Raw genomic sequence first — 129,370 nt, forward strand, 5'->3', positions numbered from 1 at the left:
AGTCTCACAGCCCGTGGGAAGGACAGCCAGGACTTGATCCCACTTTCTAGTGTGAGCTCCCCTGCGATGTGGGTTCCACAGCTGGAAAGAAAACAGGGTATGTGTTGGGGGGTCACATTTACCATAATTTTTTTCCCCCAGATCAGGGTGGGCAGGCATGCCTGCCTCTCTGCCCCGGGGCAATGTGGTCCCAGCCCCAGGTTTCCCAGGGCCCCTGCACCCCACTACATGGTGTCGGTGTGCATGAGGGTCCATCTGCCTGGATGCTTCCCTTCCCTCTGCCGTGGGCGCTGCTTTCCCCACACTCCAAACCAACAGGATCCAGCCCTGAAATAGCATATGTTTCTAGCCTCTGCTCATCCAAGTCATAAATCGCCTGGTGTGATGTGCTCCTGTGTCAGCTTGCTTCAACACTCAGGGTGGGGGAGGCTGAGTGAGTACAAGGGGCATATGCGGGGCCTCCTCCACATGGAGAGACAAAGCTGGAAGCCGGGGTGAGCCCAGGACGGAGACTCAGGAGAGGTAGTGGAGGGCCCGTTCTTGCCAGGTCTGGGGCTGGGCCTGGGGCTCAGCCTGGGGTGGGAGTCAACGGCTGACGGCCCAGATTCGACCTGGACCTCAGGGTTCAGACAGACTGGAGCCCAGGTCAGAGATCAGAGGGTTAGGCCTCCATCTTGTCCAGCAGCCAAGGTCCAGACTTTGCTTGGAGCCCAGGGGTCAGAGGGCAGGAGCCATTGCTCAGAAGTTGATGAGGTTGGAGAGCCAAGCACTGTCTCAGCTCAGGGTGAGGACTCAGGCTGATGTAAGTTCAGAGGTCAGAGGTCAGGATCGGCCTGGGGCTGAGGGCCGCAGCTGACCAAGGAGAAGGTTCCCGAAGACCCAGAAGCCTTCCTATTTCCTGGAAGTGAGTGGGACAGGACCGGTGACAGAGGGATGCCTGTGACGATCAAGACTTGGGATTGGGGGGGTGCCCCCAGGGATTGAACGAGACTACGAACAAGGCCATCCATCCCTGCTCCGGGATGGGCATCTCAGCAGCACGTCTCTGACACTCACATGATCTGGCCGCTTCCATGGTGCTCACGCCCCGGGGGGTCGGTGGTCGGCATTCAGTGCTGCGTTTCTACCCTCACGGCTATGTATGGTCAGGGTGGGGCCTAGGGGAGCTGCTGGCGAGGATGTGTCGTCGAGGTATGTTACATGCCTGCTGTGGATATATGTCCCTTCCTGGTCTCTGTGGGGGCACAGGGGGGGCGGCCCTCGTCAGAAGTGCGCCCAGGTTTTGGGTCCCTGCTCATGGCCCGGGGGCCCTGTGGCTTCCCCACCTGCCCCACCCACCCTAGCCTCGTCCAGGCAGGTTTTCCAGGCCTCCATTCCGACAGCTGGATTTTCCCGCCTCTTCCTGTTCTGGGCCCAGCACGGACAGATATTTGGGGACAAGCCCACACAGCAGCCAGTGGGGAATCTGGGGGCGGAGCGGGCAAGCAGGAATGAGAGGCCAGCGGGCAGAAGAGAAGAGTGCCAAGGAGGAAGCCTTATCACAGGCCTCTCTGTTCTCATCTCCCACGGGGCCTGGGCACAGACCCGTCTCAGGCCGTTCACCAGGCTCTGGGGCCCTGACCCCGGAGGTCCCCCCTCCCCAGGGCACCACAGGGAGATTCAACCAAAGTGGGGCAGGGAGGAGCATATGGGAGGGGGCGGCCGCTGGAGGTTGGTGGGAGAAACCCGGGGAGACAGGAGCAGCAGAGAGCCCGTGAAGGCCGTGCGGACAGCTAGAGGGCTGCCCTGCCCACCCAGGATGCGAGGCCTTTAGGGTTTGGCTGTGAAAGTCCCGGTCACCTCCTCCAGCTGAGCTATTAATACCCAACTGCGACCCACGCACCCTTGTTGGGAGGACGCCGAGTTCCTCGGGGGCTAAAAACGGTCTGAGGGTGAGCCAGGCCTTCTCCCTTTCTTCTTGTCTGAGGAGATGGGGCCAAAGGCCAGGCTGGCCTGGAAGGGAGTGGGGGGAGAGGGGGGCGTGCCGAGGGTGACAGAGCCCTGGGGCTGGCCTGAGGATTCCAGCTGGGAGCAGGAAAGTGTTTGGCCAGGCCAGGCCCCTGGAGACCTTGCCTGGACATATAGGGCGGAGGCTTGCCAGGGGTCTCACCTGGGAGGAGACCACCACCTAACTCTCCTCACCCCCACCCAGATCTCCTCCTTCCCATCAGACCTCAGCTTGGTCTGCCCCAGGCTGCAGTGGGGCTGTGAGCTACCTGTCTGCTGCTGCCAGGAGGGGCCTGGAGGGGGAAAGGGAACTCTGGAGGGAAGGTTAGAGCCTCTGGTGGCAGCCGGGTCCCCTAAAGCAGAGACATTCATGTTTCAACTTCGTGTGCGAAGTTTCAGTTTTTCATGGCATTCTCTGAGGAGGGCATCACTGGTAGCCCCATTTTATAGATGAGGAAACTGAGACTCAGTCATTTCTCTGGAGTCAGAGCTGGATAGACCTGGTTTGTCAGATTCCAAACCCTACCCTGTGTTGCCTCCTATTACATCATTATAAAAGGAGGTTTCTGGTTTGTTCCGGGGATCCATGAAACAGCTGTTTCCTTCAAAAATGCCCCAGTTGCTACAGAGTTCCAGGCCCACTGGCATGGCTGGAACCAAGCACTGGAACCTGCACGGGCGCCTTTCTCCTGCACTGATGAAACCCCTTCCAGGGACTGACAGCCGCTCCTTCATTCCTGGGGCTCAAGGGCACATCATGGGTCCCGTGCTGGTTTTCCGGGCTCAAGGCCACCAAAGGCCACCTGTTCCCTGCTGTGTCTCCCTCCTTTTCCCATGGCAGATGCTCCAGGATCCAGACGCAGACCCCAGCAGAGTACTGACTTGGCCGGGAAAGTCCAGATGAGAAAGTGGCTGAGAGGTGTTAGCCCCAGAGGCCCCCCGCCGGAAATCCCGACAGCTGCCTGGCTCACAGGACCTGGGCCCTGGGCCCTGACTCCAGGCTGGCTGTGGCTGTGTCAGGTGTCCAGAGGAGTTGGGGGAGGGGATGGCTAGAGCCAGGGGCAGTCTGCCTGTGGTTATGGAGGCTCTTGACACCTCCCAGGCTGCCAAGGCAGAGAGAGGCCAAGGGTTGGGGGAGGGGCCCTGCCCTGGCCTGGAGGGTGTGAGGAGGAGAGATGGGCCCTGTCTGAGGGTGGAGACAGGCCCTGTCCTGAGGGTCTGAGGGCAGAGGCAGGCCCCGTCCTGAGGGTCCAGGAAAGGAAGCACAGTCCTGTCTTAGGCTGGGGAAGAGACCTCTAGTCTTGGGGTCTAGTAGATGGGATATATTTCCTAGCAGCTGGTGGGGATTGGGAGGTTGTCCCAGTCTCCCAACAGGGAAGGCTGCCTGCAGAAGCTCCGGACTTGCTTCCCCACCCCCGTCCCCCTTCAGCAGGCAGGCAGGAGGCTCTGCATTTCCCCGGAGTTTCTCCTAAGCAGCTGGAAGGACATGGCTCTGTAGGATAAGACAGGGGTCCTCTGGCCTCGGGCTGACCGCACAGCCCCTCCAAAAGAGAGGAGGTGGATGAGCCCTGCCTGGACTTTCCTGTCCTGAGGGAGGGTTCTACCTCTGCCCATGGTGTCAGGCCAGGCTTAGAGAACTGGTTCCGGGGGCGCCTTTCCCAGAATGAGCCCCACGGCTCACTCATCCCATGCTCCCTCAGCTCCCCTAACGCCCATGTGCTCACGTCTAGAGCTTCCTCCACAGGCATCTTCCTGGATTAATAAGGATGCCTCCCACATCAGGCCTGGAGTGTCGCTCCCCTCCCCAACCTGTTTCCTCGGAGCCCCAGCCAGCAAAGCCTGACCTTAGGAAGGCTTTGGGCCTCCATTTCTCCTCCCATGTTCCTCTCAATTCTCCTTCCCTCCTGGCTCCAGTTCACGGACCAAACCAGCCCCTCCGCCACACCAGCTCTGGGGCCTGCTCCCACCTCGGCTGTCCTTGCTGCTCGGCCGGGGCACCGGCTGCCACCTCTTTGCTCAGTCTCCTCCCCTGCGTCTCTGTCCCTTCTGTCCACATTTCTCTTTGTCCTTTGCTGACTCCGACGTGGCTCTGTCTCAGTGTCCATCTTCAGTTCTCTCTCCCCTTCTGGCTCTCTCCCACCCAGTCTCCGATAGCTCGGCCTTCCTGTCACTGTTGCTCTGGGACCCTGTCCTGGTAGGGTCTTCTCTCCCCATCTGGCCAGGATGCCTTCTGAGACATCTGCTCCGACAGCCACTTGCGGGTCCCCGGGGAAGAGCTCAGACGACACTTGTGGTCTCGGCTCTGGCCCAGCTCCAGGGGAGTGGCTGTGATTCCCAGAAGGCAGGCGGGAGACATAGACCAGAGGGCCGTGTGCTCGCCTGTCCCTCGGAGGGTCTCCCTCTGTTCAGGCCACTGGCCATGATCTGTTCCCAGGACCCCGACTTCCTCCTCCACTTGCAGCTGTGGGACCCTGGGCGGGCTCTAAGCTTCCGTTTCCTCCTTCCCAGGGCCCACCACGCCTGCTGCAGCAGGTGCCACACGACTAAATGTCAGCACACTTGGCAGGTACTTGGCACCGTACCTGGCACGTAGCAGTACTAAGAGAGTCCCTGTTACTGTGATTGTAACTCCCCAGGGTCCCCAGAGCCGTGATGGGTGGAGTGGGGGATGGGCTGAACCTAGGCTGCTTGTAGTGTCCCATGTCCATCCTGAATCCCACGCCGCCTGTCCCCTCCTCTGGGGAACAGAACACATCCCCCCACACCTGGGACCTTCCTGTCCTCAGAGTAGGTCTGAATTGCACACCGTGGTGCTCACCAAATTAATTACTGCCGGCTTGGGGATATACTTTTTTAAGAAGACATTTTCCAGGGGGAGAAACACGCAGGAGCTATAATTAGTTGGTAAAAGGAAAGAAGAGCGGCGCGTGTGAATCACCAGCTCCAGTGACAGACTGTCAGAGCTGAGCAGAAGTTTTGGGAGAAGCCGCTGGGGTGTGGGTGAGCTGGGGACGGGGTGCGGGTAGGCTGGGGTCCTGAGGCACGAGGCACATTCACCTGTCACCCCAAAGTCTTCCTACTCTCCCCCACCCCAGACTTGTCAACCCATTGCCTTACGCAAGGCCCAGCTTCTCGGCTCCCCTGCAGCTCCTGTCTGCCTATCCCCAGGGGGGCTTTCGTCCACTTCATCCCTAGGTCACGGCCAGTCCCTGCTGATGCGGACCTGGGCAGAGACCCTACAGCTCAGGTGAGGAAGGAGACACTGTAGAGGGTCTGAGCTGCCTGGGGTTTGAAACCATCTAGTCCAACTTCTCATTCATTCATTCGTTCAATCACTTGCCCATCAAGTGCTGAAATACTGTGTGTGCCTGGCCTATAGACAAGCAAACTGAGGCCCAAGGCTACAGATCTGTGAGTGGAGCAGCCTCTCTGCCCATCCCGTCACACCAGCTGTGCCAAGCCAGACCCACTGAGGTGACCAGGACCAGACTTCCTCTTATGGGGCCCATATTCCAATGTGGGAGGCAGCCAGGCACCAGGGCAGAACGCACAGTGCCGTAAAGCGGGAAGCCCCAGGCTGCGGGAGCCTGGAGGCGGCCTTTGATCCGGGGTGGTGGTCACGGAGGGCTTCACAGGGAAGGAGGTGAAATGTGTTCAAAGGCTGGAAGTGGCACCATGGCCCTATCATGCCTGGAGGGAGAGTAAGTGACTCTGTGGCTGGGCTCAGGGAGCAGCAGGTGTCGGGGCAGGTGGGGGTGTTGCTGGGGAGGGCAGCTTCTGAGCCAGCTCATGATGGTGCCCATCCCCCCATGTTTCTTCTGAGCAGCCCAAGAAGGGGCATGACCTGCTGGGTGCCCCTAAGGCACTGCGTACCACGCGGCCCTGGCCCTTGGGGGCCCTCTGCTAGCTCTGTTTGATATCTGGGACCCACTGATTCAAGTTAAACTGTGTCTGAGCAGTCAGTGGCCAAGGAGATGGGACCCAGGTTCCTCCCTCCCTCTGTCTGGCGGAGGGCTGGCTACCTAGTCCTCTAGGGGGCCTCAGACCAGACCTCAGGGGGGTACACTAGAGCTGTGTGGCCTGGGCCCGAGAGCAGAGGCCCCAGATCTCCAGCGAGAGGACACTTCCTCCCCTCGGAGAGTATGGCATCATCCAGCCCACAGAGAGCTCCCTCCTAACCCCAGACCAAATTAGCCTTCCAAATTACAGGCTGCATAGCCTCCAAATTGAGGATTGGGTGGGAGAACAGGGGCCCAGCTCTCCTTCCCACTTCCTGCTCCCCGACGACTCTCAGTTGGTCCATCCGTAAATAACAGGACCATGTTAGGAAAGAATTCTGGGTGCGCACACTCTCCCACCCCAGGGTGCAGGGATCCCCGGGTCCCAGGCCCCAGACTAACATCCAGGCTCAGGACTAGCCGTGCTCTCCTGGGACTGGACAACGAGCTTGGAACCAGGACATCTAGTCAAAGCCAGTTCAGAGTTCTGAGGACGTTTTGGGGGTTACTCATTCATTCAGTACTTTCTGGAAACATTCTCTGTGCCAGGTCTTGCGCGGGGCCCTGAGACGCTCAGCGGCGTGGAGCTGACAGACATGTGACCAGGCAGGCGTGGGACAGAATGAACAGGCTTGTGGTGGTGGTGGGGGAGGGGGGGTTGCCCAGTGGCTGTGGAAGCCTCTGGTGGGGTCAGGGAGAGCTTCCTAGAGGAAAGCGGTTTATAAACTAAATCTCTCCTTGGCCAGGGGAAAAGATGGGGGGCAGTTCCAGAAGGAAGAACATCATGTTAGTGCAAAGACCAAGAGCAGAGCAAGGGGGTGGCCTCGAGAAGTGGGTGGAGACCCTGGTCTGATCCGACTTCAGGGTCTTGTTGGCCATGTTGGGCGAGTGGATTTTATCAGCAGTGCGAGGGAGGAGGCCATCTGGGAGCAGGGGTGAGGAGGAGGATGGGGGTTGTGTGCAGAAGCAGAGATGGACCCGTAGTCCCAGCCTGAGGGGTCCTGGTAGGTGGAAAGGGGACTGAGGGGGTGGTCTCGGGGACCTCCTACACTGGCCTCCCTCAGACCTCTCCCAGACGGCCTCAGACCTTTGGAGAAATAATCCAGCTGGCTGCAAGGAAAACACAGGAGCATGACTGTATTTCTTTGTGTCCCGAAAGGAGGGTGATTTTCTATGTTTTTGCTAATTAGTTTGGGATTTTTCCTGTTTTTGTTTTAGAAGAACATTATTGTAGATGCTGAGAATAAGGTGCTGAAGGCACGGAGTGAAAGAAATACCGCCTGAGCTCGCCCACTTTTGTGTGGCAGAAGAGGCAAGGGAGGCGGGGGCATGGAACGATGCAGGAACAAGGCCACACAGGTGCCCCACCTCAGCTCTTGTCCCCCGGGGGAGCAGGAGAGGGCGGGGTGGTCTCCAGGGCTCAGGGGAGCAGAGGACGCTTGGTGGGGGGTTTCTCACAGTGGGAGAGGAGGAGAGGAACTGGAAGCTCCTCCAGCTTCTGGTCTTGCTTACACACTTCTTGGGACGGAGAGCTCACTGCTTCCCGTTTGCCTGGGGTGAATTTGACCAGCTGCAGCTCTTTGGCCATTCTTCCTGAGTAGCTTCCAGCTCCCACTCAAGGTTCTCTGCATCCTAACCTCTGCCCTGCCCTAACCTCACCCATCATCTTCACCCCTGCCTGGGGTGAGGCCGGGGCCAGGGTGGACTCCATGGGCAGGGCCCTGGGCTTCTGTAGCAGTCTGCTTCCCGGATGCCTGGCCTGTTGTCCAGCACATTCTGAATGGCCCAACCTGGCCTAGCTGAGGACATGGGCCAATGGGTAGAGGAAGGCCCTGACAGACCATTCTAGGGGCACGGAGGAACAGACAGGCCAGGCAGCAGATCAGAGCACTCCCTCACTCGGCAGGTTTCTGCATCTGATCCTAAAATGCTCAGAAATGAATGAATCACCAACCTGAGCCCTGCCCTTGGGAGCCCATGGGCTGGAAAGACACGGGGAAGACAACAGACCCCAAGAAAATGCCTGCGTTGCCAGCCCTACCAGCAAAATCGGCTCCAGACTTTTGGGAGCAAAATCCTACATAATCCAGCTTCCACCCAGCCACAAGAGAGGGACCTCTAAGTCACCTCTGGCCTCCTGCTCCCTGTGTCCCTGTGCTTGAGCTGCCGGGGCTCCCAGTCGCAGGGCCCCGGAGGCCCTGTGTGCTCTGTGTTCCCTCCATTCCCCAACCCCAGCCTCTCCTGGAGCTCAACCCTGCTCAAAGCACTGAACATTCTTAGGTTTTAATGGTCTCTCTGGCCCTCTGGACTTTTCCCAGGTTGTTCTGTCTGCCTGGAAAATGTCCTCTCCCTTTCCCTTGCTAACTCCCACTCACTCTCCAGACTCAGCATCCCAGCCCTCTCCTTGGGCAGCTTTCCCGGGTTTCAGACCATGACGGCCCCCTAGTGCAGCCCCCTGCACTGCCCTTGGAGCACTCATGGAACCTTCCATCAGATCTTTAATCCTGTGCTTATTTGATTGGCATCTGGTCCCATCCTGGAGAGCAAGAGGGGCAGGTTTCTCTTGGTCCCTGCTGTATCCTTTTGCCTCATCCCCAGCTGAGCCCAGACCCCACGCTTAATCGATACATGTTGAGTGATGAATAAATAGATATAAAAACCAGTTGTTTCTATTAATAGAAACTTAAGTTCAGGCCCATGGGGCTGGTAAGATTGGAACAAGCCTGTGCTGGGACTTTGCAAAGACCGATACCCAGGCTCCTAAAATGTAACCAACCCCTGGCCCTCCCCAGCCTGGCTGGCCGTGGCTGGTTCCAGGCAGCCTTGAAGTTAGCAGGCCTGGCCATGTGCTGGGAGCTACCTCAGCACTAAGAAAGTACAGAATGTTTTTTCAATGAAACATTATATTTGGATGCAAGAACCTAAGGTATCAAAGCTTCATGTGACGCCAAGATTCATTCATCAACAGATATTTCTCCAGCACCCACTGCGTGCCAAGGGTTGGCTGAGCCCCAAGGATTTGGCGGTGGACAGACAGACTTGCCTTTGCATCAGCCTGAGGCCAGGAGCAAAAAGTAGGATCCGTGGACCTTCCTGCTGGCCCTCTGGCCAAGGGAAGGGAAGACATTTACTCCCACAGGACATGCCACCTCTGAGCATAGCTTTTGTCTGCACAGAGGCACAGATTGACCCTGTCCTGGGGGTCCCTGGAAGGCCCAGGCCAGCCGGGGACCCTGGAGACTCCAATCCTTTTGCCGGCCAGGTGCAGTCCTACACCAGGTGGCCTTACACTCTAGGGCCAGTGTTCAAGCAGCAGTGAGAGCTGGGATGGGCCAACGGGCCCCACCCACAGAGGCAGGCTCACTGCCTTCCGTTTCCCCAGGGTGCTACTTGACGGCATGTGCCTGGGATCCAGCCCCCTCCCACACTCCCCAACCCCCTCACCCCCCAATCCCCTGTCACCTTCTGCCGAGGGTCACATAAGGGGCAGGTACAGGTCACAGCTCAGAGCAGCCCCTCCCCGCTCCCAGATCATGGCTCAGTGAGTCCTGCTGTGTAGGTGTGTATCCGGGTAGGGGACACTCAAGGGACAGAGGGGGCTCCGGAAGAACAAGGCCTCGCCGTCCCCTCACACTCCCCTAGACAGGGCCTTGTCTTCTGCTTCAGACCAGAGGCCCCAAGGGCCTTCACCAGGAAGATGACTGAAAATGAGACCAGAGCCCCCATCCCTACCTGGCAAGACTCTCGGGTCAAAGGCCTGTACCCTTCAATCGCCGTGCTGACGTGCTGAGCAACCAGTCCTCACCCAGCTATGCCCTGCCAGGGCAGCGAGGGCTCTGAAGGACACAGACTGCTCTTCCTGTCAGGACAGTGGGGCCATTTATCAGGGAGATAAGCAGTAGCCAGAGGGCAGAGTTGGCGGAAGGAGCTGTCTGCAGGAGATAACCTGCGGTCAACCAGAGGACACAGGAGGGCTTCTGTCCCCAACCTCAGGCCAACCAGGCTCTGCCCCAGACCCTGCTTAGACACCTGCCCTGAAACCTGCCGGCCTCAGACATCTGACTGTCTTGCCTCATGGAAAAAGCTGCTGTCTTCCAAGAACAAGGAGCTCGTTGCGTCGTTCAGGCATGGAGTACGCCTCCCACTGCAGGGCCCCTGTGATTCTGCCTTACCTAATTTACAGATGGGGAAACTGAGGCAGGGGGGATCCGCACAGTACTGTGTTAGTGAGTCCTTCCTAAATCCCAGGTACCTTCATGCATGGCCTCTGTCCTGTCTCCTCTTTCCTGTGGAGCAGGCATTGCCTTATCTGGCTTTTCCAGACAGAGGCAATGACCAAAGAGTGAGGTCCCCAACCCAAGGCTGAGCCGCGGGGAATGGGCTCCACTAGGATTTGAACCTGGGGCTCTCAGAGCTGCCTCCAGAGCCTGAGCTGGCTGGCTGCACAGTACTGTCTGCCTGGAGAGGCCAAACCAAGCCACTGGGCAAAGGACAGCTCTGCAATTCCTCTGCCCAGCTAAAATCTGACACCCCCAAACTGTCAGAATTTTCCGAGGCTGTTCCGCTCACTCTATCTCCCTATCCTGGCACTCAGTAGGGCTCAGCAAATACTTCTGAAATTAAGAAGTCAAAAATGAGCTGCCACAGCGGCATGGATAATGATGTTTCCCCCACTTCATGAGCTCCCGGAATTGGCCGGGCCCACACGAGGGGCTGTTCACACTGGTCTCGCTATCTTCCTGCCTGGGACATGCCTGTCCATCCCCTGCTCGATCATAAAAGATAGGGTCACCCTTGGGAACCAAGGTGAGCCCAGGCCTTGGATTGCAGAGATGGGGAGGAGGAGGAGGCAGAGGAGGAAGGAGGAGGAGACGCCCCCTCTCCTGGGCTGCGGGTCGGACTCATCATCATGCCCCATGGGGGCACCTCTGCAGCCCTCGCCAGCAGAGGCTTTACGGGCTAGTGTTTTCAGCACGTTGGACGTCTGGAGGTCTGGTCTGGGGATGAACCCCAGCTCTCCTCTCTCAGCCCCAGTGTCCCAGGCAGTGATTTGATCCAGAACTGCAGAGGCTTTTTTGGAAAGTGTTGAAGGGAGCATGCTAGGGAGCCTTGGAATTCATCTGGCAGGTCCTGGGGTGAGGAGGGTGGCTTTTGAGAAGACTGGGGCCCCATGACCCATGACCACCTTTCAAGGTGAGGGGGTTCTGGGTACCCTTTAGCCTGGGCTATATAGGGATGGTGCGGGAGAGGGTCCTGGGGGCTGAGGAGGTAGGCTGTGAACGTGACAGTTGTGCAAAAAGGAGACCACAGGGGACCGTGTTGGGGAGGGAAGGATGACAGACAGGCACAGCATTACCGGCTTCATCCCCCAGCCCTTCAGGGGTCCCCCATGTCCAGGGGGGCCCTGCCTTCAGTCTGGCCGGGGCATTGGAACTTCAGGTGTGGAAGGGCTTTTTCCCCTCTGACACTGATTGGGACACTTCATGTCAACCCAAGGGAAGATAGAGGCCTCCAGTCCTCAGGAGATAAGCACCAGGCTGCCCCCTGAACCAGCAGAGACCAGCCGTGGGAGGCCTTCTCCAGAAAATTTCCCATCTTTGGAAGCAGCCCCGGGGGTGGTATATGGGAAGAGGGTCAGGGGTTGGCTGAGCTGGGCCAGCCTCTCGGGGTCCAAGCCAGACGTGTGACAATAATATTGATGATTTAAAAACAAATGGGGTGCCTGAGTGGCTCAGTGGTTTAAGTCTCTGCCTGCGGCTCAGGTCATGATCTCAGGGTCCTGAGATCGAGCCCTGCATCAGGATCTTTGCTCAGCAGAGAGCCTGCTTCCCGCTCTCTCTGCCTGCCTCTCTGCCTACCTGTGATCTCTCTCTGTGTGTCAAATAAATAAATAAATAAAATCTTAAAAAAAAATCTTGGGGAGTAGCACTGCTGAGCTCTCCGCACCCCAGTCAGAGCGGAGTTGAACACCCCTGCTGCTCTCCCATTTCATTTAAATCTCATTGTGAGGTTCGCACAATTACTCATCCTTGTTTTACAGACAAGAGCCAAAGCCTAGAGGGGTTAAAATCCTGGCCCAGAGTCACAGAGCATCAATAATCGTAAAGGCATGTGTATACACCCTCAAAGGGTCCATGACGCTTTTCCAGGGCATGTCCCATTGCTAGTAAGCACACTCCTGAATGGGGTATGTGGGATCTCAGAATCCTTAATGGGTGCGGGAGGGGTGATCCCTGGGTAACCCAACTTGTCCACCAATCAGGTTCATGCTCAGGACAGGAGGACTTCGAGGACGGGGGTGTGGAAGCGGGCGCAGAAAGTGGTCCAGGCCCAGCGTCGGGGGTAGGTAGTCGCAGTTGACTCAGACGGACCCCATTCACATACGTTATGTGCTGTGTAAGCCCCAGGCTGGCGCCGGGACACCTTCTTACACACACGCCGGGGGCACCCAGATAGGACCCGAGGCCCACACCTCCCAGCGCCTGGACATGCCTGTGCACACAAGGACTGCTCACAAGGATCCTGCCACAGTGCTCTTGCGCATTTTTCTCTCCTTCTCCCCTCCCCTGACCCCCCCTCCCCTTTTTCTCTGGGTTCAGTTCCAGGGTATGGAGTCCTGGCTGGGGCTGGAGAGCTACCCCTTCCCCGCTAGCAGCTTCCTGCCCCCTCTCCTCCTCCCCTCCTCTGCCTCCCTCTTGCCTGCTCCCACCACCCTCTCTCTTCTGAGAGATTCTGAGTTCCCCTCAGTGGCGCCAGCCACACAGGCAACAGGTCACCCTACCTCAGGCACACACAGTCCTGCCTCCCATCCTGGAGTCCCTCATGGCCTCCAGGCATCCATCAGCGGTCAGGCTGGCCTGTGGCGGGACCAGAAGTGATGGCAGCATCACTCAAGCTGGCCTTGAGTCGCCATCCCCCTGTGGCAGCCCTGGGCCCGGGGGAGTTGTCGGAGGATGGAAGCTTTCTGGGGGGGGGGGGAGTGCCCAGGGCGGGCATGGAGGATGGAGAGGGTGTGAGAGTGGAGGGGTGAAATGGAGGTTGGGGTGAGGCAGGGGCAGGTCTGTGCCCCTGCAGATAGGACTCCACGGGGCAGGTCATGGACCCCATTCTTCTCCCTCTCCGCCTCTAGCCCCAGTGCCTGCCCGGCTGTTTCCTATGGCCTGAGGACACAGAGGGGGCAGGAAGCTAGGCAGCTTCTGGTGCAGACTTCCTGTGGTCTTGGGCCGGCCAGGGCACCATGCTAGGCACAGTGTCCCCATCCATTAAATGAAGCAAGATGAAGATGTTCTAAGGAGAAGACACAGGTCCTGGAGATGCCCACCAGGAACCAGGGGGACAGCGACCAACCACCCCAAACACCACAGGCTTACCCAGAGTCAGGCCCTTTCCCTCCCTGCCTCCAGCTCCTTCGCTTCGGTACTGTTGCTCTCCTCTGCTGCTCTGAGCCTAACTCAGAACACTCACTTGGCAGGGGTTCGGGAAGAGAAGGTGAGGCTGGCCCTTAGCTTGCGGTCTCTAGGCTGGAGTTGGTGCCTGTTCATGGCAGTCGCCCAGGTCCCCAGTGCTGGCTGTTTCTGCCCTTGCTGGGGGAGGGGGGACACGGAGTGGGTGCCTTCTTGTTCCATGACTTCCCTGGGAGCTTGGTCAGCTCCCATGTGCAGGTTGGAGAGTTGTCCATCCTCCTGGGCTGAAACTTGGGGGTGAGGCAGGGACTGTACTGATGCCCCAGGGGCAGCCTCAGTCTGGACCAGGCCCCATTCCTGGCCTCCTGGGGTCTGCTTGACTCCTCCTGAGCTGTGATCCTGCCTGTCTGTGCCTGGCCAGGCTGAGCTGCATTAATGAACATTGACGATGAGGGTCTCCTGACAGCAGGGCCTGAGGGCTCTGGGGCACGTCCCCTCAGACTAGACCCAGGACCTCTGCCACTGCCTGCACCACCTCCCTCCTCAGCAGTTTGGGAGGTTGTTTGGGACCAGGCCCACCCCAGACTCTCAACAAGCTAGTCTAATACCAGCGTTTGCTTGGTCTGCTTCCTCTCTGTTCCTGTAACCCAGACAGGGCCCATGCCCCTACCCACACCCCATTCCTGCCCTCAACCTAAGGTGCAGCAGGCTGCCCCCTCGGACAGCACTCCCTCACATCCTCACTCCCATCACTCCTTGAGAACAAGGTGTGTCTCAGCCTTGCTAAGCCTCAGTTTGCTCATCTGTAAGATGGGGACAATGATGTCCATGTCATGGGATTTTTGTGTTGCTAAAGTGAGATTGAGCGTATGTAATGCTTGGTGCAGGGTCTGTGTAAAGCAGAGCTGCACTACAGGGGAGGGTCCTCGTGATCACACCAGGCCAGACATGGCTTATGGGAACCTCAGAGGTATCAGTCTGACATTCCCCATTCCCCCGATGTGGAATCTGGGACTTTGCAGGGTTGCCAACAGGCCCGAGGTCAGCCAGCTCTAGACTGCAGCCACAGCTCCATGCCTGTAACCCGCTCAACCCACACAGGGAGGTCCTCAGCCCGGGTGACCAGTTTTGTCCCAGCTTTTCAGGGCTGTCTCACAGAGGGTCTGAACCCACCCGTCGCGACGCATAGCTGCGTGGCTGGAGCCCCCTTTGCCCACCCCCAACACACCCCTCTCCCGGGTTGGGAGGGGCAGCAGGCTGTGACTGAATTCATTCCCCTTCTCTCTGTACTGTATGGGGATCCCTGAGGTCGGGCAGAGACTGCAGCAGCCAGGACCTGGCCTGGAGCCGCGGGGCTGTCGGGCCAGCGGAGGCTGCAGCTCTGTTTTGGAATTCCAGGCACATCCCGATGCTGCCGCAGAGGCTGCGGGGCTGAAGCCAGGGCCCTGGCTGCACGGCCAGCCGATAGAAGCCAGAGCAGAACTGCCCCGGCCCCACAGCACCTATGGCAGCACCTTCAGCAGGGTGGGTGCGGTGGGTGCTTAAAGGACCCCCACCCCACCTGCTCTCCAGCCCCCCGGGGGCCTCCTCCCCATGGCCTACGGGATCACAGCTCAGTTCCATGGCTCAGTGCCTCAACCTCCCTTCTGTTGCTCAAAAGATGGGGGCAAAGGAGCCCTCCCTACGAGGCAGAAATGAGGTTATATGTGCCTGGAACAGAGCCTGGCGCACAGGGAGGAGAATCCATGCAGGTGCCTCATCCCTGACTCAGGCGACCTGAGAGCCCTGGAGCAGGTGTCATGGCTTAAACGTTCCAAGGTAGCCTGTGGTGATGGGGGTCTCATCACCTGACCGCTGAGTGGTCCTCCTGGTCCCGCAGCTTGTGTTTCCGTCCCACGGACCCACACAGAGTGCACAGGCCAGAAGCTCCATTCTCCTTCAGTTGGGAAAACAAAGGATTTGCAGGCAGCAGGGCCTGGAGGCAAGGAAGGGACAAATGTCCTCTGGAGGTCCTGCCCGGCCCTCACCTTCTCAGGACCTAGACAGGTAGGGGAAGCAGTGGGCTAACGCCATGTGGATGCTGGGGAAATGGCCAAAGAGGGGGAACGTGAGGGCAGGTACCAGTGATCACCAAATGGGTCCCTGTGGGGCGGTGGGGGAGCTTGCGGTCAAAGTGGCCACCAGCCCCTCCTGGAGGACATCAGCCTCATGCTTTCCCAGAAAGTCTGGGAACTAAGCAGGGAGTGGCAAAAGAGCTCTGTGAAGCGCAGAGCCCATCCCGCTCACTGCAGCCCTCATCAGCACCCACAGGCCGGGCATGGTCCCCCAGTGGCCTCCATGGGGGATGGGGGTGGGGGTTGGGCAATGGGTATAGGACTCAAGGTGAAGTGTGAGCAGGCTCCCCAGAGGAGGGGAGCTCTGAAAGCCCCATGACTGGGGAGACAGGAGGCTTGAGTTCCAGAGAGGAGAGAGGGAGGGCCGGGAAGGGCCATAGATATGGGACATAGGCCCAAGCAGTGGGGAGCTGGTGGGCGTGACTAGAGCACTTCTTCCTGTGGGAGGGAACGACCCACCCCAGAGATTCTGGACACCAGTCTCTGGGACTGATGTGAGCCAAGGATGGGTGGCTTCTAGGGTCACAAGACTCAGGTCCTGCTTCTAGACGTGGTGCCCCCACCCCTCACCACGAGAGGGGTACTTCTGGAAGGACAGTGTTCTTCCCCACAGCTTGCAGAACTGCCATGCCCCACCCACCTGTAGCCCCAGAGAAGGCCTGGTCTGCTGAGTCCCGCAGAAGCTTCTAGACCCTCACAGAGTACCCCAGCTGGAGGGCACTGGAAGGACCATCCTGGGAGTAAAGGGAGGGTTCTGCTTCATTGGTTCATTGGTCGAGGGCCTCTGGAGCCCATCAGAAGACACAGAACTCAGGTCCCTGAAGGAGTCTCTTTGACAAAGATGGCCCATGGACCGGCTAAGTTTTGACGGCTGTATGTCTGCACCCCTTCGTCATACAGAGCGGGAACTGTATGGGGAACTCTCCAAAGATCACAGAGCAAGTTAGAGGCTAACTGCTTCTACTTTCCTTCAAGCAGAGATTTTCCTAGGGCAGTTTCCCAGACCGGGAACTGCGGGGTTAAAGGTTATGTGTATTTTTAGGCTGTTTTTTTTTTTTTAAGATTTTATTTATTTATTTGTCAGAGAGAGATAGAGAGAGAGAGAGAGAGAGAGATCACAAGTAGGCAGAGAGGCAGGCAGAGACAGAGGGAGAAGCAGGTTCCCTGCCGATCAAGGAGCCCGATATGGGACTCGATCCCAGGACCCTGGGATCATGACCTGAGCGGAAGGCAGCCGCTTAACCAACTGAGCCACCCAGGTGTCCCCATTTTTAGGCCTTTTGACTCAAGTCGTCAAATGGCCTCTAGAAAGCATCTCCAGGTCCCCTGCCCGCCCCCACTGTGGGTGGGCCGCGAAGCCAATCCAAAGGGGAGGAGCTACCCCACCCCCGCCCTGGCAGCTTAGTCTTACCTGTGGCCTGAGACTGAGTCACCTGAGCTTTCCGCCCTATGGTAGAAGAGCCCACCTGTGGGAACATCCAGGCCCACAGCCTCACCCGGCCCCTAACTTGGAACGAACTTCCCTGGATCTCAGTTTCCACCCTTATAGTAAAATGGGGACCCGGTGGAGGAGTTTGGAGAGCTCGTGGGAAGTCTCCAGCTCTGAGCAAGGGTCCATACTGGCCCCAGACACCCAGGAAGCAGAATGCTCCTGGGAAAGGGAGGGTAGCTGAGCCCACTGGCCACTGGCTGAGGGCCCAAGACTACCCCAGCTCAGAGTTCAGGCTCAGAGCTGCAGGTCCCTCGTGGCAGCCTCAAGCTTTCTGTTCCCTGAAGGGACACAGCTCAGGGATTGCCTCGGACTCGAAGTTCTGTAGAACTGTCTGTCTTCAGGGTCCAGGTCTTGGGCTTTGGGGGCTGGAGTTACAGTAGGGGCTCAGCCCTTAAGTCCTCCCAGGGTCCCAGGCTCGAATAGGCTGGGAGAGGCCTTGGACACGAGGGATTCGGGGGCTAGGGATCAGGAAGATGGGTAACCTGGCACCCTCTAGCCCCACCCCCACCACATCCTCCTGGGAGCCCAGAAGAAGGGGTGCCAGGGCAGGCAGGCTCCAGGGAGGGCTGGGCTGGGCATTTCCTGCCAACGGGTGCCAGGCTCCAGTCCCCTGAAGGCACGATTCTTTAGTCTTAGTCAGAGGAAGTGAGGCAGGGCAAATGGGCAATGTGTTTGCAGGGCCGCCGGGCACGGCGGGCAGGGTTGGGAGGACGGTGGCAGTCAGAGCCAGGGAGCAGCCTGGGCCCTGCACCTCCCTGACTGCTATGCCACCACGGCTGCCCTCGAGAGCCAGCTGAGCACCCCGCACCTGAGCAGGTCCCTGGAGACCAGGACCCTGCGGCGACCAGCCCCTGATTCCAGCTCCCTCTTACCCAGGTGCTGAGTCTCTGCTTTGTTGCTCACCTCCCGTGTGGCTTACACTTGTCACTTCAACCCTCTGAACCTTGGGGTTCTCACCAATGAAGGGGAAAAATTGGGGAACCCATATGCCCCTGGCCTTCCCCTGCCCCAACATCAGTTTGGCCCACCCCCGGGGTCCTGTGGAAAGAGTGGGGCAGGGTCGAGTCTCTGCCCTCCCTGAGCAGACGGGGTAGTCCTGGGATCTCTCAAAAACTGGCTGTTCCGGGCTCCAAAGTGGGTCAGTCGTTGCGTGTCTGCCTTTGGCTTAGGTCATGATCCCAGGGTCCTGGGATCAAGTCCCTCATCGGGCTCTCTGCTCAGCGGGGAGCCTGCTTCTCCCTCCCACTCCCCCTGCCTCTGTTCCCTCTCTCGCTGGGTTGCTCTGTCAAATAAATAAATAAAATCTTTAAAAAAAAGAAAAAAAAAAGGAACTAGTTGCTCCAACAGTTTTTATTGTGTAATTATGCCCAACAGCGATCCCCCGTTCTCAGTTTTGGCCGAGCTCTCTGCATCCCCACCTTTGGCTGGGTGCCAGACCAAGCAGCCTCCCCGCCCTCCACTGGTTGGTGGTTGATCAATACCGCAGCTGCCTACAGGCTCAGGCTGTGGGCACCTGCCCCAGGCCACTCCCCAGCACCAGCCCCTGCTTCCGAGTGTGCCTTGGGCCCCTGATGTCCGGGTTCTCAGGCTTTTCTATGACCCGGCTCTGACCACAGTGGGTAGAAAAGGCAGTTTCTGTCTTGGCCCATGGTCTGGGACCTCTTCCCCAAGGTGCCACCCCTCTCCCACTGGAGCTTAGCAAAGCCTGGCCAGATAGAAAAAAGAGGATGCCTGAGGGTTCAAGACTCCAACCTCCAGCCTCTGACAAAGGGAGGTGGGAGATTGAGGCTGTGCCTGCCAAGAGAGAGCCCTGGTTGTCTTGGCCTCTGTACAGACAGGTGCTCTTGAGGAGCTGAGGCTAGCTCAAGAGCAAGCAAAGGTGGCCTTGAGCTAGCTCACACCATGGAAGGTCCCTGGGAGCAGAGGCTGGGAAGGGGCCTGGTGAAGACTGAACTGGAGAGTTCCCCTTGGGTTAGGGTCCCCTCCCTACCTCTGCTCTCACCAGGCTGGAGCAGGGACACAGGGGGGACATCTTACCCCTCTGGCTCCCAGTCACCCAGCCCCCTTCCCACAAATATGGGGACCGAGAGTCCAGGAGGGAAAGAACCGGGGGCACGGCCTGGTGCCTTCATAGTGGCTGGCTCTGTCCCAGCTCTGAGCTGAAAGGGAGGCCAGGTTAGGAAGGCAAGGAGGGTCTCCGGGACAGCCAGGACCAGGCCAGGTGGAGTGAAGGTGTCGGGCTCTGGCCAGGCTGGGTAGTCGGCTTCCCTGCCCCGGGCCTAGCTGGGTGGGGGCAGCCGGGCTCAGGCTGGCGGGCTGTTGATCCAGCCCAACAATGATGAAATGGCCCCTTTGTCCTGCGGCGCCAAAGTTACTGTGACTGGAGGAGGCGTGACGTGAAAGGGTCATTGTTCCCACTTGGGCGGCCACTCAGGGAGCTGGAGGACCGACCCAGAGCGGGCTCCATGCCAAGGCTGCAGCCCCGCCTGCGGCCTGCGGCTGTCGGAGTGGCCTGGGCTCTCCGACTCCTACCCGCGGCCACCGCCCCGCAGGGCCGGACTCAACACAGGGTTCCTCTTGCACAGCGTCCTGTGCCCCCTCCCTCTTCTGCGCTCTGCAGCTGGAATGATACTGGGGATCATGAATGGGATGCACCCGCCGTGGCGGGGGCTCTTCTCTTTGCATACATGGAAACCGTGTGAGGCCGGATGCCTGTGGGCTTGAGGGGCAAAGAAGGTGTTTTGTCCTGGGGCAAGCAACCTGTCAGTGACATTCACATCCTAAGGCTGTGGCCTCAAGGAACCCCTCCCCGAACCTTCCAGATGAGGGGAGAGAGGCCCAGAGAGGGGAACTGGGTGGCCCTGAGCCACACAGCAGGAGCTGTTGGCTGATGGACCTCCATTCCCGCTGGACCGTTGAAGCCCCCTCCTTGCCAGTCCGCTTCTGCCACCCCCTCCAGTTCCTTCTCCCCTGAACAGCAGACCCTGAGATCTTTCCAAAATCCACACCTGACCAGGTCCCTCCTTGGCTTCCAACCTGTCATGGCCTCCCGTCAGACCTGCCTCCCGTCCAACCTGTCATTGACCTCCAGGTCAAGCTTTGGTGCTGGCGTTCAATGCCTTCAGTGTGCCGTTGCTGTCAGACGGGAAGCTCTGTCTATAGTACGGAGCATCCCTCAGCCCCTGTGTGGGAGTACGGAACCCAGCAGGAACTACTTTCCGTCTCCAGATCCAGCCTTCACTCCTTGCTCCCACAGGTCCTGCCCCCTCGAAGAATCCCCTTCTCCTCCACGGCTCATCCTGGTCCCATTGCCTCCAGCCACTGGGGTCCAGGAAGTCAGGCGAAGGTGGTCAGGAGGGGTTTGGTCCAGGCCCAGATTGGAGCCTCTTCTCCTCACCTCGGGGGCCCAACTGGCTCCGGGGCCTAGAACTTACTCTCCTCCCCGACTCGCCACTGCCCCCAGCAGCTGGCATCAGGTTCAGCCTGACCCAGGCTAATTAAACCCTCCCTCAGCCCAGGCGAGGCTCTGGCTCTAGCTCTAGACTTTTTTCCCTGGAGGGATGGAGCTAATTAACCGAGAGGGTTTAATTAATCAATTAGCGTGGCCTCCAGACCCCTCCACTTAGCTGTGGCAGTAGCAGATATTTATAAACAGGAGTTCCAGAGCCTTCTCTGGCTGGCTGGGACTGAAAGAGAAAGCAGGCGATCACGGTGGGCGCAGAGGCTGTAAGAGACCCAGCCAGTGGCACAGAAGGGTCCAGGGCCACCTCCTGGGCACCACCATAGGCCTCAGCAGCTGCAAAATTGCAACACTGGGCACGCGAGTTTCCACAGTGAGGCGTGTACCCCAGATCCACCTCCACGGGCATGGGTCACGCAGGTCTGACATCCAGAGCCAGGCAAGTTTCCAGAAATGCCCCCAGACAAGGGCCAGAGAGCTGATGATGCCCGGATGGACCCAGCGCGGTGGCTAGCAAGGTCTCCAGGAGATGGGGCTGCACAGACGTCCATGGGAGCTAGAAGAGGCCCCAGAAGCCCAGCTGAGGGAAGAGGTTGGGAAGGCTTTCTGGAGGAGGAGGCATTTGAGCTTAGCTCAGGGAAAGAGTAGGAGAGGTAGCCAACTGAAGGGGCTATAGGTGATGCGAGTATTCTTGCAGGAGGAAATAGCATATGCAAAGCCCCAGGGGCAGGAACAGAAGGAGGTTCTCCACCACAAGACATCCCCTTCTCTGGGAAGCCTCCCAGATGGCCTTACCTGTTAGAATTGGTATCCCCCAGTCTCTGCCCCTCCAGCCTACACACTCCAGGACAGCCCAGATTCAACAACCCTCCCAAGCCTCCTGACCTTCTGCCAGCTCTCCTCCTCAACCTCCCCTGCCCCGTCCTGAAGAACCCACAGATGCATCCCAATCCCTTCAGAAAGGGGGCTATGGACTCCCTCCTCTGAAATGCTGCTTTCCCGGGCTTGGCACAGTCAGGAGCCCAGGTGGGATCTGAATTGGGTGGGGTCAAGGGCTCAAAGCTAATCTTCGCCTCTCCAGCCTGGGTTAGTTGAGAGGAGGGACTCCCGATCTAGCCAGACCTGCACCCCAGCCCCAGAGGGGCACCTTCCAGGCTTCGCTGCTCTGTCTTGGCTTCTTCTTCAGTTCATCGGGGATGATCCAGCACCTTCCTCTGAGGGTTGCTGAGAGGATCTGTTGAATTTATCATGTAAAGTCGGCAGGGCACCCTGGCCCAGAGCAATGGTCACGTACGTGCTTTGCTATTATTACTCTTACTGCGGGAGGAGACATTCAGCAAAACTCCCAGGCAGGGCTGCCATGAAGGACCGCTGGAGCTGGTGACCCAGGCAGGGGCTCCCGCTGAGGGATGGTTCAGCCCTCAGTGCTTTGCCGGTTCCCTGCTGGGTGACTAGCACGACCGACCGACATTCGGCTTCTCCGAATCAGCTACATCAACACCCAAACATAAAAGGTAAACGATCCTGCTTTCCTTTCAGAAACCAAGCGGCAAAATGGAGACAGGTGTTTGCCCCGGAAATGCCACTTCTGGGCATGGGGCCCAGAGAAAGAGCCTGAAATGTAGAAAACACTACACCTAGAGTCCTGGCCCAGAGGTCCTGATGGGACAAGGAAGAGTGGAGACAACCTGAGTGCCCAGCAACCAAGGAGGGGAGGTGGTGTCCAGCCCCTCTCTTTCTCAGGGGCAGGGGAGAGAGCTGTGAGGCCTGGCTCTAGGGATCTGAGGGAAAGCGTGACTCTGCTCCTGCTGCGCCGTGACTTGGAGTGCCGTCCTGAGCACCACCCCTTACCCTCTGCGGAGGAGAGAAGAGAAGCAGCTCCAGCCAGTCCAGGTCTCAGGCACCCAGGTGAGGGGCTGAGGATGGGCAGGACTTGGGAATTTGGAGGGCTGGTGAAGAGGGACTTTGGACAAGCAATATGGGGTAACAAACAGTCTGAGCAAAGAAATAGAGCGAGAGGGAGGGGTGAGCTCAAGGCCCTTTCTGACAACCCCACGAAGACATCTAGACTCCCAGATCAAAGCATCCTTGGGCAGGCTGGGACAGGGATGGGCAGGCCATGGCGGTAGGACCGGGCACCAGGGCTCACCTGGGAGTAACACTCTAAATTTCTCAGCCTCTCAGGACCGGGGGACACTGTGAGAGAGTCCTCTAGGCAGGTAGATGGAAGGAACAAGTGTCCTTAAGGGACTGTAGCAAAGGAGTCTACTGGAGCAGAGAGGGGCCTGGCCTGGCCCATTCCTCCTCAGCCAGGCCCCCTGCCCAAGGCTCCCCAGCCCTGAACTCCAGCCTTCTCCTTGTAGGTGGGATATTGGCTCCTAGGCCACTCCTGATGCCAGGCTGTCCAGCCCTTGGGATAGAAGTGAAGGTCTGGGCCATAATCCCTAAGTTCCGAGTCTGAAGGCTGGGCCCATCAGAGTCATTCTCATTTGTCACCTGTGCAAACAGGGAACCTGGGGACTGGATAAGAAGGAAATGTGTCTAAGATCACCCAGCCAGCCATCAGCAACAGCTGGCCATGGGAGGTGGCCCCTGGAGGGTGGTCACAGGTAAAGTGGCATCATCATGACTCACATTCCCAAGGCCTCACTGAGAGGAAGGCCCTTCAGCCTGCTTTCTCCTCTTGGACCCACCGTTCTTTATTGTTGTTGTTGTTGTTTTTTAAGATTTTATTTTTAAGTAATGTCTACACTGAACATGGAACTCGAACCCACAGCCCCAAGATCAAGAGTAGCATGCTCGCTCAACTGAGCCAGCCAGGCACCCTGGGACCCACGGTTCATGTCTCTGATGTACAGAAGAGAAAAACAAGGCTCTGAGAGGGGGCATCAGAGCTGTGCTGTCCCAGGAAAGTCTGCAGTAGGAGGGACGACCATGGTGACCCCTGACTCTCTCTGGGTATTTGATGTGTGGGTAAACATTATGGGGGGCAGGTAAGGGGGAACTCAGACTCCAGTGGCCAGGGTTCCACATGTCCTGGCAAAGACCCATGGTGGTGCCTTTCGGGTCATGGACATGGAGTCAGACAAGCTTGGAATTTCTATTTTCTTTTTAAGATTTTATTTATTTATTTGACAGACAGAGATCACAAGTAGGCAGAGAGGCAGGTAGAGAGAGAGGAGGAAGCAGGCTTCCTGCCGAGCAGAGAGCCCGATGCGGGGCTTGATCCCAGGACCCTGGGATCGTGACCTGAACTGAAGGCAGAGGCTTTAACCCACTGAGCCACCTAGGCGCTCCAGGAATTTCTTTTTTAAAATATTTTATTCATTTATTTGACAGAGAAAGAAAGAGAGACAGAGCATAGAAGGAGGGGAGCAGGAGAGAAACAGGGAGCCTATTGTGGGGCTCGATCCCAGGACCCTAAGATCATGACCTGAGCCGAAGGCAGATGCCCAATCAACCGAGCCATCCAGGAGCCCCAAGCTGGGACCTTCTGTCCACACAACAGGCCCTCCCTCCCATGAGCTGTCTCCCTCCCTGCTCGTTCTGCAGATGTGCCTCACCCTCTCCTTGTCCATGGGGGTCTGCCCTCCCCCACAAGTGACCAGCTCAGCCTCCTCTCTGTCCCCTGTTCTGCACATTCCCCTTGAGGGTGTTCTCCACTTAGTAGCTAGGGGATCTTTCTAGTGACAACCAGCCACTGTCAGCCCTCGACTTAAAGCTCGTTAGGGCTCCCTGGTTCTCTGGACAGCACCTTGTCCTCCCTGGCCCATCCAGCCCTGGAAAAGGGGCTGCAGCTTCTCCTTTGCCTGCATCAGGGGTGTAAGGACCATGGGGCCATGGAGCGGGTCGATAGAGCTCCTACAGATGCGCAGAAGCCACAAGGTAGCTGATGCCCCTGGAGGTATGTGACGGGGTAGCCCGGGGAAGGGGGTTGGCTGCCTGAGCAAAGGGTGTTATGGGAGGCACTGGAGTCCCTGTGGAGGCTCAACTGACCGAGCCAGAGACAATGGGGCTGAGGCCCCTTGAGAATTGTTAATGATGGTCTTTAATGGCCCTGCCTGGGAGGGGATGACCTCACCCCGCCCGCGCCCTAATGAGAAGAGGCTGGACTCAGAGGCAGGCGGCTCCTCCATCACTATGGGATCTGCTTGGGCTTGTCCTGTCTGAGAAATGAGGGGGCCGTGGATGTGTGTGTGTGTGTGTGTGTGTGTGTCTGTGCACGCGCGCGCACGTGCACACACACATATGACTCTGGTCCTTCACAGGGCCGGATAGAGAAGGCTCCCAGCCCAAGGTGGGAGGCCGGACCTGGACGAAAAGACTCAGGGCAGCAGCGTGGGGAGGCCTAGCTTCCTCCCTGACTCACTCTATGACCCTATCTAAGCCTCGCTTTCCCTATCTGCATGGGGTTGGAGGGAGCAGGGCCACTCTGAACCGTCTCCAGGCTTTCAGGTCTGCCGGGTATCAGGAATCAGATGGGACCGACCCCAGAAGACCTCTGGAAGGAGGTGAGAAGGCTGTGTTCCAGTGGGGTCCAGAACAAACAGGGGAAATAGATCAATCAGGACCTAGATTACCCCTGCGCAACCCAGGCTCCAGGGACACCTGGCTCCCACGTCAGGCTTTCCAACTTCTGTTAAGAGTTTGGTGTGCGTGCTGGTGTCCCAGCCACGTCCAGACTGACATGGAAGGTGGCCTGAGATAGACACGGTGTCTGGAAGCAGGTCTGAGGGTGTCAGGCAGCAGGGGGGTGATAGGGGAGGGCACAGGTCCCAGCACGGGTTCTATGTTTGCATCCCTGAGAGAGGCCCTGGGCGGGGGGGGGGGGGGAGGGGAGCAGCCCCTCTCCTAAATGCTGCCTGCCCCTTCCCCAGGCTCAGAGCAGGGCTACCCTAGGAAAATGTTCATCTCTTTTGTGGTCAACTTGTCAGACGCCCCACAGCAGGGACTGCTCCATAGTGTGGCAAGTTCTTTCTCGTGTCCAGCCTTAGTCACTCCTGCTGTTGCACCTGATTCATTTATCAGAGGACAAGCTGAGGGCCCCATTATCCTGCCACCCAGCCTGACATCACCAAACTGCCCTCGGGCATGTTCCCACTCCTGGGGCAGCCCAGCCGACACAGGAAATGGCTGCGGGATGAATGTGCCCATGAGTGAGTGGCTCAGATCTTCCTCCCATGAGAAGGCTGGGAAGTGGCTAAGACTTGGAGGGAGGGGGCCGCTCCTGGGGCCTGGGCTGAGATGGAGACAGAAAAAGGAATCCAAAGGGAGGCAAAGAGGGGATCAGGAGGAGAGATGGGGCCGAGAACACATGGACTAAGCAGATCCACCTCAGAGAGCGAATGTTCCAGAGCTCAGGGGACACTGGCATCAAGAGCTTCAGCCAAAGGTGGCCTGGGCCCAGCGGGGAAAGGACAGCAGAAACCGGGTAGAATAACAGGAGCTCAGAGAGTACTATGAGGTGGGAACCTGGGAGCCACAGAACAGGCATGTTCCCACTCCTGGACCATCCGGAGTAAGCATGGCCCAGTCCGGAGTCACAGAGTGAGGACCCCCAGTCCCAGCTGCCCAGCTGTGACCAGGTCCCCTGTTCCCACTGGAGAGAAGCTGAAGGAAACCCATAGCCAGGCATGGTGCTGAGGTTTGAACTTCCTCAGATGAGGACACGGAGGGTCACTGAGGCCGCCTGGCCTGAGGTGGTCCAGGAGGTCAAGCCCCCTCGTCCTCTATTCGAGGAGCCGCCTTGGGAGGCAAGGCTACTCCCACCCCCCAGCCTGCGCTTGGGCACGCTGGTACTGCCAGGCACTCACTCGGCCTGTCAAGAGCCCAGCCCCCAGCCCGGCACCCGCGGGCTTCCCCAGCCCTGGCCAAGGGCAGCAAGAGGGAACAAAGGCCCAGTCTCTGCCTGCTCGGGCCCCCACCCCCTCGCCCGCCCCTGGCACAGAGGGACCAGGGCCGGAGGGAGCACCCGCCTCTTCGCCGAGGCCGTGAGGAGCCCCCGTCCCTCTCCTGCGGGCCTGCTGACTGCACCAGTGTTCCCCCATTCTAGAGATGGGCAAGCTGAGAGGGGCAAGGAGCTGGTAGCCACAAGTCTGGGATTAGAATCAAGGTCCCTTTGTTTGAAGCTGGACAGCCCAGCTGGGAGTCTTTGAAAAGGGGCCGAGTTACCCTTACCCACCACTCTACCTGCCGCCAACCCAGTGTGGTCACAGCGGAAGGGATAAAACCAGATGAGAGGCAAAGATGAGGAAACGGAGTCAGCAGCTAGTTCCCGACGGGGGCTCCCTCCATCCAGCAGAGGCAAAGGAGACATAAAGCCATCCGGAGCCTCTGTTCCCCATTCTGGAGCTCCATTCCATATGGAGCTATGCCCCCACGGAGGGCCTCACACCCCCAGGCCATGGCCACCATCCTTCTCCAGTCCCCTTCCCTCTTTCTTGCTCCTTGCTTCCACCCAGGTCCTGGCCTGGAGCCCCCCGGGGGGCCCTGCATGGTGAGGGGGCGCTTATTGGCTCTGGAGAAGCCAGGCATGGCCCCCGCTTCTCCTCTGCAGGCCCAGACCAGGAAATGAATAGAACCTGCTCCTCGTGCCCCAAATACAGAAGGCACTGGGTATCTCGTGCCATTGGTTCTGCTTCAGAGATGGAAACAGAGGCTAAGGGAGGCTTGAGGGACCTGAGGACTGCCCAGCTCCTGAGGAGCAAAGTGGGGCTGATCTGTCACCAGCCAGGTTGCAAGTCCCACTGGCTTCCCAGGGACTGTGGGGGTGGGGGAGGGTGGGAGTTGGGTGGAAGGCTGAGGTGACCAATGCACAGCCCCTGTTCCACCCACAAGAGCAGCAAGAGGAAAAGGTCAGGGCCCCCAGGGCCTGGTCAGGAGTCTGAGGCCCTGGGGCAGCTCTGGCCAAGGCCCAGCGGACAGCCCTGAGCCATTCAGGGTGAGTGAGGGCTGGCTCAGTTGTATGACCTTGGTCCACAAAACCTCTCCAAGCTTCCATCTCCCGTTAACCAATCAGCAAAAGCCCACGGAGAAAAGTCGCAAGGTCCCTGCCTGTAGTGTGTCAGGGCTGGGGCAACGCCACCCCTCCCTTCCTCCCCACCGGGCTGGGCCCCTCCTCCTCCTGGCTTAGCAGACTTCACACAGAACAGGTGCTAGGACGCCTCCCGCCTCTCCTCCCCACCTCCCTCCCCACTGCCAGTCCCTTATTGGACATCACACTTTGTTTTAAAGAAAAAATAATATTTATTTGCAATATAAACAAAGTCCCGTTGCTGGTTCGGGATATATATATATATGTATGTGTGTGTGTATATGTAGGGTCACAAATTTTCCTTCATAAGGTCATAAAGCAAAACTGGCCACCCTCTTCGCATACTCTCACGTACACAAATCTGATGCATCTTTCTGGGGTTTTCTTTTTAAAGGTAAAAAAGAGAAAGAACCATGTACAGCATGGAAGCTTTTTGTCAATTTCTCGACTGTGGCAAGATTTTAATCCGCTGCCTTAAAGAATCCCTGAAAACCGCCCCGTGAGGTAAGACGCAATGGGGCAGAGCTTCCTCGGCCTCGCTCTCGGGCCAAGTGCTGGCTCACTCAGGGACCCCGGCCTGACCACTCACCTTTCCCCGGGCCCCTGTGCAGTCCTGACACCTGGTGGGACTGAGGCTGGAGAAGGAACGAAACTGGAGGATAACGGAATCCGTGGCTTTGTTCTGTGGATCCTGGGGGGAGGGGGGTGGACAGAGCCCCACGCCCCTTTCTCTTGTCCATCCTTGCCCCTTCTGCCCCTGCCCTGGTATTTTCCTGGTGCGAGTTTCCTGGTAGTAGAAGGCATGGGCAAGAGGAGTGCAGGGCCAGCTTCCATGGGACACGGGGGCTCCGAGTGGCAGCTGGACCGAAGCATCAGCCAGGGTAAGGGACAGAAACTAGGAGGCGGGGCTGGGCCTCGGCCACCCAGGCTCCCCCGCACCCCCGCCCGCAGCCGGGCCTCCACTCAGTCACAAACAAACGGGGAGAGAGAGAGAAAGACAGAAGTAGTGGGTACATAAAGAAAGGGCCCGGGGCCCAGACCCTCCTACGGGCTGAGCCCAGAGGGCTAATGCTACTGCTTGGCGTCCCCCACAGCTCTGCCTCCAGTGGGCCCGCTGCAGGGCCTCCCATCTCCTGCCTCCGGGAGTCTGCCCAGTCTGCAGGGACCACTGGAGGGCCCAAAATGCAAAGGCCACCCGGCAGCCCACCCATTGTGACTTGCAGAGGTCATCACGGGCAAGTGCAGTGCCACGGGGGCTCGGCCAAGAGATGTGGACACGACTTGGCGGTGTGGGGGGGGCGGCGGTGTTGACGCCAAGAGAGCAGCAAGCCAACCCTTCGAGAAGGGCCTGCTGCTGCAGAAATGGGAGGCTTCACACATGTGCAAAACGCATTTGGTCAAGATCAACACGGGGTTTGTCTTTTCCATTAAAAACAAAAACAAAAACAAAAACAAAAACAAAAAAAAAACCAGTAATTGCTTTTTGAAGTAGTAATAAAAACAAAACTGAGAACATGTCTCTCTCTCTCTCTCGCGCGCGCGCGCGCGCGCGCGTGCGCAGGGTCAAGGAAGGGATGAAATACTGGTTTATACAATCCACCGTTGCGTGTAGCCTGAAAATAACACTTTTCATTAAAAAAGAAAAATCAAGAAGAGCTTGAACACTTGCCGTGCTCCGGGGAGCTTGGATTACCTGCCAAAAGTAAAAAGTAAACTCAGGTCCGTGGATGGGTCTTTAAAAAACAGCCCAACTGGCTGGCCCATCTGCTGATGGAGTGTCCTGGGACAAGGATGAGGCCTCGCTGGCCTTCCGAGGCCATGTGTCCCAGAGCTCAGGGCCTCTCCAGAAAGTCCTGTGGAGGGAGGCCTCGCTTTGCGGTCCGCCCGCCCCAAGGCGGTGAGGGAAGCTCGGCCACCTGCCCACCGGGGGCCTCCAGGCACTGGCCATGTCCGAGGCTGCCTGGGTTCTGGCTGGACGTAGCAGGAGTGGGCCACCCACCTGGCCCGAGGAGCTGGGGGTGGGTGGGTTGGGGAGGGGCCGGCCCCCACCACCTGTGCCCCAGCCTCACGTGGACTCAAGGGTGTTGAGTGGGAACAGGTTGTGGTTGGTGGGCGTGGAGAAGTAGAGCTGCTCGCTGGGGGTGTGGTTGTCGCACGGGCTGCTCAGCCCCAGCGTCCGCTCGAAATCCAGCAGCTGCCCCATGAAGTTGAAGTTGGGCGAGATGTTGGACTTTTTCCTCTTGACGAAGTCGTAGGCGTCATTGAGTGACAGGTTCATCTTCTGCATCAGGTAAGCCACAGTAACCGTCACCGAGCGGCTGATCCCTGCCAGGCAGTGCACCAGGACACCACACTTCTTGGAGCGGGCCTCGTCTGCAACACACAGGCATGGGTCAGGAGGACACCTCTGCCAGGGAGCCAGAGGTGGGGGGCTGGGGCACAGAGGGCAGCAGGGTCACTGGCTGGTGCTGCCCAACACTTGAGGGACCTGGTGAAGGCCCACACAGGTGGGACAGCCACTTGGGGTGGAGGTCAAGAGCGTGACTATGGAGAGGGCTCTGCCACCCGTCAGCTTCGAGTCACTGGACGTCCCTGTGCCTCAGTCTCCTCATCCATAAAATGGGCCCCCATGTTCCCAGTGCTCTTATAAGGACCTGAGCCAAGAGAGGGCTCTCCAAACCCTGGTGCCTGTGATGGCTACACACAGTGCCCAGCCTGTGCTGAGGGTGTCACCTGTGTCCTTTCAGGCCATCTGCACCTGAGATGGTCAGCAAGTTCATTTTATAAATGAGGTTCACAGGCACAAAGAGAGTGACAGGCCAAAGGCCACAGACAGGCTCCTCCTAACTCCTGGCACATACCACGGTCAGTCCTCGACTGGTGGCAGGGGCCAAGCTCACTCTTCTGGTGCGGCTCCCATGGGGATCCCCTGAGGGTCTCCTGGGAAACAGGCCTGAGGGGAGCCCTGGAGAGGGAATGGAGGGCCCCGGCCCTACACCCAGCTCTGCCCTGTCCCCTGCCCCTCAGCCTTACTCCTGAACAGCCAGGGTTGGGAGGAAGGCCACACCTGAGGTTTCGCCAGGGAGGCTCTCTTAGTTGAGCCCCCTCCCCCACCTCACTTACTAGACTTCCCCCAGAAGGCCCATGCACCAGCGACCTCTCCCACCACCACCAACCAGGTTCTGCCCACCCTCCCAGCTTCTCCCAGTGTCTCTCTCAGTCTCCTCAGCCTGACACACAGTAGGAGCTCAATAAACACTAGCTAAGCCACTGAACAACTCAGTCCCATAATCGCTCCTCCCCTAGGCTCTAGGGCCTCTATGCCACAACAGTGCCAAGGATGGAGGTTAACAAGAGGCAGCTCTCTGGGGCCCTCCAGGTCCCTAGCTCTCTGATTCTGAGCCCACTGGGAGCCAGGCATACAGCTGGCACTCAATCAGTGCACTCCCACAAGATGATGCACAGGTTCTCAGGCTGTTCCGCCTCTGATGCTCATTCCCTCTGGCCTGGCAGAGCTTCCCCTCCTCATCCCCATGAGGGCACCCAGGGCTAAGCATGCAGTAGGCACTTAATCCAGATCCAGGCACTGCCTGGGGGCAAGAGTAGCTGGGGAAGAGAGAGAAGCTGCAGCCTGGTGCAGAGTGGTGCGGTCTGACCTTGAGACTTGGGGCTAATGGGGCGGTGGAGATGAGCCCCCCAATGGTGACACACCAGGATATGGGGAACGCCTGGCCCCCAAACCCACTCCCGGGTGATCCAAAGTGAAAATGCTTCCACGGGCTTTATTTTTAGCCTTCTCAGGGTGTGGCTGAGCAGCATGGGGCTTGAGGCTTGATCTAGTCCCAGCGAGTCCTGGGGGGTGCTCAGGCCTCTATTCCTTCACTTGTCCCCCTCCCCCACTCCTATACCCTGTTCTGTCTCCCTCCCCAGATGCAAAGGGACCTTCAAGAAGGATAAAGGCACCCATGAGCCAGGCTCTGTCCTGGGAGCCAGGGATCCCCCTTCTCTGCTCCCCTGTCTTGCTGGGGAGAAGGAGTGAACGCTCAGGCAGGACCCAGAGACCTCCTGGCCTTGTCCCTCCCTGGGCAGAGCTGGGAAGCTCCCAATAGCCCTGGTCACAGCCCCTCCCCCAGGCCTCAGCTTCCTTCCTTCCTCCCAGCCAGGCACCTAGTTTTGGTTCCCAGTAAGCGGATGAGGCGGGGAAGCCTCCCACTTCCTGTTATTAAAGCTAGCCCGGCCCAGCTGACACCAAAACGCCCTCCACTGGACACAGAGGCCAGCGGGAGAAGACTGCCCAGGCCACCTCCTCTCTGCCACTGGAGGCTGGGGAGAAACACGGGGTCATCAGGCTCCAAGAGCCAAGGGTTTACATTCATGCTGATCTGGTAGCCCTTCCCTGCACCCTGGGTAAGAGCTAGGGCCAGGAAGATGACCTGCTAACAGCTTCCAGCTGGCCGCAGAGGAAGCAGGATGGGGAGGTCGAAGATAAGGCAGCTCATGGAGCTTGAGTCAGCTGGGGCCATCGGGGGCTGACGGTTCTAAGCGCAACAGCGGGACGTACTGCTTTGAGGGAGGCCTCCTATACTCCAAGCAAGCCCCACAGGCTGCCAGGAGCACCCAGGGCCCTACCAAGTCACTCTGGCTCGCCACATTCCAATAGCTGCCCATCTGGGGTCAGCCTTCGGCTCCAGCACCACCCTTTAGCCCCCTCAGGTACAAAATAAAGTCCAAAGAGGCACAGTGGCAGCCCCCTCCCAGAAAACACGTGTGCTGAGGCATGAGGACGAGCAGGCAAGACCTGTGGGAGGTCTGAAAGCCGTGATGCTTCAGCTAGCCAAGCCCAAAACAGCGGAGCCACAAAAACACAAGCTGGACAGCAGGGTCCGTGGGTGAGGCAATGGGGCGGGGGGGGGGGGGCAGGGGGCGTCCAGGACTCAGGGGACCACTTGGGTCCCAAGGGCCTCGGTGACTCACAGCAGGCATGGGTTCGGCCACGGGCACATGCCAGCACAAGCAGGGCACGCACAGGCTTCGACAGGCCCAGAGTACCCAGCCAGGCGCCAGTGACACCCAAGTCCCATACACACCTCGACACAGCTGCCCACCCACCCCGCCCAGAGAGCAGCAGCACCTACCAATGAAGCTGATGGCCTCGGGGAAGAACTGGGAGAGGTTCTGGCTCCAGTGGTCCGAGATGGGGATCTGCTTGTAGGTGAACTCACCACCATGCTCAAAAGCATTGGGCAGGTTAGGCGTGACATTGAGGATATACTTGATGCCGTACTTGCCGAGCACATCCAGGTTAGTGGAGTCCTTGGCGCAGCCGAGGTAGAGGTAGGGCAGGATCTGGACGGGGAAGGCTGGTTGGCTGGATGGCACAGGGCTGCCATCCGACTCCGTGGCACTGCTGGGCAGCTCTCGGTCGGACTCCCCGTCTGAGCAGTCAGAGCTGATCCGTAGGCCCCCCAGGCCCAGCACGGAGGTGGGTGGTGAGCCACTGGGTGAGGAGGAGCTGTCCACGTTGGTCTCGCAGTGCTCTGAATACTCCGTCTGGAACTTGTTGAAACCACCTGTGGCCAGGGTAAGAGGGCCTGGGTGAGAGACTGCCCATGCCACCGGCCAATGTCTCCAGACCAGTGGGCTGCCCACATCAAGCACTTTAACACCGACAATAGCCAACGTGGGCCCTGCCAACTGGGTTACACGTGTACCTGCTCCTGTGTTCTCTACATCCAGCTTACGACCCCTGACAGAATGGGAAACTGAGGCCCCCCAGGAGGTGAAGTAACATGCCTGAATGCCATATCCTGACACATTAGGCTTCAGGGCCCCAGCTCATTTCGCTTCCACAGCCCCCAGGCACACCTGGCACCCATGGGTGCTGAGTAACGGCTCAGTGGTAAAGGAAAGAAGACAACCCCATCTCCGGCCAGCACCTGTGGGTGTGCAAACCCCTCTTACAGAGGGGACTGCAGGGGCCAGAGCTATGTCTAGGTCAGTGAGAGGCACAGAGGTCCTGGGCCTCCTGCCTGGGAGTCCGGTCCCTGCCTCCCACCCCAACCACAGTCAGGGAGGATAGTGTGAAAGTACTGGCTGGTCCTTCCCTCCCACAGTGGCAAGTTCATAAAAGGGGTCCCAATCCACCTTTCCCCCGCTTAGATCTCAAGGACCCTAGTTTTGGAAACACAGGGGGAGGGCTGCTGGGGCTTTACAGAGACAAGAAATGGGGAGCGTCTTGCAGCTAGGCATGGGCCCTGCGCCCGAGGGTGCCGCAGGCTTCCCCTCCCCTCCCTGCCTGCACGCCCGCTGCCAGCGAGAGGCCATTTTGGAATGTTAATTGGAAACACCGGCTGCAGCCACTCGCCCCCCAGCTGCCTCCCCCTTCCACAAGCTCAAGGGTAGTAGGCTGGGGACTTGGGGGTCCCAGACAGCCATGGCAGGGGACCCTGGTTACAGTTCTGCCCCAAGTGTTTCCAAGAGGCTGTGATCCCCAAGTAGTGAGCCCAAAGCCCAGATGCCCAGAGTTCCCCAACCCAAACGGTCCCTATACCTTAGGGGCGGGGATAATGCTGCCAAAGGTTCCTATATCCTGACTCTGGTCTCCCAGGGACATGCATTCTAGACTGGAGCAGCAGGACCTGGTGTCCTGTCGCCTTTGGGGTCCCAGGAGGCGGCCCCTTCCTCCTCTGAGGGGCTCAGCAGGAGACTAAGCGCTGCCATGGCCCCAACAACAGGAGAGGAAAAAAAAAAAAAAAAAAAGGAAAGCCCAGGTTGGCAAAAGTTTCTTCAGCCCACTCGAATTGTGTCGAGGACGGGATGCAGAAGGGACCCTCGCGCCAGCCTAAACCCTCACCGCGGGGGCCGAGCTCCCGTTAGAGGCGGATGCGAGCCGGGGGCGACGTGGCGCCGGCCGGGCAGGGGGAGCGCATGGAGAGAAAGCAGCCTCCGGCGGGGGCGTCAGGGAGCCGCGGGAGAGCCCGAATCCCGGACGGGGGTCTCAGTGCTGCCCTCACCTTGGAGGTAGTAGGCCTGGCAGCCGTCGTCGCGCAGCTTTTGCAGGAGCAGGCCAAGCACCGAGGCGGGAGCGCCGGTCTCTGGCTGCCACTCGGCCGTGGCCTCGTCGTAGAGCAGCACGGTGGCCGCCTTGCAGCGCGTGGCGAAGCGCTCCTTGTCGGCGTGGTTGGGGATGATGGAGCGGATGGGGAGGTTGCCCTTGCGCAGACGGCGCAGCATGAGGCCCGGGATGGCCAGGTTGATGGCCGTCTCGATGTGCGACGACTCGAAGAGCTCGTGCGGCCGGCAGTCGAGCAGCAGCAGGGACGCGCCGCCGCGCGCCTCCAGCTCCTCCTGCAGCCACTCGGCGCTCTTGCACGGCATGGCCCCCGCACCCGTCGCCGCTCCCGCGCCGGTGCTAGCGCCGGACCCTGACACCGCACCGGGCTCCGACCCCGCACCGGTGTCCCCAGCAGCCGACGCCCCCGAGGCCGACATGTGCGCCCGCGCTGGGGGGCCGCGGAGCTGGTTTTTCATGGGGAGCGCGGGCGGCCCGGGGCAGGGGCCGGGCAGCCCTGCCCTGGGACGGCGCCCCGGCCGCGCGGGCCCCAGCCGCGTCTCCGGGCGCCCGCCTCCCGCCGAGCTGCGCGCCCGCCGCCCCGGCCTCCCGGCCTCCCGGCCTCCGTCCCGCCCGGCCCTCCGCGCGCGCCGCGGCCTGACAGCCCCAATTAAACGGCGGCTCCGGCGGCCGCGCGCCGAGGCGTCCTCGGGGGGGGGCGGGGCCGCGGGGCCGGCGCCCGGGCTTAAAGGCGCCGCGCCTCCGCCGCCCCTCCCCACGGAGTACGCGAACGCGCTCGCGGCCCCGTGCACCCTGAGACCTGCGCCCGCCCGGGCCCTCGGCCCACCTCAACCCCGACCTGGCTAAGACCAGTCGGGGGTGCCCGGCCAAGACCCTTCCTCTATGCCCGCGCTCGCAGCGCTTCCGAGTCCTACCGTGAAGGGCTGCCCTAGGGACGTCCTGCGCCTCGCATCCCCTCCCGACTTTTCCCTGAAACAGAGCCTCCCCAGGGATAGGGCGGTGGGTGGGGGCGGTCACGCTGAGGCAACATCCCTCTCCTCCTGTCTGTCAGCCCCACTCATTCATTTTCTCAGCGAGTTCATTCAACAAATGGGAACTGAACGCCTACTACGTGCCAGGCACTGTGCTTAGGATAAGGTCACCGTTTCAGGCGACCGACTGGTCCCTAGGATGGCCACAGGCTCCGAGACCTGAAAGGGGATCCCACCCCAGCAGGCCTGATGGGTAATCAGCGAACAGGGGACTAGAGGACTAGGAGGACCCAGGGCCGCCCCACACTCCGCAGGCAGGAGCGGAAAAATCCTGGAAAGGGCCAGCCCCAAGAAGACAGAGCTAGCCCTTTAAGAAAGCTTTACAAGCTGGGAGGTGACAGGCGCCGAGTGAAGCGCCACGTGACTTTCTCTCGGAGGGGCGGGTGGGCGGGGAGCTCTCCTTTATCAACCTCTCTCCTCGCCAACCTCCTTCCCAGTGCGCCAACCAACTTTCGCGGTAGGCGGGAGCGCGTCGCGCAGATGGCCAATCGTGACTGAAGGAGACGGTTGGGAGGGAGGGCGGCTCGTCACCCGTTCCACCCGGCGCAGGGAAGTGGGCGGGGTCTCCGCGAGCGCGGTGTGTTGGCTCGCTCGCAGGCGGGCGGGGCGGAGGAGGTGAATGGAGCCGCAGGTAGCGCAGGAACAAAGCGGCTTGACTCGAGCGGCGCGCGTGCGCACGGACTGCCGCGCTTTCCCTACCGAGCCAGTGTCGTCTGCCCAGGAAGGGAGCTAAGGGCCGGGCCCTGCGATCCGCCCGGTCCGTTCCCAGCGGGCGGAGTGCCTCCACTTCCTCGGGGTTTCCATCTCCCACTCTGCCCTAGGCTGGTTAGCACACAGCCACCTTGCCTGGACAGAGCCCAGCAGGCCCGTCACAGATCTATCCAGCGATGAGGGCACTTCTCTGAGGTCAGACCCTCGACTGGCAGTCCACGTGCTGGTTGTCAGGGACGGCGGCAGCACTGGAAAAGGAAGCCTAAGCAGACCCACACTGGAGGGGACCTGCTGGCTGATGAATCATTCCTCAGCGGGCTTGTTGAGGGCTGGCTGGAGCTTTGGGGACAGCAGGGTCTGATGAATTGGTTACTGCTCTCACTAGTGGGAAATGGGAGCCTCCGCTGTGTCCCCGCAGTCCCTATCTCCCTGGACAGAGGAGGGAGGCCGTGCCACCCCCCCCCCCCATTAGCTCGTGATGGCTCCCTTGTCTCCCCTTCAGGACTCCTCCAGGGGAACCGTACAGGCTGGAGGAGAGACCTGTGAGGATGTGAGGAAATGGAGAAACTCCCCGGGAGATGGGTGCATCCTCCAGCACGGAGGAAGAGGCAGGGTTCAGATGCATCCAGAAGGAGGGAGGCACCTGAGGAGAAGGTGACAGTGAAGCAAAGGAGTGGAAGAGAACTAGCCTGGCTATAGGAGCTGCCTGTGGGGCCCTGGACCGCCATCTCTCAGCTTGGAGGCATAGCCCAAAGCCTTGGTTCTTGGGTGGAAGCCCTGCCTCCAGTCTTGAACAGCTAGACACAAGGCATAAAATGGATCATATCCGGGATGCCCTGGGTGCATATGCATGAGTGTGCACGTGCATGCAAGGGGGGGACACAGAACTCTCTGACTTACAGAGCACAGCAGGAACTCGCCCGTGGTCAGACAGCAGGAGGCCAGGACCACCTCTGCCCAGGACCTTGCCCTACAACTGTGAGTCTCCCTCCAGAATGCTGCGAGACATACCTGGAAGAGGGAGCCCTGTGCCCTGAGCAAGGTCTTGGGATCAAAGACATTTTTCCTCTTCAGGAATGTGGCCTTTCCTGCCCTTCAGGGTTCAGGCCCTCCCCCATCTGCAGCCCCCAGGAGAGGTGCCCCACCTCCCCCTCACCCCCTCACCAGGGTTTCCCTGAGGGGCAGGGTGGGGACCCCCAGAATAGGTCCGGGTCCCTGGGGGTAAGCTGGAGGTGGAGTATGGGTGGGCTGTCTCAGGGCTGTCCCTTTCTCCCACACACCTTCAGGCCTTTGTACACCCTACCCCCATGGCCTGGACATTTTTTGGCTTCACCCTTTGCCAGCCTTCTAAAAGATCACAGTTCGGTGTCACCCTCAGGGAGCCCTTCTCTGCTAGAATTAGCCCCCTGCTCCATGCCCCTGGGACCCTTGCCCCAATTTTGCACTGGAATTATCACTGTTGTTGTCCAGCAACCCCACCAGACTTTCTCCCTTTGGATACCCAATGGCATGTCTACCTCCCCAAGTCTCACCCCTTTTCCCCCAGGTGCTAGGCCTGAACCCATGAGGCATGTTTGGAGCTACCTTCCCTATCTGCTCATATCCAGCCCCAGAACCAAGCAGTGAAGGGGACTTCCAGCACGACAAGGCTTGGCTATGATAGTGGGATGTTTGATGTGAACTAAGCCAGATGTGAGCTGGTATGCAGCCCCCCTGCCGTCCACCCCTCCCCCATCCACGTGGCTTGGTGACCCAGGAACTATGTCACCAAGAATAATTTAAGCATTGGGGCGCCTGGGTGGCTCTGTCAGTTTAGCTTCTGCCTTGGGCTCAGGTCAGATCCCAGGGCTCTGCTCAGTGGGGAGCCTGCTCCTCCCTTTCCTTCTGCCCCTCCCCTCTGCTCATGGGTGCACAGTCTCTCTCTCTCTTGCTCTCTCTCTCAAATAAAATCTTTAAAAAAATAAGAATAGTTTAAGCATCTTGGAAGCAGACTTTCCTTTTCCTACCAGTGTCCATGGATTTCTTAGAAATGGGCAAACATGTTTTGAACAGCACATGCCAGAGGGAGAGGAGGGGAGGAGAGTCTGTTCCTCCTATCCTTAGGAAACTAACACAAATTTCAGGTGAGCTCCTGCTGCTTGCAGGAGGGCAGTTTGCAACGGTGATTGATTTCACACCCCGCCATGAGAGCTGAGCAGGGGCTGGGGAGAGTTCCGGGAACTCCAGCCCATCTGTGTCTGAGACCCAGACTGGGGGTCACTATGCTTGTCCCAGAACCATGGAACAGCTTCTTCCCCATCCCCCAGTGAGGTGCCTGCCTGGGTTGCCGTGGGAACAGGTAATGTCTAAACCAGGCCAGAAGTGAACCATGAAAGGCCTGGCAACTCTCCTGCCCTGGGCAGAGCTCTGGCTGTGCACGCCTGAGCTTGTACATGCACATGCACTCAGGTAAAGACACACACAATACAGTCCCAAACACACATAGACCTACCCTGTATCCACATATGCTCACAGGCAGAAATATGGGTGTGTGCAGAAATACACAACACGCATGTGCGCACACACTCTCCATTAGCTACATACACATACACAGACCCTGTAATGTCTGGACATTTGCCATTCTTGTTGGAGGGGTACCCACAGACCAGTCACAGAGGGCTTGTTACAGGCTATTGGCTATTGCTTGGATCTCTGTGGTGACAGGTTCTAAACGGAACCAAATTCTGCCCCTCCCTTCCTTCCAGGAGGGAGCCACCAGACCCTGGGTGATAGCAGTGTGGCCCGGAGAAGCTATTGCCTGGAACAGCTCTCAGGTTGGGGAGCCACATGCCTATTCATCTTCCCCTCTACCCTGCCCAGGTGTGAGGCAGAGGGATAGGAGGGATAGGGCCCTGGGGAGCAGGTGGGAAAGGGTCAAACTCAAGAGAAGCAGAGACCAAGAGCTGGCAGGATGGAACTCTCCAAAGCTCCCTGGAGGAGATAAAGGGGAAGAAGTGAGGAGAGCCGGGCCACTGTGGAGCCTCCCCACTGTTCCAGCTTACACGTTTCCTGCCCTAGGCCAGGGCGTGTGCAGGGAAGGGGATTGGGACCTCAAAGGGGAACTAGACCAGCATAATCGCTCCCTCTCCCAGCTTCCCACAATGGCAGAGCAGGCCCTTAGCTGACCTCCCCATGTGTGTCCCCCACTGGGGCCAGCCTGAGGAGCCAGACTAGAGGACAAACCTATACTACTCCACCTTGCTTTGTCCCTGGCAGACATTACTAGTCAATCACAGCACTCCTGATTGCTGAACCACCCTCTGGCCTCAACACGTCCTAAGCAGGCATGACCAGCTGATTGATTGTGGTAGACAAGGGAGATAAAACCTATTTGTTAAAGCCTCAATTCATAGCCAGGCCAGCCATGGCCTCTCTGTCCCCAGCCCTGGCTCATGTCACCCTGGCCCCTTCCTGCCCCCTAGTCTGTGCCCAGACATGGCACCCCTGCTTCCACACACTTCCTCGTTCTGTGCCCCCTGCCTTCTGAAATCATCTGCAGCTTCTGAAGCGTGTTGACCCCAGGAAGTCTTCCCTGCCTGACCTCAGCAGAGTGTGCTCCTTCTCTAATCCTCCAGGTGTTGTCCCTGTTTTCTACCCTCTCCCCACTTAAGGGCAGTTGAGCCTGGAGGGATCTGGGAGGGAGCCGATCCAGCCAGGGAGCATCTGTGTGACTTCACCTGTGTGAGCCCCTGTTGTCACTGGAGTTCCTGAGGTCCTGGCTTCTCACCCAGAGTCCGGCCCCTCCCCCTCCACTCCCCCCCACCACCAGGCCTTCCTCCTGGCCCGGCGCTCTGTCCTCCAAGCTCTCCTCAGCACGAGGGTCCCCGTAAGGAAGATGGGGGCTTCCTGGGATGCTCTCTGCTCAGGACGGATTAGAGACTGATTTCAAGCAGGCCCGGTTTCTGTCCCGACGCAAAGGTCACACCCTGTGCTGCCCTCCTCCTACGTCCTACAGCGTTTTTCACATCCTCAGCCCTACAATCCTTGGCGATTCCCCAGCGAGACCAGAGCAGGCCTTGTCTGTTCTGCAGGTGGGGAAGCTGAGGCCCAGGAAGGGAAATGTCTTGCCCAAGGGCCTGGCTCCAGGCCCAGCCAGTTACTCACCCATTGGGCCTGAGGTGAGTCATGGTGGCCCAGGTGATGGGAAGGAAACACATAAACACAGGCAAGTGGGAAGGGCCGTCTTGGAGGCGGGGTGAGTACCTGCCTCGGGCTCCAGCTACAATCTCCCACACGCAGACCCCTGTGGGCTTAGTGGGCAGGTGCACACCTGACTGTCTCAAATCACGTTCCCTTTTGGCTCCTCGTCCAGCCTTTAATCAGCCCTGGAAAGGCTGTCAACAGGATTGACGGATGGGGACACTGAGGCCCGCGGTTACCAGTTAAGCTGTGGCAGGGGCTGGGCCCCAGACTAAGAACCCAGAGCTCCTTTCCCCCAGGGGAGAGGTTCCCAGCTGGCTCTTATTGCGACTCCCGGCCCCTCCCACAGGAGAGGACCCAAGCACAGTCCACAGGGACTGCTTGCTCTTTGACTCCTTGCTCTTTCCCATTTCTGGAAGGTGGGGGCAGGGGACAGACTGGAGGTATGTGAACCTATTCACCCCATAGCAAGAGGGGCCTATCTATACCTTGCACATAGCATCTGTGCTATCAAACGCTCTTCCCATGTCCCAGGCACACCTGGCCGATCCATCCCATAAGCCGGTTTCCGAATCCACCTTCACTGACCGTCACAACGTAGTCCCGACCCTCCTCCCTCTCCCTGGCCCACCCTGCCAGCCTCGTTCCCAGCCCTTGTTCCGTTCCCCTAGGTGCAACCAGAGGCATCTTTTGAGAATGTGGAATCAGACTTGGCCTTCTCCCGCTCTGGAGCTTCCCATCGTCCTGACAGAGTCCCAGCTTCTCTCCGTGGCCAGTGTGGCCCTTAATGAAGCGGCTCGGCCCCTCTCCCCACTGCCCTGCCTCTCCTCAAGGGCCAAGATTGTCTGACTCTCTTTCCCTCACTCTCCCAGCCCAGCCCTGCCTCCTTTGTTGTCCTCCTGCACCGTCTCTAGGGCCTTTGCACTCACTGGTCCTTCTGTTGGAAACTTCTCCTAGTTCTTGCCTTTAAATTAAATACCTTCTTACCCATTTGTCTTCCAGAGCTGGAGTGGGCATCTAGGAAGTGGCTGAACCAGCATTAGAACCCTGGCCTCCTTCTAGACTTTGTGTTGTCAGCCACCAGCCGTGATTTCAAATGCCTTTGGCTCTCCCCTGCACACTGGGTGATTCTAGAAGCCTCCCACCTCCATTTCCCACTTGGGCCTCTCAGCCTGTCCTGCATGACCTGCTGGAGTCACTCAGTGAGATTACCTGGAGCCAGAAGAGGCTCCTTGCTGTCGAGGGATGGATTCCTGCTCTCAGTGTGCCTAGCAGCACCTGGTCCCCCACCTCCAGTGGCAGGCCTCAGTTTCCCTGTTTTGGAGAGGGCTCCCCTTCCCTGCCATCCAGGTGTGGCTCACCCTTTCTCCAAAGGTCGAGCCAAAATGCCCACCTCTTGGTGGACTCAGAGGGCCCTGGGTCCCCAGCCTGCGTTCCAATCCTACATATACCACTACCCACCAGTTGGAGGAGGGGCTGGCCTGGGGGTTAGACTCAGCTGGGAGCCCCACCCACTGACAGTGAGGTCATCCCTAGAGGGCCAACAGGAGCTCAGCTGCCTCAGGAAACCAGGCAGGCCAGGCCAGCTTTCCTTGGTGTTCAGAAGAAACAGCAGAGTGGTAAAGAGCCCAAGTGAGCTCAGGACCACCCAGTCCCTGCCCCAAAGCCACATATGAAGGCCAGAGCCCTTTCCTTCCCGAAGTCTGTACTCTGAGTTGATTCCCCCTCCCTCTTGTGAAACTTGGAATTTGGGGGTACCCAGGCCACCCAGGTCCTGAGGGATGCGAGCCCAGGCTTCGGGGGAGTAGGAGTCCTAAGCCACCTGCCCATCTGCTGCCCTGGCCACCATGTTGCCCTTGGCCTCCTGCTCCAGGCTTCTGATCCTTCTGAGGCCACCTCTGTCCCTAAGGGCCTGGAACCCTGCGCCTGGAGCAGGGGTGGGAGGCAGGAGGGTGTCTTCGACAGGCACTGCCGGCCAGAGCAAAGGCCAGAAGTAGTGATGGAGTCAGGAGCGGCTGCCTGACTCCCGTTCTGTCCTGTCCGAGTCTGGGTCCCGTTCTGTCTTGGCTGAACCAGCCTCTGGTTTCCCCGTCGGGAGAACCAGCATGGGCAGGGTCCTGACGGTAAAGGCGTTCCAAGCTTTGAGGCTGAGAGGGTGGAGGAGGCTGGGAATTCCCAGGGTATCTGGCGGGCGGAAGTGCCAGGGGCCTGGGCTGGGTCTGCTGCGGGTGGGCCAAGGGGTGGAGACTGTTCGGTCTCTCTGTAGCCGCCAGGCCTAATTGCCTCATTAGTATCTGCCTGCCGCCTGGGCCTGTCTGCTTCCCTCCCCACCGGCCCACACAGCCCTGTTTTTCAGGAATCCCTCCTACGAGGCCTTGGTGATGGTGACCACATGATCATGACGAGGCCAGGGGAAATGGCCTGGGACCCAGCTGTCCTGGGCCAGGCGCGAGGTTGCGGGGTTGAGGCCTCAGCACCCGGTGCCATCCCGCATGGGCTCAGCCGTCTGGCTGCCTGGGCTGGACAGCACCAGGGGCAGCAGCAGGAAAGGGTCTAGAAGACTCCCCTCCCCGGCCTGGCCCTTATGCCGCCCTATTCCCGCCACAGAGGCACGTGCCCTGGAACTTGGCAGAATCCATCCCCACAAAGGTTAAGATCTCCTGCGGGAGAGGAATCTAATGGACTCTGACTCTCAGGGCTCCAAGCATAATCCAAGGCGTGAGTGTGCCGTGCGTGTTGCGACAGGGCGGGAGAGGAGGGGTGGTGGGTGGAGACTGGGGTGGGGGGGAACCTGACCAAGAGAGACCTGGTTCCAGTCCTGATTCCACCCCCAGCCTCTCCTCTTGGGGCCTCAGCTTCCTCCTCTATAAAGTGGGTGTGCGCTATACCATGCCAATTGCGAGAAGGCAGGAGGAAGCCCACCCCTGGAGGGCCCAGCCCAGGGATGAGCACGTATCCCTGGGCTCAACCCTCTTGGGCCTGGACAGTGGGGAGAGGGCCCTGGGGGCAGGCGATGACCACCCCAGGGAAGGAAGCTTTCTGGAGCAGAGGGATGAGAAGGGGCCTGCAGCAGCTGGGCCAAGGAGTGTGAGCAGAAGGGGCTCGAGCAGAGAGGCCGGCCCCACAGGGAGGTGAAACAGAGACAGAGGAGACCGAGCACCACTGCTGGGCCTGGCGCTGGTGGCTGCCCTGTCCCGAGGCTGATGGTTGGGTGGGTGCGGTGGCGTGGATGCTCCCAACACCTGGGGCCTGCCGGTGCAGGTCCCATCCCGTGGTGCAAGGCCCTGCCCGCCGGCCTCACGCCTTTGACTCTGCGGCCACGCCTGCCCACCCACCTGCCTGCCCCCCCATGATGAAGGGCGGGGAGGGAATCAGTGTCGTCAGGATCCTAACACGGCTCAAACATGATCCCACCTCCAAGCATCGGCCACACCAGCCCCCTGCTGCTTTCTCTCACCCTTCCTCAGCTGTCACCCCCATTCAGTTCCCACCTTTCGCTCAGACCCAGCAGACAATAGCCCCTCCTCTCTGAACTCAGAGAGCCTTTCCATCAGTGGGCTTTGACCCAGACCTCCTGCCTCCTCAGGGCTTTTCCCAAAGTGGGATCCATGGAACACTGGGCCTCCCCAGTACACCTTGATATAAAAGGTTATGTGGGGCACCTGGGTGGCTCAGTCAGTTAAGCATCTGCCTTCAGCTCAGGTCATGGTCCCAGAGTCCCCAGATGGAGCCCAGCATCAAACTTGCTCAGCGAGGAGCCTGCTTTTCCCTCTGCCTCCCCTGCTCCCCCTACTTGTGCTCTTTCTCTCTCTCTTTCTCTTTCTCTGTTAAATAAATAAATAAAATCATTTCTTTAAAAAAAGTTATGTGGTCAAATGTCTGGAAAACACTATGAGTGCTGTGGCCCAAACTGCCTGGCACAGAAGTGTGTTAAAGGCTCTGACAAGTCCTGCCAGGATCTAGCTGGGTTTACTTTGTTCACCTGGCATTTCCCAAACTCTGGAGACCACAGCGGGGACCTGGGTCGCTCAGTCTGTTGGATGCCCAACTCTTGATTTCCGCTTGATTCATGATCCCAGGGTTGTGGGAGCAAACCCCCCGTCGGGCTACATGCTCAGTGAGGTGTCTGCTTGTCCCTCTCTTTCTGTCTCCCTGCCCCCTCAAATAAGCAAATAAGTAAGTAAATAAATAAATAAAATCTTTTTTAAAAAAACACCAAAAAATGCTGGAGACCACAGCATCCTTTGCTGACATGACCTCCACTATCCGCTCACGGGACTATGCCCTCAGCGTGTCCTTCAGGGGAGAAAGTGGCTTTATGTTGCCCAGTGGCTTCTCACACATCTCTTCCCTGGAGTGTCCTTCCCATCTTCAGATGGAAGCGGAGGGTCGGCAAGAAGATCACGCGGAGCCCCACGCTCTTCCAGGCTGCTGTAGGACCCTGCGGTCTATTTTCCACCTCAGGCCCAGCCCATATTGCCACCCCCCCCCCAACCCCAAACTGTGGGATCAGAAGCTAGCCTGTTGCCTGGTGGGGAGGCAACGATAAATGGACACGGTGGTGGGGGGCAGGCTGGAGAAGGAGGAGGTGAGCCAGACACCCAGCCATGCCTCCCCCAACCAGCAGGCACCAGCCCTTGGCCCTGACCAGCTCTGGTGGCTGCTGGCTCAAAGCTGCTTGGGGCAGGGCCGGGGTGGATGGGGAGGCTGCTGTGTCTCAGCATGGGAGCCATGGACAGGGCCCCCTCCGCAAGCCCAGGCCAGAGTTGGGTTACGAGCCCTGAGGGTCTCCTAATGAATTCCACATGTGAGTGGATGCCTCGGAGAGGAAACGAGGAAACGGGAAGGGGCTGGGGTTGGGGAGAGGGACCTGAGAGAGGATTGGAAACATGTGTGGAGGAGGAAGAGGAGGCAGAAGCGGGGAGAAGCATGACAGCAGCAAGAGGAGGAATCTTTATCTCCAGAAGTTCTGGTGCCTACCTCCCCACCACGAGGTTGGCTGCCAGGATCCCAGGCCCTCTAGGAGGCCCCAGGCTACCAGTCCCTTGGGGGAGTGGTAGGAGAGACCCTCTTTCAAGTGGAGAAAGCCCTAACCTCCTAGCCTTGCTTGGCTGGGGTTCTGAGCCATTAGGGGCAAGATAGAACAAGCTCTTGGTGGGGGGCGGGGGTGGCTTGAGGAAGCTCCCTCAGAGCTAGACAGCTGGCCAGAAGCAAAATGCTCCTTGGGATCCAGCCCCTCTTGGAGCTGGTGTAGGGAGCTTCCCCTACTCCACCAGAGAGCCCTGGGGCGAGCAAGGCCACTGACATGTCAGCCCTGACCCCCCCCCCCCACCTTTGCCGCTCTTGGCGAGGCAGTGGGCAGGGAGGCCTGGCCTGTAGGTTGGCTGTCCCCGCCCCTGTCAGGTGGGGGCCATGCACAGGCACCTAGACTGGCCTGACAGCTGGAAGCCTCATTAGGAGAAGGGTGTGTAGGGAGCCATGTTGACGTGTGTGCGTGTGGTGGGGGTGTTGTCCAGTGAGAGAGACCCATGGTGGTTAGTGCCAGAGTCTGGGGGCTTTGTGGGGTACAATGCGTAACCGCCCCGCCCCCACCCACCCAGAAGCACTGGTTTTGAGCCCCAGGTTTCCAGCTGGCCCACCTTCAGGACTCCAATGCCAGGAGCCGAGCCCTTCAGCCTCTGCTTCCAGCCCCTTCTCCAGACCATGTACTGGAGCCCAGCAAGGACAAGGCCTGCTCTTAGAGCTTTGTATGAATTGTCTCAGTGAATCTTCTCAACAGCCCTGTGCGGCCACTCCTGCTCCCATCCCATGTTCTGGATGAGGAGGCTGAAGCACAGAGAGGTCAAGTCCCAGCATTCCTGGTAGCAGGAACAGAGTGGGTGCAAAGGCTCCCTGGGGCTGAAATGCGCCAGGTATGGCCAAGGCTGCTGTGGCTGGAGGAGCATGAGAAGAGGGCAGAGGGTGGCAAGAGACGGGATGGGGGCCAGTCAGGATTGAGGAGGGCCTCAGGGCTGTGGTCTGCACTGGGGCCTCCACTGGCCATGGAGGAGGCTGGGGGACCACCGGAAGCAGCTGAGCAGGGAAGGCATGGGCTATCTTCCCAGTTCTTGCTTATTATTTATCACTTTTCTTCTGATCGCCTAGCAGCCCCTGGCCGCTCTGATGAGAACGGATGGGGGAGCAGAAGTGGGAGACCAGGAAATGATCAGGCATCTCAGCGGGTTCTGGATCCTTGTGGGGGGGTGGGGGTGGTGGTTAGCTCTGGGATGGCCTGAGTGGTAGGCAGGCCCAAGCTTCTGGGGGAGGTTGAGAGGGCCCTCACCTCACCTGCACCAGCTGAGGCTCCCATCCCTCACCAGAGGGGCCTGTGGAGCTGAGGATGCCTCAAACCAGAGGCACTTATCCCTCAATGGGAGACTTTAGAACATCTCTCCAGAGCCATGGGCATTCTTATAGGGGATCACAAATGGCTCTCAGACACACCCTAACTACCAGGGGTGCTAGACCCAACCCTAGGACCAGGGCAACCCCAGGAGCAAAGGTCAGCTTCACGGTTTGAGCTAAGAAGTCCATGGCAGCAGCCCAGACACGGGCTGGCCCCAGCCTCTGCGACAGAAAGCACCTTCGGCTTCCAGGTAGCAGACGTATGTGACAGGCTGCCTGGAAGGTCTGGGAGGACTAATTATACTGCTTTTCTGGCTCCAAGTTTTACAAGCTTCTGAGGAGCCAGTCTAGGAGCAGTTGTCACAGAAGAAAGATTCTGGGAGCTGAGCTGGGAATGGGGGGCACGACTTGGGCAGGAGGGCATGCCTTTGGGTGGGGTCAGGGCTTAAGGGTCTCAGTGCAGAGGTGGGGTGGGGCATCACAGTTCTAGAACTAGGTCGTTCTAGAGAGATGTGCCAGGGAGAGCCAGGGCAGGGAAAATTCTGGAAGAGGCCAGTTGAGCAGAGCATCAGTAGGACACATGAGCCCTCCTTGGCCAGACCTGAGACCAGGAGAGCGACATGGGCTGGATAAACACAGGCCCCAGCGCTCAGGGACATCCACGGCCCCGAAGGCTGTCCTGATTCCAAAGCCGAGTCCAGACACCCAGCAGGAGGAGAATGGAGCTGGACCAAGGCCGACGTCAGGATGCGAGGCAGAATGACACTGCTGGTGTGAGCCCTGGCTCCTGTGGGCCAGCCCCCTGCCTTCTGGCTACCCACGGAAGGTGCCCAAGTCCCACTTGCAGGAACACACACTGTGCCTGAAGGAGAAGCTTAGAGCCAAGAAAGGGAAGCTGCTGTAGCACAGGGCTTCCTTTCCTGCCCAGGTTCCCTACCCAGGTGCTCAGATCTCTTTGGTAGGAGAGTGGGGGTCGGGAGAGGCATTCCTGCAGCCAGAAAGCACTCCCAGGCAGGTGGGGCTCAAGGTGGCCTCACCTGAAGTGAAAGCTCTCCTTGGCCTTGCTCTATAAATAGGTTCTTGGGAGACTGTTTGCACACAGCGGCTCCCAGCCCCAGGAGGGGCTGGCAGGAAAGCCTCCTAATGCCTTCGCCCCCCGCTCTCTGGCCTGGCTCCAGTCCTATCTTGAGCACAGGCTGGGCCCTCCTCGGTAGGGAGTCAGGGGCAAAGCTTCTAGAAGACTTCCCCAGAGTGGCCAAGCCAGTGAGCCTAGGTTGCCTCGGCCTCCTGGCTGGGGTGGGCTAGTGCACGTCAGGCAATGGGACAAGGCCCTGCGCCAGGGCCCGGTGCCCAGTGGAAGTGGAACGGCACCCTGGGCCCCTGGGCCCCCTCCGGCCTGCCACTGCTGTCTTGGCCAGGGGTCCCTCCTCAGCAGCCCGGAGCGGGTGGGGTGGAGCGGGGGTGCTCAGTGAGAAGCCCTGGGGGGATTTCTGGCCCCCTTAAATGGCCACACACCAATTAAGGCAGGAGCCATCAGGGGCCCATCTTGAGCACATCATCTAGGAAAATGAGGTTAATGACAGTGAGCCAGGACAACAGGGCCAGTGTGAGTCACCGTGCTCTCGCTTGCTCAGCGGGCTGGGTTTCCGGGATTCCGGGTCATCACAACACCCACCCTCTAGCCCGTGCTGGCCCGGGTGGCGGCCTTGGTGACAGTCAAAGAGGTGGCCTTAGAGTGCTTGCCTTTGGGGCGGGGGTGGGGCTGCCTTGAGCCCCTTTGCCCACCAACTGACCCAAATCCCTCTTGCACCCCTGGGGATGTCCAGGGCAGGGCCCACTGCATCAAAAGATTGTAACTCTTGCCACCCAGAATTCCAGAGCTAGAGGGACCCTGGGAACATCAGCACATGGACAGAAGGACTAACTTCCGGGGAAGGGGCCTGACCTGCTGGAAGTAACAGCACCCCAGGCTGGTGGAGGGGGGATCACACAAGGACCACAGTTACGCTCTGTGCCAGTCACTGCTCTGAGCACTTCATGTGCCCGATTAGACCAGTAGCACCTTCCAGATGGAGATGCCACAAGCTTAGGGAACTCGTTGGAGATCTCAGAGCCAGCAGGTGTCAGAGTCTGGACTCGGGCAGTGGGTCATGGGACCATGACTCCCAGAGCGAACCCCTGGCTCCACTGCTCCGCCCTCTTGGTAGACAGACACACAGCCCACCAGCACGGCGAGGTCGGGAATCTGTGGCCAGTGGGTCCTGAGACAGATGGACAAGACGGTGCTGGGTAGGAAGATGGCAGAGTTTCCAGGTCAGCCTGGCCGGTCTGTCAGGACCTCATGGGGAACAGACACTCGGGAATGAAAGGGGACTGGGCTTGCCACGGGTGACAACAGGACTAAGCTGCTGCTCACTGGCTCGGTCGTCCAGCTGGCCCGAGGGACCTCCCCCAGGGTCTCTGGCAGAAGTACAGGTTCATCCTGGAACCCCAAGAACCTGGCAAACGTAGGTGGGGGAATCACAATTTAAATCACCAAACGGGGCGCCTGGGTGGCTCAGTGGGTTAAAGCCTCTGCCTTCGGCTCAGGTCATGGTCCCAGGGTCCTGGGATCGAGCGCCACATCGGTCTGTCTGCTCGGCAGGGAGCCTGCTTCCCCCTCTCTGTCTCTGCCTGCTTCTCTGCCTACTTGTGATCTCTGTCAAAAAAGTGAATTAAAAAATCTTTTAAAAAATAAATAAAAATAAATCACCAATCAGGGGCGCCTGGGTGGCTCAGTGGGTTAAGAGTCTGCCTTCAGCTCAGGTCAGTATCTCTGGGGCCTGGGATGGATCCCCGCATCGGGCTCCCTGCTCAGTGGGGAGTCTGCCTTCTCCCTCTCCATCTGCCTTCCCTCCAACTCGTGTTCTCACTCTCTCAAAATAAATAAAATCTTTTTTTTTTTTTTTAAGATTTATTTATTTGACAGACAGACATCACAAGTAGGCAGAGAGGCAGGCAGAGAGGGAGGAGGAAGCAGGCTCCCCGCTGAGCAGAGAGCCCGATGCGGGGCTCGATTCCAGGATCCTGAGATCATAGACCTGAGTTGAAGGCAGAGGCTTTAACCCACTGAACCACCCAGGCGCCCCAATAAATAAAATCTTTAAAAAAAGAAATCGCCAATCACCGACACCTGTTCTTTTAGTTCACGTTAGGAAAATTGGGCCATGAGAGGAGGGGGTGGTGGGAATTACCACTGTATATACCTAACAAAACCCCCTAACCTCACCTCACCCTTCTAGCAAACAGAGAGAGAGAGAGAGAGAGAGAGAGAAGCAATTTGGTTTTTACAGAGCTCGGTTATCAAAATCCACAATCAGGAGAGATGGTGGCTGAGCAGAGGCATTTGCATTTCCAGACGGCTGCTTTTGAGCCTGGCAGCACCAGCGGGAGGACTGGTAGGAGCCCCTACTACAGGGGAGCTGCTGGCGAGGCCTGGCAGGGAGACACCATCACAAGAAAGGCCCTGTCCCGTGGCCCCCAACCTTGCCAAGCCGCCTCAAGCCCACCCGGGCTCCATACTCCTCTCTTGCTTATGAGGCCCCCACAGCTGACCAGCCCAGTGTTGCCCAAGTCAGGGTCCTGCAGCACCTTCACGGGGCGGGGAGTGGGGGGGGTCAGAGCACCTTAGGGTCCTCTGTCCCCTTTCTCTCAGGGGCAATCTGGGCTCCTAGGTCCTCAGAGCAGTGAGGTCCCAAGTCAGGCCCCACGGGAGCAAGAAAAGGAACTCTGGGCAAGAACTTGGCTCCTTCATAGCTTTGGCCTGTGTGTCACATGCTGACCCTCAGGCTTGGAGGAGGTGGGTCTCTGTGGTGATTCAAAGACAAGCGCTGCTCTCCGAGAATCATCTTGCCTCCCATTCCGAGTCTGGCTGGTGACTGCATCCAGGCGGGTGTGTGAGTGTGCAGGAAGCCCGACAGGAGGGCCCTCTCAGACCGCCTGTGGCTGTCTCTTGGAGAGCCCAGGGTGGGGCTTCCAGGGACCCAGAGACACCATTGCCGCCAGGCCATTTCCCAAATCCCTGACAGGGTCTCAATCCACATTTTCTTCACAGAGAAACTCAAAGCTCAATCCTGGCGTAAACTGAAGGCAGGGAGATGGTAACCTGGCTTGGCCCGAGCAAGAGCAGCCACACGCTGCCTGGAGATGTGGTTTCTGTCCTGCCGTCCCCAGTGAGGGGTACCATCTGTGTCCCTGCAGATGACCTCCCCCTGGACTGGTGGCTCAGATCACCAGAGCCCCAACGCTGGGGTCTCCAGCTTCGGGTCTGGAAGCTCCCACAAGTCCAGCATGGGAGAGGATGACCAGACCGGCCCCACAAGGGCGTCCTGAGCAAGCTCCCTTAGCGTTGCCCAGACTCCCTTAGAGCCTTCACGCAGGGGGAGCTCCTGGCCTCCTGAGCAATCTGAGCGCCTTACCTGCCAATTCAGACCCGCAGGCCTGCCTGGCAGTCTCTTCCCCACTCGCAGAGCTCCGGGGGAGGGGGTCTACCTCTTAAGCCCCTGGAGGGGTACTTACCAGCCCTGCCTAAAACAAGAACTTGAGACTCAGAGAGATTATGTGACCGTGACAAGGCTACACAGCCGGCTGAAGCCTGACCCTGGACTGTGGCTTTTCCCCTGCTAGCTGGGGGAGGCAGCTTCCCCCTTCTTGCTCTTCATCCAGGCTCCATGGAGGCCGCCTCCGTGTCGGTCCCAACTCCCAGCCTTCAGGCTCTGCTCCCACCTGGAAGCTGCAGAGGCTGGGAAGCTCATTAGCTGCGTGGTACCAACAGCCCCTGAGAAGATCTAACGCGGCACCCCCCCAGCCCCCCAGGGCACAGCAGGTATGTTGAAGGATAAATACCTCCCTGGCTGGCTGGGCCCCAAGAAGCCAAATGCCGGAGACACGGACAGCACCCAGACACGTGGAGGGCACTCACCTGGCTCTCCCTGTGCAGTGCACAGGAAGAAGCCTGTGGGAACCCTCCGGAGTAAGTGGAAATGCAGCTGCCTGAGTCCTCCAGGACCCAACTGACGAAACTGGCTGAGGTCAGCCAGAGGGAGGTGGGTGCTGGGCTGGGGCTCCGGCTGTCCTGGCTCCCCCAGTTCCCTGAGCAGATGCAGATGAGTGTCCCAAGTGCCCAAGGTGACCTGGTAAGGGCCCTCTGAAGCCACTGCTTTCATCCTCCCTTTAGGGGCCCTGAGGAGTGTGTGTGTGTGTGTGGGGGGGGACACTGATGAGGTCTCACTCAGAATGAGCCACTTTTATGACAAGCTCAATAAAGTCCATTTTAATTTCAGATTCCTTCACCCTCAGGTGTACAGAGGAGGAAGCCACTGGGCCCCAGTGAACACGTGTGGGGCAGAAATCCAGGCCTCAGTGAAGCCACCGCCGCCCCACTGCACGCTTGTTCCTGGACTAACCTGACTCAGATGGCCCCCATGGAGCCTTTTGTCATATTTAGAGGAAACTCCTGGCTGGCCCAGCCAATGGGCAGTCAGTCCACTCCTAAGCTGTCATGGGTGGGAAGAGCCAGGCATTCAGCAGAGAGAGCGACAAAACCCCATAAGGCGGCCTGGGGGCGACCTCTTCTGGGGGGAGGGTGTGTTGTGATCTTCGGGCCCATGAGGACTCTGAGGTAGCAAACATTTTCAAGTGACTCCTTCCCATTAAACCAAACGCAGTCCTCTGTGTCTGTGCAGGCACTGCCCAGAGGGGCCTTCCGCTGGCAGGTTGCAAGCCTCCGGCGGCAGAGAGCAGGTGGGGGACAGAAGTGCCTAACCCCGGGGTCTCGGGGGCGGAGCTGAATCCCCTTCGTTTATTGACCCAAGTCCCCCAGTACAAATCCCCGGCCTGCCACCCCACCCCCCCAAATCGAGCGAGCTCTTGATCCTGGCTCCCCTGATCACGGTGGTGTTCTCTGCATGATTAGCTGCTGGTTCTCCAAGCACTGCTTCAGCCTGTCTTCCGTCAGCGTCAGCCGCTGCTCCAGGATGGAGACCGTCTGTAAAACAAATGGCACAGTCAGGCCTCAGAGGACAGAGGGGCTACAGGGCTGCCCTGGGGATCCCCTCAACCAGTCCTGCTCGGCTGCCCAGCCTGTTGTCCTGCTGCCAGGTCCCTGTCTCCGGTGCCTGCTAGGGATAGTTCCGGCCTTTGCGTCTCCTCCTGGTTCTGCGTGGCTGTCCTCTGATGTCTGCAGGCAAGGGGAGGACACAGGGAAGGGAGGCAGCGGGTCCCACAGCCTTGGTCATTCCCCAAGACAACCAAGGGTCAGGATCCCCAGCCCCGAAAGTCTGGCCTTTAGATGGGAATCCAGAGCAGAACCACTTCCTCATTTGGACTAGGCTTCTGTCTACAATCAAGAGGAGATCACCACCCATCTCCATTCCAAAGGTAAGAAAACACCCCCAAATGAAGGCACCCCATCTGGGTCCTGCCCATGACTCAGACCCTCCACCTCCACACCCGGAGGGGCTTCCCAGGCTGGGAGGTGAGTGACCGAGCAACTCTGAGCCTAGGAGGGCCTCTGCCTGTCTGAGTCCAAGGAGGACCACTGCAGGAATAGGTCGTCTGAGACACAGGCCCTAACTCCATCTCTGAGCCCCTTTTCTCCTCTGTGATGGAAGGACAATGCCAAGGTCACAGGAATCCTGGAGCCCAGGAGGTGACTCAAGATGGTGGCCAGCACTTCTTAGCTTGATCCATGCTGGGAACGCTTGTCATCATGTTGGCTTCCAGAGGCTGAGCCCGTAGCTCCCTGTCCTCTCCTGCCCACCCAGCATGGCTGGCCTGTGGACCTAGCCATCTGGCTTGCCAAACGCCGGTAGTCCCACGTGCCGGGGAGGCATGTGCCTCATGGGCCGGGGCCAGTCTTACAGACATGACTGCTGGACAAGGCTGTAAAAAACATGCCCACCTTCTCTGGCTTGGGACAGAGTGCTGGCAGAGGGGTAGTGCTGTCTGGGAGCCCGTGTGTTCCCCACAGAGCAGCTGGCTCACTGCCCTCAAGGACTCCTGCCCAGGGCCTGCCCACCAGTCACACAGCCAAGCCCAGCCCTCGCCAGGCTGGCCATGATGGCTGAGTTCTCCTTCACCTCCTCCCCGAGGGCTGGGTGAGTGCCAGGCCTGCACCAGGCCTGGGGTGAATCCGCCATGAGCGAGGCAGGCTTGGTCCCTGTGCTGTGCAGCTGACAGCCAGCAGAAAGGGGTCAGGTTAAGAAACAATACTTTCTATTAATTTTGCCCATTTGTCTATGGGCTTTCCCAAGAGGTTCTGCCACCTTCCCTGAGGCTCCAAGGAGGCTCTGGGCCTTGGTCCAATGAAAAGGAAACTTTCCGTTCATACATTTAATAAACCATTGAAACATTTTGGGAAGGAGTTTATCCTCTCGGGCAGCTATAAATTCTCACAGCATCCCGCACGGATGTCGGCTGCTCATGGAGGCTGCTCCTCAGGGCAGCTGGCCATTTCTGAGGGAGCTGACCTGGGCTGCAGGGGCTCTGAACCCGGGGGTACAGGCCTGAGCCTGAAAAGGAGCACTGCACCCCAAGAGGCAGAGCCGGGCTGAAGGGCACAGTCACACTCCCCCTGTGTTGGCCAGAAGCCGCTGAGGGGTCTGTACCTCATAAAAGGGGCGGCGGAAACAGCCCCTGGCTGGCCCAGAGCAGCATTCCTGGAAGTTTCCACTGGCTGCTGTGAAACGCGCGCTGAGCCAAGCTCCAAAATCCTTCCCCATCCAGACTTTTTCCGATGGCCCTGGACTCCAGGTCACAGTAGGGGAGCCAGCCTGCTCTTCCTCTGTGCCCACCCCCTCCCGCCCTTTTTAACTTTCCACAGGGACCGAATCCGCAAATGTGGAGGCAGTGGGTGCGGGGCGAGCGTCAAAACCGGGGGTGCCACGCATTTCACGAGGCCTCCACTTAGTTCCACGGGGGGCCCATGCTTCTGCTCGGTAGAAATACGGCCATTTGTCCATATTATACTTCTTTAAACATAACTGCACACCCATCTCTCCCTTGCAGCCCCGGAAGAAGGGTGCCGGCTGGTTGTGGGCCCCTCCCCTGAGGAGCTTTGAGGACGTGCTTCCTGGCCTGTTGCAGACAGGAAGGCTTCACATCCACGACTCCTCAAAATCTGCAGCCCCTCCTCCCTGTCGTTCTCCGCCTCTCCCCTTCTCCAGCTGCAACCGACTCTGGAAGAGTCATCATCTCTGTTTGGTCTCTACTTCTAGCGCCCCCCGGCTCTGCCCAGATGCTGAGTGACAGTCGCCATCCGGGGATGAGGCCCACCAGGCTCTTCGCACTCACATTTGATCCCACCCGACCCCCGTCTGAGCCGGAAGGATGGGCCGGGGAGAGGAGGACGATTTTTGGATTATCTGTATGTTAGAATGTTGTCTGGTGTTCTCTGCTCCACAAGTTTTCCTTAATAATCCTACTCTAATAAAGCATGGGGTGTCGTTTTCATGGAAAATGGGGTCTCTCAAGGTCAAGTGAAACCCAGAAATCCCAATGCCTGATATTGCTGATGTGCCTTCCCTCCGCCACGGAGAAAGATCTCCCCTGAGACCGAGTGGGTGCCTTTGGGGCACTCAAGGAACAGAGGTCAAACATGCTCAGGGTTGGCGGTACAGACAGCAAGAGGGCGGGTGGGCCATCTGCAGTGACTCAGCCCAGGCCACTATGGTGCCACCAAGCCTCCCAGCTGCTGGGGCCTCTGGCGGAAAGGGAAAGCATTGGGGATAGAACATGGGTGGGCGAGGGCGTCCCCAGCAAGGACTGGTTCCAGGCCGTACTGCATGGCCTTGTTCACATGTCAGGCATACCACAAGCTTCAGTAAATACATGCTGCCTCAGCATTCAGAAGGCAGAGGCCGTAGTCCATTCTTCCAGCTGCCCAGGGCCATCCACGCTAAGCAAGCTGCTCACCCCGCCTTGCACTCTGGGTCCTGCCACATGGTGCCCAGAGATGAGGCCCACCTGCCCCAGAGGGTGGGGAGGCGCACTACTGAAGCAAACAGCCCCACAGTCTTCCAGACACCGTCACCCCTGCCCCCAACCCACCCTCTCACCCTCCTTCCACTCAGGGCAAATGAGGTCTGGCCTCGCAAGCAGCCCCAGGGCCCACAGGCCCCTCCCCTTTCTCTGCACAGAGGAGCGGTAGGCCGGAGGTCTGGTCCCAGCCTCTCCCCCTTATAAGTCCCACAGCTTGTTAAGTCCCCAAGGAGGTCTGGTGGCAGATGCCAATGAGGGAAGCAGCCCCGACTGACCCAGCTGTCTGTAGGCCTCTGCCCTTGCAGCAGGGCAAAGGGAAAGTAGAGAAGCGGCTGAGGAGGCCAGGGTTCTGGCTGCTGGGTGGACCTGTCTGGGCAAGGTGACCCATGTCCTAGGCCTCCTGCATGCTGGGGTCCAAACTCCTTCGGAAAGGTCCCTCTTGTCTGTGGACTGGGGAGAAACCAGGCAACTCATTCCCTCTCCCTGGGCCTTGTGCCATCTGGGGAGCTTACTCGAGTCCCCGCTGTAAACGGAGTGAGGGGAGTCCAGACTTGAAGGGAGAATGGGGGGAAGACCCAGGACAGGCTCGGGGGAGCTGGGGGGTGGGGGGGTGGCGGTCATCCTAATGATTTCTGACACACTCGGCTCCAGGGGCCGCTCTTGGCAGCTGCCGTTCACGGAGAGCTCATGATATGCCAAGCTCTCCTCAAAAACCCTCCGGGGTGGGAGGCTTCATCATCCCCATTTTTCACATGAGGAAACCAAGGCACGGTGCTATTAAGCAGCTTGCCTGAAGTCACACAGCTTATAAATGACAAGCCAGAGCCATGAACTAAGGGGGCCCAGCTTCAGAGTTTGGGCTAAAGCACCGTGAGCTGCACCTTCGCTCTGTTCCCATGAACGAATAAGGTGAGGCCCGGCCTTCCTCCTCCCCTGTTCCAGCCACGCCTGAAGGGTACCAGCCATGTAACCCCAGGAGACCTGTGTGTCCCCCACCCAAAGCCCAAACTCAGGCAGTCTAAGGAGAACCTCGTGCATCTCTGTTCTTATCCATCAGAAGACACCTCTGTCCTGTCCAGGTCACCTGGCCCAGTGGCTCCAGTTTAAATGGGAACAAACAACCCTCCAGCGTCACCCAGCATCTCCTCACACCATCAGGCTGCCCTCAGAGGTGGCTCCCAGGCCTCAGATGCCCCCAAACCCCACAAAGCACTCTCTCACCTGACTGGATATTTAGGTTTGGAATTATCACAAAAGTCACAATTTTGGCTACAAAAAGGTAATGTTATATGGACAAAAGGGACATTATTAACAAGAACCTTTTAATAGATACGTGATGAGAAACCACCCGAAAACTTGAATTTTAGATGCTTTCTTTTACTGGGGGCCGTGTCACTCAGCATAAATGATCAATTCCCAAACACGCCATGGAACTCACCCCATTCCCTGCTCGTGCCCCACCCCTCACAACACAGGGCTTGACTACTCTCTCCCTGAACCACAGTGACAGGAAGCAGAATTCAGACCCCACTGGGGCGCCTGGGTGGCTCAGTGGTTTAAGCCTCTGCCTTTGGCTCAGGTCATGATCTCAGGGTCCTGGGATCAAGCCCTGCATCAGGCTCTCCGCTCAGCAAGGAGCCTGCTCCCTCCCCTCCCCTCCCGCCTGCCTGCCTGCCTACTTTTGATCTCTCTGTCAAATAAATAAATTAAAAAAAAAAAAAATTCAAACCCCATGCCTGGACACCATCACCCCTCATCTAACACCCTCCACTTCCAAAGTCATAGCCTTTACCTGCCAGCTACGGGGGAGCTTCATGGGTGGGCAAGGTCACAGGAGACCCAGAATTTTCATTCTCAAAGTCACACCTGGTCAGCAGGTCACTTTGGAGGGCTTGTTTCTGTACCACTTTCTGCTGCTCCTGTCACTGGTGATTTCCAGGATGCCACAGCCCTGGTCATGGGAAACAGTGCCCTTAGGAACATTCCTGCTTGCTGTTGAACATATTCTGTTGTTTCTCTAGACTGAGGCCTGGCACACTCAGTTTGCTGCCCACTTTTATAAATAAGGTTTTATTGCCATGCCCACCTGTTTACATACTGTCTATGGCTGCTTTCTGGCAAGGATGGGGTTGCACGGTTGTGACAGAGACCCTCTGGCCCACAAAGCCTGATAGCTACTGTTAAAAAAGTTTGCAGACCCTTGCCCCAGACTTTCTTCACGCTCAGCCTTGGCACATGGTCCCTGGGCTGACCTATGTCACCGAGGTTGACAAGGGCACACACAGACTCGGCGGGACCCGTGGGGTACACACCCCATCCAGAAGCCAAGCACTAAGCAGCAGGACAGAGGGTGTGCTGGGAAGAACCGAGGGGTCTGGGTGGGGGAAGGGAGGGGTGAACAAAGGCTAAGAAGGAGTTCACCAAGCAAGCAGGCAAGGAGGGTGCTGGGCCCAAAGGGTCAGTGAGCACAGAGCCCAGAGGTGGCAGGGACAGGAAGGAACAGGAGGGACAGAGCAAAGGAGGGCCCTGTACAGGAATGAGGAAGGGCCTCATGGAAGCAGGAGATGGGGCAAGGCACTGCCGGCCAAGCCAGGCGGCCTTGCCTTCAGCCTTAGAGCACAGGATGGTGTTTGGTGGTTCTAGGCTGAGTGGGGAGCAGACCCCTCTGGCTGCCACACGGGGATGCTCTGGGGAGAGCCTGCATGGCCCTGGTTAGGCGTGTTAGAGGCCTAACCAGACACACCCACAAGGTATGAACCGCCAGCACCCGGTGGTAAGTCGGTGGGGGGGGGGGGGATGGGAGAAGGGACAGGACAGTACCGCAAGAGGTGAGAATGGGCTCCGAGGTGAGAATGGGCTCCGGAGAGGACAGGTTAAGTGTGAGGCCCCTCTGAGGGCCCGGCGGGGGATCAGAGCCAGCAGCAAAACTATTTTGTTTTGCTGACATCATCTTCACTGCTGGGGGCAGAGTGGGGGACACAAGCAGGGAGAGCAATGGACCCATAAGCCCCGGGTCTCAGACAGAATCAGGGGCACAAGGATGTCAGGGACACGGCTGAAGCCCCCTGGAAAGCAGCCTGGCCCCTCAGTGGTTGACAAAGAAGGGACAGCCCCACACAGGGGACCAGACAGGGAGGAGGGTGATAGAGGTGTTGGGGACCAAAACCATGAGCACGAGCGAGTCCAGCTCCAGCTGGAGCAGGGAACGGTTTCCAGCCTGACTTGGCTGCCTAAGCTCTCCAGAGGAAAATCCTCCCGGGAGAGGCCGAACAAGGGCATCTCACGCGAACCCTCATTTTCCTGCTCAGGGGACAGCAGACACTGATCTGTCCCATCAAGTCAACATTAACAGGCAAGCGGCTTCTCTCACTCACAGTTCAAGATGTGTAAGACGGTTCATGTAACACCCTGAAGGGCCTTCTGAGTGGGGTCTAAAAATAACCGATTTTAAAGTGACAGGCTTGTATTTTTAGTCCCCTAAGAACCTGAGTGATGCTCAAAGAAGCCACACCAAAATGCCAGTCCTCAGCCACACGTCTGGCACCCAGGGCCCCCAACTCCAAGTGGGAGACAACACAGCACGGGGGACATTTCCACAGACACCATGGCTCCATACCTCATGGCTTTAGACGCCTTCTACCGACAGGCATCCAGGTCTCCAATGCCTGCCTGAAGCCGTGGGGCTCTGGCAGCTGGAACAGCAGAGCCCAGCTCCCCCTACACTGTCCCCATGCCCCCCAAGGGCTCAGATGGGCCAGTCTAGGTGCCCTATGAGGGACAGCGCCTGGTGTGTGCATCTCCACTAACTTCTGAGGTGGCCAAGGGGAGGCCCCGACTCCTGGTGTGTGACAGGGACTCAGGAAACGGTAGTGCCGTCAGAGGCCAAAGTGGGTTTGCAGGGCATCTGCCTGAGCGCGCTGCCCGAGGGGGCTGGTGCCAAGGCTGGGGAGCCAGGATGCTCCCATGGCCTCTGCACGGGCATCGTGTGAAGGTGAGAGTCCAGTGCTCCCTGAGAGGATTCCCCCCCGCTCGGAGGCCCCGCTCGCCTCCTAGAGCAGTGTGCAGTTCTCTGGGGACCACTCTCTCCCTACCAGTTCTGCCATCGTGCTTTCCCTGGGCTTGGTGGGCTTCTCCTCTGTCCCTTCTGCCTACTTCCTGGCCCCCAACTTCCTCACAGCATGACCTCCCCTTCTTTCAGCCCTGCTGGGTTCTTATTTCTCCCCAGACTGGTTTCCTATTGAGGCGGGCTTGTCTTGCATTTTTTTCCTCAGCTCCTTCCCCCAGTCCTTGTTTCTACCTGCTTTTCAGGTCATTTTTCATCCCCTTTTCACTTGTGTCTGGAGACAAGGCAAGAAAAGGAGCAGGATGTATTCACACAGAGTGAGATCCAAGTGAAATCCAGGACCCTGACACGGCTCACCTACTCTGGGGCTGACAGACCTGGTTAGGAGACCTCCAACTCTGACCAGGGCTTGGGAGGCCTTTGTGAGGAGACAACACAAGATGGGCTGAAGGTAACGAATTCCAAACCCCAGGTACAGCAGGTACAAAGGCCCTGAGGCACAGAAGAATATGGTGCACTTGGAACTATCAAGGAGCTCAGTGTGGTTGGTCTGGAGTGGCTGAACAAGGAAGAGAGTGTGGTGGCCACGGGCAAGGTGGAGGAGGGACCCCAGGGCCCTCAGCCACAGGGGACAGGAACAGGGAAGCCTCCACTCCCTGGCACTGCCTTATTGCATTCACAGGTCTGAGCAAGTTTCAGAGTAGCCAGTTCTCAAAGCTGATTCCAAAGCGAGTCTGGGGAAGAGGCTCAACCCGGGAACTGACCGTGGCCAAGTGGTGCCTCAGCTGGAGGTGAGACAGAAGGGAGTGACCTGGCACTTCAGAACACAGACCCAGGGCAGACCCTCCGAGCCAGGGCACCTTCTGCAGCTGCTCCTCCACCCAGAGCAAGGCTGCTACCTCGACCTTTGCTGAAAATCTCTCTTATATAGCCTGCGGGCAAATGTAGCAGCAAAACTGGAGCCCAACTTCCATAAAGCCCCGAGGGCACCACAGTACACTAATGGGCCCTCTGGACATCCCCACATCTGTCAGGTCTGTCACCTGCCACCAGCAAGAGACTCTGGCTTGTGGGGGCTTCTAGGCACTGGCGTGGCTGCCGCACCTGTCCTGTCTGGGCTGGCTTCTGGCGAAGCACCTCGGCCACGACTAAGAGTGAGTAACGTTTTGGAAGGCGGAAGAAAGATGAAGGGAGACCAACCAGCCGTTCTATGTGCACTTCTCAGCTATCCGGCCAGTTCCTTACAGGATGCTCCTGCATATGGAGGCCGTGCCCCAGCTTTTCCCACAGCGACCCCCTCTTCCCAGGCTTCTCTCCCACGGCCCCCCATCCCAGCCAGGGAACTTCTCCACATCCGCCTCCTGCTCTCAGTAGAGCTCTGGGTGCAGCACGGGGCCCCTCCCAGGCCTCCCAGACCATGGAAGATAGGTGGCCCAGAAGTGACACCCCCCCCACCCCCACAAGCACTCTGCCAGGCTCGGGGCACAGTGGTGAGGGGAACTAAACCTGTCCTAAGACAGCAGTGTAGCTGAAAGCCAGGAGACGGAGCCACCAGTGCCCGAAGGGGGCAAGACGGGCAGTGAGGCAAGAGGGTGAAGTGGTTGGGGTGGGGGGTGCCACTTGCGCAGCTGTGTGCCAGGGCCACCGAGTGGGGAGAAAGTCGGAGGTGGGGGGGAGTATGCAGGGCGGAGGCAGCCCCGGGGCAAAGGCCCAAAGGCTGGGAGAGGGCAGGGGGAGTGGTGAGCACAGGGGTGTGCTGGAGCGGGTAAGGGCTGCAGGAAGGGCTGACCGGGTGCAGGAAACCAGTCCCGGGACTGGACCGAGCGGTCTGCGACCCCTCTGGCTGCTGAATCAAGCTGGGCAACGCCCTCACCTCAGGGCTCTGCTCGAGGAGTACCTTCACCGGATCCAGGCAGGTTACCCCTGCCCCAGGGCCTCCCCCTCTGCTGCCTCAGCTTCCCAGGACTCCTGGGTCTCCCTTCCCCTCCACCTGCTTCTCCCACGTTACTTTCCTGTGCAGGAGCTCAGGGCTAAAGGCTGGACTCCAGGCCCGCGCTGCCTATTACCACGGCTCTCTCTGACTAAAGCCCCACTCCAGCCCTCTTCCCCTTGAAGACCTCCGGGTCCCATCCCACACTCAGTGCCTGTCCTCCTCCTCCCCCAGGATGTCCTGGCCACAGCATGGGGGCGGGCCCTTGGAAAATGCTGCCATGGTAACCTCCGGTCCCCACCTTTATCCTGTGGGAAGAACACAGGCTCCAGGGCTGTTCTTCTGGGTTCAGATCTGAACTTGACTCTTAGCTTGCTGAGCAGCCTTGGGCAAGCTACGGGACTCAAGGTTTCAGATTCCTCATCTGTACAATGCATCTCTCCGGGCTCCACTGTAATCCTGTACTAACAGCTCATATTTATGTGGCCCTTGCTCTAGACACGGGGGTGTACTCCCCACCTCACAGGGGCCATGGAGGAGCTCTGGGCTGCAGGGGGCCTTGCGCACAGATGGGCCTGGATGGGGCCCTGAAGAAGGCAGCCTGTGGTCAGGCCTGGTAGGGACTGAGCCATCAGGGCACGTGGTGGTCTGGCTGCTCCTTAAAGTTCTCTTGTGACGGAAAGTTCCTTTTAATCATTTCCAGGCTTGTGGTTGCTTTGGGCTCCTCCAGGCGGTCTCCCACAGGGGTGGGGGCATCCCAGCCCCCGCCCCCCACCCCAGAAGCCAGATTACTGGTGGTAGTGTCCCAGGCGCCCTGGGGCTTCGGGAGAGAGCACAGCTGCCCAACCACACCACTGGGGACCCTGGTGCCAGGCTGCGGGAAACATCCTGGCGTTGGCCATTGGCTCAAGGCCCCTGTCTTGACTATGCCGCACAGAATGTCGAACTTTCCTTTGGTTTCATTGCAAAGATGGAAAAATGTGGAATTAATCTCCCCCATAGCATGGTTTTGACTTCACTCAGATTTTAAAGATCTAAAACAGATGCAAGAAAAGGGGAATCTCTTTGCTGTGGGGTCTTGTGAGCTATCAAAACAAAGTGGGTTTGCCAGGTTCAGCGCCCGCACAGCTCTGCCTCGTCTCCTGCCAGTTCCAGCTTTGTCTGCTGGTGTATGTCTGTGTGAGCACACATGTGTGCATGTGCACACGCAGTACCCTGTCTTGGGGATGGTGCCCTGGCCAGCCAGTTGCCCTGTGTCTGTGGGGTGAATGTGGGCTGGAAGGGCCAGCACACCTTCCTGAGAATGCGGCTGCTTGTCTGAGCCCTGCCCTTCCCACCAGCCAGGGCTCTGGCCCTCTGCCCCAGCCTCTGTCTGGCACCCCGTCATCTGTGGCACAGGGGCCCTCAAGTTGAAGGTGCAGATGCTGGCCCTCCACAGCCTATTGACCTCCATCAATCTAAACGTGAGCTTCACGAGGACAGGGGTTTTTGTCAATTCTTGCTCACCGCTATCCTCCTGTTTCCAGGCACAGCTCCTAGCACACAGTAGGTGCCACACAGGGCGCTGGATGGACAAATGCCAGGCCCTGAGCGCCACGGAGATGCAGAGAATTTGGGTGCTGCCCCAACCAGCCCAGGTCCCCATGAGCCCGACTGGCTGGTAAGGAACCCGCTCCCCTCCCTCTAGCTTGGGCCTTGGACCTGGGAGGCTTGAGGGAACGGTGGGGGAGGGGTTGGAGGGTAGGTAGGACGGAGGGGCCCCTGTCCGCTGGCCTTGGCCTCAGCAGGATGTGGGGGTGCACAGAGTGGGTGGGGAGTCCAGGATGCAGCCCACTTCCTCCCCTTCCCACCTCAGACCTCATTTGATGAGGGCGAACAGCTCTGAGCCCTGAACTGTAGAGGGGAAGAAGGAGACTCCCTCTCACGCTGGCGTCTGATAGACTGACTTGTCTAGGATCACAGAGTCGATATACAACAAAATGTGTTTTTGAAGAAATTCTTCCCAATCTCTCCAGGCTAGGCAACTGTCTTTTTAACCAACCCTTTTCACCCCCCAGTTTGCTGCTAACAACACAAAATGAGCCTTTGTCCCTCGAGCCCATAGGTCTATGTTTCTGTTTCACATTATCTCAGGGATATAGGATTTCTCTGACGTTTCTGCATCCCCCAACCCCCACCTCTATGGAGGATTAGCTCTCCTCGAGAAGTACATGAAATACTATTTTCTGTTGGTGGATTAGCCATGGGATTAAGGAATCTTGGCTAATTTACCTTCCTTGTGGCTTAAAAGCAGCTCCTTTTAAATGAACACAGGCTTTTCCATCTTACTACTTACCCACAAAAGAGAAGCTATTAAAAGTGGGTTCACTCACCACCATCCATAAAACCAAATGCTCCTGGGACCCATGGGGGGCTACCTGCACCAGGACAGAAGATCTGAGCTGCGTATCCCACCCACACTGGCCTGAGTGCAAGGTCATCTCTTTGTCAGCCCTGGGCAGGCCACCAGGGAGGCAAAGGGTCTAACGGGGACAGCCCCAAAGTGCACAATGCTAGTCACTGCTGGGCCAGAGGCTCTGTACTCTGACCCCAGGGTGAGTCCAAACAGGGCCGAGCATGGGGCGTGAACTTTGGCTTTGACCACCTCCTGCATTCTGTTTCTTTGGAAGCTGACTTTTCCAACAATCCATAAATGAACGTGCTAGTTAATTTACCACAACCCAATAAAACACGATCATCCCAAGTCAGACAGACTGTCAGGTAGCTTGCTGGAGGCCTCAGGACAGCCTGGCAAGTCAGGCGGTAAGCCCCAGCCCAACAGGACCAGCTCAGGCAAGAAGGGCTCACAGGATTTCCCTGCCCTGCTGAGGACCCACTGATCCATGGTAGGAAACGTAGCCTGTCATCTTTAATGGTTTTCTGGAGCCACCAGCAGGGCCCAAATCAGAAAGGAGGCAGGCATGGACCTGCTCCTCCAAAAGCCATGCCTCCCTGAGTTTAAAGCATCTTTCTGCCTTTCCTCCCCCATCAAGGAGAGGATCTGTACTGGCCGTCCAGGCCCGGAGAGGGCCCTCCGAGGGGCAGGGGGAAGGAAGGGGCCAGCCTGACTGTAGCTCTCCCTGCCCCTGCTCTACCGGCGCCTCATTTGGGACAGTGCCAAATGGCCACAGGGTCAGCTGTGACTTGGTTCATCACAGAGCCATGCAGGCCTATATGGCACTGCTTGTCCAACCAGAACAGTCATAGGCCCCTTCTTGTGGCCAGCGCTTAACCCTTCCCCGGAGGGCCCCTGGGTCCCAAGAAGAGTGCGAGCAAACAACCTGCAGTCCCCTTCTTCCTTCCTCTAGGGTAATCCTGGAGTCAGTCTGAAAGCGATGCCCCTGCATGGGCCCTGTTATCCCACTTCAGCCCCTGCTCCCCCACCCCTCCCCCCGCGCCGCCCACCCCAAGCACGCTTGGGGCCTCACAGGAGAAATCTCCTAGGACCGTGAACATTCCGGGCCCCGGAGGTAACCACAGCCATCCCAAGTCCATCTGGTGGGTGGGGGGCCTTCGATCTGCAGCCTCTTTGGAGAGGAATGCTTTTTGCCACAACCGCAGATGGCAGAGAGGACAGAGCTGCCATGAAGCCTGCCATGCACTCATGAACGTGAGCTTGGCCTATCTTTGAGTGCCTTGAGCAGCGCCAGCCTTTGCTTTTTGCAAAGCCAGAGGGGCCTATGGACACATGGCCCAAAAGAGCAACAGGGTGGGGGAAGGGCCAGGGCCCAGCCCCTCTGCAACCAGCTGGAGTCAAACCCCAAGTATGCCTCTGACACAGACCACAGAGTGTCCTGTCCCCAGGAAGCAGCCTCTTGACAGAGGAAAAACAAATCTCGTCTCCAAACCCCCAAGTGGCAGGAGCGCAGGCTGTCCTGAACTTGATTTTGGCCCAATGGCAGCTTTTGAATGTCTGTACAGAGGACAGCTAGACCCTCTCTGGACTAGGTAGGCCTGGTGGTCAGATGTGCTGATGTGGAGAGAAGCACCACGTTTGCCGGAACCTGCAACCACCACTCCAGGCCGCTGCCATCGGAGGGCTGCACACACTCTATAAATGGGAGTCCTGGCAGGGGTTGGAGCAGCCAGGAAGGCTGACTTTCACTCTACACCCTCCTGAAGAGTTCGGTCCAGGCACACCTGGGATGGCCGGCACCCAGCTAAAATGGCACAACTGCTTCAAAATCGAGTCTGTTTGTACAAACAACAGTTCATCTGCCCAGGAAAGAAGTAGACCGAGAGCCCCCGAGAGGAGTCAGACGGGCCCTGCGTTCGCACCTTCCCTGCCAGCACGGAACTAGGTGTCTCACCCAAGCAGCCCATCAAATAGGGAACCACCAGGACCACGATGGGGAGGGTCGGGATGTCTCAAAATAAACAGGCCACTCCCCAACTGTCTAACTCCCCGAAGCACACAGACACAAATCCTTGGCCCTGCTGAGTTAGGTCAGCAGAGTTACAACCTGGCTATTTCACGAACTCAAATGTCAGAGGCCCACACTGGCGGGGCTGGGTAGGCCTGCCCCCGCCTGCTTCCCACCGCATGCATGTTCTAGTCCCGGAGCCCAGCGGCCCCTGGTGAGTCACAGGAACCTGAACGTGACATCACAGCATTGCTGTGGCCAGCCTGAAGCACGGGTGCCATAAAAAAAAACATAGCTGGAGCAGGAATTTCATGGTTTGGTATTTTTAAAAAGCAGCAAGATGTGAAACTAGAGTCAGAAATAACTCTGCTGTGGGCTTCAGAGGCAAAACCTCCAAGCTGTTTGTTGGGCCCAGGCCCCTCACCATAGCCTCCCCAGCTCCTGGGTACTGTCTGCACCTCAGCGCCCTACTTCTGGCCCTTGAGGAAGATCCAGGGACTCTGCAAATCCCAGAAAGCCCCTGAAGCTCTGTCATACAGGAGTTGCAAAGGAAGCAAAGGGGACAATGTGGGAGGGGGGAGGGGAGTTCACGCAGCCAGGCCAGTGATGGGAAGTGGCCCCCAGATCACCTGACACAGGCCCACAAGAACATGAGAGGAAAGACCAGGGCCTCTGTCTGGATACAGAACCCCAAGCAGGCAGGTCTGGCAGCCACGGGGCCTACCCTGGAGTCCTTCCTCAAGGGGAGCAGAGATAGGAAGGCGACTCATGGAAAGAAGGCCCTAAGGGAAGTCCTGGCCCCACGTGAGGGGCTGACCTCTGCTGCCTACCGCACAGGACAGGCAGATGGGCAGTGCCCAAAGTCTCCCGTCTGTAGAGGAGGAAACCAAGGCTTACTCAGATCTACACAGACAGAAAGAGGCAAAGCTGGGCCGGAGCAGTTTTTTTCTGGACCTCATAGTCCTCTAAGGTTGAGCCAACTTTCTCAGGAAGAGAAGACTTGGGACAGGCAGTGACCCCGTGGTAGCCATAGGACAGGTGTGTGTTCTCTCCAGGGTGTGTGTGTGTGTGGACAGGGTCACAAGAGGAAGACGGGGCACCCACTCAGCCCTGGCAGCTCCTGAGAATTCCCATCTGGGTTTTGAGGAGCAAAAAGTTTCCAAAGAAAAACCTAAATCCCGGTGCCTGGGTGGCTCAGTTAAACATTTGCCTTTGGCTCAGGTCATGATCTCAAGGTCCTGGGATCAAGCCCCACATTGGGCTCCCTGCTCATCAGGGAGCTTGCTTCTCCCTCTACCCCTCACCCTGCTTAGGCTCTCTCACTCTCTCTAATAAATAAAAATTTAAAAATTTAAAAGAAAGAAAGAAAAACCTAAATGCCATTATTAGGAAACACATTTCCCCCAACGATTATTAGGATAACTGCATTAAAAGAACAGCTATCACAGTAAGTATACGTCTTTGAAGAGCTTCAATCTTGGCCAGATGCCTGGGTCCAGGTTCAAGGCTCCCATCTCTAATGGGCCCCATGACCCATCTCGGATTTTCAACAACCCCTTGCACCCCGGTCCCCCGTCACCTCCTGGACTCCGCTCCCTGGACCTGGGAAAAGAGTAGAGCTCTTCTTTCTCTCCCTCTCATCCTACTGCCAAGTCAGACCACTAGAGTCTCACTGGCAGCTCAAGGGCATTCCTGGGACTCAAGTCCAGCAGCTGCGGAGGCCTGTGGAATGTCCACTCCCTATACTCCTGTGTTACCTGGCCAGCCTGGTGCTTTCCCACACTCTCCTGGGAGCACACGGACTTCGTGCTGTGCTTCATGGAACAGCTGGCGCCGGTCTAACACATCCATTTAACCAAGGGCTTCCCAACGGCGCTTGGAAACATGAGCTGGCTCGACTGTCCCAACTTTATAAGGCTCTGGGGAACAATATCACCTGATGAATGAGGGTTGGTCCTCAGATCCGGGAGGGCAGGTGTGTCCAAGCTGATGGGCCAGTGGTCACTCTGCTTCCCACAGCTGGCAGGGGAGTGTAAGGCTAGACAGACCCCAGCTGTTCAGAACACAGCATCCAGCTGGGATGGGGTCCCAAGGAGCACAGTGGAGGAATCCATGAAGCCCCAAACGGCAACCTCAGAGGGGTAAGGAGGGGTGTCTTCCACACAAAGAAGGGTCAGGGCAAGGGGGTGTACTCTCTAGCCTGGGACCTCAGAACTACCAGGCTCTGTGATCACAGAGCAACAATGTCTGGCCTTAACTTTCAGGTTAATGTTCAGCTTGCAGGTGGACTCCTTGAGGAAGCCAACCCTGACTACACCAAAACTCTCCAGCAGGGGAAGCTGGGGAACCCCAGCCTACAGTGGCTTGAGCTCAGGATCACCCAGGATCCTGGAGAAGTCCCCGGCTGAGTGGCCCCAGGGGCTAGTCCAGGCCCAGCAAGCCATTACCCACACCCTATCCACGACTGGCATGGTGCTAGCTGCTGGGCACCAGGCGGGAGGATGACAAGAGGGTCAGGTAAGAGTGCCTGTGGAAAGCTGCAGGGCTCAGATAAACAGCGGGAGGAGGCAGATGACAAAGAAGACATGATCCCTACCCTCTGTGGACTTCCCATCTAATACAACACCATAGGGAGGACTGCCAGGCTGGGTCAAAGAGAACACTCACGTGGGAGATGGACAAAGGCCTGTGAACCTTGCAACCATTCCAAAGTTATCGCCCTGAACGGGTACACTTTTGAAGAACAATGTGTACCCGTTTTGAAGAACACTTTAGAAAAAAGGCATTCCTAAAAAAATAAAATGGTCCATCCTCAACTGGAGAGTCAAAGGGCTGGATTTTGGATGCTGTACATGGCCCAAGGAGAGTTTGCTTCCCAGGCAATGACGAGCCTTTTGAACACTTGCTGGCCCCAGATGCAGAGAGAGCTCAAGCAACGAAGGGAACTCGCTGCCCCCTCTGCGAGGGTCTGAGGCACGGCTCCTCCAGGCAGGGAGATAGGGGGGAACTGGGGGAAGTGTTTCTGGTGTTGCTGTGATCCCCCCGCCACCCCCACCAGACCCTAATGACGAGGGCAACACACGGCGCTGCTGGGGACTGTTCGCAGAGCCTCACACGAGCTAACACATCTAATCCTCACGACAGACCTGTGAAGTGGCTACTCTTATCAGCAATGTGTTCCAGATTTGGAAACTGAGGCACAGAGGTTAAGCACCTGGCCCAAGGTCACCAGAACGTACACCCAAGCAAGCTGAGCCACTGTTCTCCATGGGCGCACTCAGCTGCCTGACCTCTGGGGGCCACTGAGGAGGACTGAGATTGGTCCTGGGCCTTCAGACTGGCACAAATGGGCCGTGAACATCCAGAGAGGAGGAATCAGTCACTAGGCCACCCCAGCCTGTTGAGCAGAAAGGCAGGCTCTGAGGACTGAGGGCTTCCGCAACGGGGTGTCCTGCTCATGTCACCCAGGGGCGGAAGGCTCTGTGACTCACTCAGTAAACATTTCAGCCACTGCAGCCCCCACACTTCTTCCTTGGAGGATGTTCTGGGGGACGGAGGATGGAAGGACCCAGAAGGCAACTTCCCTCTCAGAACCCTCTTTGAAGTAGACTTCCTTGTCGGGGAGGGAAGGGACAGTGAGGGGGTTGGGACAGAGGGGAATAGCATGATTCAGATGACTCTGAGGTAGGAGTCCTTGTGGGGGTAGCTGAGAAACCCCTGCCCCTCCAGAGTACAGAGGTACGTCAAGATGGCGAGCAGTGCTCACTGACGGGGTCCTGTGTGAGACCAATACCCATAGGCAAAGGAGGCTCAGAGCCCGGCTGAGTGACCCACATGGGTATCTCAGCAGGATCACCTGGCTCTGGGCTCTGGACTTCAGAGGTGGGGCTGCCCACAGCCACACTGGTCCCAAGAGAAAGGAACACCCAATCCCACAAGAGACAGCTCTGGCTGTAGCTTGGATACCTCAGCCAGAGCCCCAAATGGAAGAGAGGAGGTACGTCTGGAAAACAACCAGCAGCCAAACTCAAGGACAGCACACCAGAGAGCACAAATGCACCTCCTACCACTTGGAAACTAGGCTGAGGCCTCGACTGGGGGCTTCAACTGTGGAAACCAAGAATCTTCTTCAGGATATGTCAAGTCCATCAGGAACATTCAGGAATGCACACTGTTTGGCAGAGCAGGTGCCTGGCTGACGGGCCTGGCATCTGGTCGGGGGTGGAGTGCTGTTTGGATCTGCAAAGGGGCTGGATGGTGTGAGGTAGGACGAGGGTGCCGCACAGCCATCCAGACCTGGGGCCAGAGGCCCAGGCCACCTGAAAGCCTTCATTATTCTCTGCGGTTTCTCACAAAGTTACTATCACACTCCAAACTGCTAACACGTAACAAAACCTCCTGCGTGCACCCCTGAAACAGTAACGGGAAATGCTTCTAGTGCTATACTCCAATGAAGCGATCCAATGAAGCTATTTTTAACCATCTTCTCAGACTTAATTTCCAATTTTATCCTATAAAGTTCTAATTGATTCCACCTCCCCTGATCTCTCACACTTGACAAGGCTGTGAAGAACATGAGGCGGGCTTGGCGGTTTCTGACGCGTGTGAGATGGGGGATGTGCATGTTGCTCATACCTCTCTCAGCACAGGCCTTCTTCTCAAGGGTTAACAGGCTTCCAGAAATGTCTGTCTGATGTGCCTGTCTTCCCCACCCCCGACGCCCCCCAGCCCCAGCCACTGACACCAGACCTTTCCCTTCAAAGCTCCTTCCTTCCCTGGGCCCAAGGTGTGCAGTGCCAGCTGGGATGCCACGACACGCCGTGGGCCACATGACATGATAGAGAGCTTTTCTCACTTGGCCAGGGATCCAGAAGGAGGGAAAGGATGGTACGCCACTTCAGCTCTATTTCTACCAGGGACTCAGGGCTCCCTTGTCTTCTTCCCACACCCTTGGTCTACCCAGGAGTTGGCACAAGAGAAGGCAGTCTGCACCCACAGCTGAGGTGGGAAAAGGGCCTGACGACCTTTAAATCCTGTCTTGGCACCCCCCCCCCCATACCCCATGCCAGCCACGCTGGGCTTTGCTTGTTGCTTGGATGTGCCTGTGGCCCCCTCCAGTCCTGCAGGCAGGCTGCTTCCCCCTACCAAGGCCACTCTCGTGCCTGCGGTGCCAGCAGCCACCTCTTGCCAGGGCACTCTGTTCTTAGGGAAGCTGTTGTACTCCAATTCTATATTAGCAACTGCCAGATGTATCTATGCTCCAGAGGCCTGGGTCCATGTCTACCTTGCTGATGACGCTGGTCAGCACCACCGCTTATGTTTACTGAACAGCTGCCTTGAGCCAGGTGTAAGCCAAATGCTTCCCACAGATTCATCTTCTTTAATCCTGACCATGAACAGGACCTGGAGTCCACGAACACCGCACATCATAGAGGAGTGCACCAGGGCTTGGGGAGTGCACCAGCCAAAGGGATTTCGCCAAGGCTGCTTGGAGGATAAGAGCAGTGCCAGCTCAAAGCCAGAGCCTGGGCTCCCAGATGCCTGACTCACTGCTCACAGCTCCCTGGCACACCCCTGGAGGGGGCCCACCCCGCGATGAGCGGGATGAATGGACAGTGTTTCTTTCAAAGCTCTGCTGTGGGCCAGGCTGGCCCTGGGAGGGCACACCCTGGCAGGACCAGCACTGGGGATTTTTGGGGTCCAGTGGCTTGGCCGGAGCTCGGATGGCTCTGAGAGCCAGGACCTCAAGGCAGACAATGCAACTTTATTAATTTGGACTGGAAAGTAGATCCATTATGATGATTTTTTTTTTTTTTTTTTAATATAGCACCTGCTGCCCAACTTCAAACGGCCCAAATGCCAGGCCAAGTGGGGTGAACGCACGTCCTGGCCTACCTGGGTGAGGACGTCCAGCTGGCCCACGATGTGCTCCAGTGTGCTGGTCAGCGTCTGGGGCATGCTGGTGGGCTCCTGGGGCTGGCTCTGCACCGACTCCTGACTCCTGCCTCTGCCTGGAGGGATGGGGAAATCCACTTCTGGCTAAGGACAATGAAAAGAAAGGGAGTCCTTCAGTCCTCATTCAGGACTTAAAGAAACACGGAAAGAGGAACAGCCCCTCCAAAGGATAAAGTGGAAAACTACCCACAATCTGGAAAACATGAGTTCTAAATACTGGTGAGAAATGCAGTGTGGCGGTACTCCCACATCCGGGCCACGCACCCGCTTCCAGGACTTCCTTTCTGAGCAGAGGCCGTGAGTGAGGAGTGCCATCCGAGCACATGGCAGTGAGGGCTGGAGGAGCCGGTGGGGGAGAGGCAGGTGGGCCGCAGAGTGCCCTCCGCTGGTTCCTCATGCAGCCCGTGCCCATAGTAGGCCCCCTCAGAGTCTGGAGACCCTGAAGCCCAGGCTGGCTCTGATGTCACTCCTCTTCCTGGCAAGGCCCAGGCCCATTCCCCACCCCCAGTGTGGGCTTGGCCTAGAACTAGGGGGATGTTCCGACCCCGCCCTAGTGCAGAACCCCTGGGAAAACAGGAATTGTGTGTGAGCATCCAGATGGCTGGTGGGAATCCTGTGCCTGGTGGGACAGGTACCCCGAGTTGCTGTAGAGAGCCTTCCGGAGACGTGAGGGATCAGTGTTCCTGCCTGAGAGGCTTCAGTCCCCAAATGCAGAAGCCTAACCTCTGCACCACTCCCCCACCAAATACACACTCACAATCACCAAGCGCAGGTGATTCCTAAGGGGACCCATCCCGGTCCAACTTGGGTCTCCCCAGATTCAGGCACCACTCTGTGTACGTATTAGCACTTCTCAACCCATGAACCGCTGTGCGCATGTTCAGCAGGGTGGAACTCCCAGAGCCACACCGTTCCCGAGGACACAGATGGCAGATGCCCCAGTTTTGGTCTTAGAACTTTCCTCTGTGGACTTGCTCCCTGCGGGAATGATGTGCTTAGTGAGACTGACACTCTTGGCTGGCCCCAAAGCCCCAGTAACCCATAAAAGGCAGCCACACGTGGGGCTCAGGGTTTTAAACCATGACCTCAACAAATTTCTAAATGTTACCACATCAGCCCATGGCTTTGCCAGTCCTCCAGGGCTCTCTACTGCCTTTGGGAGAAAATTTGAGCACCTTGACAAGGCACCCCACTCCAGGCTACCTCCTTGCACAACTCCCCTCCTGCCTCTGCACCCCCTTGCCCAGATCCCAAGGTCCTCCCCTACTGGAAGGCCCTCATCCAGCCTTCCTTCCCCCTGACCCCAGCACCCTAGCCTCTACTCGCTTTGCAACCTGGAACGCCTGATCAGCAGCGCCTCTGTGCTCCCGAATGCCTGTGCCTGCCCCAGCCCTGCCCGGTTCCTCCAGCCACTCCATCTCCAGTGCCAGGACACACGAGTGGGCTGAATCAATGCCGGCCTGTCCATAGGGCCTGCTGCCCATCCATGAGTCTGTGTGCCTCTCCCTGTTTCCTACCTATGCTCATCAGCCCTGTCCCTTCTGAATCTAGGATATCTCTGGGCTCAAAGCATGCCAGCTACCCATGTGCCACAGAGCTATGGCTACTCTACCCGGCCAGCAGAATTTACTGGCTGTGACTGGGGCTCCCCGAGGCTGCCTGCACATGTGCCACCAGCAGCTGGCTTGCATCTCTGAGTCTGCCCATCTCCGGGATGGACCCATAGTAGCCCAGCCCTAGGAAGACTCTGCTCTGGCCAGGGTCACCGGGGTGGGCATCAGAGTCCTAGAAGAGAAAGATCACAGGGGAGGATTCCCAATCAGCCAAGGAGGGCAGTTTGGCTCCTGGGCCCTACTGCCTATTTTGCTGTAGTTGGAAAGTGTTCTAGTCTCAAAGATAGCAAACTCTCCCATGCATGCCCATTGGAACCTGGAGAAACACAGGCTCTGGAGGTTAAAGAGAACATGAAGCCCCTGGGGATAAAAATATATGTTTATAAAAAATAAAAAATTAAAAAAAAAAAAAAAAGAGAATATGAAGGTCAGACACAGAGCTCGAGGGGTGTTCTCTAAAACAGGAGCAGTGCCAAGCACGCGAGCCCATTGTGGGCGTGCCTGCTGTGTGCTATGTGTGCCCACCAGGACTGGGGCCCTGGGCCTCCAGAAACCAGTGCGATTGGCTAGCGTAGGCCCTGACAGGTGTGGGGTTTTCCTTCTGGTTTGTAATGCAAGTGCTTGACTTCTTGACTGCCCAGGCAACCACTTCAGAGAGGCATCCACTTGAAGAGGGCTATCTTGAATAAACATGCTGCCCGCCCATGACCAGACGAAGAGCTGGGACACCCCCCACCACAGAGGTTCCTTGGTTTCCGAGATCTTGGCAGATTTAGGGAACTGACCATATGGCCATGTGGTTTTTTTCTTAAAATTCCCACTCTTATGTTTAAAATTCACCAATAACGAGGGAGCCCTGAAAACCCCCAGGCCTCTACCCTCAACCCCAATAAAAGTGCAATCTCAGGTGCTTGCTCTCTCTCCTCTCCCCTCACCCTTGCTGTGTGGCCTCACGTGTGCTGTGTTACTTCTAGGTCCCTTCATTTTTTTTTTTTTTAAGATTTTATTTATTTATTTGACAGAGAGATCACAAGTAGGCAGAGAGCAGACAGAGAGAGGAGGAAGCAGACTCCTTGCTGAGCAGAGAGCCCAATGTGGGGCTTGATTCCAGGACCCTGAGATCATGACCTGAGCTGAAGGCAGAGGCTTAACCCACTGAGCAACCCAGGCGCCCCGGTCCCTTCATTTCTTCCAAAGGTTCCTGATGGTTACTGCTGAAGGGTGTCTTGTAATTATATTAAGAACTATGAGGGCAGGTTCAACCACAATGTTGGTCATTGACAGGTAGCGGCACACAGTTTCAGATCCCAATGCCTATGCAGGAGTCCACCCCAAAAGGAAATGTTCCAGAAGCCTTGAATAGCCCTCACCTCACCACAGCAGCCCCAGGCCCTGGCAGCAATGTCAGGGGACCCCGCACAGTGCACTGGGGAAGAGCAGGGATTTAGATAGGCCCTGGCCTCGACATTTGAGCTCCAGGACTGATAAGCAAGGTGGCCCTGGGCAAGAAGCTTAACTTCCCTAGGCCTCTCCTTCCTCATCTGCATGATGGGAGTGATGACTGGGCCTATCCCGCAAAGGGCTAGGCTGTGAAAGGCACTTCTCTGAAATCACTTGCAGGCCCTTCTTGAGAAATAGCTCCAGCCCTGCGCCCCTGCCCCGAAAGATTCCCCCCCACTCCACCCCCGCCACCCTTCCAGACACACACACTCTTCCTTTGGACAGTGAGTCCCTGTGGCTCCCTCAGGAAAGGCCATGAAAGTGAGGGTGGGAGCCAGGCAGCCCTCTGTCCCGACAGCCAGCATCCTCCAGGAGTGGCCAGACGGGTGCTGCCTGCTGCCTGGGAAGGATAGAATGGAAATTCTGAGTGTTTCTGAAAAACGGCCCAGAAACTGACAGCCCCGAGCTGAGTCCCTGGGAGCACAGTGACGACGGCGAGTTGGGGGGACCACCGCTGACTCACAACAGGAACCCTTCTTCTGAGCCCAAAGAGAGCCAGCTCCAAAGGTGCACTGAGGACAGCAGCCACGTGCCGAGCCAGGGAGGAGGCCTTTGGAGGACACGGCTGTGGGAACCGCCATGCTCCCCTGCCCACTCTGACCTCTCACAGGCTGTGACCAGGTGACAACAAAGGAGACGGAAGCTCCGAGAGCAAATGACCATTGGGAGGGCCCCAGCCTCAAGCTTCCCCCACAAGCCCAGGGTCCTGCCTGCCCCAGGCTATTCCTCTGGCCGCGCCATCTGGTCCTTGTCTTTCCTCCCCCAGGACGCAGCCCTTTTCTGCTTTCTGTCCATCCTCTTACCGGCGGACATGACAGCACTGCACACGCCACCGGGCCAGAACATAAAGATAGCAAGAGCTGTTGTCCCCTTGTTACCTACCACGTGCCAGCATTTATACACATTTAGTCCTTACAGTGGCCCTTCCTTCACAGCAGGCATCATTAAGCTTATTTTTCGGTTGGGGGGGGAGGAGGGGGGGGCAGGCAGCAGGCTCGGGGAGGTTAGAGATCTTGCTCAAAGTCACCCAGGAAAGGAGAAAGGTGGGACCAGGACCCACGTGAGAGGCCATTCCCTGACATCAGGCAGCCTCTGACAGGTGACACGGCCTGTGGTTTTGCCTCCACATGCCTGCCACACAGGTCCGGCATCAGACACTGTCTGAGTCACTCCCCCACCCGCCTGCCCGGCACAGAGCTGAACATGGAGTAGGCCCTCCACACGCACCCACCACTTCGGAGAGCCCAGCTCACCGCGGTGACATTCCTGGGTAATGACACCCTGCCAAGGCTGGGGGTTGGGGGGGAGGCTGCGGCCCCACCCCGCACAGCGCTGCAGCCCCTCACCTGCACACCAGCTCCCTGGAGATGCAGCATTTCCCAGCGCTGGGCGAGCAAGCGATAAGCAGAGATAAGGAGATGACGAAGACACAGAGCTCGAGTGGGAAGGGACGCACGTACCGGGCTGTGAGTAATGACAGTGACGGAACAGCCGGGGCAGCACGTGAGGGGGAAAGGCTATAAGGACTCTGCCCCGCTCAACATCAAAGGGTCCCGGGAGCCCTGCCCGGCGAGTCTCAGAGATGATGACATCAGCACATACTGTGTACCTACACAGCGGCACTGAGTGGACAGCTTTCATTTTTGCCATATACAGACCTCCTAACGACCGAAGAAAAAAAGGTGAAGACTCAGAAAAGACAAATCCCTTTCACTTTGTGGAACTCTCACTTGGGGTCTGCCTGTGCCCCCTGGTACGGTCCCCTGGTATGGTCCCTGGTATGGGATCCTGAGCTCTCACAGCAGGTTCATCTTCTGCTTGCCTCAGTTTCTACTGCCGCCAGCCTGTCATAGGCTACCAGGAGCTCAGCATCGTGCGCAGTAGAAACTGCAGAAATATCCGACTGATCTCAGCCACTTGAACACACGGTCACCAACCCATACATTTATTAAAAAACAAAACAGCTGGCAGGTCTTCCTTGTGACAAGAAATCAACCCATCTGGACTGACTATGGTCTCACTGGTTCAACATCAAGATGTAGATATGGGTAAGGAGTAACACTAAACTCAGCTCAACTCCCGATAAGGCTATCTACTTCTGTCTCTACTATCCTAAACATGATGTATGGGCATTTAATCAAAAATTATGACACACACAAAAAGGCAAGGGAAAAAACCCCACTGTCCGATAGCATCAGCAGGAACGCTGGCTGCCTCAGTCTGTTAAGCATCTGCCTTCGGCTCAGGTCTCGATCCTGGAGTCCCAGATTGAGCCCCATATCTAGGCTCTGTACTCAGCAGCGAGCCTGCTTCTCCCTCTGCCTCTCCTCAACATCAAAAATGTGATCACATGTGCAAGCTCGCTCTCTCTCGCTCTCTTTCAAATAAATAAAATCTTGGGAAAAAAAAAGTTATCAGCAGAATCAGATGACTTTGACGCTGGTACTATCAGACATGAAATTTAAAATAACTCTGACTACTATGTTAAAGATTGTATTGGAAAGTGTAGATAACACACATGGACAGATGGGGAATTCCACCAGAGAGGTAGAAAGTCTAAGAAAGAGTCCGTGAAAATGCTAGAAATCAGAAACCCCGTAACAGAGAGGAAGAATGGCTTTGACGGGCTAATTGGTAGGCTCAGCCCAGCTGAGGAAAATGAATCCATGTCCTTCAACACTGATCAGTTCCTCAAACTGACACAGTAAGGGGGGAGGAAAAAACCCCAGAACAGAGTATCCATAAACGTGAGACAAGACCAAACTGTCTGACACGTGTGACAGGAATCCCAGAAGGAAAAGAGAAAAGAGACATTTCTTACAGAGCAAGTTTGCTGGTAGCAAATTTTCTCAGCTTTTGTTAGAAAAAAAGTCTTTATTTCTCTTTCATTTTTAAGAGATATTTTTGCTAAGTACAGAATTCTGGGTTGACACTTTTTTTTTTTTTAAATACTTTAAAGATGTTACTCCAATGACTTCTGGATTGTATAGCTTCATAGAAGTATTCTTCTATGGTTCTAACCTTTGATCCTGTATACAATGTCACTTCTCTGTCTACCTTCAAGATTTTCTCTTAATCTTTGGTTTGTAGAAGCTTGAATGTAATTTATACAGGGTTTGGTTTTGGTTTTTTGTTTAGCCTTTTGTCCTTTTTCTGAGCTTTTTGGGTCTGTTGTTTGATCCCTTTCATTAATTTTCAAAAATCCTTGGTTACTATCTTTCCTATAGCATGAAAAAATCATGAAATGTGTTATTCCTTGCCTACAGTTGTTCTAACAAACGGTCATGCCTGGTGACTTAAAACAATAGAAATTTATTCTCTCCGTGTTCTGGAGGCTGCAAGTCCAAAATTAAGGTATCAGTAGGGCCCCTGCGCTGAGGAAGCACTGAGAAAGAATTGTTTCTTGCCTCTTCCGGCTTCTGGTGGCTCCAGGATTCCCTGGCTTATGACTGTGTTACTCCAGTCTCTACCTCCATCTTCAAATGGCCTTTTCTTCTGTGTAGCTCTTGTAAGGAGACTTGTCATTGGATTTAGGGCCAACCCAACAATCCAGGATAAAACCTCATCTCGAGATTTAATTTCATTGGCAAAGACCTCCTTCCCAAATAAGATCATGTTTGCAGGTTCTGGGGGTCAGGACAGACATATTTTTGACGGGGCCACTGTTCAACCCACTACAAAATGCTTAAACATAAATCTAACAACATATATGCAAAATCTGTATGCTAAAAACTACATGTTTTTATGCTAAAAACTACAGTACACTGATGAGTAGTATCAAAGAAGACCAATACCAATGAAGAGATATATCATGTTTGCATACTGAAGGCCCAGTGTTTTTGAGATGACAGTTCTCTCTGAAATCAGCTATAGAAGCATAGAAACATTACCTGATTTCAAGACTTAAAGTTACAGTAATTGAAGAGAGTGTGGTACTGGTAAAAAGACAGACACATAGATCAACGCCATCCAGAAATATACCTACAGATAGCCGGTCAATTAATTTTTAACAAAGGCATGCAAACAACTTAGTAAAGACAGTTGCTGGAACAAATGGACGTCCATATGTAAAAGAATGAACTTTGGTACATATTTCATACCACATATAAAAAATAACTAATTCAAAATGGATCACAGACTTAAATGTCAATCCTAGAACTATAATATTTGTATAAGCTTTTCTGCTAAACATAGGTGAAAATCATTATGGTCTTGGATTAGGCAAAAATTTCTTAGGTATGGCACCAGAAGCATGACCCATAAAAGAAACCGCTGATAAAATGAACTTCATCAAAATTCAAAACTGCTCTTTGAAAGACACTGTTAAGAAAATGAAAACACCAACTATGGACAGGAAGAAATTATTTGCAAGTCACATATCCAGTAAGGACTTATATCCAGAATATAAAAGAACTTTCAAAACTCAATGAGAAGACAACCTAATTAAAAGAAAAAACAGGGGCACTTGGTTGGCTCAGTGGGTTAAGCCTCTGCATTCAGCTCAGGTCATGATCTCAGGGTCCTGGGATCCAGCCCTACATCAGGCTCTCTGCTCTGCTTCTCCCTCTCTCTCTGCCTGCCTCTCTGCCTACTTATGATCACTCTCTCTCTGTCAAATAAATAAATAAAATCTTTTAAAAAAAGAAAAGAAAAAAAACCCCAAAGATTTGAACAGACACTTCACCAAAGAACATATAAAGATGGCAAACGCACACATAAAAGATGCTCTCCATCATTAGCAGTTAGGAAAATGCAAGTTAAAAATCACAGACTCCTGGGTGGCTCAGTCAGTTGGGCGTCGGCCTTCAGCACAGGTCATGATCCTAGGGTCCTAGGATCAAGGCCCATGTCGAGCTCCCTGCTCAGTGAGGAGTCTGTTTCTCCCTCTTCCACTGTTGCTTCCCCTGCTCTCTCTCTAATAAATAAAATCTTTAGAAAAAAAAAATCACAGTAAGATACCAGTATACACCCAGTAGAATGGTCTAAAGTTAAAAAACCTGACCATACCAAGTGGTGGCGAGGAAGTAGAGAAATTAAAATTCAGACACTACTGGGGAGAATGTAAAATGGTACAACCACTTCAGAAAAGAGTCTGACAGTTACTTGAAAGGCTAAACATACACTTGTTATGTTCTAGCCATTCCACAGCTAGATATGTACCCGAGAGAAAGGGAAATACATGTCCATATAAAGGTAAGTATATAAAAGTTAACAGCTGGGGCACCTGGGTGGCTCAGCGGGTTAAAAGCCTCTGCCTTCGGCTCAGGTCATGATCCCAGGGTCCTGGGATCGAGCCCCCCACATCAGGCTCTCTGCTCCACAGGGAGCCTGCGTCCTCCTTTCTCTCTGCCTGCCTCTCTGCCTACTTGTGATCTCTGTCAAATAAATAAATAAAATCTTTAAAAAAAAAAAACAACAAAGTTAACAGCAAAAAAAAAAAAAAAAAGTTAACAGCGGCTTTACTTGCAATAGCCAAAAATTGAAAATAACCCAGATGTTCACCAACAGGCAGATAAACATTCGATGGAGTACTACTCAGCAATAAAAAGAAATGAACTAGGGCACCTTAGTGGCTCAGTGGGTTAAAGTCTCTGCCTTCGGCTTAGGTCGTGATCCCAGGGTCCTGGGATCAAACCCGCATCGGGCTCTCTGCTCAGCGGGGAGCCTGCTTCCCCCTCCCCCCGGCCCTGCCTGCCTCACTGCCTACCTGTGATCTCTGTCAAATAAATAAATAAAATCTTAAAAAAAAAAAAAAAAGGGAATGAATTATTGACTCATGTAACAACATGGGCAAATCTCAAAATAATTAGACAAATTGAAAAAAAACAGAGAGAATATATAATTACATGATTCCATTTGTATCAAATTCTGAAACACACACACACTGACTGATCTGTAGTGACAGAAAGCAGATTAGTGGTTGCCTATGGGTGGAGGTAGAAGGAGTAGATTGATAGAAATAGGCAAAAAGGAATTTTAGGGATGATGGGAATATTCTGTACCTTGATCATGGTGGTGATTAACTGTACATGTCTGCCCAAACTCAGAGAGCAATTCACTTTTTAAAGATTTTATTTATTTATTTTAGAGAGAGAGAGAGAGCATGCAAGCGGGGGAAGGAACAGAGCGGGAAGGAGAGGGAGGGGGGAAGGAACCCCAAGCAGAATCTGTGCTGAACACAGACCCTGATGTATTGGGGCTCGATCTATGACCCTGAGATCATGATCTGAGTTAAAACCAAGAGTCACATGTTTAATCAGCTGAACCACCCAGGCGCCCCAGCAGTTCATTTTTTAAAATGGCAAAAGCTAAAGTGCATGGTTGGTTCAGTCTGTAGAGCATACAATGCTTGATCTCAAGGTCATGAGTTCAATCCCCATGTTGGGCATAAAGTTTTCTTAAAAAGAAAAAAAAAAAACAAATAAAATGGTGAATGCTACGATTTGTATGTTAATAAGCCTGACTTAAAAAAAAAAAAAAGATGGGCACCTGGGTGGCTCAGTGTGGTTGGGCCGCTGCCTTCCGCTCAGGTCATGATCCCAGGAACCTGGGATGGAGTCCCACATCAGGCTCTCTGCTCAGCAGGGAGCCCGCTTCCCACCCCCTCCCCCATCCCGCCTGCCTCTCTGCCTTCTTGTGCTGTCAAATAAATAAATAAAAATCTTAAAAAAAAAAAGATGTTGTTTTAACTGAAGTAGCCCTAGAAGCCCAACCTGCCGATCACGTAACACTGTACTTGATACTACCCATCACGGCCACTCGGTATCAAGGTGAAGATCACTAACTCTCCACTGGACGTTACCAAAGGGCAAACGCCCAGGCTGAAGACTCCAAGTGAGGCCCATGAGGCCCATCACTGGTCTGGGGATTACAGTTCCCAGATGCAAAAAACCAGCTCACGTTTCAGTGCAGCTCAATTCCCAAAGCCTCAGTTTCCCTGGTTGTCAGCAGAGGTTTCTGAGGCAGCGGCCACCCTGTCTGTGGAATGTCAGGCCCCAACTGCTCAGAGGTCCCTATGTAGCTTGACAGTCAGCAGCAAGCAAGGTCTGCACATACCTGGCCAGCAGCCAGGAGTGGCCGGAGATTTACCATGAAGATGCTGTGAGCTAATGTGACCCAGTGGTCAATTATTAACACCTGCTCAAGGTGGAAATTTCTCCTTTTCTTTTAATCTCTAACACTAGACCTTGCCCCCTGCTCGGCCTGTTCTGGAAACAAACTGTCACAGACAAAAGTACCCTGGTCCACGGGCCAGACTCTGGGCCAGAAAGGGGAGAGGAAGGTGACTTGTGCCCCAAATCTGGGCTATCTCACGGGGACCCAACTTGTACAGAACCGAGCAGCCGTCTGGCTGGCCATGGCCCACTAAAAACACCAAAGCGTGTCACTGTGTCTCCAAAGCAGAGCTGAGCACAAAATTGGAAGAAATGGACAGACAGACAGACAGACACACACACACACACACACCATGATTAAATCTTTCTCAACTAAAATCTTTCATCTGACTGCTCACTGCATAGTCTGCTAAGTGAGGGTGCAGAGATTCACGCATTCGCTTCTTACAGTCTTTGCCTCGGGCCTTTGGCTCTGACAATTTGCCCTCATGAAAAGTTAATGGGTGTCTATGTCTGCCTGCCTGTTTGCTAAACCTGATCCCAGCCAGGAGAGCAGAAAAGAGGACAGAGCTCACTGGAGCTCATGCTTCTCTCCAGCTCTTCAAGTGGAAAAAAGGCACGGCCGTTTTCTCGAATCAGAGCTCGGAAGAAACCTGGTACTGTATCCACTGCGCATATTTGTGGACTAGATACACAACAGCCTTGTTTGCCCTATAATTTAGAGTTCCGGCCTGGGGTCCAACAAGAGAGAAAATTTCTGGTTCTAAACATAGCCCTGAACCCAAGAGGAACACTGGTGTCTTCAAATCATCTAATTGTTCGACAATCTTGCCAATGTTCTTCCAAGCCAGCCTAAGTATGAGTATGGGATCTGGTTACCGTGTTGGCTTTTATCTAGGGTACGAATGTGCAGGGTGCTCTCGTGTGTTCCCTGCAGCAGGCTCCCAAGGAGGGCAGGGTGCTGGGTCATCTGTGTGCACAGAGGGAGCCAAGAGGCTCAAGGACACAGGGTCTGCGGCCAGCAGAGCAGCCTCTGAACGGAATTAAATGTTCTATGACAACGGGTCACGTTTGGGTCTAAGAGCCATCCCTTGACCCCAGGCCCCCACCGATCAGAAGAGGACAGCGTGTCCTCTGAATTAAGAATTGTGAAGGGGTCGAAGGATGGGTCTGAGATGGATGAGGGATCCACATGCTAACCCACCCTGGGACTCCAGGCAGCTTGGCCCACTCCCATACCAGTCCTCTCCTCAGAGAGTGGTCCCTTGGAGGCAGATGGCATCTTATCACACCTGTGTCCCCCACAGACCTGCCTGGCACATGCGAGATGCTAAATGCACAAACCAAGGAACCCTATCTCCTCACCCAGGCTCAAAGCAAGACTGAGGCCTCCATACCCAGGCTCAAATGACCCTCCTGGGCTCCACCCCTGGCGACCTCCAGCTGTCCACTGCCAGCCACACTCTCCAGGAGTTTCCAAATATCTCTCCCCACAGGAGAGGGCTGATGTATAAAGCCAGAGTTTTCAGAGGAGTGAAAGGATTGCCCTGAGAAGCAGGAACTGGAAAGTAATTCCAACGTCCACATATGCCCTCCAGGGAAAGCAGTGGAGCTGAGAAGGTCTGTTCACCGCAGCGGCATACTCAGGGGAGGGGAGCTGCGGGGTAGAAAAGAGGATGAGCGGAGGTTGGCGGGGGGCAGGGAGGAAGACCTGGCAACTGCGAACAGGTAGAGGCCGGGGGAGATCAAGCGGGCCATCGTGCATCGAGAACTGTCCTCAGCACAGAGGGGGTCCCTGACCCTCCTCCCCAAAGGGGTGCTGAGGGAACAGGAAAACACCCCAGGCCTTTAGGGGCTGACGCCCTCCAGGCCCTCATACTGGGTACAGCCAGAAACACACAGAGGTGGGTTGCAAGGCAGAGTCAGGGGCCATCGACAGGGACCAGAAGGAAGCAGGCAGGGGCGGGGTGGAGTCGTCGACTCCTGGAGCAGGTGAGACCTCCGGAGCATTAGCACAAGCCACACTACTGACAAGCAGAGAAGCCGCCCTGCAGTCTCCACAGCGGTGAGCAGCGCCCCTGTGACACCATTCCCTGTGAACAGGACCCGTGTCTTCCAGGGTCAGCTCTTGCTCAGCTCCATTCCACAGATGTGACCACAGGCCCACCCCCGGCTGGGTGCTGAGGGGCTTAGGGTCACCTGCCCCCTCCCTTGAGACAGAAACACCTACCCTCCCAGTGCAAACACCGGGGCATCCAGGGAGGGAGATGAAGCCCAAGGACTGACTAGAGATTTTCTTTTAAAAAATTAGACTGCTTTGAACTAATTTTAGACTTAGAGAAAAGTTGCAAAAAATAGTACAGAGAATTTCCATATATCCCTCCCCCAGGCTTCCCCAGTGCTAGCATCTTACATAACCATTAGGACAATGATCAGAGCAGGAAATTAACCTTGGGACAATACCATTAACCAAACTAAGGGCCCCGGCTGAGCTTCACCAGTTTTTCTAATGTCCTTGGATCCTGCTATTCCAGAATCCCAACCAGGACGTCCCCCTGCACTGAGTTACTTCTCCTTGGTCTCCTGCAATCTGGGTCAGCTCCTCAGTTTTCCCTTGTCTTTCATGACCTTGACACTTTTGAAGAAGAGTACTGATCAGTTCTGTTGTCAAACGTCCCTTGGTGTGGGTCTGTCCAGTGTTTTCTCATGATCAGAACGAGGTTATCCATTTTTTGATGAGAACACCACAAAAGCGAACCACCCGACACCGCAGAACTCATGTGGACAGGACGTATTATCAGTGGCGTTGACCTTGACCAATGGTGATGACCGCTCTGCCAGGCTTCCCCAGTGCGAAAATACATCTTTCCCTGTGTAGTTAATCTTGGCTTTTAAAATGTGGCTTTTAAAAAATTAATTATTTTTATTAACATATAATGTATTATTTGTAAAATGTGGCTTTTAAAAAAGGGAACGTGTCGCTGTCATTACGAACTCCACGCTGTCAGCCCAGCCTGCTGATGGCCACAGCTGCCCCACAGATGAGAGGCAGCTAATGAAGATGAGCGGCAGAGCCGACGTCTCTGGAAGACGCCGAAGCTCTCGGTGACAAAGAGGAACAGTAGCGGTTTATTTATAGATCCACTTGAAGACAGCTCATTGTAACTACTGGGGTTGAATTTTTAAAACCTCGGGAACAAAGGCTGGCTATTTTAAACTCTCCTTGCACTTAGTTCAATGGAGAGTGTTAGAGGCACTGACCACACCCGGGCATCACTCCCGAGCTCGGCAATTCAGAATTTGTGTAGCATCTCAGGACACGAGCACGGCCTGCCAAGGCAGATAACCATGGCCAGCTCTGCCTACCCTAGAGGCAGCGGGCCTCTTCTGGGCCAAAGCTCTCACCCCCAGGGAGGAGTCAAGGGAGGCTGCATCCTATGGGGTCTCTCAGCCTCCCCCTCCTGGAAAATTAACTTGCACACAGCTATTGTGAACCAAGGTTATATCACCTCTCTCTCTGCCTCCCCCTACAGGCTGCAAAGAGGGACAGCGCCCTCCAGCGGATGCCTGCCCAGGACAGCCGGCACTAGCGGACCCATCTCCAGGCCGGAATAAGGGTGTCCTGGAGCTCGTGGTATAAATGTCCCTGAGGACAGTAGGAGAGCGGCACCCCGGAGCTTCTCTTGCCCCCAGCCCAAATACACCTCTAGCCAAGACTGCTCAGTCTCTCCAGGTACCAGAACCATGGTGGGGAAGGGAGACATGGGTTTTTTCAAAGCCTCCCACGTCCTTATTTGAGCAAAAAGCACAGAGCCATATTCTTGACACAATGTGGAAAAATGTGAGTATGGACTAGGCATTTGATAGTAAGGGATTATTAATTTTGTTGGATGTGACAAGAGCACTGCAGTTATATAACCAAGAAAAGTCTTTATTTAGGGTAAAATAATGTATCTGGGATTAAATAAAAATACTCCAACTCTTCTAAAAAAAATGGGGGGAGGGAGATGAGCAAAATAGACCAGCAAAACGCTGAAGCTAGACAAAAGATCCAGGGGAGTCTGTGACACTATTCTCGCTACTTTTTGTGCTTGCTTGAAATTTTCCACAATATAAAGGGGGTTTTTGTGTTTTGTTTTACTTAGTAAAAAAGAAGAAGCTCCCAGGTGGCTGGAACGAGCCGTGGAGCTGAGGCCAGGCGAATGAGACCCCAGGAAGAAGTTGAGGACATGTCCCCAGCCTGGTGTCCCGGCATTTTCAAGCACAGGATGCAGATTTGTCGGAGTCCGTCAACATTCAGGCCAGTCTTTGGCATGGCCACAGAGAAATCCCCCAGGGGCACCACAAGCATTCTGTGAGCCCTGCAGCAATGTCCAGACCGTCAAAGAAACTAATTTTAAGATAATCTCCATGGAAACCATCTATTCTGATTTTTGCCATGGTAACCGATGAGAACATAAACACAAGCGCTATCTAACACCCTTACACCACATGGGCCAACGCTGCCATCCAATCTGGCAAATTCAAGCTGCAAAAGGCTTTTTTCCAGTGAAAACGAGAAGTACTGAAACTTCTAGCGCAGACATGCTGATTCTACCACCTCCGCTGCCCGGTCACTGCCCCTACCACCCCGTGCACCTGCCCTTGGAAACTGACAAACCAGGCCAGAAAGGGGTTTCCTTCTTTTAACCTGGGACCGTCAAAAACACTAAAAGAAAGAGCCAGAGCCTGCCTCTTGCCTCAAAGGCTCAACCCATGCTGCCCTCAGCTGCAAGCATGTGTCCACTGAACCCGGATTTCTAGAACATTCTGTGTTCTGGTGACATACAGGGCGCCAAAAAGTGACCAAGTACCTAGACCTCCAGGAAGACCACAGGCCGGCGAATAACCAACTACAGGAAAGAAGGGCTGCTCCGAAAGGTGGGGCAGGAAGGATTCACAAGCTGTGGGCCTCCTGGAAAACGCTACATGGAGGAGAGGTCATCTGGGAAGAAGGGAAATGCGGGGAAAAGGAAAACCTCCAATGGTTATGAGACCCTTGAAGAAGGTAACAGAGCTCTGAAAGGTGTGTGTGCGTGCCCGGTTTACGCTCCATGTCCAAGCACGCAGAGCCAGATGCAAGGGTCCTCCGGGCCTTGTGTGGGTTCCGGAGCTAGGTTCTTGGATCTTCCTGACACCATGAATATCTTACCATGCCTTGCCTGGGGTTTCCGAGAACATGTCTGCTGTTGGCTTAAGTCATTAAATAGGCTTTCCTTCCTAAGAATCACACTACTCTTCTCTAGATAGTGACCTACCTATTGGTGGAACAGATGAGAATTTTCCAGTGGCAGGAAACGACCACTCCAAGGGGCTACTCTGAGAAGGGTATACAGCCAAGTCCCATGCTACAGCCCCATCCTCTCACTGCCACTGCGGTTACCGCTGCACTGGGACTTGCTTCTGCTCCGAATACCTGGAGACACTTCCCCAAAAAGCTCCTTGACCTGAGGCCTGAGATGTTGAGACACCAGCACCCAGGTCATCTCAAGCTCAGGGGCCAGAGACTCACCTGCTGGCTTCCCTAGAGGCCCCGCAGGCTCTGGGGGTGGGGGGCGGGGGATGATGGAGGCACACACTTGCACAGGCACAGGAGGCTTAAAAACAGGTCACTGGACTAGTGCAGCAGCGCTAATGGACGGAACAGGAACCGAGACAGGAAGACCGGCGGCAGAGGCCCACGGAGGTCTGCCCTGGGTACCATCCTCCCCCTTAGTGCATCCTGGTTGGTAAGAAAACCAGCTGTCTGTAGAGCCCAGTGGGTGCCTCTAGGTTTAAAGAGCCCACAGGGGAGCACTAGGTTTTCTTTTACCACTAGACAGAGATTAGAACTAAAGCCATTATAGCACTTTTCCCCTCTTGGAAAGAGGAGGACTACAATTCTCCAAATTGGGCTGAAAGGGACCCCAGTTCTCCAAATGCTTCTCCCAAACTATAGTCCCCATGAACCCTGGAATGTTCCCAAGATGGTCAGAGACTTTCTTCTTCCTGCTACATCCCTGCTCAGGAAGCCATTGTCACAACTGGCTAGATTGTTTTCCAGTAGACTAGCGATTCTTAGAGTGGATCCCGGGATCATCGACATGACCTAGAAGTTGCAAATTCCTTTCCAAGTCAGACACTCGGGATGGGACAAGTTATGTTTAACAAGCCTTCGGGGTGATTCGGAAGCACAATGAGGTTTGAGAGCCACAGCAAGAGGCTTATCGCAATCCACGTGAACTGGTCAAAGGCCTGTCTCCTCGCTGCGCTGCCAAAGGCAACTTCCTCCTTCCAGTAAACACAGTCGTTATTAAACATGAGTCTGGCTGCAGCCCTGACCCACCTCCCAGGAAACTCAGTTGTGGCCTCTGGAAGGAAAAGGAGTGGGGATCTGGCCTGCTTCCCAGGAGCAGATGCAACAGGTCAGAGCCTGAGGGAAGGGTCCAACCCCCCCATGCTGGTCCCCAGGCCCAAGGTGCCCCTCTGCAGGGAACATTGGAATCTTTGGTTCTCCTAGACTGGGTGCAGTCAAGTTACCCTCCCCGGCCACTGGGCAAGGATGCCCGGACTCCAGTAGGACTCTCTTTAAGAATTGTAGCTTGGTAACAAATACAGAATCTTCTTTGTTTCTATTCTCCTCTGTCTTCCCGCTTAAACTAAGAAGCCCAGAGCACTTTTCATGACTTCTATGCCGGTAAAGGTAAGGAAAATGCAACCAGAGTGTGAAGTGAGGCCTCTTGTCTGGGGCCCGCTGCTGCCCAGCATCAGCAAAGGCCGCTGCGGTCACCCTACCTCCATGCCGGCAGGAGAAGCTTTTTACGTAGTGAGCCGGGAAAATGGAGAATGCCCGAAGGATGTACCGTAGGCTGGTGGGAGGAAATCCGAGTACAGAGAAGCAATATGGACTGCCTGAGGTTACAGGAGAGACTCAACACGTCAGGCTAGGCTCCAGCTTCCTCTTAGATCAGCAAACAGGGGCAGTACAGCTCTTAAACCGCCAACCAAGTGGTTATAGGCTGTCGGGAGTCTGGACCCCAGGAAACCAACCCTCTTCCAAGATGCGTAAGTGCCTGGGCCTGTCCCAACTCACCTGCTGACTAGAGCCCTTTTGACTAACTAGTCCTGGGAAATTCAGAGCCAGAACCAGGGTCAGCTGGAGAAAGGAGAGGTTCCCTTCTAATACACATAAATCCGGACTTCATTCTTGCCGTAAACACCCACAATGCCTTGTCTGCCACGCATCCCCTCAAATGCATACCTCTCCCCACTACTGAAAGCAAATGCCAGCCAGAAATCTACGTTCTCAGCGAGAGACCCCAGTCCTCCACGCTCCATACAGAGGGAATTCCACAAAGCAAGTAGAAATGGACCCCGTCCTCTGCCTCAAATCTGACTCCTCAGGCTAGATGCCTGGATTGAGAACCCAGGAGCCTCAGATCTTCAGCACGGGGTAAGAGGCAGTGCCACGACTGGAATCGAGCCTGAGAACCCCTACATCAAGCCCCACCCATGGTAGCACCCCAAAACAGAAAATGGAAGCATGGGTGTAGGAGGCGGCTGGGGCTTCACCCTCAGAACAGAGAAACTAGAAAGAAGAAACAGGCCATCCTCAGGGAACGCTGAGCCCTCGGGTCAAGCATTCTTGGCCAACCTTGCCACCTCCTCCTGGGGACAGCTCTAGCACTGAGGATCTGGATGGGGGCGGGGGGCCATGGGCAGCCACTTTGCTTTGAGGAGTCATGGGGGTGATGGAAGAAAAGAAGCCTGTTTCCATTCACCTTATGGATTGGCTTTTGGATCTGGGAACACAGAGGACTTGGGTCTCTCCTCAGGAAGCAGAACTGATTCCTGCAAGGGTCTAAAACCCTTACAGGACCTCACAAAGGCGACCTGCAGACAGCAGTCAACATCAAAAATTATCTCTGTCAGAATCGCTCCCTCTGCTGCATGTTGTCCCTCCGCTCGGCAAGTGGGGAACACACAATCAGCCCGACTGGGCAGGGGGCTCATCCTGCTCTCGGTCTGACAGAGGAAGGAAGAGAACATTTTAAAAACAGCTAAAGCTTGGTGAGTACTTGCCATGTGCCAGGCACGGTTCCAAGTGGCTGCCTGGCATGCACCACCTCGTGAAATCTCATGAAGGAAGGCCTGGCGTCCTCCCATCTGAGGTTGAGGGGCCCCAAAATTCAAGGTTACTGTCTGAACTGGAGGGCAGCCAGGCCCGAGAACGCAGGAAGTGGTTTTCAGTTTTCCTGAATTACCTGGAATTCTGCGCTCTTCCCCTCCCACCCCGCTCGGCACAACCTTCCTTCGCAATTACATAATAGGCTCTCAGGTGTTTGTGGAGGAAAGGCAAGAAGAGTAAATCGGAACAAATGCATCTTTGCTGTTAAAAGTGGTTTTAAAAATGCTTCTGTGGTTGAGGCAGAAATCAGTCCTATGGCAGCGGGGCTTGGGGGAGCAGGGGCCAAATCCAAGGTCAGCCAAGACACAGTGACCCTGATGCCTCATGGGCTGGCAGGAGGGAGCTAAGAGGAGCTAGAACCTGAGTGGCTGAGTGCCGAGAAAACAGAGAAGGCCGGGGACTACAGCTCAGGACAGAGGTGAGCACCAGACCCTTGAAAACAGCAGCAGGAGCACCTGCTGCCTAAGACTGGCAGGGCCCACCCCCTGCCCCCACACGTGCCCCTCTGGAAAGTGCTCATCTGCCCGCAAGCAGCCCTCCCGACCTCCCTCTGGCCTTGTAGCGTGTCACAGGGCAGAACACGGAGCTTCCCGGCCACCCCCAGCTCAGCCATTGGGCTGGAGCCCTTCCTCTGCAGCCTTCCAAGCAGAGAAAGCTCCCAGCCACAGTCCTAAACTCTCTCCTCCACAACTCAGCCAGGAATAGAGGGAAAATGGAACCCATTATTCTCATTCTGAAGGGCTGGGAAATGGCTTGTGCTTTTCAACATGAAATGTGCCTAAAAATAAGCTGTGAATTTCAACCAGAGGTTGAAAATAGCTCTGGCAGTGAACAGAGCTCTCTGTTCAGAGTGAGCTCAAGGATGGCCTTCATTCCAAGAGAGAGAGCTGAATGCTACAGTCCGAGCAGGGGTACAGGGCAGGGGGCTTTCCAGGGCACAGGGGCTGTCACACACTCACAGGGCTGCCCTGGCCATGGTCCACCAGGGGGCCTGCCCTCCGGCTTTAGAATGCCATCCTCCGTGACACACACAGTATCTGGCCTGCTGGCTCCCTAAGATCCTCAAATGCCCAGGTGTGTGTAGGGCAGCTTTAGGGCCCCAGGCTCTGGGGAGAGACAGAGCTGGAGAGGGAGGGGGTCAGAAGGTTCAAGAGCGCCTGGGGCATGGGCTGAGCCAGGCCACCCTGGCCAGCCAGCAAACCACTCACCAGTTACTATCTCAGGGCCAGGGAAGCCGGCAGGCAGGAAGGGCAAGAACGCACTCCAATGGTAAGTAAAAAAAAAAAAAAAAAAAACAAGTTGCTAAAGGTCTTTTTTTTGTCGTTTACCGTCACCTCTGGAAGATTCCAAAGTTTGACAGGCTGAAACGACATTTCTATAAAATAGACTTCTGTAGAGATAGTCTAGAGACCTGAGCCATGGCTGCCGGGTGAAGCCCAAATCTGGCCCAATCGAGCAGGGGCAGGAGCTCCAGAGTCATCGTGCTCGTGGCAGCCTACCCTCCACACCGTGGCCGTGCTGTTTCTGCCACAGATGTCCCTGACCCACCTGATTCCTACCCTCCTGCTCTTGCATTCACTGCCTTCCTGAGGCTGGAGTTAGGGTAGCGATTCTCAGCAGGGGGCCATCCTACGTGCATGCACCCCCCCTCCCCCGCACCCCCCTCCCCCGGAAGTGATCTGGCAATGTTTGAAGACATCTGTGGCTGTCACAACAAAGGGCGGGGAGATGCTACCAGCCGCCAGTGGGGAGAGGCCCAGGAGCTGCTGAGCATCCTGCAAGGCCCAGGACAGCCCCCGATGCAGCCTTCATAGGGCCCCGGGTGGGGTCCGCAGGAGCGGGGGGAGCTCATCGGATGCACCAGTTCCTGGCATGTGGCTGCAGAGGACCTGGGCTCCCCAGGGGAGTGGTGACACTCCGGCCAACCATGCGATCAGTCACCAACTCAGTGCCAGGGAAGCCCTGGGGCAGGAAAGGTGAGCCCGTACTTGTCAGCTTCCCTTCCCACCACAGGGGCAAACCTAACTGCGGGGTAGGACTGGGCCAGCGGGCTCCCCTGGGCGAGGGGGGCTGGAAAAACTCTGTGGGTGACAGTGGTGATGGCTGATAGCTGTACAACAGGGTGAATGCTCTTCTCACCATTTAACTGCATGCTTCAACTAGTTCAGAAGGGAAATCTTATGTCATGTACACAAAACAGAACAAACCAACCAAAAACCCCTTAGCCCTCCCCTTGGCCTGGGAGTCCTGAGATCAGAGACACTCCTCGCTGTGTACTCCAAGCGGTGTGTAGCCTTGGGCATGGGGGTTTGTCTGGATGAGGGCCTACACACTGCCTCGACGTGTAGAGGAAAAGCCATAAACAACAATTTTAGGACTAATAAGTCCAGTCACTGTGTGGATTAGTAAAGTTCACCTATGTCCCACATGGGGTCCTCAGAACCTGCGCGGTAGTACTCAGGTCCCACTGTAGAAATAGAGGTGTGGGAAGAATGGGTGCTTCTTCTGGGACCACACGGCCAGGATTCAGATCCAGTTCTCTGACCCCAGAACCCATAACCTTTCCCCTGTGTAAGCACCACGTGGTGACGTCCAGGGGAACTGTGGCCATAGCTCCGTCGTGGGCCAGCAGGCAGCATGGGAACACATGGTTTTCCCGAGTGCCGGTGAGCTAGTCTCCCGTCCTTGCCAAACCCTGCCTTGTCCTGCTGGCTTCCCCTACCCTGAAGGCCTTCGTGCTAGAGTATTAAGCCCCACAGCTCTGGGATGCAAGGATGCTCCATACCCCTTATCTGAGCAAGACTGAAGGGACAAGAGGCAGCTTGTCCAAGCCACTTGCCTAATAACCACAAGAAGAAGAATATGGGATTCTCCCCTTGCTGCTGATTACTAACCATTCCCAAGAGGCAGGTGGCCGTGCCCTCTCCTGGGATGGGGGAGAGCTGCTGGGCAGCCCTGTGCCACCTACAGTTTTAGCTCGGTCAGCCTTGCTCAGAGGGGCCAGTGTGGTGAGCCCCCAGGTCCAGGCATCCCAGCAGGTGACTAAGCCCCAGGCATCTCATCTGAGAACGAGTAGTAACTTGACCCGTCCAGCCTGGGCTCGGCTCACTGAATGCCCAGTACATGGGGGAGCTAGAGGGGAGAAGGTCCTCACCCCACAGGATCCCAGTCCTGCAGTTTGAGAAATGCCTTTCTAGGCAGAAGACCAAACAGTAGCAAGCAGGCCGCAATGCAACCCAGTCATCCCCACCAAACCCCAAAGCTGAGAATCAGCTACTCGTTAACAAATGTAGGAGAACAAAACCTCCCAGCCCAGGGCCACCCTCGGAAGAAAAGCTTTAAATCTCAACCCGGCCTATTCCTAGAGGTAGCTCCAACACACAGAATGGGGGTGTGTGTGCGCGTGTGTGTGCGTCTCAGGCTGGGGTAGGGGATCCCTCTGCTGGAGCCAAGGCAAGCCCAGGATGGACTCAGAGGCTTCCTGGTTCTATTCTGGGCCAGCCTTGACTTGCTGGGGTCCTTGGGCAAGCCGTTTCCTGTTGTTCAGGCTGGTTTCCGTGGGTGGGAGAGGCTACACTGCCTCCAGGGTCTGGGAGGGAGAGATTTAAACACCCTGCGGCCACTAGGGCTTAAAACCCTCAGGGCTCCACACCTTTGGCTTGACAACTTACTCCAGCCACAGCGGAATGCAACCTTATTCAATGAGATCATGGCAGTTATCAAATTTTCCCCAAAAGTATCTGTCAAAAATTGCCGTTAACTATTTTAATTCAGGAACACTAAATGCCCTTTTACCAACAAAGATACTAAAAAACAGTTTGTGGCTGAGGAACTTCCTTTCCATGGTTTAAAAAAAAAAAAAAGGGAAGTGAAAGCAACAAGGCTGGGCCTTTCCCATCCGTCCCAGCTGTGGCTCAGGCCCCACGCCCTCTAGGAACTCTCCAGTGGGTCCTCGGCCCAAGGCTCGGGCATGGGACAGGTCCTTCCTCTCCTCAACCATTAGTAGCCTGCGCCATGCAAACACTCCCCCCACCAGACAGCACAGGACCTCGCACCCAGTGGTCCTCACGTCTTGTTTGTACACTCTAGATTTGAAACAAAGTGCAGCAAGTGCCAAAGTATGATTTGCCATTCACCATGACCCACCAGAGTTTCAGGGCTCGGGACATGCCTGTTGAGTCACTTACCAGACTCCCAGAGGACGTGGCCAGTGGGGCTGGGGGCCTGTGCACTTTTAGGACTTCTCCATAATCCACAACATCAAAGTTACTCTTCCAGACCATCACCTGCGGAGAGCAACAAGCACAGAGACATCACACCAGCCCTACTTCATGGAAGAAATGAGCCCAGAGGTGACCCCACCCCCCACCCCAGCCAAAGTTGCAAGACAGTCCCCACCTGACAGCCCAGCTCAACTCTGGGACCTGCCCCACCTCCCAAACTTTTCCGACCACCGTGTAGGCTCACTGTGTGCTGTCCCTAGGCCTTTGCCCTTTGCCGCCCCTTTCTGGAGTGTCCCAGCATCAGTGTCGCTAGCTGCTTGTGCTAAAGTGTCTGCTTCAGCAGCATCTTCTGAGAGACTGTCCTGGTCTCCTGCTAATTTTTATCACAGCCCTCTAGTGATTTCTTTCATAGCATCAGACTCAACAATTATTCAATTTCTCTGTCTCTCGTCCTCGTTTATTGTCCCTCTCCCCACCAAACAGAAGCTCCCAAGGGCCGCGGCCTGGCCTTAAGTTACAGCAGACCACTGTGGTTAAATTCCTGGGTCCACCCTTTACTGTGTGGCTCCAGGCAAGGCACTCAACCTCTCTGAGCCTCCGGTTCCTCATCCGCGAAGAGGGGATGATGTTACTTCCAACCTCACAGGAGACAGCTCGGCAGACACTGGTAGCCAGGGAGCCGTGGGTAACACACCCATCACTCCCCGCTCCGCTTGAAGGAGTGTTGCCTCTTGAGGCTCCCCCAGCAAAAGGCTGGAAAATGGCCCTGCAGGGGAGCAAGAGAGCTCCTGCTAGAAGGTGTCAGCCCCAGGTGGCTGCCCTGCACCAGGGTCACTTACAATGTGTCAGGAGCTACGGAGTGTGGCTGGTGCTCAGCGGAGGCCCCAGAGAGTCCCGAAGCCTCGTCAGATGCGAGCTCACCACACCTGAGAGGCCTCCCTGCTTGCGAAGCAGCCACGAGCCTGGTTCTGTGGGAGGCCGCACCCCACTCCCAGGGCAGCCCACCGCTTACTGCCCCCTGACTGACAGGCACTGAGGCCTTTGTTCCTCCTCCTGTTTACAAACAGAATTAGCACCCCTCCCACCCTGTTTGTAGGGCCCAGTGTAATCGCACTGGTCCAGCTGCTGACTACACTCCCGGGAGGGGGGACAGATTCGCATGTCTCTCTGCAAAGGCTCTTGGGAGTTGACTTTCAGAAAGCAGCCAGGGAGCTGCTCACAGGGATGGCCTGAGGAGGGGCCAGAGTGGGCAGAAGCCCTACTTTCTACTAGGCTGCCTCTTGTACCCTGTGACTTTCTTTTACCAGGACTATTTATAGTGTGACTTTACTGTACGACTTTTCCCTTGTTTAAGCAATGAGCCAGGCCTCCACACTCGGGGACAGCTCAGGGGTCCCCTGGGCCTTCTTCCTCCCTTGTTTGATTAGCACAGGAGCTGGTGCTGGGACGGGAAGACGCCCACGGCCTCTTATCCAGGCCATGCCACAAAAGCCTCCAACCACCTTCTGCTTTCCTAGCAGACACTCAACCTGAATCTGTCCATGGGGTTGGGGGGGCTCACTGGGAGGCCAATGGGACTTTCCTGGGCTGAGCAGTCAGAGCTGTGAGGCCCAGCCCCAAGCGAAGGAACATTCTGGGCTGGAGGCACCAGGGCTGACAGGCAGAAAGCCTCGGCACAAAGGGTGACAAAATGGGACAGGACCTCCTTACACGTGTCTTCCCCCTGCAACCAAACAGTTTGAAAACGGGGCCCCTCAAAGAGCTCTTAAGTGGAGCACCCTGGGTCTGAGCACCTCAGCCCAAGTTTTAGCCTTCATGGTCACTCAAAGCCACCAAGGAAGCTGGCAAGAACTGGCCCATCCTCAAAGTGCCTTGACCTCCTGTTCCCTTCTGTAAGTATCAGCCAACGTTGCTCACACCGTTCTTTACTTACTTGTTCATCAGAACCTCCAGAAGCAAAATACTCCCCTGTTCTTGAAAAGGCAACAGTGGTGGCGGGGCCCTATCAGAACAAACAAAAAAGAACAAACACCAAAGGTCACTCTAGCTTCTAAAAGCACAGGAAGAAAACCAGCTCATGAACAAGAGCAGCGGGAGGACCTAGGGCTGGGCCTCATGGAGCTCCTAGTCCTCCCCAAGCTTTCGCAGAGGCACCTGTCGAAGCTCAGCCTCAAGCATCAAGGCTGAGTCCTCTGTTCCCAAGCACCGCTGACAGCACAAAGGCCAGGCCACAGGGTTGTGGTGGGCAGGGAGGAGTGAGCAGCACAGTGCACACTGACAGTTCTGCTGGGTTGACATCACTGTCCCCGCTTCCCAAGGGTGAGCTGGAGGTCAGAGAGGTGCCCTGACTCATCCCGGGCCTAGCACCGGCTCCAGAACCTGGTCCTCCTGGCCTGGGGCCGTGCTTCTCCCCCACACTGCCCTAAAGCCGAGCAGAGAAGTGCATGGCCCAAACTGGAGCCAATGAGCAGAAGCAGGGTGCTGTCAGAGAGTCCAGGGGACACAGGAGGGCAGAGCAGGGCAGGAAGGGGGCTGGGGAAGGGATTATCAAATGTGCCTGAGCACAGGAGTGACAAGATACATCCCCCTAATGTGCATCACCTGCCTTATGTTAGGACCCTGGGGGGAGAAAGGCCCACTCTGGCTTTCCGGGGCTGAAGGTCTGGATGACTGTGGGAAGGGGGATGCCAGACCAGTGCAGGCAGCGCTTGGAGGGCCCAGGAGCACATCCAGGCTTGGAGGAGCAGGGCGTGATCTCCTGGGAAAGATGGAAGGCTCTTTCCCACACGCCTGCCATCCACAGCAGAAAGATGCCCGAAGCAAGTCTGTTTACACAACACAGTGAACCAATCCCTCCTAGCCAAACAGTCCTTCTGCTAGTACCTGGCATACCTCAAGCAAAACTAGAAAAAAGAGCTTCTCTCCTAACTGATGACGGCATGGCCTCTGTCACAAAGGCCATCTCTGTTCTTCCAGACCAGAGCAGGGAGCAGCAAGAGACCCAGCTGCCCAAATGGGTGCCTCTGGCCATGAGGAACACTGGGATGCACCTTCCACTTGATACCAGAAAAGACCAGACAAGTTATGGGCTAAAACAGGAATCTGTGGTCACAGAACAAGACAAGCTTCTGCCTGCCCAGAAAGGACAAGCAAGCGGAAAGCCACCCCCCTGGGCCCAAGCATCCTCAGCAGGACAGAACATTCTTCCACTTCCTGAATCTACCCATGGCTCCTCCTCTCCAAGATGCCCATAATGAGGATGCTGAGGAAGAAAGTAGTATGAGGCCATTTAACACTGCTGTGCACTAACCCACTTAATCTTCGGAGGATGGTTTGCATGCTGATCCCTCCCTACAGGTGACATGTCCCAGAAGGGAGACCCAGGTCTGAAAGGTCCTGCCCCTTCCCCCTGCGCCTCTCCCTGCCTTCTCTCACAGGTGGGACTCCAAGCGCCCTGGGGATCAATGCAGCCCTAGAGCCCAATCCAGCCAGGAGCATGGATCAATGGCCATCCAGTAGGACAAAGGAGATCCATCTTTATGACTGGGAATGATGTCAATGGCATCAGTTGAGTGCAAAATGCCAGTTGCAAGGAATCATGGGCTGCCAGTGCGGGGCTGAGTGCATGGGGTGGGGGGGGAGCTCGAGCATCCCCGAGATACTCTTTCAGGGTGACAACCCCCAAGGGTGAACAGGACTTCTGGGGTGGTGGGGGGAGAAAATTTCAGATGACTCTTACTTGATTCTTGGAAATCCTGTAATTTCCCAAACTTTGAATTCTTAAACAATGAGTATGTGGCGTTGCTATGTTAATATAAAAACAAAACAACAAAACTATTTTCATTCTGAGGAAAAACAAAGAGGGGAGAGGGAAAAGAGAAGGAAACCAGGGCACGGGAGTGTCAAAGGAGCTGGGCTCTTTGCCTGCCTGGAACTCAAGGAGGAATAGCCAGTTTCCACAAGGTCACAGCAACTAAGGAACCAAACAAATACTCATCAGTCTCCTTTCCTGCTGTCACTCAACCACCAGATGCCAAGTTGGGGACAAGATGCCGGAGGCCAGCAGTAGCAGCACCCCTGAAGAAGGCAGCCGGCAGCCTGTGGCTTGGTGGGAGGCTGGGACCAGAGAGCAGGTGCTAGAGGTTTCCCCAGAGTCCAAATGCCCAGACACTCCGGGGCTGGTGCCTGCAGCAGGCAAGCAGTAAGGCGGCAGGACCCCAGTCCTCCCCGGTAATGCCCATTTACCCAGAAGATGCTTGGCTCCTGTACCTTGCTGTTCCCAGAGGGAACACCCTTCCACGGAGGCTCTCGCCTGTTTGAGGCCCACAAAGAGAGCTCTGCTGTGGGCCAGAGCCAGCAGGGACTGGAAGGCAGCCCGGGCTTCTCCACCACTGACAACCATCCCACCCCTTCCAGGGCCCACACAACCCCCGTCCCCACCGACCTCACCAGACCCCCCCGCCCTGCACCGCTTCCGGCCCTCACTGGTGCTCCAGCCCCATCAGCCTGCTCACTGCTCCTCACCACAAGCTCCAGAGGGTCTCATCTTGCTTCAGGATCTTTCGTTGACTTTCAGCATTGAGCTCTTGATTTGATTTTTTCCAATCTTTCTCACAGTTTTGAATCAACTCATTTAAGGCTACACGTGTGCCTCCGATTTACTACTTTAGCTACACCCCCAAAGTTTACAACATGCAATACTCTCACTGGCAGCCACCTCCAGACGGTGTTTCCACTGATTCTCTTTCAGCCCAGCAATCATTTAGGCAGGCATTCTAGCTTCCAAACCACCATGGCTTGGGGCGGGGTGGGGGGGTCCCTTTTATCACTGACAACGATCTCGGTGCATTAGTTCACTGGCTCGGGCCAGGGATGTCACCGAGTGGTCTCTGCACCCAGGCAAGAGGGGCCTCTGCAGTGACTCCCGGCGTGACTCTGAGCTCTTGGCTGAGACTTCAGCAGTGTGCTCTGATTTCCTGAGGTGCCCACCTGCCTGACGTCCTGGTCCCCATTCGCCTGCAGGCCACATCTGCTGGCAGAGACCCCTCACAGGGTCCAACCAGATCCTTCCCTCCCTCTCCAGATCTGGCCAGTCAGGCTTCAGTGAGATGATTCTGCTCGGTCGTCACAAGCACAGGACACAGCCTGGCCTCCCACCCAGTCACTTTAACACATACTGTCTCTGCCTTGACAACCTCCAAACCCAAGAGACCCACAAAATCTGCTTTCTTTGCTCTCGCATGGCAAAGCATCAAGCATCAATCAAGAAAGTTTAAGGAAAAAAAAAAAAAGGCAAAACAAAGGAACCCACAGTGTTTAGATCCCATAGGTCCTGCTGATTTTCCCTCTCCAGCCCTTGTAGCTTGTCCAGGCCCTTCCGCTATCCTCATACCCTTCCACCTGACTCCCCAAGACCCCTGTGCACTTGAAACTTTGACCACGGTGCCCACAACAGCTATGCTGCCAAAGACCCAGCACAGTACCCCACCCACCACCACCTTCCAAGGCTTCTGAAATGTTTTTCACTGGCCGCCAGCAAACAAACAGGAATGTCACACCATATGTCTCAAGTCAGAGGTAAAAATGTGACCATCCAACAAAGATATGGAGACCAGGGAGGCCTGAGAAGCCCCTGGCGTGGGAGCTCTGGTCTCTGATGCGCCCAGGCTGCTCCTTCCACAACCCCCACAGCAGGGACGCTCCTGCGCTCGCTCGCCGGCACCTGCCGTGGCTGACTCTTCTGTATGAGTAGTGACCCTGTGGACAAGGAGTGGCCTCTGGGAGGAGCTGGGGGTCAGGAATGCTGAGGCTCTCTCCTGACCTTGGCCAAGGATGCGAGTTCCCAATCCTCAACCCTGGGCTGGTGGCAGGGAACAGAAGGCCAGGCTGACCTCTCGGCTTACACAAGTTGAAGTAAATGAGCTGTTCTCCCTCTTGATGTGCTCTCACCCTTCCCCGGAGGTGCCCAACTTCCAAACCGGGTCTGAGCCTCCCAGGCATAAAAGTAATTCTCCAAAGTGAAATGATTACACCAGGCCGCAGAGCACTGGAAGAAACAAAGGGGGCAGGGCACTTTCTGAGAGCTTCCTTCCACCTGGAGCTGCCTGAGGGGCAGCCCACGTGCTCCACGCCACTCTGTCATGCTGCCCCCTCTCCTCCTCAACCCTGCACCCCCCCCTTAATGCCACTTCCCCAGCCCCAGCCTCGGTTCTGGCATGGCCCAAGCTCCCAGTGACCTTGGTGGACCCCATACCCTGAGCCTGTGATTTCACATGCACCAAGCCTTGGAGCACAGCCCCAGGTGTGGACAGCAGCCCTGGGTTGGGGTTCTAGGCCCTCGAGCCAGCCGGGGTGCACGGAACCACGTGCCCAGTGGTCCCCGTGCAGCTCAGTCACTCCGCAGCAGCACGAACGCCAACTGCCTAGCCAGAAACGCCAGATTTAACTCCCACCCACGTCCCGCCCACCATCCTCTCCCAAATAGCTCTGGGGACTTAAACCAAATGAGCATGGCTCAAGATTATGTTTCAGAAAATACAGAAAAATAAATCTGCATTTCTAGCACACTGCTCCCACACTTGCCACACGGAGCTATGGGGGCCTTGCGCGGGGCATGGGGCTGCAGTACAACAGCTGTGTTCAGTGGGAAAGCTCTTCCTTCTCTTGCTCTCCCCTGCTGCAAGGTGAGGGGTGCCAGAGGAGACCCCTGTATGCTGACATCCCGAAGTCTGCACTGGGTCCAACAAGAAGCAGGGACCCCTCTTCCTTCTGCTTAACTGTCATGGCCGTGGCTGACCCTAGAGTGAGACCCTCCAGAGCCTCCGAGAGGGCAATGGCACCCGGCCAGCCTCCTGCTAATATACCTGGCCCAGCCTCCGGGAGGCAGGCCCTAGAAAAGACAGCCTGATGGGCGGGACTACTAAAGGGCCCGGCAGGCAGACCTATGGACCAAGGCACTAACAGGCCACACCTACTCAGAGCAACCGGCCAGGACCAGTGCACTGAGGCAAAAAGCGGGCGCAAGGACAGGTATCAGGAGCTGTGTGGCCAAAGAGAAGCCAAAGCAAGAGGGTGTTTTAGGGGAGATGAGGATGAGCCCAAACAAAACGAAGAGCTAGATAAACCCCTGAAAGACCCTGTGGGTGATGGAGGGAAGGGAAACAGGCACTCCCCAGCCCCGAGAGGGCAGGGCTCGTGGCTATGGGCCTGGCCCATCAGAGACCCCTACTAGGGACTCCTTTTCCTACAGAGGAATGCCCACGCGGGCTGCCAGAACCGTGCCCATAACACAAACGTTCAATGGCCTTTTAACGAGCGCTCACCTAGAGCAGCCTGGGATCTTTCCTAAGAGCTAAAGTGGAAAAGGACCAGTATCTGTAAAGACCTACCGTGCCAGGTGCTGGGGAGTGTAGACACGTGCTCCCCTGTTAGGAGGCAGACGCAGCAGTTCTTACAAATAAGGAAGAGCTCAAGGTCCTGCCCAATGTCCCAGGTTAAGAGGCGAAGCTGGAATGGTCTGACCTTGAGAGCCTTCTTCCCGCCCCCTGAGGCTCAGGCTTGTCGGCTGAACTAGGTGGGAGAGGAGCCGTGGCTTTTCGAAACCAGAAACAGGTGGGTACAAGCTGTTTGTTCCTGGAGATATTGGGGTATTTCCTTAAAAAAGCTGGGCACCATCACCCGCCAGACAAGGCTGTGCCCGACCCCCCAGAATGGCTCCTAGCAAAGGAGACTGGTGCAGGCTCTTTACTAGCTCAGTCCGCTGAGAGAAACTGCCCTGGTATTCCTGGGGACAAAGGTGGAGGAAAGAAGGCAATGTGCCCCATCCAGGCTGCCAGTGCCCTCCCTACTGCGTCCACCCTCCACCTGGGGTGGGCAGATTGGCTGAGGTAGAGGGCTCCCCTCAGCCTGTCCCACCAGCTGCCTCCTCACTGCCGAGAGCCCTCACAGCTGGAGCAGCAGAGCTGCTGAGGGCCTGGGGCCTCCGGGCTGCAGAGAGCAAAGGGCCTGTCCAGCTCTCGGCCCAGCACCCAGTGCTCAATCACTCGAAGACACTCATGTGGCAGCAGCCTCTGAAGAGCCCCCACGGGCCCTAGCAGCAGCTAAGGAACCATTCCTGGGGGACAGCCGAAGTGGCATTGAGCTCCCATGGGGCAGAAGCCTCTCTCAGTCCCCGGCTACCTCCCCTGAATGAGCCTTCGAAGCTCAGAGTCCCAGGGCCAGGACTGCAGGAGAGAAACACCAGAATCCTTGAGGACCACAATGAACTTAGGATTGACATCCACCCCTAACCCCACAAAAGGAGCCAGCTTCACATGGGCCGATGGGCGCTATGGCCGACTGTGTGCTAGACAGCAACCAGCAAACTGCTGCTGTGGCCAGACTCCTGGGCTGACGAGCTGCCCTCAGTGCAGCGTGGGAGACCCGGGCTGTCTCAGGTGATCCTGACCTTAGTTTTGGCACTTGACAAGCACCTCCATCCCGGTGCCCTTGTGCCTTTAGGAGACCATGAAATGGCCTATCAGACTTCTGGCCTCAACCCAGATCAGAGTGTCAGCCCCACAGCACTGCCTGCCCTGAGCCTCCTTCTCCTTCCTGACCCCCCCTCACTGTTCCCCCAAAGGGGCTGGCTCAGGCCTGGCCCTCACATGGGGACAGAGGGACACTTCCCTGGCATACACCCAGAGCGCCCTCCCAGCCAAGGACTGCCTCCCGCCGGCCTCAGCCCCCTGCAGCTGGCTCCTTTCGGCAGGCCTGACCCTGAGCCTGGGCTGTCCCTTCTCGCAGGTGTGGAACTAGAAGCATGAGGAGGTGCGTTCCACTTGGCAGAACAACTCGCTAGCCTTCCCTCCCACAACTCTTCCCTCCCATGCCTGGGGACTGTCCCAAGGAGGGCTGCCAAGTCCAAACCTAAGTTTCACGGGGTTCCCTCCTGCTGGACCAGAATGAGGTCACGCCGCAGGCAAGGCTGGAACACAAGCGGTCACAAAGCCTGCTGGTCTCCTACACCGACCGGGAATCGCAAAACAAGAGCGAAATCACAACTCGACAGCTAAAAGCCAGACGTGTGAGGCAAGTGAGTAGGGTGGGAACCGCGGAGACCTGCACGCCAGTCGTCGCCCTGCCACCTGAAGCTGTGTGAAACCCCTACAGTTCCCAACCGCTCCCTGGGCCTCCGCTGCCCCCACCAGGATCGGAAGGACTTCCGCCACCTTCACCTGCAGGACAGAAGCCCAAGGCACCGACGATCCACTCGGGAGCCCAGGGGCTGCTCAGTCCCATGCTTCAGGAAGTGGCTGGTGGTACCTGGGCCTGATGAGGCACTCAGCCACCTCCTGGAACAGAACGTGAATGCTCAAGTCCCCGAAGAGTCCAGGTGCACAGCTCCCCGGAGAGACGGACCAGGGAGCGGACTGCACAAGCAGGGAGCCCAAGAGGACAGCACGCCCGCACAGGGCTGTGTGAACTGCCAACTGTCCCTCAGCCTAGTTCCACATCTCCAGGTTCCACAACCAACAAACCACTGCGCGGTTTCCCTTGTTCCCTGTGTCACCTCTCCAGGAGAACGTCAACAGGCTTCCTTTACGTGCTCAATGCTGTGCCTGAACACAGCACTGGCATTCTAGACACCACATTTAAGGCTTATTAGGCTGAGAAGTGAGTCAACAGTTTAAAAGAGAACCCTCACACACTCTCACACACACACACACAAATGCACACACACACATCCCAAAAGCCCTAGGTGATCACTTGGTATGCCTCTGTTTGTGTGATGTTTCTGGATATTGCTTTTTCTTTCTGTGGGGAGTTGGAGGGGAGAGCACAATTCATGTGGTTTTAAAATATCCTCCTGGTTATTGAAGAGCCCAAACCGGTTACACATGAGTCTGAACAACCGATTTGCCAAAGGGCAGACAGGGTGGCTTCCCAGCAGTCACCCAGAGGCCAGATACTACACCTAGATGGGCCGGCCGCTGCAGGGAGGGGACCACCGGTCCTGCACTCCAGACATGTGACAGGGAGCACAAGTGGTCACCATGGGCTGAGGGGAGCAGGCAGCCTTCCAAATCCCAAGAGAGCAGAAGAGAAGGCCCACACTCCCCGCCCCCTCCCCAAGCCATGGCCAATGGTCCCCACATGGCCGACTCAGAGGGCAGGAGAAACCAGAGCCCCAGCCTGGACGCCTCACACCTTGTTGCCGGCACGAGATGCATGAGCACAGCAGGCCTCCCTCAGCCCTCAACAGTCCACCCCCGCTCTCCTCTTTGCCTGCCTCTCTCTCACAAGTGGAGAAGGGGATGAACTGAAAGAAAGCTCTGGTCTCCGCACTCCCTGCCCCCTTTGGTGGTGGCAGTTATGTCCCAACTGGAGACATTCCAATGACTGTTCTGCTCAGCCACACTTCCTGACTAGGCGCTGGAAGCGGCCCACCTTCCCATGGCCTGCCCACAGGGGCTAGTGCTGGTCAGTGGCCGCCCACGGAGTCCAGGCCACTGGCTACACTGGCAAAAGTCACTCCGAGAGAAGGTCTCTGCTCCCTCCATTCAATTCCAGGAATTCGCAAACGCACACGCACACACACACACACACATACATGAAGATCTCCTCCCTTAGCACCTGCCTGAGAGACACCTGTGGTTTCTGTCTCCAAAGACACTGTGTCTGGAGAACCCCCAGGAGACCCCCATTCAGGGCAGGGATTCCAGGCCTCTACTCAAATGTTGGACCCAAGGGACACTGGAGGTCACTGAGGGACAGATTCCATGCAGCCCCGTGGGGGAAGTGTGACCATGTCCAGATGCCTCTCCCACCCTCAAAGTTAACCCGTGGACTCCCTTCTCAGCTATGGTACCAGCCCCAGCACTTCTGCGAGAGGTCATAGGTCCTGTGAGGGGTGAACCTGTTTCTGCATCTTACCCCACTGCCCAGGCTGTGAGGGGACCACAGAAACCATCCCCAGCGGGGGTGCCAAGGGAAGGGCCACTCCCTAGACCCACATGGGCCTCGAGACGGCACCTCCACCTCCCTCCACATCACCGAGCGCCAGGCTGATGCCCTCACCTGATGCCCGTGGAGTGTGTAGAGCAGCCGGCCCTCCATGAGGTCCAGAATCTTCAGGGTCGAGTCGCTGGAGGCGGTGAGCAGGTAGTTTCCAGACGGGTGGAAGGAGAGGGCATTCACCGCTGCGCTGTGCACTAGAGGGGGGACGTCAGTCAGGCGCTGGCAAGAGGCCCGGGGATGCAGCCGGAGCCTGAAGATGGGCGACTGGGGCCAGCCGAGGCTTGGCTCGGGGCCAGGCCAGGGTGGCCACAGCTCTGATGACAAGGGGAGCCCCACAACAGCCTCTGGGAGAGGTAGAGGACTTGTCCGTGCCCTTGTCACATGGGCTCCCGCCTGCCCTGTGTCTCCTGATGCCTGTCCTCAGCGCATGGAGCGGTCGAGCTGGAGCAGAACGGAGTGCTCAAACGTAGCGTCCACTCTGTCTCTCTGACCACTACTTAGGGGAAACCGAATGGGGGATCGGGGCAGGCAGGCAGATGGTGAGATGCACACTCCGGAGCCAGTCAGGCCTGGCTTCCGATCCGGCCTCCCCACTGTCCCTCACCATAGGACCCTGAGCAAGCACCCTGACATGCTATGTCCGCTTCTCCTACTCTACCTCAGCACCCACGGGTTGGGGCGCAGTGGGAAGGGGCCTACCATTGGCCTCTGTCCCTGATGGGTCTCTCTGCTGCCCTGGCTGTCACCCAAAGCTTCCAGGTCCTGCCACTTTACCCACTCCATAGCTCCCCTTCATCCGTGTGACTCTTTCCCCCAGTGGCCCGGCCTGAGCTCCCCCATCCCAGGGACCCTCACTCTGCGCAATCTAGCCACCCCGGCCCGTCAGCTCCCCAGCTGTTCCACATAGAGCTGGGAGACTCTTGCCCATCTCCAGCCCCGACCTTGCAGCTCACTGCTCAGTCACCTCCTCCAGGAAGCCTCCCGATCTCATCAGAGCCACCCCCTTGAATTGTCCCCCCGAAGCACCACGAGGCTCCAGTGGGTGCACTCTTCACCGCAGTCTTTCAAGTTTCGGTGTAGCTCTTTGACTCGAGGCCAGGTCCCCCATGAGAATATGTGCTCTACCAGGCAGGGGCTGTGTCAGGTCCTGGCCTCCCGGCTCAGCGCCTGACACTGAGCAGGACTCAGAAAGCGGCCGGTGAGCTGGACCCAGGCAGGCCATGTGGGGACGACAACGTGACACCGGCTACCTTACACCTTCTTAAAGAAGTTGCTTTAAGAAGACCTCAGTGCCTTCATCCATGGGCCAGGTCGGGGACACCAGTGAGGGTGAGATAACTGTGGCCTGCCGAATCAGAACTGCTACAAACAGAAAGACAAATTCTAAAACAAGCCCCTCAGCCTGGCCCTGGGAGGTTGCAACAACCACCGTTAGGCCAGAAACACACCCACCACAGGTCGGCCATCCACAGAGCCCACAGGGGTACAGGGAGCCCCCCCAGACACCAGCCCAGCTAATGTGCCAGCATGCCTGGGGAGTGTGGGTACAAGCTCCCAAGCACACTTAAAGGAGACAGCCAGGGCTTTACATAACACAGTGTTTCCGTCTGAGTACTCTCCAGGCACCAGAGCTCTGCAAGCCAGCCTGCAGAGGCACTGACAGGGGTTCCACAGAAACAGAGGACAGAGCCCTCAGCCCGCCGCATTCCCCACACTCGAGGCTGTCGGGGGTGGGCGAGGTCAGGGTTCTCAGTGTTTGCCAAGACTTGGGGCATGGAGAGCCAGAGAATTCAGCCACAGCTGACCCCAGCAGGAACTGAACAGGCAGGAGCCAACCACAAGCAGAAGCAGAAAGAACGTTCGTAACAGAATGTGACTGCCAGTACCCACATGTGGAAGGGGACACGCACATGCAGAGGGAAGTGGACAGAAGCCCCAAATAGAGACCTTCTATAGAGTCCTCCGGAGAGGACTGGAATATGGCACTTCTCATTTTTATTCTGTATACTTCCAATTTTTTTTTTAATTTGAGAGAGAGCGAGAGCACATGTGTGTGCAAAGCAGGGCGGGAAGGCAGGCGGAGAGAGAGAAGCAGGCTGCCCACCAAGCAGGGAGACCAGTGTGGGGCTCGACCCCAGGACCCCAGGATCATGACCGGAGCTGAAGGCAGACACTTAACCGACTGAGCCATCCAGGTATCCCAGATTTTTTTTTTAACCATCAGAATACAGTCACTGTGATTACACAACTGGGTGAATGATAAAAAGTGAATCTTTCCCTCCCCGCAAAGAGTGAGTCATGCCCAGGGAGGCAGGAGCCCAGTCTGGCTCAGCACCCTCCCACCAGCCCTCTAGGTCGGGTGTCTACAAGCTAAGAGCTAGGGCCCTGTGCTCCCGAGTGGCCACTGATGCTCGCCAGATTGCTGCCTCACGCTGGTAGTGAAGTGGGGTGGGAGGAGGGGAGCCCCGCCACCCTTAACCCCTCAGCCCCCCAGCGGGACAGCTCTGCGAGGCAGCCTGCCCCACCTCTATGTCCCCAGGACCCCTTCAAATGCTGCTCCTGGCCCGTCTACCTCCCTGCGCCTGGAGAAGGACACGCTATTCTCATTTCTGTGGCCCATGGCAGCCTGTCCTGGAATGAACGCCACCCCACCCCAGCCGAGGCAAAGCTGGCAGAGCAGCAGTGGGGGCAGGAGGGTGTGGATCAGGGGAGGGCGAGCTCACGGAGTCCAGGGCTTCCCCACACTGCCAGGGCGGCTGGTCAGGATGTGGATACCATGCAGGGCCTCCCAGCTGGACAGGTCTACCCCACAGAGAGAATCTCCCCCAGAGACGGGTACCACAAGTCCTGCTCCATTTTAAACGGCAGGACTATCAAAGCTCTCCTTGCTGGGATGAAAACAGCTGGAACCATTTACTCCAGAAGAGCATTCAGCCTGGGGGATGAGGATGTATTAGATAGCAGGACCCACTGCCTGGCCCTCCCCATGCTCCTCCCTCTCCAACCGCCCCGCCAGCCTGGGGCAGCCCTTCCCGCACCATGGAGGTGGGAGACACATTCTAGGGAGGCCTCATCCGAAGAATCAGCCCTGCACGACAGTCCCCCAGGGAGGCTCCCGCCATAAAGTCCCAAGCAGTGACTGTCCAGAACAATCCACTTCTGATCAAGCTCAAAGCTTGCAGGCCCTCTTCTTACTTCCAATGCCGCAAAGGGGGGTGGGGGGGCATGGGCTGCCCCAGGGAAGACATTCCAACCCACAGTCAGAAACACGCCAACATCAAGATTCTACACGTCACCAGGAGCCCAGAGAGGGTGGGACGGAGGCCGTTGCAGACCCTGACCCTATGCACTGGGAACTAACCATCACTTATGGGCAGCACGTGGCATAAGGAGAGTCCTAGGTACCTACAATCCCGTTGCCTACACAGCCCTGCAAGTACAAGCCCTCCACAAACCCAGCCCACTCCCCAGTGGGCTCCAGACGGACCAGGGGGCCCAGAGAAGTCCCAGGCACCCACACAAAGCTACCCAGGATGTAGCTTTGTAAGGAGGTAGCATTATAAGGCAGGCCCCACCAGGCCGAGGCCCAGTCCACCACCCTCACAAAGGGCTCGGCTCTCTTCACCCGGGGCGGCTTCTCACAACGTGCCACTGGCGTCACCAGCGACCTTGGGTTTCCAGGGGCCACGGAGTCACACAATGACAGTGCTCTGAAACCAGCAGGGAAGGGTGCTCAAAACCTGCCTCGGTGTGAATGTCCCATAAATGCCCACTTAGGGATGCCATGTGGGAAGGCCAGGTTATGTGGGACAGTGCTCTGCTCTCCTGACCAACGCTTTTGGTCTCCAAATGTCAAGCAAAGAACACAGGCCTGCCCCACTGACTGCACAGCCCCCTGAAAACCCTCCATGACCACATCTGGGGTAGGGTGGAGGGGTGTAGTAGGAGCCAGGGAACAGAGAACCTGGGACTCTGAGCTCTAACTAGAATGTCGAGAGAAGGCTGAGCCACAATCTCCCAGGGACCTCAGGAAGCAAATCACGAGATCCAACATGGTGTAAGGAAGCCAGCATGTGGTCGCTACACTCAGAGGCCTTCTGTTGGAGATTCAGATCCCCAGCTTCCCAGCTGCGGGACCATGGGCAAGCCTCAAACTGCCCATCTGTGAAATGGGGAGTAGCCCTGTCCTGTTCGCCTACCCCCCGCCCCCAGCCCATAATTGGACGGCGGACCCGCACGTGCCTGTGAGCCACAAACCGCACTGTGAGTTCCGGATGGGGGTTGCTGCTCAGATGTCTGAACAGCCTTAATGTGGGCTCAGAGCATATGGAGCGGAACCCACCTCCGTGGGGCCCGGCACCCCCAGGGCTCCAGCAGCCCCACTGTCTCCTTGCTGAATTGGGAAACCAGAACCGCTCCCCACAGTGACAGGCTAGAGCCAAAAACTCCTTGCCTGAGACAAATGGTGCCAGCTGCCTGCTGTTGCCCGAATTAAGTCCCGAAGACCCAGCACAGGACAGAAAGTGTCCTCTGTGATGCACGCAACCACAGGGCAGCTGGACATGGGCAGGCTGGGCTTGCTGACCACACACAGTACCAGGAATCAAAGGGTCTCAGAAAAGCCCGACAACCTCACGTGCCCCAAGCCTACCCAGGAACGCCTGGAACTCATCCAGAGTCACCAAGAGAGACATGAGGGATCACGGCAGCCTTAAAAACATTCCTCCAGGGGTTGGGAACCTTAAAGAGTTCAGGCATGTGCTACCAGAGTGCCAGAAGTCCTTCTCGGGAACCAGCCTCCAAACAGATGCCCCAGCTCCTCTAAGGATGAGGGAGCAGCCATGAAGGGGCGAGGGGGAGCCTCACAGGAAGAAAGTTCAGCCATGGAGCCCTTAAGGGAAGCCGCTAGACCTAAGCAGACCTAGCCATGCCCTCAAGCAGCAGAAAGGTGAGGGCTCCATCCCCCAGCCAATGTCCTCAGATCCACCAGGCTCTCCTGGAGCCCTAGAGGGTGAGCTTAGAGCCAGTGGAATGAGTTTGCTGCCCCATGCACCATGCACTGGGCAGGGAGCTGAGGAAACCCAGGGTATTCCAAGCCACCCAGGTGCCTGATCTATATTAGGGTGGCTTAGGAACAAGACACCGGTGGTTCTGTCACAGGAGCAAAGGACAACAGCAAAAAAACCCACTGAAATCTCTCCGCAGGGCCTGTCAGCCTCTTGCACCTCCGGTCCCCTCAGGGCTTGGCTCCTGGTACCACCTGAGCCCTCCCACCACCTCCCCAGCCCTGCCAGTCACTGACCTCCCATGCCCATCCACTGCCAAGACTGCCCCCTCAAGAACTCCAGGGACCTCTCTCCAGCAGCCGGCACCCTCCTCGACTGCCTTACATCACTCCTCCTCCCAATCACACTCTTCAGGAGACGCTGTGCTCCTTCGTGCCTCTGGCTCTGCCCCTTCAGCCCTCCCATACTGGGAGAGAGGGCTTCTACCCCTCACTCTGGCTGCTTTGTGGACCTTCCATTCTGTAGCCCCTCAATCGCAGGGACCCAGGATATGGCCTCAGCCCTTCTCAAGCCCCCCGATTCCTGGGCCCAGCTGGCTGCTCAACCCACAGCATGACCTCCTGACTCTAGTCAATCTCCAAAACCTATCCCTCTGGGCCCCATCCCCGCCCCATTCAGACACCCGGCCCTCACTCAGACACTGGGTGCAAGCGGCCCATCCACCAGTCACCCCCCCACCCCCGCCCATGCAGACCTCCCAGCACTGCTGTCCTCCCAGACAGACCTTCACTCCTCGAACAATGGGACCAGTCCCAGCACGGCCAGCCAGACTGCATCTTTGGGACCATAGGTCAGAGTATGGCATTCCCCAATGGGTACCTGCTGGTGTATTCTACAAACCCAGACCCATGCTCCTGATCCATCAGAGGTGAAGCTGGACCCTCCCAGGGTCGCCTAGACATCCTCTCCCCTCAGTGTCAAGACTTATGTGGTGAAAAAAAATTAAACAAAAAATTAAAAGAAAAATACTTCTGTGGTACAAACCACATTTCCAGGACTCACGTGGATTCCCCCAACAGAGCTTCACAAACCCCATAAGGTATTATTACCACCCCAGTTACAGAGAGGAAAGAGCCTATACTCCCAACCTTCCCTTCCCCTCTCTCCTGACCCCACACTCAGGGGCACCTTCCTGCCCAGTGCTCCTCCACACCCACCAACCTTCCCCTAGTTAACCGTGCAGATGTGCCCATTCTCTAACCCAGGCCTGGCCCAGAGCAGAAGAGAGGCCTCTAAAGCTTGAAGAAGGGGAAGGAGACTTGTGGTCTCCAAGTAGAGGGCAGATGCATAGCTACTCTATTTTGGAAGCCCCGTCTGGGACCGGGGCTATGACAAACACCGGGCTCTAGGGAGGAAGGAACCAGTTATGCGGCTAGCCCCTGCCACCTGGTGGTAGTGTAGGGCAGTGCAGGCCAGACTCCCTCCTCCGGGATCTCCAGGACCCAGACTTGGCAACTTGGGCATCATGAACACAGCACCTGGTTCCAGACCACCTTGTTACCCTATGAACACCATCTGCGAAGGAGACCCCATCACTGTCCCAGGGTGCCCAGAGGAGTCAAGTGACCTGCCCAACATCACAAAACTAGGAATGCAGAGACTGGCTGCAGAGCCCACCCTCCACCACATGGTTTTTAAGACCAGGAGCCTCTCCCTCTTCTTGGAAGATCTTCTCACATCGGTTACCTCAAGAAAGTGCCATCCTCATCATCTGAGAATCAGCTAAGAAGGGCTCAGAGCGGGTAGAAAGGAGAGCTCTGAACCCCAAGTCCCACACCTTTGTCCAAACACATCCTCCCCATTTTCAGGTGTGAATTCTGGAACATAGCCCATGGACTTTAAACTTAATCCCAGGGGCACCTGGGTGGCTCAGTGGGTTAAAGCCTCTGCCTTTGGCTCAGGTCATAATCCCAGGGTCCTGGGATTGAGCCCCACATTGGGCTCTCTGTTCAGCAGGGAGCCTGCTTCCCTTCCTCTCTCTCTGCCTGCCTCTCTGCCTACTTGTGATCTCTGTCTGTCAAATAAATAAATAGGGACACCTGGGTGGCTCAGTTGGTTAAACAGCTGCCTTCGGCTCAGTTCATGATCCCAGTGTCCTGGGATCGAGTCCCTGCCACTCTGCCTGTGCTCGCTCTTGCTCTCTCTATCTCTCTGACAAATAAATAAATAAAATCTTAAAAAATAAATAAATAAATAAATAAATAAATAAAATAAAAATAAATAAAAATTTAAAAAATAAATAAACTTAGTCCCAAGTCAACGACCACAGGTCCTCAAACAACTCCAGCTCTCCCCCTCCCCAGTCTCGGCCACGGGCCCACCTACCATTTTGCCCCTTGCACTTTGCCCCAGTTCCTCCCATGGACCTCGCCAGCTTCCTTCCCTGGCCACATCCCCACAACTGAGGTGACTCAGGGCCCTGCCCAGTCACACCTGCTCTCAAGACAGTTCCATACTCCAGTACCCTCGGCTAGCTCATCCTAATCATACCAAATCCGTCCCTCCCCCACCCCCCAGCTGGAGCCTGATGTGGCCCATGTTGACTACCTGCCACTCTGCCTCCCAAGGGCTACCGCTGGATCAGGGCACACAGCCCTGGGGCTGTCTCCTGAGCCTGGTCTCTACCCTAAGTGGACCCTCCATCTGGTTCATGGCTCTGTATCTATGGAGGACATCATGAGGCCAGAGGTGGCCAAGATCGCATAAACACTGACTTCTTTTGACAGACCTGCCCCCTTTGCCTTAGGCCAGTAGCACAGGCAGCCCCTGAGAAGTGGCCCGTGAGCAGGGCCCGGGCCAGACATCCCCCACAAGCTCCTCGTCTCACCCTATAGCATGTGTAAGATTCCCAGAGGGCTTGGGGGACACCAGCTAGTGCCACACTCCGCCTCCAGGCCAGTGTTCTGAGCCAGTATGGCCACGACACAAACTACAGACCATGGGAGATCCCAGCAGGCCCAGGGCTCTTCCCCACTGACCGGGGCCATCCTCGGGGCCACTTCAGCACCAGAGTGACAAGCCCGCTGCCTGCTCCCACGCAGCCCTGCCACGGCGGCGCACGGCCACTCACGCTGATAGTGCTGTAAGAGCCGGTGTGTCCGCACGTCCCACACCTTCACCGTGTTGTCCATGCCGGCGGCGGCGATGCATGTGCCACTGGGGTGGAAGTCCACGGAGGTGACAAAGCTGCAAAGAAAGTGGCCGCCACAGGCTAGAGAAGGACGATCCGGGCTCTGAACAGACCCCAGACATCCTATCCTTTCCTAACCATGCACATCTGCTCAGTCTATTCCCCAAACACAGAAGACCTCCCTTTTGCCCTGTTTCTTTACCAGGGGCCAAGAGATAGCAAGGAGAGGGTGAGAACAGTAGCTAGCAGGTACTGGACGTGGACCCACCAGGGAGCAAATCCCAGCAGCCACTTCTAAATACAAACAGAGAAAGTGGTCCTCAGCCCAGAGGTCAGCTGATGACTCAGGGTGTTCTGAGTCAGAGCTAAAGCCCTTATCAAAGCGGGAGGCAGGACAGGCCCTGCCCACTGAGGCCCAGCCCCAAAGGGCCAGCAGGACCCCAAGGCCACTGGTTGACCTATCTCCAGGAGACAGGCTAAGGTCCCCCAGTATGCACACGCGACACCCAGGCTGGCATCGTGGCTGGCTCTCCAGAAGAGCTTGGCCCTGGGCTCCCAGCTGCCTACTGGAGAAGGGCAGATGCTGGGGTTCATCAAGGAGAGAACAGGGGAGGTCCAGCTCCAGTGCAGGCCCCTGCCTCTCCTGATGATGTGGCACAATGGGAACCACCACCAAGAACTTGCAAGAACCTGACAAGCCTGTCATTGATAAAACCATCACCATAGGTAAGTAACATACTAATGTGATGTGGGGAGGTCTGGGGTCACCTTCTTTGAGAGAGACAAGTCGCCAGTCTGAGAACTGGGAAGTGAAGGGAAAAGAGCGGCTCCAAGCATCACATGCCTTGAAGTTAGCCCCTCATATTTGTGGGGATGGGGATGAGGCTGAACCTCCTGCTCACAGAGGAAAGAATCCAGAGACAGAGAGGGGCAGAAACGTGGCCCCACATAAGGCCACTGGGGCCCCTTTGTCCCTAGGTCCATGCTCTTCCTGAACACCTGCAGGAGGATGACAGCGTCCAGTGACTTACCTGCCGTGCTCACAGTAAGAGTGGACACACTCCCGGCTCGTCTTGTCCCACAGCTTGACAGTCTTGTCATCGCTGGCAGACACGATGAGCCGCCCGTCGGGGGAGAACCTGAACCAGGCAGGGCACAAGTCACATCACCACTGTGGACGCGGCACGCTGTCCTCCACAGCCACCTTCCTGCCCTGCCCACCCCGATTCCAGAACCAGCCAAAGCAATGCGCCCTGCTCCGGTCCTGAGCAATCCCGGGCAAGCGGCTTTCCCTCTGGGAGATGGGTAAGAACGGGACCTACCTCGGGGGGAGCAGGGAGCAGCGTCGCTCACATGAGGCCCCCAGCACTGCACATGGCATGTGGCAAAGTATGTGCTGATGGCTGATGCTATTAGCATGAAGGTGTCCCGAAGCCACCATCAGCATCGTTATCCTGTTCCCAGGACCCCTGAGTTCACTTTTGACTTGGAGCAACATCTAACAACAAAAGTGTGTGGAGGTCCTAGGGACCCACCCACGAAGGCTGGTGTAGGTTCCACACTTGTTTGCTGGCCTGGCTCCTCCTATTCTCAGAAGCCCAATGGTGAGGCCTCTCGGAGCAGTCAGGGACCTCCCAAGACAAAGGTGCCCTGAGAACAAGTAACTTGCGTGGGGTCTCCAGAAGAACACTGTAATAGGCCCTGATCTCCGACTCACTTTGTTTCCCAGTGTCCCCAGCCCTCCCAACCTCTTCCTCTGGAGCGCAGAGATCTACAGAGAAAGGATCAGAATACCTAAAAGCGGGCTCATCTACACCCACGATCCTTGGCCCCTGAAATGTCCTCTGGGTGACTTGGCCCCCATCCCCACAGCACTGCCCCACCACAGCAAAGGGAGAGCCAGCCTCCAGACCAGCCTCCTCAGAAGCCTCGACCCCCATCCAGCAGCTCAAGCAAAATCAACTTCTGAGCAGTAGACCGCAGGTTCAAATCCCAGCTCTGCCACTAACCCAGCGAGTGCCCAGGGGCAAGATACTGCGCTGTCCTGAGCCTCGCTGTTCTCATCCGCAAAGTGGGAATGACACCATGTAGCCTGCAGGACTGCCGTGAAAAGGTAAAAGAAATCGTAGTGAGGTAGAAGCGACATCACCTTGTTACTCTTGCTCCAAAACAGCCCCTGCTGACGTGCTTCCAGCCACATCAGCCCAGATGTGACGCACTCAGTCGTGGCTGGCAATGAACTCACTTGCCACGTGTGAGCTAGAAGCTCCTCGACAATTCACAAAGTGACAACTTCTCTGCTCCCATTTCACCCATAAGGAAACTGAGGCTCGGGAATATGGAAGAGGAACTAGTGTGCCCAAGGTCATGCTACACTGGCGCCCAGCAGCGCCTCAGGGCCCTTCAAGGCCTGGGTCCCTCCGAGGGACCTGAGTCAGGACGAGGCTCACCTGGCACAGCGGACCCAGTTGATGTGCTGGCTCAGGGAGAACAGGAATTTCTGGCGATGAGTTGACCACACCTTCACTGTTTTGTCATCGGAAGCCGTCACGAAAGACTGGCCGTCGCTGCAGAAGTGGACACTCCTCACTGTGGCCGTGTGGGCACGAAACACAGTAGACTCGCCTTTGCTGCAGGCACGAGTACTTCGACTCAGGAAACCCAGAGTGGTGACCAGAGGGCCCGTGAGCACATCGATGCTCTCCCCACCCCACAGGGGCCCCTCCCGACGTCAGTGCAGGCCTGCCGCCCCAGCACCCCCGACAAGGAAGGCCAGAACCACTACCCACCCTGCCATGCATGAGCAGCATCAGATGGGAGCCCTGGCGGGATGGCAGCAGTAAGCCCCGAATCCCTCTCCTGACCCGGCGGGGAGGGCCCCAACCGGAGCCCCAGCTTCTGACGGCCCTTCTTCAGAAGTCGGGCAGATGTCCCACTGAGACAAGTCCAGAGCCAGGGTGGGACCTGAGTGGGGACAGCTCTGGCACCAGGGCCCCAGGCTCAGATAAGCCCTTCCAAGTCTGTAACTCACACATTGGGTATCCAGATCCGGACGGTCTTGTCTCGGGAGCCTGAGGCCAGCAGGTGTCCCGAAGGGGAGAAGTTCACACAGGTGACAGCATCCTTGTGGCCCGCAAAGCGGTAGGCGCGTGACTGGGGCTTCATGTGCCAGACCATGAGGCATGAGTCCATGGAGCCACTGGCTGAGGAAGGAGGGATGCTGTGACCCTCAGCTCTGGTCGGCCTCGAGCCTCTGAGCAGGACGATGGGGTGAGGGGACAGGAGACAGACCACACTTCCAGCGACTGCTAAGCTTGGGTTTGGAGCATCGATGGGCTGTCAGCTCTCCAAGCAGCAAGGCCGAGCAGCAACAGGGGAGTGAAGCCAAGAGATGCCCTTCACATGCCAGCCCGAGGCTGCAACCCAGCAGGCCTCTGACAAAACTCATCCCCCGTGGGGACCCACATAGTCACACCCTAAGGGTAGTAAACAGCAATTCCTACCAGCCCAACCCAATGGCCTTTTACCATTGAGAGGGGCCAAGTTAATCAGAAACCTAGAGATTCCCCAAGACAGATCAAATGACTTCATTTGTTCTTCATCTATAGTGACCACCAGCCTCTGGCAGGGGACCCTGACCATGGGATGAAGGGGGAGTCTTGTCCATAGAAAGAAGAAAGCAGGGGCACCTGGGTGACTCAGTCGTTAAGTGCCTGCCTTCAACTCAGGTCCCGATCCCAGGGTCCTGGATCCCAGGGTCCTGGACTCCCTTCTTAGCCGGGAGTCTGCTTCTCCCTCTCCCTCTTTCCTTCCCCTCCACTTGTGCACGCATGCACACCCGTGCTCTTTCGCGCTCTCAAATAAATAAATAAGTAAAATCTTAAAAAGAAAAAAAATGCATTAAAAAAAAGAAACAAACAAATAAGAAAACGGCAGCCATGACGCTGTATAAGAACCCCCAAGCGACCAAGAAGCAGGAGTACTCAGCTGCTGCACAGGGTAGGGAGTATGTGGCTCTGCTCTTCGCCCTTCTCACTGGATGCCCCCATAGTGCTGTGGACAACAGACTTGAGGACCCAAGGAAACGGAGCCATTGTTTAGGGCCATTCCACCAGCCAGATCCAAGAGATGGCTGGGGTATATGCAGTGAAAAGCCCAGACCCTGGGCCCCCCTCCCAAGGCTACATGCCCTTGGCAAGGCCCCCAGACTCTCTTGAGTCTCACACTCTGCATGCAGAATGCAGTTCACAGGGACACCGAGCCCAGCACCCAGACAGTGACCAGCTGAAGCCAGATGCAGATCTAGACAAACCACCTGGGTCCTCACAGTGTCCTACTCCCCTCACACCACACCTCCCAGCTAGAGACTCCGCCTTCTCGGCGCATAACCTAGTGCCTAGGAAAAGATGCCTCCTCTTACCCAACTGCTTCGTATTGAGACTGAAGTCCACAGAGGTAACTGCATCTCGGTGGCCCTTAAAATGCCTCTCCAGCGAGGGGTCCTCCTGTTGGAAAGCCAGGGTCAAATGTGTGAAACTTGAATGAAGAAGGGGCTTCCCCAGGGGTCAAGACTCTTCCAAACAGCCAGGAGGGTTCAAAAATGCTCAAGGCACGATTCTATATATAAAACTCCTTAGGATTTTCATATAGCTAAATAACTATAACTAACATATAGCTAAAAAACTAATAGAGCTAATAAACCAGTTAAGCAAGTTTGCAAGATCAATATATAAAAATCTATCGTGGGGTGCATGGGAGGCTCAGATGGTTGAGCGTCTGCCTTTGGCTCAGGTCATGATCTCCAGGACCTGGGATAGAGCCCCATGTCCGGCTCCCTGCTCAGCTGTGAGTCTGCTACTCCCCATCCTCTGCCTGCCTCTCCCCCTCTCAAATGAATAAAGAAAATCTTTTAAAAATAATAAAATAAAATAATAAAAATCTGGGCCACCTGGGTGGCTCAGTGGTTGAGCGTCTGCCTTTGGCTCAGGTCATGATCCCAAGGTCCTAGGATCAAGCCCCATGTTGGGCTCCCTGCTCGGCGGGAAGCCTGCTTCTCCCTCTCCCACTCCCCCTGCTTGTGTTCCCTCTCTCACTGTCTCTGTCATATAAATAAATACAATCTTTAAAAAAAAAAAAGGTGAATTTTAAGACATGTGAGTATTTCAACAAAGCAATGTTTCTAAGAGAATGAAGAAGAAATGGGGGCCTTTCAGCAACTCCCATTTCAGGAATCAGATTCTGCACTTTCAATCTCACTGGCAGCCAGTGTTGGCCAATGAATCCAAAGGTCAGCCTGGACAGGCCCCAAGGGGCAGTGCCACCATTCTACTGAGGTCAAGGAAGCAGCTGTTCAGGACACAGCTTAGGAAGACATGGAGAAAATATTCTAGAGACTCTTACCACCCAACAGCAGCTTCTCTTAGTACTTGAAGAGTTACAGTCCTGCCATGCAAACATCTCCCCTTCCCTAAATATCAGAAGCATTCTGGGCACACCATGGAGCCCAGCAAAACCTCTTCTTGGTAAAAAAAAAAAAAAAGAAAATGTCCTTGGGAACAGAGTAAGACTGATGCCACCTCACAGAGCTGTAACCAGAACAAAGGCCCTCAGGGCCCTGTGCCCAGCTCCACCCCCAACACACCTGCCCCAGTCCCCCTTTCAACAAGAAAGGGAGTGGCAGCTGGGAGAGGGCCCCCAACAGAGCAGCAACTGCTACATCTGAACCTCTTGGGAGAACAAGAATAAGATAATGTCCACCTCTAGGCAAGTTCAGTTCTACCTCTGACCAGGGGGCTCCTGAGACCGCCCAACACCCTTCCCAACTCCTCATCCCACCAGGCTCTATGGTTCCTCATCTCCCCAAAGGTGGTTTATATATGGAAAGAAGTGGGAGGGATTTGTGGAAAGGGCTAGAATAGGGATCAAAAAGCCTGGATCCTGGGCGCCTGGGTGGCTTAGTGGGTTAAGCCGCTGCCTTCGGCTCAGATCATGATCCCAGAGTCCTGGGATCGAGTCCCGCATGGGGCTCTCTGCTCAGCAGGGAGCCTGCTTCCCCCACCCCACCCCCGCCTGCCTCTCTGCCTGTTTGTGATTTCTCTCTGTCAAATAAATAAATAAAATCTTAAAAAAAAAAAAAAAAAAAAGCCTGGATCCTAAGTCTAGGCGTTCCGCTCTACAGAGCACCATCTGATCTTCCTGACTCTCAACCCAGCCAAAAGACCAGACATGTTTACACAATCTCTCAAAAAGAGGGGTCTGGGAGTGCCTCCCTCTGGAGGAACCTGGGACTCAGGGCGCCCAGCCCAGAACACAATGCACACCTGAGCTGTCCGGTCCGAGCAAGTGTTCGCTCAAAAAAGCCCCGACCAGCCACCCACTGCTCAGGATGATGAGACTCAGGCCAGTGAGGCCCGGAGCTGGCCTCCGGCCCGACCTCCAGTCGAAACGTACTAGTACTAGCGTCTCCTCAGCTAGGATGCGAATCCAGGGAGCAGGGACTTGGTGGTCCGCCGCGGCAGTCCGCAAAGGGTCTGGCGCGCAGGAGGTGCTCACTACGTGTCCCGACCCAGCGACCCCTGCACAGACCGTCAAGCGGCTGGAGAAGACTGGCTTGGAACCCGGCGTCCCACTCGCCCCCTCGCAGCCATCGCTCGGGCCAGGCGCCTACAGTCCCAATGGGGAGACTAAGGCCGGGCAAACACCGCCGGCGAGAACTTACAGGGCAAGGTGCAGCCATGGCAGGTCGGGGGCGCCCAAGGCGCTGGAGAAAGCTGCGTCGGCCGTTGCGGCCCGTTCAGTTTCCGCGCCCCCAACCGCCGCCAATAGCAACGCGGGTCGCGTCGCCACGCCCCGCCCACGGCGATTAAAGGAGACGCAGCGCGTCGGCTTTTTGACCCCAGGCCGGAAGCAGAGCTGTGTGGCGGATTCCACGGCCTCCGCGCACAGCTCCGCCAGGCCAGCAGCCCACGGACGTAGCGGCCAAAGATCTCCGTCCACTGTCACTAATCCCCTGAGAAATGATAAAACGCAGGATGAGGTGTTCACACCGCCCACCCCTAGCTCGGTTTACGAGGCCACGAGCACAGCCTTCTGGGAAATGCAGTTTCAAGACAGCCACCACCTAGGGTATGTAGGAAAGTGGAACTACTTTTCCCAAGATACCTTGAGAGCCGGGCGGGCTTAACCACGCGTTGGAAAAGCCTCAAGGATCCCGGAAGTGGAGGACACGTGCGTCATTCTTTGGGCGTTCTCTTAAAGGGCCCTTGAAACTAGGTAGTCGCCCAATGCCTTAAGGGCCAATTAGTCACCCCTCGGAGATAGTTTAAATGGTCCGCTCCTCCGAACTTAAAACAAGTGTCGATCTGAAAGAACACCGGTCACTTGGAATGACATCCGTGGGATTCTCCATGGATGGAGAAACCTAGGTTCTATTCTGTTATTGTCCTGCCTCCTTGTGTGACCTGTGACCTTGAGGGGAAATACCTCTGCCTAGGCCTCAGTTTACCCATTTGTAATACAGAGAAGTGTGAGGCAGCCTGGGCCTCTCCAGAACCCTCGGCCCTGAGAAGTGGTTATAAATGACATGTTTAAAAGAAAAGGAGACATTTCCAGATATGTCTCCTGAGGCAAGGGAGCCAAAAGCAAAATTAAACTATTGGGACTACATCCAGTTAAAGAGCTTCTACACAGCAAAGAAAGTAATTAAAGAAGGCAGAAGACAACCTACTGAATGGGAAAAGATATTTGCAAATGACTATCTGCTAAGGGGTTAGTGTCCAAAATATATAAGGAGCTTATACAACTCAACACCAAAAATGCAAATAATCCAATTAAAAATGGGCAGAAGACATGGACATTTCTGGGATGCCTGGGTGGCTCAGCTGGTTAGGCATCTGCCTTCAGCTCCTGATGATTCTGGGGTCCTGGGATTGAGTCTGCATCTGGCTCTTTACTCAGCAGGGAGCCTGCTTCTCCCTCTGCCTGACGCTCCCCATGCTTGTGCGCGAGGTCTCTCTCTCTGATGGAAAAAAAAAAAAAAAAAAGACATGGACATTTCTCCAGAGAAGACATCCAGATGGCCAACAGACCCGTGAAAAGATGCTCAACAGGGGCGCCTGGGTGGCTCAGTTGGTTAAGCAGTTACCTTAAGCTCAGGTCATGATCCCAGCATCCTGGGATCGAGTCCCTCATTGGGTTCTTTGCTCAGCAGGGAGCCTGCTTCTCCCTCTGCCTCTGCCTGCCATTCTGTCTGCTTGTGCTCGCTCTCTCTCCCTCTCTCTCTCTGACAAATAAATAAAATCTTTAAAAAAAAGAAAAGAAAAGATGCTCAACATCATTCATCATCAGGGAAATGCAAATTAAAGCCACGATGAGATACCACCTCAGAGCTGTTAGAATGGCTAAAATAAAAAACACAAGAAACAACAAGTGCTCGCAAGGATGCAGAGAAAAAAGAACCCTCATGCCCTGTGGGTGGGAAGGCAAACTGGAGAAGCCACTGTGAAAAACAGTATGAGGTTTCCTCAAAAAATTAAAAATAAAATTGATGAAGTTCTAGAGCATAGGTGAGGTTCGGTGGGGTGAGGTCCGGAAAGAATTCTTGAGACATCTTTGGTGCAAAATGGTGGTTTATTAAAGCATGGGGACAGGACCCGTGGGCAGGAAGAGCGGCTGCTCCAGGTTGTGAGGGATGCCAGGTTTTGTACCCCTGGGGTGGGTGAAGTAAGGAAAAGGGAGGTTTCAATAGAACTTTCATATGCTAAAGAGGACCTACAAAGATAACCAGATACCAGAGGCCTTGCCATTGCCAAAGTTGTTTTGCCCTCTAGCAAGGTATGAACATTAAATGGGTGGGAGATTCCTAAAGAATGTCACATATGTCCCACCCAGGGTAAGGGGGGTACTTGGAGGGTGTCAGCTTTTGCTTTGTCCTCGGGCAGCCTTTTGTTCCCTCATCAGAACTACCCTATGATCCCATAATTCCACTATTGGACATTTACCCAAAGAACAGGAAAACACTAACTCAAAAAGATATATGCCTCCCTTTGTTTATGGCAGCATTATTTACAAAAGCCGAATTATGGAAGCAACCCAGGTTTCCATCAGTAGATGAATGGACAGAGAAGATGTGGTGTGGATGTGTGTATATATATCCTTGGCCATAAAAAAGAATGAAATCTTGCCGTTTCCAACAGCATGGGATAGGTCTAGAGAGTGTAATCCTAACTGAAATAAGCCAGACAGAGAAAGACAAATACCATATGATTTCACTCATATGTGGAATTTAAGAAACAAAACAAATGAACAAAGAAAAAAAGACCAAAAAAAAAAAAAAAAAAAAGACTCTTAACTATATGGAGAACTAACTGATGGTTGTTATCTGAGAGAAGGTGGGTGGGGAGAGGGATAAAATAGGTAAAGAGTACACACTGTGATGAGCATGGTTAACTATTCATAACTGCTGTATGTAACACTGTATGTTAACTATACTGGAATTAAAATAAAAAATAAAAGAAGATAAATAGGAGACATTCTAAAGGCCTGGCCACCAGGGGCCATCCCTGCTCATTTTACGTTGTTGGAACACCCAGGCAGTCCTTGTTCAGACCTTTTACCCTGTTCTGGGCATCTTCCCAACCTGGAACTGACCTGGACCGGATGTTTTGCAATATTCAGGAAGCTGTTGCCTCCCTGGACAGGCCAGTTTGGCCACACTCCAACGCTGATTAGGATCTGGCCAGGCCCAGAGATTTCTCACTACATCCTGAGACCTAAGATGGTATCTCCATGGGTCTCCAAACCAGAGCAGATTCAGAACCTGGCACAGGTGGGTAGCTGGCGTGTAGAGGAATGGGTCTCTCTTTTGGATCTGGAAAGTCTGGGGCCAGACAAAAGAAACAGACACATTTAATCCCATCTTCTCTGTGATTTGGCACAGAATTGGTTTTTTCACGTTACAAGTGTTCAGGCTCATTTAACTCAGACACTGAAATTCTCCTTGAAACAAGTGTTGTATCATTTACACGCCCTGAGGTTGTTCCACACTGTTCAAAGAATTATTTTCAAGTCTTCCCCCCAACATTCACAACTTATTCAGTGATTCTCTTGCCTGCTGTCTAAACACTTAAAGTGAAAAAGATAAGGAAGGGGTGCCTGGGTGGCTCAGTGGGTTAAAGCTTTTGCCTTCGGCTCGGGTCATGACCCTGGGATCCTGGGATCCTGGGATCGAGCTTGGCAGGGAGCCTGCTTCCTCCTCTCTCTCTGTCTGCCTCTCTGCCTACTTGTGATCTCTGTCTGTCAAATAAATAAAATCTTTAAAAAAAAAAAAAAAGTTAAGGAAGGGGGCGCCTGGGTGGCTCAGTTGGTTAAAGCCTCTGCCTTCGGCTCAGGTCATGATCCTAGGGTTCTGGGATCGAGCCCCACATCAGGCTCTCTGCTCAGCAGGGAGCCTGCTTCCTCCTCTCTCTCTCTCTCTGCCTGCCTCTCTGCCTACTTGTGACCTCTGTCTGCCAAATAAATAAATAAAATCTTAAAAAAAAAAAGTTAAGGAAGAAAAAAAAATACAGAAAAATGTATCCATTAAACTTAGAATTCTTTTCTTGCTGTTTTTGGTTTCGTTTTGTCTTTTTCTTTTGTTTGTATAATTTTAGCTGTGAAATATCCCTGGTCTGTTGGAGCTCATAAGCTACAAAACCAAATTTAGGGAAACCCTTTGGTAAAATGATTTTCAAATGTTGAGCTCGTTCAACGTAACAGGCACTAGAAGATTTTACTCATTCTCCTAAGTCTTTCCAGATCCCACTATCTTCTATCCTTACCCACAGAAGAAGAGCTGGGGATGCCCCACCCGTTCTTGCTCATGTATTCTCCAAAAATTGCAACACCACATTCTCCCAACGCCACGGAGACAAGCCATGATCCACCACTGACACAACCTGTATAAACAAAGACTAGGGCCTCCACCTTCTGACTGAGCAGCCCCTACCCTGTGCCACCTCCATCTGGTTGGATTTCGTTTCTATCTAAGTCCCTCATGTTGGGGATGAGTATGCTCAATGTTGGAAGAGCCAACATTGTTGGCCTCCATGTTGGGGGGACCTCCATGTTGAGGGGGGCTGGAAGAGAGCTTTTTCAAACCCCCTTGTGGCAGGAATGTTTCTATCCTGGTATACAGCCCATGGGTAGGCACCCCTGCAAGAGACTCTCTCCCTTTCATCACTTGCAGACCCCCTGCCCAAGAGCCAATGTCACCTCAGGGTGAAGCAGAGAAAGAAGGAGGAAAGGCAGGGATTACGCCCATCCACATAGCCCAATCCAACCTGCCCCTGGAAAGCCCCATCTATTCTATCACCCGGCCCTGCACTGTGGCCTGGGCTTGAAACTCTGAGCATGGCAGCTCAGGGCTTGTCCCAGGGTCAGACACATCTTGGGACAAGCCCAGACCCCGCCACCTCTAAGCTGGGTGATCTAGCAGGAGTCACGCCATATCTCTGAGCCTCCATGTCCTTGATTATAATCATAATCTATCTGCCACAGTCGGGGAGGAGGGATTCCATGAGCCACTAATTAATGTACAAGCTTGATACGGAGCTGCCGCTTAACACATTTGACTTTTTCCTCTGACTTCAGTCACATCACATGTCTTCTCTGCTCCAACCGTCTAGCTGATACCTCTATGCCTCTGCTCCCACCTCTGTTCCCTGGGCTGCCTCTGCTGCAGCCACATGGGCCTTCTTGCTGTTCCTGGAATAAGAATGTGCGAGGCACACTCCCATCTCAGGGCTTTTGCACTGGCTACGGTCTCTGTGTCCACTTGGCTCACCCTAGCACTCCCATCGAGAATTTTTTCCTATGTCACCTTCTCATTGTGGTTTTCCCGGCCACCCTACTTTTTTTTTTTTTTTTTTAAAGATTTTATTTATTTATCAGAGAGAGCGGGGGGCGGGGGGAGAGAGCGAGCACAGGCAGACAGAATGGCAGGCAGAGGCAGAGGGAGAAGCAGGCTCCCCGCTGAGCAAGGAGCCCGACGACGTGGGACTCGATCCCAGGGGATCATGACCTGAGCCGAAGGCAGCTGCTCAACTAACTGAGCCACCCAGGCGTCCCCCGGCCACCCTACTTAAAATGCCAACCCTCCTTCCCTCTCCCTGCTTTATTTTTCACCAGTGACTTTGCCATACGACACATCGGACTTCTTGGGTTGTTATCTTCTCCCCTCGTAGAACATCAGCTCCAGGGAAAGGATGTGACTATATTCCTGCACCCAGCACGGGGCCCAGACAGAGTGGGCTCACAGTAAATATTTGCCAGTGAAATAAATGAATCATGACAAGATTGCTCATGGATGGTTACAGAGCCTCTGAAGGGCAGGACTTGTTCTCAGTGGGAGAGAAGGGGAAGGGATTAGAGTAATCAGGAAAAGCTTCTCTGTGGGGACAGGGAAACCTGAGCTTTAATGGGGTGGGGTGGGGGGTTCGGACACACAGGACAATTCCAGTGCAGGGAATAGACTAGGCAAAGGTCTGGTGGCAGGGTTAAATGCGGAGTATCGGGAGAGCAGGGATAAAGCAGGTGGCCTCAGAAGTAAGGCTAGACTACAAGGTCACATACACATTGACAAGAATCATGGGAATCAGGCTCAGTGGGTCAAGTGACTGACCACATGTCCACTCCCAGGGCTGAGAGGAGCCAAAAGAGCCCTCTCACAGATGAGGCTATGATGTCAGGACTTCCTCTTGTGGGAGTGATGTCTGTCGGAGGGAAATCCCATGGCAATTCTGGGCCTCCGTCATACCCGCTGTGGAAATAGTGTGCCTGCCCCTGCTGGCCAAACTTCTCTAAAGACAGGCTGACCCCCAAGCAGGGAGGAGTCTAAGCCCAAGCCTTTATCCTTCCTCAGCCCTCCTCCTCCATCCAACAGCACTGGCCACTCTGGTAAGAAGCCCACACTGAGGGCGTCTGGGTGGCTCAGTGGGTTAAGCCGCTGCCTTCGGCTCAGGTCATGATCTCAGGGTCCTGGGATCGAGTCCCACATCGGGCTCTCTGCTCCGCGTGGAACCTGCTTCCTCCTCTCTCTCTCTGCCTGCCTCTCTGCCTACTTGTGATCTCTCTCTGTCAAATAAATAAATAAAATCTTTTTTTTTTTTTAATTTTTTTTTTTTTAAAGATTATTTATTTATTTATTTGACAGAGAGAAATTACAAGTACACTGAGAGGCAGGCAGAGAGAGAGAGAAGGAAGCAGGCTCCCTGCTGAGCAGAGAGCCCGATGCGGGACTCGATCCCAGGACCCTGAGATCATGACCTGAGCCGAAGGCAGCGGCTTAACCCACTGAGCCACCCAGGCGCCCTAAATAAAATCTTTAAAAAAAAAAAGAAGAAGAAGAAGAAGAAGCCCACACTGGGGCATCCCTTTGGGTGAATGTCCGCCTTGAGCCTGTCCTTCCATATTGCAAACAGTGAACGGCATGTCTAGAGCTGCTATGGCAATTCCTGGGGGGGCAGTGATGTCAATGAATCTGGGACCAGTTTCCAGGAGGTGTGAAGAAACAGAGCTGGTTGGTGGCCACACCTCAACCATCCACTCAAGTCAGATGGGGAAGCCACTGTGTGCTGAGTCCTTCTACCCACATCCCATGAGCGTGACCAGTGTCCTCCCTCCCATAACCCCAAGCAACCCCTTGGGGGATGGTTTTGCATTGTCCAGGAAAAAGGGAAGGGGCCAAAAAAGCCCAGCTGGGATAGAATAAATCCCACAAAGCTGAGGCCCGTTGGCCTTGGCTCCCTCCCTAGGGGGGCTGGGCTGGGTTGCAAATGCCATAAAAGGTCTGAGCTCAAACCTGAGAACCTTCCTGGTGGATCATTCGGACAGGGCTTCTGAGCAACAATATTCAGCGCCCGCTGCTGTTTAGAAGCTCTGATGATGGGAATGTTCTCTAACTACACTATCGAATACAGTAGCCCTTGGTTACATGTGACTATCGAACCCTTGAAATGTGGCTCCTGGTCCTACACAACTGAATTTTTAATTGTATTTAATTTTCATTAATTTAAATGTAACAGGCGTATTACCTAGTGGCCGTGGTACTGGACAGCACAGCCTTAGGCTGCGAATTGGCTCCATGGTCTTAGGCAAGTCACTGAGCCTCTTAAACTTCAGTCTTCTGGTGGTGAGGAACATAGGTTCAGTCCGCAGTAGCCAAGGGAACTCTTTGTACCCATGCCCCACTGCCCAGCTGCGGGAGAGAAGTGGGAAAATTCGGCAGGGTGGTGGGAGCCACCAGCCCAACCCTCGGGATGTGGACCAAGACAGTAAGACGCAAGCCACAGCCCCCTCGCGCCCCAGAGCAGGACTTTGCAGGCTAACCCCAGAGCATTTGGAGTGAGAAGATGGAGCCAGATACCTGAGAATCAGAGGATAATTGGATTTCCTTCCTCCAGGGGATCCTGAATTGTGGTGCAAGGGAAGGGCTGACCAAGAAAGCAACTGACAACTTTAATTTACCACAGAGTCACTCCACACCACATGTCACATGAAATCTTAGCCCCAACCCCAGGAGCGATACAGCATTTTGCCCATTTTACTGGTGGAGAAACTGAGGTACAGAGTAAGTGGGAAGTGAGGATTAGAACCTGAGAACTAAGAACGCTGAAATAGTTCGGATCTCAGATGAACCAAAAAGAGCCTCAGGTCTTTCACTCCTGAGGGTGCCTGGGTGGCTCCATCGCTTGTGTCTGACTTGATTTCAGCTCAGGTCAGGATCTCAGAGTAGTGAGATCAAACCCCACGTCAGGCTCGGTGCTGGGTGTGAGTCCGCTTGAGTCTCTCTCTCCCTCTCCCTCTGCCCCTACCTCACTCCCTCTCTGGGGGGCAAAAAAAAAAAAAAAAAAAAAAAAGACTTTGATCCCCAACAGCAGAGACGGGGACCCAAAGTGTCCCAGAGTGGCCAACCCCACATTAGAAAATCCTTTGTTGTCTTGTGTTTTATTGTAAATGGGCAAGTAAATTTAGTGTCTGCTTCTCTTTTAATGTCCTTTTAATATAAAATTAATATTTTGAGGATGGACCAGTTGACACCGAGTCACACTGAGAACTGAGACTCAGGACTAAGTCCCAGTGTGCCCTGCGGTTTCCTGACCCCCTCCACCACCCATCAGTGTGAAAGGTGGGCTGTAGAAACCTCTCTCAGCAGGTCATCCAAGGGGGTGAGCCTGATCCTGGGGCGTAGGACTCAGGGTTTCCAGAATCCAGGATGCAGCTGGTTTAGATGCCTATTCCTAGGTCAGCTA

The 129,370-nt window shown here is 56.1% G+C and overlaps 2 protein-coding genes, 1 long non-coding RNA gene and 1 pseudogene across 7 annotated transcripts; 2 read left to right on the plus strand and 2 right to left on the minus strand.

Annotated features, from left to right (window-relative positions):
* Positions 1–27,871: 27,871 nt before the first annotated feature.
* DUSP7 (dual specificity phosphatase 7) lies at positions 27,872–35,143 on the minus strand. The gene is made up of 3 exons (XM_032321354.1): positions 34,500–35,143; positions 32,622–33,056; positions 27,872–29,859 (listed from the first exon to the last, which is right to left on the minus strand). The coding sequence occupies exons 1-3, from the start codon at positions 35,014–35,016 to the stop codon at positions 29,552–29,554; spliced, it is 1,260 nt and encodes a 419-aa protein (XP_032177245.1). The 5' UTR covers positions 35,017–35,143; the 3' UTR covers positions 27,872–29,551.
* Positions 35,144–36,134: 991 nt separating this feature from the next.
* On the plus strand, positions 36,135–38,132 carry LOC116577733. Its single transcript, XR_004280593.1, has 3 exons — positions 36,135–36,495; positions 37,203–37,278; positions 37,847–38,132. It is a non-coding gene; the product is annotated as an uncharacterized LOC116577733 (long non-coding RNA).
* Positions 38,133–52,091: 13,959 nt separating this feature from the next.
* Positions 52,092–121,168, minus strand: POC1A (POC1 centriolar protein A). 5 transcript variants are annotated; one of them, XM_032321377.1, is made up of 11 exons: positions 120,802–121,163; positions 118,504–118,588; positions 117,115–117,286; positions 116,534–116,713; positions 115,115–115,222; positions 114,024–114,139; positions 105,948–106,081; positions 96,823–96,891; positions 94,854–94,952; positions 72,173–72,316; positions 52,123–52,888 (listed from the first exon to the last, which is right to left on the minus strand). In XM_032321377.1, exons 1-11 carry the CDS (start codon positions 120,817–120,819, stop codon positions 52,790–52,792), a joined length of 1,224 nt encoding a protein of 407 aa, XP_032177268.1. In that variant the 5' UTR covers positions 120,820–121,163; the 3' UTR covers positions 52,123–52,789. The 5 variants fall into 5 exon arrangements, with proteins under 5 accessions (XP_032177273.1, XP_032177268.1, XP_032177300.1 ...); XM_032321409.1 differs by lacking the exon at positions 120,802–121,163 and adding an exon at positions 120,534–120,695; XM_032321388.1 differs by having other exon boundaries at positions 52,781–52,888; positions 72,173–72,312; positions 120,802–121,167.
* On the plus strand, positions 85,611–86,929 carry LOC116577758 (annotated as a pseudogene).
* Positions 121,169–129,370: the final 8,202 nt, after the last annotated feature.

This window comes from Mustela erminea, chromosome 1 (genome assembly GCF_009829155.1).
Source record: "Mustela erminea isolate mMusErm1 chromosome 1, mMusErm1.Pri, whole genome shotgun sequence".
Lineage (NCBI taxonomy): Eukaryota > Metazoa > Chordata > Mammalia > Carnivora > Mustelidae > Mustela > Mustela erminea.

Coding starts and splice junctions, on each gene's coding strand:
- DUSP7 (XM_032321354.1), bottom strand. CDS start 35,016: ATGAAAAACCAGCTCCGCGGCCCCCCAGCGCGGGCGCACATGTCGGCC. Junction 33,057..34,499: donor CCAGGCCTACTACCTCCAAG/GTGAGGGCAGCA, acceptor CCCTGGCCACAG/GTGGTTTCAACAAGTTCCAG. Junction 29,860..32,621: donor CGAGGCCATCAGCTTCATTG/GTAGGTGCTGCT, acceptor TGTGTGTTGCAG/ACGAGGCCCGCTCCAAGAAG.
- POC1A (XM_032321377.1), bottom strand. Junction 116,714..117,114: donor CGGATCTGGATACCCAATGT/GTGAGTTACAGA, acceptor TCGTGCCTGCAG/CAAAGGCGAGTCTACTGTGT. Junction 96,892..105,947: donor ACACACTCCACGGGCATCAG/GTGAGGGCATCA, acceptor TTGTTCTGATAG/GGCCCCGCCACCACTGTTGC.